Source organism: Aspergillus saccharolyticus (assembly GCF_003184585.1).
Source record: "Aspergillus saccharolyticus JOP 1030-1 unplaced genomic scaffold BP01scaffold_51, whole genome shotgun sequence".
NCBI classification, from domain to species: Eukaryota; Fungi; Ascomycota; class Eurotiomycetes; order Eurotiales; family Aspergillaceae; genus Aspergillus; species Aspergillus saccharolyticus.
The window spans coordinates 1-143,228 of record NW_020290661.1 but is presented as its reverse complement, the minus strand read 5'-3'; the positions used below and the strand labels follow the sequence as shown (position 1 = coordinate 143,228).

The following is a 143,228-nucleotide window of genomic DNA, read 5'->3' as shown; positions in this document are numbered from 1 at the left end:
AATTATAGTAGACTATTTCTTAGAATATTTTCTTTTGTTATCTATATTATCTATAATTACTACTCTAGATCTTATTAACTTTCTATTAAAAAGTTAAACTAATCTTTAGACTATCTAATAGTATTATATAAGATTAAGAATTTATTTTTATTACTAAATTCGAATTAAATTTATACTATAATAGTTGTATTATCTAAAGGTTTTTAATAGTATATTATTCTTAAACTAATAGCTAAATAGAGAGAATAAACTAGATACTAGAGGACTATCTATAATATTACTTAAATTAATTTAAAGCAAATTAGTCTATAATACTATAAAGTACTTGATCTACTTATAATAATATAAATAATATAACTATTAGATAATTATCTAATTATATTTTATATAGTTATTCTTTAGACTCTTATACTTAAATTAAGAATAATTTCTAATAAAAAAATTCTAGCTATATAAGATAGAATTAATAAACTCTAATAAATAAGAGAATAGCTATAGAAGATATAATAAATATTAATACAAAAGTGAAAGAAATACTATAACAAGTATATAAAACTATTCTACTTTAGAGAAAGAGATCAAGTTAAGCTATTAATTTAAAATCTCTAATTTAAAGAATTAAGAAAGTCAGCTCTTGAACTCTATAGAATTCTTTTAAATTTTAAAATATATTAGAATCTAAGTTTATTACTTATATTTATCTAAGAAGTATAAATAAATTTAAAATATATTCTATATTTCTCTACTAGAGCTATAAAGTATAGAAGAAAATTATAAGAAATTACTTTTAATATTAGAGTTAAATAATAATAATAAATAGAAAATTAAAGAATTTAAAAATTATTAATACTATAATAGCTAAGACTATTATCTAATTAAATAAGACATAACTAAGTAAGTATAATTAATAGATTTCTAGTAAAAATATAGTAAATACATAGAAATATATTAGAAACTACTAGAGAAAGTATTAGAAGTAGTAAAAGTTAATAAAATCTTAGTAAAATACTACTAAATAATTTTTAATATTAAATTTATATCTTATAGATATATCTAGTTATATAATATCTTATAGATTTTTACTATATATTCTAGTATACTAATAGATATATTAATTATACTATTATAAGATAGTAGACTATATCTATATATATTAGAATTTCTATAAGATAGTAATTTAGCTTCTATTTAGTAATAAAATTAATATAAGTTATCTCTATACACTACTAGAAAATCTTTAAGTATTTAGCTAAGAATATTCTTTAACTATTTTTCTTTCAATTAGAGTTTAACTATGCCTAAGATACTAATCTAAAATACTTATTTGATTGAGATCTAAAGAATAAAATGAGAATTATTAGATATAAGATATAGCTTCTTAATATCTGTTCTAATAATCTTATTATAATAAACTAGAAATATTTATAATTAGCTATATATTACTAGTAAAATATTAGTAAATTAATTATTAAATAGATCTATCTTTATGTACTATTATCTATATATACTATTAATAAACTATAGTATTAATAGTATACTATTACTATCTATATAAAGACTTTTTCTAGATAAATTATATACTTATTTACTATATAAAGAATTTTCTCATCAAAATTAATAAGAGCTTTACTCTTCTTATCTTTATCTTTATAAAAGAAGTAATTATAATACTAGTCTAGAAGTTCTACTACCTTAGCTATATTTCTAAGTATACTAGTAGATATCTAAGTATATTAGTTAAAGTATATCTAATAGAATTTATAAATCTCTACTATTTATAGCTACCCTAATAGCTATAATACTATTAGTATAGAATTAATTATTCTCTATTTAGAATATAGTTAATTAAAAAGATCTGTTATTTGTTTATATCTTTAGATTTAAAGTATTTTAATAAGATCTAGAGATAGTATATATACTATAATTAATAAGATCTAATTATTATATTATATATAGAGTATAATTAAGTGATTATAGAAGTATAGTAGTTATAATATATATTAATTATTCTATCTAGTATATTGGAAGCCTAATATAAAGAATATAATATACTAGTAAATAGAATATAGAATAAATATAATAGAATACTTAAAGTATTAAATAATAGATGAGTAATATAAAAAGTAAAGAGAATAAAAAGAAGAGAAAAAAATAATATAAGATTCTTTTATTTATACTTTCTTTTAATAGATCTATCTATATAACTACAAATAAGTACTAGTAAATTTATATAAAAAAGATATATAATTCTATTAATAATATCTATCTTATAAGTCTTCTATCTTTTATTACTTAGTCTTTACTATTTCTAATTAGAGTATATAAGATTATCTCTAATATCTAAGCTAGATAACTTATTCTTATAAAGAAGAATACTATTTATAATAGAATAACTACTATTAGAAGTAAGATTATTAAGATAACATATTATAGTAATTATAGAAGTTATAAAATTATTTGTAGTAATCTATATCTTGTTAATATCTATAAGATACTAATTTCTCTGTAGAAGACTACTGATCCCTCAAGGATCAGCCTATTTTGTGGATACAGGCTACCTTTGTTATTACTAGACGAATCCATGGTGTTTAGTGGTTGATTCCTTACCTAGTCGACAGCCCTTCTACCCTGACAAGTAGATCCTATCACATTAGACTCTATATACTAATTATCTTCTACTATTTTAGTTACTGAATTAGAAGTAGTATGGTTATTGTAACTATATCTAGAGTAGTATTGCTAACTATACATATAGTAGTATTACTAACTGTATCTATAATAGTATTACCAACGTTATCTGTCTCTTCTGTACAAATCATATCTAACTTAGTACTAATAAACCTATAGTTAACTATACTCTTTTTCTTCTTATCTATTATATTATTTATTAGACTATAGATCGTTACTTTATTAGAATATATCTCTATTACTTCCGACTCTCTATTAGTTAAAGATAAAGATAAAACTAAAGATACTTTATCTCTTACTTTCTCTTCTAATTTATTAGAGACTTATATTTAAAGATCTTAGTGTTCTATTCTTTTGGATTATATTTCTATTTCTACTACTTCTATACTACTATACTAATATAAATCATCTTACAAAGATAATTTGTATAGATAATTTAGAATATTTGATTAGAGATAACAGCTTAATATCTAGTAGTTACTTACTACTATCTATAATCTAATCAAGTAAATAGCCAGTGTTACAGACTATATAGCAGATATTAAGTAATATATTAATAGTTCTCTATATATTCTTCTTATAGTATAGTAATATATCTATATCTATACTGGATAGAAATAATAATACTAATTATATTATTTATAGTTAAGTACTAAGACTAGAAGAAATCAGATTCTTTTATCTAGATATAAAGAGTAACTCTAAATTGAAGTAAGTAGAAAATATAATAGAGTTTAAAGATATTAATATATTTATTGATAGAGTAAGTAATACTATATATTACTAAGAAGAGACTTGTAAGGAATAAACAATAGGACTTATTCAAAACAATAGCCGTTCGGCCAGCATTGCCCACAGTCGCTAATTCACCCATGAATTAGGACTATGGACCTATTCGCCCTACTGATACGCCCACGTGATACTTTTCTTCCCTAAAGGGAAGTTGTTAGGGCTCCCAGCCCTTATAAGACTATAGTTAAGGCTAATATTTAGAAATATCTATAGAAAAGTATTCTTAACCAGTATTTATCTCTATCTAATTATTACAAAGATATATATATTTAACTGTCTATTATTACTAGAGTTCTAAAGAAATTAAAACTCTATTTTAAATTAGACTCTATCTCTATATTAAACTATCTATAGAATAGTAGTTAGTATGATTAGACTAATATATAAAATAGTAAGTTTGTTTAAACTTTTACTTAGAATATTATTTAAAACTATTAAGTATCTTTGAATTACTAAACTATATAATTTAATATCTACTATATGAACTTATCTTCATCCTAATCTATTATCTATTATTAATCAGTCTACCCTGATAAATAATATAGTTGACTTTTTACATAAAAAATATAAAGATAATACTGTAGTAATATAAATTAGATCTTAAGTAAATTTTCTATAAAAGATACTAGAGACATAACTTAGTCAAAATACTTAAAACTTAGATAGATTTATTTCTAACTATAGATTTAGTTTTTATTATAAATATAACAAAGAATATATATATAACTAAAACTATATAAGTAGAATAATATCTCTAATAGTAATATTTATTCTATCTAGAATAATTCTAGATATAACTATATAACTAATATTAACTATAATAATAATCATAATAGCTATACTAATAGATATTCTTTCTAAGGCTACTAGAATTAATAAATATAATAGCTATATCTAGACTAACTACTTCTAGCTAACTATCTATAGAATAAGATAAAAAATAATAATAATAGTAATAAGAGTAAATAGTCTTAGAATTACTAGTATTGTTATATAAACCAGATATTGGTTTAAGATTAAGTATCTACTGTAGTCTAGTAATATTCTAGGTATATAGTACCTATCAATGCTACTTTACTAAATAAAAGCTATAATAAAAAGTTTATAGATAATATAGATAATAAAAAGAATAAAAACATATTAATTATAATGATTATAAGAACTATAATACTTATAGTAGATATAAAAATATAGTATAGAGTAGATTACAATTAGTATAATTATAATACTTGTTAGAATAAAGTTAATTATATATATTTTACTTCTCTATTTATTAAAAAGAAAGATATAATTATAATATATAATAGATATTCTATAACTTTGATATTATAAAACTAGTTATATAAGTATATATTATATAGTCTAGAGATATTTATAGTAGAGAAAGATCTTCCTAATATATTAGTATTACTATAAATATATAAACTATAGAAGAATTTTATCTTTATATTTTTTACGTTAAATAATTTTCTTTGTATACTATTATAACTAGATACTAAGATAAAATTTAAGATTCTTAGAAAAATTATACTAATTAGAAATATACTATCTACTTTTCTCAATATACTTAGTCTATAGATATATACAGTATAATTAAATCTAAAGATATTATAATTTCTACTTGTTATAAGTAGAATCTTGATATTAATATACTATACATCTAGTAAAGTACTATTATACTAGTGGACAAATAAGACTAGTAACTTATATAAATCCTTTCTAATATAGAATACAGTTTAAGATTTATATCTAGTCTAAAAGATATTATATTTAAGTCTACTAATACATCTATATATATTTATAGTATCAGCTCTATTATTTAGTAAAGAAGTATACTATCTATAATATATATTTGTTTCTACTTCTAGTAAATTATCTTAATTCTAGTTATATACCCTATAAACCAGATTGTTCATTATATTACTATATAAATATTTATAGTAAATGGTTAGAATTTTACTATAAATCCATTTATAGATATAGATATTATAGAATATAAAGAAATTCTATTTAACTATAATTGATGAAAAATATATCTTAAAAGATATAAGAATCTTATAATAGATATTGGAATTTAAGTAAAGAAATATATTAATATCTTTATTTATTTCATTCAATAACTAAAAACTTTATATCTTATAAACCATACAAAAATATCAATTTTTTGGATTTTAACTTTAAAAATTAATAACTTAATTAATTCTTAACATTTTCTTAAGATTTTTGAAGATTCGAAAATCTAACTATTTATCAAATTTTTGGGCCTATTTTAGAGTTTTTAAATCTGGTCTAGGAAAGTTATTCTGAAAAAATATGTTTTTTTCTAAGAATTGGATACTATGCTAAGTATTTGTTCTTTTTCTTTGGAAAAAGAATATACTTTAGTTAAAATATATCTATATATAGAAAAAATACAGCTGGACTCTAAGAACTATTTTCTGAATTTTACTGAACTATTATCTAATTTATAGCTTCTTTTTATAAGATAAATAGATTCACTTCTTTTCCGCGGTTATCTGTATATATCATAAGTACAGCTATTCTTCGGACTATTATTTCTCCGTGCTCTAAGTAAATCTCCGTATGATTTATACAGTTCGAATAGTTCTCCACCCTGCCAACTATCCTACGAACCACCCTGCGAATAGCCCTGCGAACAGCCCTGCGAACAGTCCTGTAAGTAAGCCTGTGAGCGAGCCTACCAGCGAGCCTGCTAACAGCCCTGCAAACAGCTCTGCAAGCAAGCCTGCGAGCGAGTCTACTAACAGCCCTACGGCCGAGCGTGCAAGTGCGAGGCAGCCTATAAAACAGCCCTGTAAATAGCCCTGCCAACGGCTCTGCTAATAGCTCTGCCACTGGTCCTGCAAGTAAGTCTACTACCAGTCCTGTAAATAAGTCTACTACCAGCCCTGCAAGTGAGTCTACCACCAGCCCTGCAAGCGAGTCTGCCACCGGCCCTGTAAGGCAGCCCAGCCCACCCTTTAGTAATCCGAGCGAAGCGAGGATCACCAAGGCTTGTAATTTAACTACTAATATATCTATTAAAACTAAAATAGAGGTAGTTAGTGATTAAAATTACTTCTTTAAGTTTATAATGTTCAATAATAGTTTTATAGAATAAATCTCTCTAGTAGATAAAATTCTCGTTTTTGTTTAGATTATAGGTAAAGATACTAGAGATCTAGTAATACTTCAGTATACTTGATTAGATAGTATCTCTAATAATAACTATAATAGCTATAATAAAGTAAAAGATTATATATATAAGTTTATGTAATCTTTAATTAAAGTTAACTATACGTCTGAATAAATCTAGAATAATCTTAGTTTATTAAATAATCTATCTCTTAATAGATAATAGTATTACTATCTTTAGTATACTTCAAAATACAATTCCCATTATATATATATTACTAAATAGTCAGATACTACTAGTGTAAATACTATAAATATAGTAACTGCTAATTCTATAAAGAACTATATATAATCTAATATAAATAGTAAGACTTTTAGATTATCTAATAGTATTATAGTATATATAGATAATACTAATATAGTAAGAGAATTTAAAAAAGTCTTACTTAATATAATATATAAACTAATTTAGATAGTTTAAATAATAGCTTTATCAATATACTAGAAGACTAATAGCTTAATATTTCTAAAGAAAAGAGATAGAATATTGGACAACTTTCCTTCCTCGTGTCTTATACGGCACCGACCATTCCTTCCTTCCATCATGCCGGCTTCCATCATTCTGTATTTAAGATCTTGCATAGCTTGAGAGTAGAATAGAATAAACAACTTTATATAATTATAATATCCTAATATTTTAATATCTCGGTACCAAGAGAACTCTAGTATATTAGCTATAAGTTAATAGTCTATTCTAAATAATTTTGGATTTCTCTAGATTGATTTTTTTAGAGTATAGAAATTACTTCTTTAATATCCATCTTCTCTTCTTTCTCTTTACTACTAGATAGGATTTTTAATTATCTCTTTTATATAGAGATAGCTATAATATATAGAACTAGACTATTAGATTAAAATTTTCTATAATATATTAAGAAGTTAATATATCTACTAATAAGATAAAGATATAGTATACTATACTATCTATATGATTAGAATATCTAAATTATCTATATTAATAGATACTACTCTCTATTCTTCTAACTGGGATATCAACTGTCTGGTTTTAAATAAGACTATTAAAGAATTTAGATATTGTATCAAATTTCTACTCTTAAAGTCTATATATATATCTTAACTAGTAGAATAACTAATTCTAGAGATTAATTTAGATTAATCTCTTAGATATATAAGATCAAGATTCTAATCTACTAATAGAATATTAATTAAATCTAAGCTCTTAAGATCTTAAAAGTAGAGATATTAGAAGAGCTAATTCTCTCTAGAAAAGACTTAATGTTCTTCTTCTCTGTAGATCTTCTATAGAAGAATATTAATAAGATATCTAAATATTTAACTCTATGAATATTAAGATAGCTAGCTCTAGAAGTATTTATATTATCTATTTAAATTTTAAGTACTTCTATTAAGTTTTAGTTCTAATACTTTTACAAAGTCTCTATGTTAAGAGTTTTATATCTAAAATCTAAATCTATATTTCTAGTATCTTTTGAATCTATATTTTTAATATCTATAGTATTTTTATCTAAAGTATCTTTCTCTATTCTAAAACTAATTCTACTATTTCTTTTCTTATTTAATAAATATCTATTCTCTGTATAATATAATAATAATAGATAATTAGAAAAATTATCTCTTACTCTTTATCTCTTATTAGACTCTATTATATTCTTTTCTTCTACTTTTTTCTTACTTGACTTATTTATATCTTTTTATTTATCTATATCAACTAAAAGGTCTATAGAACTTATATAATCTTATTTATAGTATAGTTTAAATATTATAATAGTAATAAAAGTTAAGCTAAGTCTCCTAAATAGTCTAATAGATAATAAGTAGAATAATATAATTTAATTATAGGTTATTGAAATTATAGTAGAGTTAAGAAATATAAACTAGTATTTTTATAATTTAAATAAGATTATAAGTAATATAATTAAAAAAGGTATATAAGAAATAAGTATAAAGAATAGTAATACTATAATTATAAGAATAGAAGTACTAATAATAATAATTAATAATTAGTTTAATACATTTAACCTTTGAAGAAATCTAATAATATGAGTTATTCTTTTCTAGATATAAAGATAGATTAGTATCTTAAATAATAAGAATATATTATATATTTTAAGAATAAATAATCTTGTTATTAATTAAGTTAGAAATATAATTTAAATATATTAAGAATTAGTAGTATATATAAGTATTACTAAATATTTTTATAGTATAGTTTTTAATTAGTATCTTATACTTAGTAGGTATAAGAAAGATATATATATATATATATATATATTTATAAGATAGAATACTTAAAGATCTATATATTTACTTTAAGTCTAATACAACTTAAGCTCTTATCGTCTACAAACAATTAGCAACTATAGATAGACAGATATATGTCAAGGCAAGTCAATCCAAGCATTTGTCTAAGATATTATACGCAACTGCAAGGCCTCCCATATCGATGATACCTACAATCAATTGATGTCGATATGGATACGTCTTCATCCTGACCTTGCTGCCGGTATCGACCCACCTACACAAACCACGACAATGGTTGATTATCTCGGCCGTCTAGACGGTAAGATGTCTCTATGGCAAAATCTCCAAACCGCCTCCACGCACCTGATGCAACCAGTTCTCTTCCCGAGCAGGGCGCTTACTGCATATGAGCGCAACTGCTGGCCAACAGAGATGGGAGTATCTTGTCTCGTATAGATAATTTGCAAAACAAGACACAATCTTAAAGCTATATATATACTAACAGTAGTATATATAGACTATATAAGTATAGTAAGTCTTACTTAGAAAATAATCTTTAATATAGTAGTACTAGAGTATCTTAATCTTTATCTTACTTATAGATTCTAATTTATATAAGAATATTATCCTAAGATATACTATAGATTAGAAAAGATAAATAATCTAATAGATATACTATTCTAACTTTCTACTAAAGATATACTACATATAATATTTAATCTTAATAATCTTCTAAAGATAGAATTAGTAGTTATATAGAACAATAGTATTCTAAGTCTATTAAATAGATAGTATATCTACTACTATAAGATAAAAGAATATAGTACTTTAATAATCTTATTACTAGATAATTCTAAAGAATATATTTATATAGTCTATCTAAAAGATATACAAGTATCTTATATTATCTAGATACTATAAAATAATTCTATAATAATCTACTATATATTTCAAAGACAAATTATTCTATATACTTAAGAATATTATAGTTTTTCTATATATTAATAAATTAGCTTAAATATATTAAGAATCTTAATTATATATTTCTTACTATCTTTTAAAAAATCTTTTCTATATAGTTTATAATAATAATAGATACTAGAATACTAATTAATATCTTACTATTCTATAAGATTTTATATTATATTAGAACTATACTATACTAAATAAATTTAATATTATTATCTAGAATATTTATAAAACTATATATATACATAAGTCTTTTAATAGTTTGTAACTAATTATCTTACTAATAATACTCTTTTATACTATAATAATAGACTTTATTATTAGTCTACTACTAGTGAAATACTTATCTATTTATAAAGTAGCTATTAATATTCTAGAAGAGTATAATAAGCTTATAGTCTTTATAGATAAATTTATAAATAGAATTAATTTAATATCTAGATATGTATAATAGTCTTTATCTCTTTAAAAATATTAAGTAATATTTAGTCTTTGAGAATATAACTAGAAACTACTATGTATCTTTATATTTAACTAAGATACTTAATTTCTTAGGAATTTCTAATCTAGAACATTAAAAAAGCTAAATATAGAATAGTACTATTCTACTATATATTATCCATAGATAAGTAAATAGATAGGGAAAATAAATTAAACTATTAAAGTAATATTCTAATATATATATATAAGATTACTATACCAGCTAAATGTAGTGTTTATCTTAGATTATTAGTGAGATTAATAGTTTATTTAGCTTAACTATAAAGATAAGTCTATAAAGTCTTATATATAGTATATTTATAGAAAGTTTCCAGATATAGACTAAATATTTACTTATAGAATAATATTGTAAATTCTATTTAGATACTGGAGAAGCATATAAGTTTATAATTATTTAAATAAAGTATATCTATAATAGAAATTATTAATCTATCGAATTTAATATAGAATATAGTATTTATCTTTGACTTTATAAGAGATATGATCTTTTAATAAGTAAAAATAAGCTAAAAATGATTAAAGATAAAGTAACTCTGAATATAGATTTATTTTATATTTTAAAAAGAATTAAAAGACTTAGTATATTATCTTAAATTTTACTAAACTAGTAAATTTATTAGTAATATTATCTTAATAGTATAACTAGAGTTAGTATTTATAATTAAGGATTCTTATAATTACTAATATACTAAACTATCTTCTATATAGAAAGATAAGTAATAGAAAAATAGTTAAGATAGTATTAGATATAAGATTAATTATATTTTTATAAGTAGACTAGTATAGAAAAGACTAAGATAAGATAGTATAAGAATAACTAAATATCTAGTCCACTTTACTAAATAAAGTTTCAAGAAAAATAAATAGATAAATAAAGTAGATATTAACATAGTAGACTTAATATAGAATTTTAAGTAGACTATCTAATTTATCTACTAATTATTTACTAAGTATTTACTATATAAGTATCTCTCTATTTACTTGATAATATATCTCTTTTTGAATCTATTTCCTTTTCATTTTACTCTATTTTTTATCTATCTTATAATATAATTTAAACCTTTCCTTCTTTGATATTTTACTATTCTATTCCATTATTTATAAATATTTACTTATTTCTTTTTCTTAGAATACTATTATATACTCTAGATACTATTTAAATATTCTCTATTATAAATCTTACTTTTCTAGATATTATTATATTTAATTTTTTCTTTATTCTTAAGATTATTATATTTCTTTAAAAATATAGTACTAGTATTATAGAGATAATCTATATTTGTTAATTAGAAGACTATCTATAGTAGAATATAAAGGTTTAATAATAAAGATCTAGTTATATTTATATCTAGAAAAAAAAGAATAATAAGCTTAAATGAATAGAATATAACTATGTTACATGGATATAAAGACTCTTAATAATTAGATACTAGAATCTAATTATTTCTAGATAACTACTATATAATATATATCTATCTAACTAACTTATCTATTTTATATTTAAGCTTCTATTAATAACTAAATAAATAAAGTATAATATTAACTTTACTTAGAAGAATGTATTTTATATGGATAAAGTTTTAATTAGTAAAACTATCTTAATCTACATCTATAGTCTCTAGTAGTATTCTATTATATAAGAAAATATATTCTCTATAAAAATACTACTTATCTCTAGTAGTCTTGACTTTAGTAGAATAGTAAGAAATAAAGACTAATAGTTTACTAAAGAATAATATATAAGTAGAATATTCTTTTATTTTATCTAAGAATATCTATAAAATTACTAATAACATAAAAGCTCTTATCATTGTAATAAGTTATAATATTATAGATTTCTTGATTAAAATAAGCTGAACTAGATAGGTTAAAGCAAAACTTTCATATAATATTCTTATAATAATAATCTTATAATACTTCATAATGATAAATAAGAATAATAAAAAAGCTATTCTTCTACTACTATCAAGTTAGATTTCTTTAAAATTATTAATAAGAATACTAAATATCTACATTTTTTAGAATAAAGAATAATTGACTACTTAATTCTAGACTAGATATAGATTTAGATAGTTAGAAAAATAATTCCATTCTATTAGTTTTAAAGCTATCTATTAACTATATTCTCTATTCTAATAAAGTATATAAGACATCTTAGACTCTAGTAATATCTCTATCTATCTAGATTAAAGAAATAGTTAAGACTAATATATAGAAGTTTTTTTTTTAAAAAAATTACTTAAATACTTTAGTAGATATCTACTCTAGAGATACTACTTAATCTATCTATATAGAAGATAAGAATAAGACTTAGTCTATTAAAGTTAGATAATCACTCTATTCTTTTATCTAAATTAATACTTCTATTTATATAGAAGACTAGTATTATACTTAGTCTCTTAAAACTAACTAGTAATATAACTTATATTATAAAGAGAAAAATATTAGTAATCTTAGTCTCTAGCTTTACTAAATATTTTAGATTTATATAAGAAAAGATAATAAGATAGTATTTTAGGAGAATATTAAATATTAGAATCTAGATATTACTACTTAAGATAGAATTAATAACTTTAAATTCTTAAATAAATTTATATTAGAATAGTATATTACTCTAATTCTTAGACTTTAATCTAACTATAATTATAACTATCTTTATTTTTATATTAATTAATGCTAATCTAATATAGATATTAATAATCTGGTACTTAAAGCTAATAAGAAGAATAAAAGATAATAAAATACTATTTCTATAGAAATGTTATACAATACCTCCCGCTACAGCAGCCCATACCTGCCACTAGAGCAGTCCGCTCCTGGATCGACATTGATTTATCGGGCTTCTATTCTGAATATCTATATTATTATAATAGTTATCTCTCTTTTATATAATATATTAGTTAAGAGTTCTTTAGAGAAAGAAGATTTCTTAAGAATTAGTCTTATAATTAATAGAAAACTACTTTAAGCTATATTTATCTAGTCTAATTAATATATCTACTATATTAAGTAGTTTCTAACAATTTCTAATTCTTCTCTATCTAGTTATCTAAGAAAATATAATATAAATTCTACTAAATTATCTTTAAAATCTCTAATAGATACTTTATCTACTTTAGATCTAAACTATCTAGCATAGATCGATATTTAAGAAGTATAAGCTATAATAAATTAATTAGAATAATAAAAGTACTTAAAAAAGTAAATTTAGATATTATAGATTAAATATTAAAATATTAAAATCTTAATAGAAATATAGTAATATTATACTAAATTAATCTTATCTTCTAAAAGAAAAGAAAAAGAAATTAAATTTGAAGAAATCTCTATCTTTTCTCTCTTGTTTAGTTTATAATAAAGAATAAAATAAATTTATAATTTACAATATACTTTTAAGAGTACTTCTTAAAAGTATTTACAAAAAATTAAAAGATTTCTAGCTACTATTAGCTATTTGGATTCTATCTATTAATAGACATAGTACTAGTATATTAATAAAAGGTTACTAGAAAACTATAAAATAATAAAAATTATAAAATTATTTTATTTAATAAATTCTTCTTCTTATTTAAATTATAGCTATATTATAATCTAATACTATAGAATAACTTAAATAGAACTATTAATAAGAAGATTAAGATCTAAGAGAGTTTTATTCTTATTTAAATATTCTAGAGTAATACTATAAATTTAAGTAAGATTATAATTATATTTTAATCTTCTTCTCTAAACTAGTACTAGAACTTAGCTGATATAAACATAAATATATACTAAAATTAGTAGATAACTAAGGGAAGATAGTATCTATTACTACTTATTACTAGAATATATTAATCTATAAGAGAAAATAGAATTTAGATATATAAATATCTAAATAAAGTCTCTAGAGAATTAAAATCTTCATAATAAAATATTAAGTCTAATCTATTAGAATTCTCTTAAAATAAAAAACGTAAGAGACAAGCAATCCTTTACTATTATATATATAATAGTAAATACTATTTAGCTAATTAATATCTCTAAAAGAATTAAGATAGACTAAATAGGAAATTAGTAAAAAAAAATTAGTAGGTAAGAAAACTTCTAGATTCTTATGTTAATAATCTAAATTAGAAACTACTACTAATTTTAGTATATTTATTTTATTTTAGAAAACTATTAAAATCTATATAAATCTAGAGTTATATATTAAGATTAATCTTATTAGTTATTAGCTTATGAGATAATTTTATTTAGATATAATATATCTTATAGTTTTATTAGTTACTCTAATCAATTATCTTACTATAGATATCTATAGTATATAGAAGATCTCTATTACTACTATTAATTTAAGAGAAATTGTATAATTATTTATAAGATATTACATAATTATTAATTAAGATCTAGATCTTTCTAAAAATTCTATTCTATTCTCTATAACTACTCTAGAAGATCTATATATCTATTTATCTGTATAGTATTAGTAGTAGTAGTATAAGATTTAAAAGATAAACATCTTATTTCTCTATAAATTATAAAAGTCTATTAAAATCGTATCTATATTTATATTAAAATAAAAACCAGTAAAAGAATACTGAGAAAGGATCTGGACACTGAACTATATAGCAAGCTAGTATCTACTATAGTAGCCACCAGTAGGAGGAAGACATACTGTAAGATAGGTATAGAAGTAAAGTATATCTAGTGGCTACTAATACTACTAGTTCACTATATAGTAAAGAAATCTACATGGAACTATAAAGGACTATATAAGAGTTGAAGTTTTAAAAAGACCAACTGGCCAACTGGTCAGCTGGCTCGTATTCTATTTATATATAATTTTAATACCCCTACGGCCAGCCCGGCCGCAGGACTGGGACCTGCCGCCACTCGGCCTATAGGGCTGACATATGCGCGTATGAATCAATCAATCAATCAATCAATCAACTACTAATTATAATTATAGTGGCTAATATTAAAGTATTTACTATTAAGTATAAAGTCTCTATAAAGAAGAATATTTATTATATTTAGATTATTAAATTTAATTACTAGTATAGAGAATTTACTCTTCTTAGTAATAGTTTTGTATTAATTATATCTAACTAATATATATAATCTTAGTAGATATTATAGCTAGATAGCTAGTATTAATAATCTTAATTCTCCTAATTAAAAATCTCTATAATTTTATAAGATTTATATTACTAATATAGCTAATATCTATACTATATACTATAATTAGATATCTATACTATTTAATTATTATATTTAGACTAAGTATCTTAATTTAGAGTATCTATATATAAATAAGATATTTAAGATTCTTAAAATTATTAGCTATAAGAACTATATTACTACTAGATAATATAGAATTAGTAAGAATTTTATAATAAATAATTATTTTATTCTTTATATTAATATTATTTTCATTAATATAGTCTATTAAAACTCTATTATTATATTATAATAAGTATAGTACTATCTATATAGATATTAGATACTCTAGTAGTATTAGTAATATCAATTTACTTTACTCTATATCTAGAATTGAAATATTAGAAGTTAAAAGAAGTACCACATATTTGAAAAATTAATTCTCTTTATAAGTTAAAGAAATATATTATCTTAAATATCTCTTTTCTATATAGTTAAAATCTAAAGTATTTATATAGTCTAGTATTTATATACTTTTATATTTATATCTTTCTTATATTCAACTTATATATAAATATGTTAATTAGAACTAAGATAACATATAATAAGAATATTATTATTAACTATATGAGATAGACTAGTACTATATAATTTTATAAAAGATTTATTTTCTACTATAGACTATTATTATTTCGAACTATTTAATAAATACTTCTATATATACTACTAGATAGATTATTATATCTCTCTATTTATATATTAAACTCTTTATTGAGTATATTACTAATCTTTCTAATATATATTATATCTTCTATTCTAAAAATAATACTAATCTATTAATATATAATTATCTGGATACAGACTTTTCTTTTATTAAGATAGATAATAAGTCTTTATCTATTATACTAATTAATTACTATACTAAGATAGATATACTTAGTAATAATAAGTATATTACTATATATAAGATATAGAAAGCTATTACTAAGCAAGAATATTCAAATAGTTATTCTAAATCACTTTTGTCTCTATATATTCTATAGAGTAATAATTATTATTTATATGTATCTTCTTATAATTCTAATTACTATTACTGGATTATTATATTTATAGAAGCTATAAAAGCTCTATCTATAGCTATTAGATTAGCTTATCATTATTAACTTTATAAGCATACTATCTTTAAAAGTAAAATATAATCTCTATTCTCTATATCTTTAGACTAGCTATCTTAAATTAGAACTACCAAATATCTAAAGAAACTGTTCTAGATTCCTAATTAACTAAATATCTCTGTTGAAGATTAAATATAAGAAGAGTAATATTATTGTACTTCTAAATAGTATTATTATCTATATAACTAGATATAAGAAAGTATTAAGTATATTAATTATATTCTATAATATCTAGACTTCTCTAAATAATTTTAATATCAGTATAGTTAATATTTCTAAGAATAAATAGACAAGAATCTCTATAAAGAAGAAAAGGTAAGATAGAGTAACTGTACGATATCATGTTAGTCACGTGACCTCGAACCTCTGCCCACCTCGCGGGCAACCGAGCGTCCTAAGCTAAACAATACTAATTAAGTAATATATCTATCACAGGTTATAAGCCCTTGTAGCATTATTTTATTACTAAAAATACTACTTTTATTAGTTTTTTGTTTGATCTCCCCTCTAATACTAATATTCTTAATATTATTATCTTTTAAAGCTTTTTTCTTTATTATATAGAAGATAGAAAAGTCTTTAAGATATTCTTATTAGCTTAGATCTAAGTCTAATATTTATTATTTATTCTTCTAACTATATAAGTAGTATAGTATATACTCTATAATATTATTATTAAAAGACTCTTTTAATATTAGTATTCTTAAAGCTGTTCTAGAGCTTAAGAGCTAGTCCAATTAACTATTCTGGTGGAGAAATCTATATAATTATCTAAGATTAAGACTCCGGAAGTATAGGAATTACTTCAGAGTAATTATCTAATTTCTAAGGAGTCTGATTTATATCTCGAAGATAATAATAAATATATTTAACTTCTTACTATCTATATTATAGAAAATAGAACTATATTTATATAGATAGATCTCTAAGATAGTATTAAGAAAGTTAAGTAAAGGAATTATATCTTAATAATTATATATAATAGTAATTTATAGAAGTAGAATTAGCTAAATTACTTAATTCTTATTATTTGAAATACTATATATAAGACTAGTCCTATAGTATATTTCTAGAATTATAATATAGCTATAGAGATATATAAACTTCTTTAATAAGTCTATAAGACTATTAGGTTTACTACTACTATTTATCTTCATAATAAGTAGATATTGATATACTATAATAGTATTAATACTTAAGAGTTTTTTTTTACTAAGTTTATAGATACTCTTGATGAGCTATATAGTATTAAGATAATTAATAATAAAACTAAACTTTTCTAGTTCTTTATTATAATATAGAATATTTTTATATTATAGCTATTTATTATAAACTAGTATATATTCTTAATAGATAATATAGTTCTCTTATTTATATATATATAATTTACTTAGTTTAAATATACCTATAAAAACTAGTTTAGTTAGTTATCTATATATACTATTAATAATAAGTCTATAAATAACTTTAATAATAATAATAATTATAGTATTAATTACAGTGTTCAAAACTATGGTTGTGGATATAGGTATAGATATAGTAATATCTAGTTATATAGTAGAGATAATACTAGTTCTATTTAGTTTAAATAGAAATAATTTAATACTACTGACAGAAACTCTATATTTTATATATTTTATTAATATAATAGAAATTACTTCTTAAGTAAGTATTTATTAATCTAGTTAATAAGAAAAATATAAGTACTTCCACTACTATTATATCTATACTAGTAAAGACTATACTACTGTTAGAACTATTATTTATAAATATAATTAATATTAACTTTAATTTATTTAGTATATTTACTATCTTAGCTTATTTTAATATTACTACTATAATAGATAAAGATATATATCTAAATTATGTCTATAAGTAGATACTTAACTCTAGAATTATTAAGAGTCTAATATATTTAAAGTATTACTTCTTAATCTTTATTTTCTATAAGTATTAGACTAGAACTACTATAAATAAATACTTTAAGACTACTAATTATAGTACAGTATCTATGGAACTTATTAATAAGAAGAGTAGACTATCTAGTCTGTTTAAACTAGACTAAGTCTAGCTTATATCTATACTATTATATAATCTTATCTTCTATAAGTAGCTTATATATCTTAGAGTTTAAATATATATTAAGACTAATAATATTACTAATTTTATAAAAAAAAAGATTAGCTATATTATCTCTAATACTACTTAGTATTTTCTATATATAACTGGCTAGACAAGCTATAAAGCTATTCATAGTACATATAACTATAGAGTTCTAATATACTTACTACTTACTAATATTACTATCTATATAATTAAGAAGCTATTTTTATTACTAATCTTCATATATCTAGCTTACTACTATATTATATATATCTCTAAGTAAAACATCTATAATATAATTTAATATATTATTAGTTTTAATATTAAAAAGAGTTTCTTAGTATCTTTCTATAAGCTCTGTTTCTATATAAAAGATTAGATACTATCTATTTTATATAATAAATTATATAATCTTAGTCTTTAAGTTAGAGATCTTATCTATACTAATATTTATAGTCTACTATATATATAGAGTTAGATTATAATATATTACTTTATTACTTTTACTAATTATACTTTCTAATACTATTAGATATCTCTGCTTAAGGAATATAGTAAGATCTATAATAAATTTATTATTCTATAGAATTATCTAAAATATTAATTAAATATTAATATTAAATATATTTATACTAATAATATATCTAAATATTAGTCTTTATTAATATACTACTAGGAATAAGATATTATCTAAAATTCTATATCTTATTATTATTTAAATCTTAATTTAATTACTAAGATTAAAAATCATCTTCTTATTAAACTAGCTATATTAGTTGTAATAGATAATTAATTATCTTACTTTCTCTAGGACTATATTATTCTTATATCTACTATATGTAGAATTATCTTATCTATAGTACTATTAATAAGATACTATATAAAATACTATATAATATATAATCAGATCTCTTCTAATAGAGGATTCTAGACTACTACTACTAGTATCTTATATCCAAGAAGACTTATAATAAACTAGAAGATTATATATAAAAAGATTACTTTATTAGTTATAGTAAGTCTATATATAAGATGTATAATATTAAGACTTATTAAATTATTTATATATATAATATTATCTTTAATAAAGAACTAATCTCTTAAATACTCTTAATGATACTAGTATATAATCTTAATATAGTATATTATAATATTAAAGATATAAAAACAGTTATTATAGATAATTCTTACTATTAATCTCTATTTACCATATTTTCTAAATGTTAGAAGTATATTTCTACTGAAATCCTAGTCTTTCTAGCTAAGAAGAATACTAAAAGTACTAATAATCTAGACTAGCTAATTAAGTATAAGTAGACTAGTATACTACTACTAAGCTGCTTAAATAATACTATAATACTACTACTATACTAAATTATAATATAGTTAATATCTCTATCTATAATACTACTAATATCCTGTCTTCTATTATCAAAAATAATAAGTCTAATAATAAACTTATTATACTAAATACACTAAATAATAGTAGATTCTATTTAATATTTATAACAGTATATAAACAACTACTTTATTAATTGATATATATTTATAAGCTCTTATAAGTACTTTCTAAATTATTAGACTTATATATTATTAATATTAAGAAGAATTCTAATATAAATATTGATTTATTATTTTAACTTCTTATTAATAATTATCTTATCTATACTATCTATTTTAATACTATAGCTACTTAGCTATCTACTAAATTATCTCTATAAACTAGGGGGTCCTCTTCTATGAAGAAACTAATACTATAGAATATTAGCTATATATCTATGATATATATTAATATAATAATCTATATTAAAGTAGAGATAAAGTATAAAGCTGCTTATTATAAGATAAGATAATAAGTTAAATAAGATATATTCTATATTATTCTATATTTATATTTATCTAATCTATAACTTCTTCTTAATAGATATAGAAGATTAAATATAATAATGTATATAAGATATATCTTATCATTAAAGACTTCTACTAGTATACTAGAAAGGATTATTAGATTAGTAAGATTTATATAATTATTATAAAAAATATTAGTTTTAAGATCTTTATTACTCTTATAGCTATACTTAACTAGATTCTATATAATTTTAATATTATTTTTGTATTTCTTAATACTAAATTATATAAACTAATATATATTAAATTATTTAAACTTTAGACTTTTAGAAGAATAATAAATATAATAAATTTATCAATTATTATATAGTTTTAAGTAGATATTATATAAGTAGTATAATATACTATATAATTTCCTTACTATAAATAGCTTTAAGTATCTATATATAGACTATATATTTATTAGAAAGTATTTTTTTATATTTATTTATATTAATAATCTTCTTCTACTAGCATATAATATCTTTATAATTAATTTCTTTAAGAAATTACTTAGTAAACTTATCATCTTTACTAATAATAATATTTATATTTACTTTCTTAAAATTAATATTATATATATAAATAAAAATATTTATCTTTTATAGCAGTTATATATTAAATATTATCTTAAGTATTTTAGTATATTAATCTATAAGACCTCTTTTATACTATTTAACTATAAAAATTGTTTACTAAAATATATAGAAACTGTATAGTCTAATAATATTAAGTTAAAATATAATAGTATACTTATCTGGATTATATTTAATATATATCTAAATATTATATATATATAAAGTAAGTTATTATTCTTTACTAAAAATTCTAATAAATCTTATATTTAAACTATAACTCTTATCTAGTATTATCCTATTAGCTTTCTAGACTATTATCTATTCTATTACTATAAAGATCCAGGTCTTATTAGCTTCTATAATACTGAGTAAGCAAGTCTATACTTATTTAATACTAACTTAATATTAGGATATATCTTTTAATTTACTAGTGGTTCTGTATTATAGAGCTCTAAATACTAAACTATTATTATACTATTTTCTACTAAAAGTATATTACTTAGACTATTACTATTTAGAAACTTCTTTAGCTTTAACTATTCTTTACTAAACTTAATATCTAGTATTTTAAGACTATACTAATACTAATAACTAAGTTTACTATAATCTATATAGATAATTAATCTACTATAATTCTTACTAAAAATCCTGAGTTCTATATAAGAATAAAGTATATATCTATTAAGTAGTACTTTATATAGTATAAAGTATATATAGAAAATACTTAAATTTATCTATATTAATATAATTAAGTAGATTACTAATAGTCTCACAAAACTGGTTAAATATATAATATATATCTATTTTATCAATCAGCTTGGTATAGTAGACTATATAATCTAATTTCCCTGTATCTATATCTTATCTTTTTTCTATTTTAGAAACATGAGCAGCCTCACGTCTTTCTTATTTGTATATAACTTGGTGTCTGACGTCCTCGCTCATGGGGGGTCTATGATATCATGATAGTCACGTGACCTCGGACCTCTGCCCACCTCGCGGGCAACCGAGCGTCCTAAGCTAAACAACACCAATTAAGCAACATATCTGTCACAGTAACTTCATAGAAACTCTATATCTATTAACTTTCTAGATATAACTATGCTATAGTAGATACTATATTTAATCTACTTTATAAAACAGATAAGATATTATTTACTAAGAACTATATATCTACTTTATATTCTATCTTTATTATTTGAAAGTGCTTAAATAGTAAAGCTAAAGATTACTCTATTATTAATCTTTAGACTAGAACTATAAAACTAAATAGATTTATATTCAGTTTTAATATAAGAAGATACACTCTATATAATTTAAGAATACTAATATATTATTATTATTAATACTACTTACTTCTTCTATTAATAGCTAGTCTTTCTAGATTATTAAAAGTATTTAATAGTTATAATATATAGAGATTAAGAGATATTTTATATTATCTTAATAGAATTTATTAACAGTATTTCTCTTATCTAAAGATAAATAGATTTATATTTTAAGAAATTTTAACTTTTATCTATGTATATATTAATAATATTATTATTACTAGTTATATACTTAAGAAATAGATAGAATATCTATCTCTTCTTTTTTAATTTCTATAAGATCTAAAGATTAAACTTGAGCTAAATAAGATCTAAAGATTAAACTTAAGCTAAGAAAAGTATATATTAGATTTCTCTTAGTTATACTTCTTAGATAGTAAGTCAATATTCTTGATTTATTAACTTCTAAAGATAAACTTATAGCTATTAAGAGATTAATCTTTCTAGTTAATCTTATCTAACTTAAGTACTATCTTAAAATAACTAGTTGACTAAAATACTATATTAGTTAATATATTAATAAGTGTTGGAGTTTCAGTTCTTTTCAAATAGAATTTATTAGGGCTTTATTTAACTTTCACTTTTCCATACAAACTAAGTATAAAAGTAAAGTCAAAGCAAGATCAAAGTTAAAGATAATTAAAATCAAAGGAATCAAAGATAGAATAAATAAGGAAATAAATAAGCTACTAATTTCAGTACATATCTGGTCAACTGGTTCAGAATAAGAAAGATAATCCTCAGGAAATCATAGAACAAAGCAGACTATTTAAGCCAAAATCCTTTGTTTATTGATTTCCTAATTGGGAAACCAAATATTCAGAATACAGAAATAAGAATCCAGGGTGAGAATACAGGGGTAAATTAGCCAGGAATAGATTAGGCTGAAACAGTAGTTTAAATGGCTCAATCCAGGTAACAGGGCTAGGGTTTAGTAGTCAGGTCATCTACCAGTCTGATATACCTCTGTAGTTTTGTAGAACTCAGTGATTCTATTAAAATTAGAGTAAAAATAGACGGGTAAATATACTATTAAAATAGAAAAAACATAAATAATCAAGTTTTTACTATATTAAGTTAATTAATAACTTACTAGTATTTCTAATCTTTAAACTACTTAGTTAGACTATTAGCTTTTATTTTATTAATTAGAACTTAATAAATATTAATAGTCTTATTTAGGGCTTTCTATCTAAGCTAGTAATTTATAATATCTATATATTTTAGACTAGTCTAAAAAGAGAAGATAGGACTAGTTAGTATTTAGACTATCTAGATATTATTATATAATATAGAAAGATAGTATTCAGGATTAAATTCTATTTAGTTAAAAAATTACCTCTATTAAAGTAGTTACTTAACTATAGTAGTTAGGGCTAATAGTTCAGCCTTAGTAGTAAATAGAGTTATATAGTATTATTTCTTACTTAGCCAGTTAATAGGCCTATTAAATAAGTAAATAATATACTCTATTAAGCTAATATAATCTAAATTATTATTAAAGCTGGTATTACTAGCTATATAGAAAACTATCTTATTAGAACTAGAACTATATTTAATAGCTAGATTCTTTATTTCTTCTAAATAGAAAATTAAGTAGTCTACTATTCTAAGATATTTAGAGCTTATATTAGTTAGATATTCTATAAGTAGTTTATATAATTTAACTATATTAGGCCTGGTTTAAACTATAGAATATAGAACTAATTCTACTTTTTACTAAAATTTATAAATCTAATTAGCTAAGATCTTAAAAAGTAGATTCTTAATTAATTTTTTACTTAGAAGTAGAGACTTAGGACTTCTAAGATACTCTAGATTAAATTTTATTAATAATTCTATTAATATAGATTAATTACTTAATCTATAGCTTCTGGTTTGGATAACCATGTAATATCTAGATATTTAAAAATAATATAGATTTACTAAGATTCTTTATATTAAATAATATTATTAATTTTCCTTTAAATTTATTGAATTTCTTATAATTTAATCAGTAGAATATACAGATTATACTATCTATAAATATTAATAAAATTAGATAATTATTAATATAGATATATTAATTCTCTTTAATAGGACTAAGTCCTAGGACTTTAAGCTTTGCCCTAAGGGTCTTCTATTAAAGAAGAGATAATTATCTTAGATTATATAAAACCTTCTATAATAGATAAACTATTTATTTATTTTCTAATTTAGAAAGGGGATCTATATAGATCTTTTTCTTAATAGAGCTATTAAGAAAGGCGGTAATAGTATCTAATTACTATATATTCAGATTAAATATAGTAATTAGGGCTAGAATAATTCCAAGAGATCTACCTATAAGTATACTAGCATAGGTTTTTAACTAATTAAAGATCTATAAATCTCTCTATATATATATCTAGATCTTAAATCCAGTCAGTTAATCTTTTTTATTAAATTTATAGATTTATATCTAGTTTAGTAGTAGGACTTCCTTATTCTTTATATTATATATTAAATATATAATCCAGATATCTAAGATATCTAATTAATTAAGTTCTATCTTTAAAGCTTAAATAAATTTAGATAAATAGAAGTAACTTATTAATCTTCTCTAGTTAGTAGATAGTAGTAGAAGCTGGGATTTTTTAATAGTAGAGATTTTCTCCTTATTAATATAGTTGACTATTATTTAAATAGCTTAGAGAACTAGTCTCTTTTAGAATAGTCTAGATTAGATAATTTAGACCTCTGTCTTTTTAATTCTCTAATTAGTTTTATATTAGGGAAATCAATTTTATGACTATTAGTAGTAAGGCAGATAGTAAGTCTTTAGGAGTAGAAGATATATCACTAAGGACTATATCCTCTAAGGGTTCGGTATGGTTATATGATTCCTCTGGGTCATGGGGTTCCTCTGGGTCATGGAATTCTTCTGAATTATAGGATTTCTCTGGATCATGTGATTTCAGCTTAGAGATATCCTTGATTTCTGAGTCATCTGATGAAGGTGGTTCTTGATTAAGTAATTTAATATCTAACTATTTAATTTAGATTAACTCAATTACCTAGATAAACTATTGTTTTATTAATATACTTTCTAATTTAGAAGTTTCTTTATAGTTATAACTCTTTATTAGATATAATATTATATATAGATATTATCTAGTTGAGAATAGAAATCTATATTTACTAGATATCTAAAGCTCTATATCTAATAAGAAATCTAATAAGAGCTCTAAGCCCTAGTTTATTTTCTTTTTATAGATTACTTATCTAGATATAGATATATAATCTATACTTTCTTAAATAGAAAAGGTCTGGCTTCTCTAGTAATTATAAGGATTATTATAGAAGACTTTTCTGTATAGTTCTATAGAGGATTTACTAATTAAGTTATTTATTTAGTATTCTATTTAGAATATATATAGCTGTTTCTATGATTTCAGGCTAAATAAATAGTAGCAGGCCTAAATTAATTAATAAATATCTTATTTTAAAAGTAATTAGGGCTCTAGTCCTCTTAGAGAAAGAATTCTACTTAGACTAGTAAATAGATAAATAATTAATAATTATTCTCTTAAAACTAGTCTAAATTAGGAAGATATTAATATTTTTATTCTAATCTAAATAAAATTACTTAGATATAGTCCTATATTAATTCATTATATAAATAATTATATTAATAATTAACTATAAGATACTTGATTTAGGAATTAGAGCTTATTCTAAGTAAAATTTTAAATAAGAATAATAGAGATAACTAATATATCTCTATTTATTTTATACAGTAGTTATATAAATCAGATCCTAATATAGGGTTTTAAAGAACTTAGTACCTGGATTAATTTTTTATCTTAAAATCTAGTAATTTAGTTAGCTGATTTAATAGATAGAGTATTTCTAGATTAGTTCTAGCTTAATATTAGTTAATTAAATATTCTAAGTCTTTTAACTAAGATATCTTAGAACTTCTTCTTCTAAGTATTCTAATCTATTATACTATTCTTTTATAATTCTACTTAAAATATAGGACTTTTCAGATATTTTAATTAGCTATTTAATTATTAAATTAAGAATTATTAAGAATTTAACTAATTATTTCTATTAAATAAAATATAGTCTATAAATCAGCTTAATATAGTAGACTAGTATTCTATTAGCTACTTCTAAAAGAATATATTTTCTATTATAAAATAATCTGATTTCCTAGGTCTTCCAGTCTGATATAATATTATAATAGAATCTGGAAATAAAGATAATATCCTTTAATTTAAAAATAATACTATTCCTCTTTGGATAAGTAGAATAGAATAGAACTATTCTATATTTCTAAATAATATTAAAGATGTTTCTAATATAAACATGATTATAATTAACTAGTTTATAATTAATGAATAATTCTAATAAATTATATATATAACTATTGAATATAGTATTAATTATCTATTATTTTAATAGATTTATTAATGTATTTTCTAGTTTAGAAGTCTATTAATATATTAATAGAGTATATTTAGATAAATATTCCTTTATTTATTTAATTTTTAAAGATTTCTAGAGTAATAGGGATTATTTAATAAGCTTAGTAGATTTTTTTATAGATATATCTAAATTTCAGATTCTTGTAGGCTTGCCAAAAGTAGTTTAGTATATCTAGATTAGATAATTATATTAAATTTTAAGGATCTTTCTTAATATATTAATAGTCCTAAAAGTTATAGTTTCTATTATTCTTTTCTAACTTATAGAGATATAATTAGCTATATAATCTCTCTTTTCAAAGCTTTATTCATATATTTCTATTTTCAGTAGTTTATTTATTAGCTTAGTTCTGGAAGATAGTATAGCTTATTCTATTTTATTTATTAATAGATTATCTATTCTAGTAATTTAACTAAATCCAGTTATATATCTTATAGATAAGTTTAAGAAATTTAGAGATTTCTTTCTAACTATTTTTAATTTTAATAAGTCTGGACTACTATATTAATATAAAGATATCTATTATTTTATAAATAGATTTAAGAAAGTTAAAAAGTACTCTAATTAGTTCTTTTATCTTACTAATTTAAAGCTCTACTACTTTAAAATAGATTAATTTTTATTAACTAATATAGCTCTTAATAGGACTCTTTATTAAGATTCTAAGATAATAGTATTAATTTATAAGATCTTACTCTCTTAATTAGTTAATTAGTACTAGATAGTTTTATAGAACTTAAAGAATTTAATAGAGCTTTTCTAAATTAAGTATAGTATACTAATTTTACTTACTTAATATAGAATTGATTAATAGACTTAATAAGACTAGTCCTGAAGTAGTTTTATTAAATTTTTTAAGATTCTAATAGTAGTTCTACTTGACTTTCTAATATAGTAGATAGTCTAATTTATTTAAGTTAATTATTAAATTTACTAATAATTTTATCTGTTTTATACTAATAGTACTAGGCTGGATTGAATAGATAGGCTTGATTAGTAGCTCTGGATTTACTAATTTCTATATTTCTTTATTAATTACAAATAGTTAAATTTGATTAATCTATAGAATCCATTTATATAACTAATTTAATTATAGGATTTTATTAGATTACTAAATACTCTGATTACTTATATTGAATAGGACTGACTATAGTTGATTTAATTAATAAAGAAATTAAATAAATCAAAATAAGAGGTCTTCTAGACTTATAACTATTAGAGTTTTAGTTCTTTTTAAATAGAATTTATTAGAGCTTTATTTAACTTTCACTTTTTTATATAAACTAAGTATACAAGTAAGTCAAAGCAAGATCAAAGTTAAAGATAATTAAAATCACAAGAATTAAAGATAGAATAAATAAGAAAATAAACAAGCTACCAATTTTAGTATATATCTGGTCAACTGGTTCAGGATGATTCAGAATAATCCTCAGGAAATCATAGAACAAAGCAGGCTATTTGGGCCAAAATCCTTTGTTTATTGATTTCCTAATTGGGAAACCAAAACATTCAGAATGCAGGGGTGAGAATTCAGGGTGAGAATGCAGGGGTAAATTAGCCAGGGATGGATTGGGCTGGAACAGTGGTTAAAATGGCTCAATCCAGGTATTAGGGCTAGGGTTTGGTAGTCAGGTGATCTGCCAGTCTGACAATAAGATATAATCTCTATTTATTACTAAAGATACCCTGATCTATAATATCCTTATCCATATATATATCTAAATAGATAGATTAATTCTACTAAGACTATATAAATAAAACTCTAATTCTTAATTCTACTAAAGATAGACTTCAAGTATTCTATGCTTTATAGAATAACTTAGTAATATCTATAACCTAGTATATTTTATATCTACTAAGTATATCTTAATCTAGATATATATAGAGATAGACATAGTATAATATTCTATTATATTAAGAATAGCTATGCTTATAAAGATCTTATTAAGCTATCTTCTAGAATATATATATATTCTATTCTATTTTAAAGTTATATCTTAATTCTAGCTAAGAAGAACTACTAATCTACTAAATTAGAAGTATTCTACTTCATTTAGATATTCAGAAAACTCAGATATATAATTTAAATTATTAAGCTATCTATTATTATCTACATTCATTATTTCTGTACAGTTACTCTCTTGAATTAGATACTACTTAATATAGTTATACTAGAATATCTTAATCTATCTAGTATATATAAGATAATATACGTAATAGTTCTATCTTAAGATATATTATGATCCTAAAATGATAAATATAATAAATATTTTGTTATATCTTTTTAGCAAAAATATTTAGTATATATCTTTATCTAGTTATAATCTTATAGATATTCTGATTAATATATTCTTCTCTAACTATAAATACTCTGTATATACTATTCAAGTTAATAAGTAATTCAAAAGCTAGATATATTAAGACTATAAGATAAATACTAGAGTATCTAAGATTATTAATATTCTACTATCTAATCTAAATACTAATCTTTTATATTTTATAAAACATAGATTATTATATATAGTTAAATATATCACTATCAAGAATATTAATAGTAAAATATCTAGATATAGTAAATCCTAGATCTATCTTCTATACTTTCTTATTTTAGAAATTTTCTATATTATCTATAATAAATACTATTATTAAGACTTTTAGAAATATATAGAAGAATTTCATAGACTTATTATATATAAAGTTACTAAACTTTTATATAACTATATCTATTGATATCTATAATATAATAAGATCTATATATAGAAATATAAATTATATAGTATCTTATAATTAATTATTTCTATATCTAAATCCTTCTATACTATAATGATAAACTTGATTACTACTCTTTCAACTAAGAATAATAATAATTAGATACTTATAATAGTTTACTAGAGGAGTATTTACTAAAAGAGTAGAAATAATTATAGAATATTTAAAGATAAAAATAAATAATTAGAGAGTATTTCTTATATAATATCTTTAAGATTATATTTAGAAAATTTCTATTATTATTATTTTTAAGTAAGATATTTAATTTATATTATTCTTCTGGAAAGAAATATTCTTATGTCCTAATATTTATTAATTCTATTCTACTACTATATCTCTAAATAAATAATCAATCAGAGTATATGATCTAGATTATTAAGATAATAATAGGATATATAACCATCTTAGTAAAGATTCTGACCTCAAGCTATTTCTTAAATTATATCTATTATTAATAGATCTTATAATACTACTACTAATAAAACTTCTTACTATTTGATATTTAGTATAAATCTTTATCAGTTCTGATACTTGATCAAAGATATTCTAAATTACATATATATATTTATCTGAATATTCTAGTAACTAGTCTAAAGATAATAAAAATTATACTAATCTATCTTACTAATCTACTACTAAACTATTTATCTTATGTTATTTAAGAAATTGAAGTCGTTATTCCTATAAAAGATATATATAAGAAGAATACTTAGACTTAAAAATATTCTAATTATAAAATAACTAGATATATTAATATCTATACTAGTTAAGACTTTACTTTATAATTTAAAACCAAAGAAGCTCTTAAGTTTATAATTACAAGAATAAAAAAGATATAATATAAAGTACTAATTTATATTATTTGTATCTAATAACTATATATATCTATACTTATATCAGAAATATACTATTATAGCTATTCAAGATATTAAGATTAAGCTAATCTAGTAGTATATTAGACTCTTCAAGATTCTTAAAGTAGTTAGAAAGTATATATATTAATTAGAGCTACTAGATATATAGAATATTTATTCTATAGTCTTAGGTTTATAATCTAAGTCTACTTTTACTCTATATGAAGATTCCCATAATTAATATTCTTCTAAGCTATCTTATATTATAGATAATTACTTTTTAGACTAGTTAAATTAAGAAAGAATTTGCTATAATTCTTAATAAGTATATAGTACTTTATAGCTGATATGTTATACAATACCTCCTGCTACAGCAGCCCATACCTACTACTAGGGCAGTCCGCTCCAGGGTCGACACTGATTCGCCGGGCTTTTAATCTGGATATCTATATTATTATATTGCTTACCCCTCTCTTTTTGTATAATATATTGTTCTAGAATTCTTTAGAGAAAGAAGATATTTTAAGAATTAGTCTTGAAATTAACAGAAGAGACTACTTTCAACTATTTTTCTACTTTTCTATCTTACTTATCTTATATAATTAGTATATTTACTATATCAAGCAGTTTGTAATAATTCCCAATTCTTCTCTTTTGATTATCTAAGAAAAAATAATATATAATCTAATGAATTCACCTTAAAATCACTTTAAGGCATTTTATCTACTTCTGAATTAAACTATCTAATCTAGATAGATATTCAAGAAGTACAAGCTACTATTTAGTGATTAGAATAGTTGAAGTAATTGAGAAAAAGAATAGATTTAAGTATTATAGATAGAATATAAAGATATTGAATTCTTAGTAGAATCATAATAATACTATATTAGTTCAACTTCATCTTCTAAACATAAAAAGAGAAAAATCAAATTTAAAGAACTTTCTATCTTCTTTCTTTAGTTTAGTCTATAATAGAGAATGTCTTATAGACTTCTTATCTTGTATTATTAGTTTACTATCTCTCTGGATTTAGAATATATAAGATTGTTTCTAGTATCTAAATTAGATAATTTAGTCTAGTAAGAGAAGTATTATTTATAATAGAATAATTTAACTCTTAGAAATAAGATTATTAGAATAATATATTATAATATTTATAGGAGTTGTAAGATTATTAATAGTAAATCTAGATCTTCTTAACTTCTATAAGATACTAATTCCTCTATAGAAGACTACTGATCCCTCAAGGATCAGTCTAAATATAAATATAGACTACCTTTATTATTATTAGATGAATCCATGGTGCTTAGTGGTTGATTCCTTACCTAGTCGACAGGCTTTCTACCCTAATAAGTAGATCCTATTATATAAATACTTTTATCAACTAGATAAGGAATCAACCACTAAACACTATTGATTTATCTAATAATAACAAAGGTAGTCTATATCCACAACTGATCCTTAGGGGATTAGTAGTATTCTGTAGAGAAATTAGTATCTTATAGAAGTTAAGAAGAACCAGATTTACTATTAATAATCTTACAACTCCTATAAATATTATAGTATATTATTCTCTAATAATCTTATTTCTAATAGTTAAATTATTCTATTATAAATAATCCTCCTCTTACTAGACTATATTATCTAATTTAGATACTAGAAATAATCTTATATATTCTAAATCCAGAAAGACAGAGATCTAGTAATAAAAGATAGAAAACTTATAGAGTAGATAATATTAATAGAGTTATATATATTCTATATAGATTACTAGTATCTAGTTATAGTTGTGTGGGTGGATCTATTAGAAGAAAGTATAAATAAAAGAGTCTATTATATCATTTTTATTATTTTCTTTTCTTTTTTTTATTCTCTTTACTTTATATATTATCTATCTATTAGTTAAGACTTCAAGTTTTTTATTATATTTATTCTATATTTTATTCTTTAATAATTTATCTTCTTAATATTATACTTATAGTATATTAGATAAAGTAACTAGTACTTATTATTACTATTATATTTTGATTATAATAACTTAGTTATACTTCTTATATACTATAATTATTAAATCTTACTAGCCCTAGTATATATACTATCTAAGGACTTTATTAAAGTATTTTAAATCTAAGAATATAAATATCTAGAAAGTCCTTTTGATTAATTATATCTTAGATAAAAAAGAGCTAATTCTTTATTAATAGTATTATAACTACTAGAATAGCTATAAGATAGTAGGGATTTATAAATCCTCTTTAGTATGCTTTAGCTAATATACTTAGATATCTACTAGTATACTAAGTACTATAGCTAAACTAGTAGAGCTTTTAGACTAGTTTTATAGTTACTTCTTCTATAAAGATAAAGATAAAAAGAGTAAAGCTCTTATTAATTTTAATAAGAAAATTCTTTATATAATAAATAAGTATATAGTTTATCTAGAAAAAGCTTTTACATAGATAATAGTAATATACTATTAATATTATAGTTTATTAGTAGTATAGAAAATAGTATATAAAGATAGATTTATTTAGTAACTAATATACTAATATTTTACTAGTAATATACAGCTAATTATAAAGTATTTCTAGCTTATTATTATAAAATTACTAGAATAGATATAGAGAAGCTTTATCTTATACCTAGAGATTCTAGTTATATTCTTTAGATCTTAGTTAAATAGTTATTCTATACTAGTATCTCAGCTGTAGTAAGACTCTAGTTTTTAAAAAAAAAAATTAAATAATATTCTTAGCTAAATACTTAAAGACTTTGTAGTTATTTTAGATGAATTATAAGAATAACTTATATTAGTTTTATTAATAAAAAGATACTAAATTATAGTTTTATAAGAGTTTTAGTATATATAAATATAATCTATTATCTTATAGTAGTATAATTAATATATTTATTAGTATACTAGAGTATATAATAAGAACCTATAAGATATTATATAATTAGATATATTTATAAGATATTGTGATAGGATCTACTTGTCAGGGTAGAAGGGCTGTCGACTAGGTAAGGAATCAACCACTAAACACCATGGATTCGTCTAGTAATAACGAAGGTAGCCTATATCCACAAAATAGACTGATCCTTGGGGGATCAGTAGTCTTCTATAGAGGAATCAGCATCTTATAGATATTAGGAAGATGCGGGTTCACTATTAATATCCTTATAACCAGTACATAAGAAGTATATAGTTAAACTACAGGTAATTCACTATAGCTACAGAGATTATCTATAATAATTAGGCTTTGTCTTCTGTATGGCTGTTCTTAGTAGTATAAGGGCAGTATAATAGTACTACTTCAGTGGGTAGTCTAGCTGATTTAGTAAATATGGTATTAGCAGATAGAATCTCTGCCCAGGCTAGATAAAATAGAGAAAGATTTCTTAGAGATATGACTATTCTACTTGAGGAATAATATAGTTTTTTTATAATAATATTAGTAGTTTAAATATATTATTCTACTATTCTTCGACTATTATAATTAGTAGTCTATATAGTATTAAAAAGCTTATATTCTTCTATTATTTTAATCTCTATTTACTTTAATATATATATACAGTATTCTATATTTTATATTTTTCTTACTAATACTAAGATACTAATAACGTAATCCACATGCGAGCTGGCCGCCCAAGCGAGTGGGCCGGCCTTGTATTGCATATAAAATAGCCTTCTTTTCACCCTGTATATCTTCACAGGTATTTAGATGAATATATTTACAACTAAGGGAACGTATAGAGAAATACTAGAAGAATAATCTATTCTAATTTAAGATCTTTTAGATATTTATATATAATATTATATATATATTACCTTTAATACCTAACTATATAGTGTATTTTATTTTACTTTGGTAAATAAAGATATTATAGAGCTCTAAATTTAAGAGATAGTTTAGAATTAAAGTTCTAAGCTAAATTACAAGTTCTTGGGATATTAGAGCTTAAATTGCTAAGTTTTCAAACAGTTGAAAAATCAACTGTTTATATGCAATACAAGGCCGGCCCAGTCGCTTGGGCGGCCAGCTCGCATGTGGATTACGTTAGTTAGCTATAGTATTAATAATATAAACTATATCTCTAGCTGTGAATTATTACTCTTTAGCTAATATTTTCTTTTTCTTTAAGATTTTCTTGTATTTAAAATACCTCCGTACTAGTATTAAGAAGTATAAGTAGAGATTAGATAAGAAGTTTATACTAGATTATATTTTTAATATTATTTTATTAGTAAAATATTAGTAGTATACAGATTATAAGACTAATTATACTTCTATAAGTCTTTCTTAACTTTATCTTGGATACCAGCTGAATATATACTAGACAGTATCAGGGATACTAGGTAATATTAGTAATTTCTTACTAATTCTCTACTAGTTAAGCTTCTTCTAAGAGGAGTTAAAGAAGTATAATCCTATTCTCTATACTCTCTTCAGGTCTCTAGCTACTAGTCTTACTGCTTAGTTCACTAATATAGAAAAAGCTTACTATATTAAGTATAGTATGGCTGCTGCTACTAAGAAAGCCATAGTAGTAAGTAATATTAGCTATTTATCTAGATTATATTAAGTTTCTAATAGAAAAATATAGCTATTTATTATAATTTTATTACAGAGTATTATACTCTTACTACCTAGACTGATAATTTATATAAGTATCTTTAACTTTTATCTAATAATATAGATTATCTTCTTTAGCAGTATACTATTTCTTTATATTTTAATAATATTATACATAAGATAATCTGCTTTTATACTTATACTAATAGATAGAATAATAAGTATAGATATATTAATAATATAAAGAATACTTTTGTAGTAATTATAATCTATAGTTTATAATTTAATCTATATTTTATTATTAATATCTATATAGTAATACCCTCTACTAGCTATTTTATAATATTATATTCTTAAAGTCCTATTAAATATATATAATCTAGATTTAGGATTATTATTCTTATAGTATATATCTATAGATATAAATAATACTAATATATAACATAACTTATTTATATCTTCTCTATGATAATCTATATATATATTCTTAATAATATAAAACTGCAGCTTACTTATTAAATTTATAGATTTTTTACTAAGTATTTACTAGGTTTCCTATAGATAGTTATAAGATATAAATCTAATATCTATAATTATTCAGTAGTATTTTACTAGGATTTAGTTAGCTTTTACTTCTTTTAGTACTTCCTCTAGTAGTCTCTAATATATTCTTATATATTTACTATATTTTTACTAGGGATTTATTAATTATACTTACTTAGTTATCTCTTCTATTCAATTAGATAGTAGTCTTAGCTATTATAGTATTAATAATTTTTAACTTCTTTGACTTTCTATTTATCTTTATTATTTAACTTTAGTATTAGAAATAGTTTTTATAGTTTCTTCTAGTATTCTATAGCTGTAGTAGAAAGATATAGAATATATTATAAATTTATTTTAAGTATAAGTAATATACTTAGAATTTAATATATTTAAAAATATAAAAGAGTTCTATAAACTTTAGAGTCAGGTTTCTTAATTCTTTAAGTTATTAATTCTGGATTAATAACTTAACTAGATTTCTTTTCTTAAAGTAGAATAGTTTTCTATACTTATTATAATATTTCTTTTATTTTTTTATAGCTATTTACTATATCTTCTATAGCTATTCTTTTACTTTTTAGAGTCTATTAATTCTATCTTATATAACTAGAATCTTAGTTTATTAAGAATTACTCTTAATTTAGATATAAAAGTCTAGGAAATAACCATATAGAATATAGTTAGATAATTATCTAGTAGTTATATTATTTATATTACTATAAGTAAATTAGGTAGTTTATAGTATTATAGGCTAGTTTACTTTAAATTAACTCTAATAATATTATAGATAGTATTCTAGAGTCTGATTTATTCTCTCTATTTAGCTATTAGTTTAAGAGTAATATACTATTAAAAACTTTAAGATAATATAGTTATTATAGTATAAATTTAATTAGAATTTACTAGTAAAAATAAATTCTTAATCTAATATAATATTATTAGATAGTCTAAAGATTAGTTTAATCTTTTAAGTAAAGAGCTTAGTAAGATCTAGAGTAGTAATTATAGATAAGACTACTAAGAAAAGAGAATATTTTAAAAAATAATTTATTATAACTAAGATAGTATTAATAATCTTTCTAAACTAGATAACTAGGGGTAGTTATGTAATAAAATCTATTAATAATTCTTTAAATAGATAAGAGGATATTAGTAGTAATTTAAGTTTACTATATAATTAATATTTTAGAGCAGTATTCTCTTAATATATTAGATAAGTTTAGATATACTGGACTATATTATAATATAATCTATTCTAGTAAGATCTTCTGTATAATAATATCTCTATATGGGTTTTCCCAAAGTATTCTACTAAGGGATTATTATAGTATAGACAAATAAGTATCTAAATAAGATTTCTAAAGATGATATATAAAAATAACTTTTGAAACAAACATAATCTATAGAATTAATATTCCAGCCCTTTTAGTCTAATTGGTTTTATTTAATAACAGCTTTTCGCCTTTATATCTCCGGATCTGTCACGGTGCAACCCCAGAGGACCTACCCGCCCTGTTCAACCTAACCGACCTGTTTGACCTGCTTAACTCCTCCTACCCCTTGACCGCCCTGCACGTGATCCACAACCCCCTTAACCTTCTTCCCGCTCCTGATTCTGCTTGTAGCTCTTCGAGCTACGTCTTGTCTATGAATCTGAGGATAGCTTGACTAAGTAGCTAGAAGATAGAATCCAGAAGACTTACATTGGGAGATCTCCAGCCAGCACTGCTAGTCCTACCACCTCGCCTGTGATTAAGCCAGCCAGCCAGCCAGCCCGCACCTTGACAGGATCTTTGTTCTATAAATATAAGATTATCTCTTAGAGCTCAGAACTATATATATCCAAGTATAAAACTTCTACAGCACACACACGTATCACCCTGGATTAGTAAACAAATCTCTCTTAAGATAAGTTCTCCTAAGCAGTCTAGTCAGCTGTCTCTATACCAGCTTAACTATTAGGCTTCTTTAAGCTTAATACTATACAGGTATTAAATCCAGGATATTTCTATATATTTTAAAGTTTAAACTAGGTTCTCTTTAACTAGATCTTTAATTATTAAAGATAATATATTTATAAGATATTATTAAATTAAAGTTAAAAGCTTCTTTTATAGAGTAGATTTAACTTAAGTCTTTATAAATACTCTAGAGAGTTTATCTACTAGATTAGATTTTTATATTCTATATTTAATAATAAAGTTAAAAAATATTAAAAATATAAGCTATTAGACTTATCTTCTATTAATCTTAGTCTAGTATATAAATAATTATAAGTTAGAATAGTTAAATAAAATTTTAATAGTTTAAGAAGTATCTTTAAGATATTATTATTATTATTTAAATAAATAAATAATAGTAAATAGCTTTTAATCTAGAGTACTATAGTTTAGTTTAGTACTAGAGAACTTATATAACTAAAAAATAATTAGATAAAATATATTCTTATTATTAGATTAGAATAGAATTCTACTTATTTCTTCTTTAGAAGTATTAGTTTCTAAATATTAGAATTTTATAGAATTCAAATATAGTAAAAGAGGTACTTACTAAAAAATAGTAATTAAATAGTAAAAAGTAATCTTTTTATATATATTTAGATAAAACTATTATAGCTTTTATCTATTAATTATTCTATAAAGTAAGAAAGTAAGAGATAATATAATATAAAAATAGTTTCTAATAAATTATTAATAGAAGTTATAGAATTCTAAAAAGACTTAAATATTATAGTACCTCTTAGATATTAGCTATAAAATAATATTATTTATCTATTAAGAGTCTATAGAGACATCTTAACTATTAATAATATATTCTAGAAATTTAATATAGAATTAATAGAAGAAGTACTTTAAGAATTTAGTATAAAGTTAAGCTTCTTAAAGTCTTTTAAGTACTTAATAAATATAATTTATATAGAAGTCTCTATCTAATAGAAAGATAAGAATATTATCTAGATATATTATATAAAAGTTATTAAGAAGTCTGTAAAATATAGTATATATATAATTTTAAAAGATTATAGAGATATTAATTAATCTAAATAATATAATTATATATTTAAAATGATTATATCTTATATAGAATATTATCTTCTATTCATCTTCTTCTTTAATATAGATTTAGTAGATATCTTTAATATTAATTTTAAAGAAGTATTTTCCTTTAGAAATTCTATCTAGAATCTCTAAAATAAGAGATAAAGAATAGTAATTCTTAATAGAAATCTTATTAAGACTTCTATAATCTATATAAAGATATAGACTAATATTTTTCTTAGAGATAAATAAGATAGAGGTTTTAATAGAACTCTTAGAGAATTAAATATATTCTAATTTAAGATTCTTATTAATATAATTATATAGAATCTTAAGCTTAGTTCTGGGTAGAGAATATAATATATTATATAGAGATATCTTACTAGTCTTAAGATTAATAATATAGTCTATAGAACTATAGAGTAGTAGTTACTAGAAAGAATTTATAGAAAATATATCTTAGAATCCTTAAAGCTGAATTAGTATTAGATTAGGATTTAAAAGTAAATTATAAGATTTATCTTTGGATAGCTAGATATTCTTAGAAAACTTAACTATAATATATATTATAGCTTAATTCTAAGTTATTCTAGTAAACTAAATAGTAGAGAGGAGTAAAATAGAGAATATACTAAACTACTATTAAAAGATAATAAGTTAATATATAGATTCTAAAGAGTAGTTATTAATAAGAAAATTAGATTTTCTTTAAATTAAGAATCTTAGTTAATCCCTATATAATATTATTTAAAAGAATAGATATTCCCTTATAAGTTAGTAGTAGTAATAAGAACCTTCTATATACTATATATAGAAGTTATAGTTTAATTAATAGCTTTGATTCTAGGAGTAGTAACTAGAGTATATTAGAGATTATATACCTTAGTAAACTAATAGCTAATAATATCTACTTTAGTATAACTATCAAGATCTATAAAGATTTCAAAGTTATTTTAGGTATAAATAGAAATATAGAAGTAATATATAGTTTCTACTATAGATAAAGAAGTTCAAATTGTAAAAACTACTTTTAACTTCTCTATTTATTTTACTAATTCTAAAGAAAATAAGTAGCCTTTAGTAGATTAAATCTTCTTATCTTTAATAAAATAGTAATTTATAAAGTATTAAGTACTTTTATATATAAAATAATATAATTAGTTACTATTTTTTCTAATAAGATTATTCTTATAATTCTAAGTATTATTCCTAGTTAATTTATTACTATAATCTTAAGACTATTTGTATAGCTTATAACTATTAAATTAACTATTATTTTATTTATACTTTCTTTATTATTCTAGAGTTTATAATAATAAGTAGTAATAGTTACTATTCTATTCTATTCTTTAAATAGATAGAGAATATATTTTTAAATATAGTAGTTTAATTCAAGAAAGAGTTTAATAAAATATAATAAAGTTTTCTTTCTTTTAGTTTAATAGAGAAAATACTACTTTAAGATATTAAAATAAATATAGATTTCTTTTAGATTCTAACTATATTACTAGTATACTTATTTAAGTTAACCTATTATATTAGACTAAAGTATTATTATATTTTAAATTAAAATAAGAATCTTATTCTTAAATTAAGATTATATTTTTTTAAAAAGTTATTTTTCTTCTAAAGTCTTATTAGTAATAAACTAGTACTATCTCTATTTATATATTAGATTTATATAACTAATAGTAATAATAATCTTATATTTATCTAATAAATATTTTCTAGAAATTTTCTAAAATATATATTCTAAATTAATTATCTATTTCTAATATTTTTAAAGATTAAAATTTAATATAAAGTAAGAAATATTAATAAACTAAATTTCCTTCTTATTCTTATCTAATTTAAAGAATAATTAGTAGTATTTTAATAAGATTTTACTGGAGAAATTATTTTCTTAGAGATAGATTATTCTTTAATATAGATTATTAATCTACTTTAATCAATTTATATAGTTCTTAAGTTATTAAATCTCTTTAATAGTAGAGATAGTATTTGATAATAGTTTTAGATTAATTTAATTATTAATTATCTCTAGTTCTTTATTATTTTAATATGGTAGTATCTTTCTTAGTTAAAAAAAAGAATTTGAATATAATAGAATTTATTTATTAGAGTAGAAAGTCTATTAACTAGATAAGAACTTAACTACTAAATACTATATATTTATCTAATAATAAGGAAGATAGTCTATATCTATATGATAGACTAATCCTTAAGAGATTAGTAGCCTTCTGCAGAGGAATCAGCACCTTATAGATATTGGGAAGGTGTAGGTTCGCTATTGATGACCTCACGACTCCTATAACTACTATAGTATGTCATCCCGATGACCTTACTCCTGATAGTAGCTGTTCTATTACAAATATAATAGAGATATTATTTTAGCTAGATAACTATAAAGTACACTATTCTATTATATTTTAATTAAAGATGTTTAATAATACTAAAACTTACTATTTAATTCTAGATTAAGAGTTTTTTACCATTATTTATCTATTTAAGTATTAGTATCAGTATCTTAAAGAATTATTATATACTATTAAAATTCTTTTAGACTATTGAAATAGTTAGACTTTTATAAAGTAGTTAAGACTATATAGCTATTAGACTTAATAATATATATATCTTAGTAATAATTTTATTATTTAATATTAATATAATAAATACAATTCTACAAATCTACTACTAAGAATAAAGAGAGACTTAGAAGTTCTATATAATATAGAGACTATAAGCTAATATAGTATTAAATAATTAATAAATCTCTAGTAGATTCTTAGCTAGTCTTGATAAAATTCTAGTTTAAATATAATAAAATATCTTTATGAAAGAGTTTTAAACTCAGTATCTATATAGTACTAAGCTTTTAAGAAGATTAAACAAATTAGAAAACTAGTATAACAATAACTAACTAGACTATCAAAGTAAAAGTGTTCTATAATCTATATATTTTTATATTTATAGTATTTTAAGTATATAAATATAAGAACTTATTATATACTAAAACTATTAGAAATAGCTTATTCTATAATAAATACACTATTATATTAGTTGTATTCTAAGTATATAAGTATAAGAGCTTAGTATATTCTAAGATTAATAGAAAATTGTATCTTCTAATTAGAAGAATCTAAAATAAAGATATAAAGATATATTATTAAAAACTTACTATTTTATAAGATAATTCTAATCTTAAGTAATGAAGAATTAATGAGAATAATCTTATTTTATGTAAGTATGACTAATATATTTCTGTAGGAAAAAAATATTAGTAATATTTATTAAGTCTTTGTTATAATAATTAGTTAATAGCTTATTTTAAGTAATTAAGAATAGAAGTTTTTCTTAGAAGAAAGTTTTATTAAATAAACTATTATAAAGATATAATTATCTATATTAGAAACTATTCTATGTATTAAGAAGTTATACTTACTAGATATAAATTTTATAATAAGTTTAAATCTCTATTAATTTCTAGTTAATTCTTTATTAAATTTTTTATATATTTTATTATAGATCTATCTTCTATTATAATAAAAGATAATAATCTAAATTTAATTCTTATTATTATTAATAGATTTATAAAATAGTAGTAAATTCTATTTATTTTATATACTATAACTACTTTGGAACTTACTAAACTCTTTTATAAAAAAATTAAAACTCTAATATAAACTACCTAAGAATATAATCTTAGATAAAGATTTTTTTTACTAGTAAATTTTAATTCTAAGTTCTATACTATACTTAGATTAAACTCTATTTATTAATAGTATTTTAATTTTAGATAATAATTAAATAGGAAAATTAAATTACACTTAAATAATATCTTTATTATCTTCTTAATAAAACTTAACTAAACTAGTCTAGTTTATTATCTTTTATTTAATTTACTTATAATAATATTTTGAATTCTACTACTAGTTATTCTTCTTTTAAAACTCTCTCAGATTATTTATTTAACTTTTATCTTTATATTAAGCTATTACTTTCTAGAGAGAAATTCCTATAGCTAAAGATTAAATTAATAAACTAGCTATATTATAAAAAGATCTATAGAATTACTAGTATAAATTAATAAAGTATAAAAAATACTATAATAAGAGATACTAGCTAGTAACTTTTAAAGAAATAATCAAATAAAGCTCTTTATTAAATATAAAGGGTATAATTAGATTTATGTTATATTATTATAGTACATATAGTTAAAGCTTAACATTAAAAATATATAATGAAAATAAAAATATTTTATAAATAAGCTAAATTTCTATCAAAAAACTACTAGATTAATCTAGTTAATTAATATTATTCTTATAGAAGATGAGTAGTAAAGAACTAGAACTTCTTCATCTTTTAGATATAAAAATTCTAGTGAATAGTCTTATTACTTACTATATATAGTATATATCTTATAGTAGACTTTTTTAAAAATTATCTACTTAATGTTAGTCTATAAAAGAAATCTATTATTATTAGATAGTAGACAGAATAGAATTAGAGTCTTTATAGAAATATACTAGTCGAGAATTGAAGAATAATAGAAAATTATATTAGATTAGTAAATTAACTTATAAATTAATAGAAAAATAATAGAAGAACATATAGTAATCTTAGACTTACTAGTATTTGTTAGTCTATACTTATAGTAGTAAGTAAGCTTAGCTATCTTAAAGTTGATAATTAGGATCAGAGCTAAATACCTATTCTAAATATAGAGTAATAGATTCTAATCTAGAGCTTAATTAGAAATAATATAGTTAATCAAAAACTTCTTATATTAGTCTAGAATCTATAAGAATCTAATAGTATTTCTAAGTATATTTATAGATACCTAGTTCTTATTTAGCTAATGAAATTACTAAGGAACTATTAAAATATATCTAATTATAGATCTAATTATAACTATAGTATTATTTATATATTATTAATATAATAATATTAAATATAGAACCAGATATAAAATACTTAATATCAGTAATATTAAACTTTTTAATACTTATCTATAGATAATATATATAAAAGAAGATTTTTAATATAATAGAATTATTAATTTAATAATAATAAGTAGTTATTGATATTATAACAAGAAATAGCTAAACAAAGATATTAGAGAAAATAAGTTAAGAAATAAATATAAAAATAATAATAGAAATAAAGATAAAAAGAATATAAAAAAATATAGAAAAGAAGATTTAGTAGAAAATTAGAATATAAGAATATATAAAAATATATTAAACTTGTTTATTTATATATATACTTTATACTAGATTCTAATTAGATTATTAATAAGATATATACTTTATTTACTATTCTAGAATTCTTAATCTATATAATATATAGTACTATAGTATAACTCTTCTACTACTAGAGTACTAGACTCTACCATTTTAGAAGAGTACTACTAGTAGAAATATCTAAGTAGAATAAGTAGTAAAGCTATTTATAGCTATACTACTATATTAGATAGTCTAGCGTAGTAGAGAAGTATAATTATTATATAATATCTTCTACTATCGTAATCTATATCTACTACTAGAGTAGAGACATACTTCTGGAATAATACTAATTTACTAGACTTTTCAATCTAGATATCTATATTATTATATTACTTGCTCCTCTCTTTTTATATAATGTATTATTCTAGAATCCTTTAGAGAAAGAAGATTCCTTAAGGATTAGTCTTGAAATTGAAAGGAGACTGACTACTTTTGACTATTTTTCTACCTTTTCTATCTTGCTTACCTTGCCTAACCAGCGTGTCTACTGCGCCAAGTAGTTCCTAACATGATACTATATACTAGTAATATAGTATTTGATTTATTAGTCAGAATATAAACCTGAAATATAATAAATAGATTAAAGATATTAATATTACTATTAATAAATTGATTTATAAATAGTATATTAATTCTTTCTAGACTATGTTAGTGTATCTTAAAATGTCTAGTATTATTAAAGTTATTAAAAGTAAGATAAAAACCTTACAATTTAATTAAATAAACTAGAAGATCTTTATTATAGAGAAGGTAAAATAGTATAGGAATAGATTTCTAAAGAAAACCTTACTAAATATAAAAAAGACTAGCTCTACTTCTATTATAGTATATTTATCTACTATATAACTAAGTATTTCTATTTCTTTTTATAATATTCTACTAGAAAGAAGTCTACTAAGTATTTAGCTATTTAAGTCTTTAATGTAGCCTTAAAAAAAGAAGAGAATAAAAAGTTATCCTAATTTTAAAAAAAAAAAAGATTTTTTAAGTTATTACTTAGAAAAGTATAAATTAGTAGATATTTACTACTAGAAGTTTTAAAGAAGATGCTAAGAAATATAAGAAGAAATAGGTATTCATTATCCTAGATCTAGTTAATCAAATTAATCATATAAAAACTGTAGTAGATACTAACTATATTCTATATAGAATATTTAATAAACTCTAGTACTAACTAGAGTATATAGGAACTAAATTCTATAGAGTTTAGAAATTTAAGAAAGAAAAGACTTATAATAATTAGCTAGCTAAAATTAGACTAGATATAGAAGAAAGTATATAGAAGTATATATATTTATATATAGTTCTATATCTTTATAGATGTAATATTAGTCTAGAATTATCCTAAATAAAGTACTAAGTTATTATTATTTAGACTAGAGACTCTATACGGTAGATTAGAAGCTTAGAAATAGAAATAAAATAGAATTAGAAAAAGAAGTATTCTATATATTCTATCTCTACTAACATCTAGTATATATAAAAAAACTATATAAAAAAGAAAAGATCTACCATAGTCTTTACTACTAGTCTAGTAGATATTAATAAAGTTCTTTCTAAGCTAAATTATTCTAAGAATTATAGAAATACTAAGAAAAAGCTATTCTAATAGTACTATTAGTTTCTAAAGATATTTAAAGAAAGCTGAAGATCCCTCTATATTATTTAGAAATAGACTATACTATTAATCTAGAGAAAAATACTTATAGAAAAAAAAAGATATTCTAAAGATTTCTTTATTAAATAAATTAATAAGCTTCTAATTCTTTATAAGATGTTAAATAATTATTTTAAAAAAGACTTTTTTAAATTAGTAACTTATTTGTATTAGTATTAGTATTAGTTGTTTAAAAATCTAAAGAGAGTCTTTGATTCTATATAAATTATTAAGTATTAAACTAAATTATAGTTAAGAATTATTATTCTTTACTTCTAATTTAAAAGATTTTATAGAAGATCTTCTAGTTTAGATAATTTACTAAATTAGATATAATCTAGATATTTTACTAATTATATATATAGTAGAGAAATGAATAGAAGATTACTTTTAGAATATAATTTAATTACTTTAAATAGTTAATAGTATTATTTAACCTAGTTAATTACTTTGGTATATTCTAAAGATATATAAACTAGATATTACAAGAGTTTCTAGTTAAATTCTACTTAGTCTATATTAATAACATACTAATTTTTATAGAAGAAAGTCTAGTAGAATACTATATATAGATATAAAGAGTATTAAAGTAGCTAAGAAAAGCTAATTTATAGATAGATATTAATAAATATAATTTTAAAACTACTATTACTAAGTATCTAGATTTTATAATGAAAATAAAAAAGAAGTTTAAGATAAATCTAAGAAAGATTAAAATTATTAAGAAATAGAAAGTCTTTACTAATATATAAAAGATATAAGTATTTCTAGATTTTATAAACTTCTATTAGTAGTTTTTATAGAACTAAGAATACTATTTAGAGTTCTTAGGATATTTAATAAAAAAGAAAATCAAATTTTAATAGATAAAGAAAATCTAGAGGATCTTTGATACTCTAAAGAAGATCTTTATTAGTATTTTAATTTTAATCTATTGAAATCTAGAGTAGAAGATACTAGTAGAGATTAATTTCTTTAGAAAGTATACTAGAAGTATACTTTTATAATAGTATAATAGTATTCTATAACTAGTAGCTTACTGTTTAGAGAAAAATCTATCTATAAAGTATAATTATTAGATTTATAATAAAGAAGTATTAGTAATTATTTAGATTTTATAAGAATAGAAATTAGAACTAGTTAATAAACTTAAATTTAAGATTATTAGTAACTACTAGAATCTTGAATTCTTTATACTTTAGTACAAATTAACTAAAAGATAAATATAGTAAGTTTATTTTCTTAGCTAATTTATTTTAATAATTAACTACTAGCTAAGATAGTTAAACTACTAGTCTAATATACTCTTCTAGTAATTATAGAATATATTAAGTAAGACTAATAAATAATTTATATATTAGAAGATCTAGCTCTTTATCTAGAGAGATAACTAACTAGTTAATTAGTTAAGTCTAATATTAGCTATTAAGAAAGCTAATTCTAAGAAAGCTAAAGAGACTAATTCTAAGAACTAGCTAATAGAGCTAGTAGGTTAGAATAAACTACCTTTAAATAAATAGTAGAAGTAGACTAAAGATAATAATAAGAATTCTATTAGTTACTAAAATATTATTTAAGAAGAAGTATCTAAGCTATCTAAGAAGCTAAAGCTTAAGATCTTAATTATGAAATATACTCTAGATACTAATAAATATGTACTTATCTAAAAGTATTTTTAAATTCTTAATTTAGAGTCTCTAAAAACTAGAATTATTTAGAAAAGTTATAATAGTATTATTATTAAAGACTTTGATAGAACTATATTTATAAGATAGTACTCTATATATACTTTAAGCTATATATAAGTAAGAATATTTATAAATTCTACTATAATTATAATAACTATATAGTAAACTAAATTTAAAGAGATTAACTTCTAAAACTTCTACTAATATTTAAATAAATATAATAAGATATTATAGCAGATGTTATTATGTAGTTATTAGAATATAGAAAGTTTAGAAATATAATAGTAATTACTAATTAATTAATTAAAGAAATAATTATTAAGCCAATAGTAGATATAAGTACTAAGATAATAATAAATATCTTTATTAGAATCTTTTATAGTAGATATAGAATATCTAAATCTATTATCTTAGATTAGAATTTATAGTTTATTAGTAAACTCTAAAAGCTTTTATATAAAACTTTAGAAATCAGTAGAGATCTTTTAACAATATACTATTCTAAGATAGATAGTATTATAAAGAGAAAGATAATAATTAATAAGATCTTTCTTAGATACTTTATTAACTAAGTCTAGATTGACTAGTATAAACTCTTATCTATAGTCTAGCTAGTTTTAAATAATAGAAACTTATTAATTATAGGAGTAAGTCTATTCTTTTTAGAATATAACTTTTATATAAAGTCTCTAAATACTAATATTAAATTAAGTGTATATATTAAAGAAATAATCTAAGAAGTCTAGAAGAAAGTCTAGAAGATTCTAAATAAATTATAGAAAATCTAAGATATAGTAAACTCTAGTATAATTACTATTTAAGAAGTCTAGAGGAGATATATTGATTAAATAAAGAAATTCTATCTATTACTATAAAGAGAATAATAAGATCTAGCTAAATCTCTATAATATTACTATTAAAAGTTCTATAAAGAAACTAGATTACTATAATATTAAGTTTATAGTAGTTAAACTTGTTAGCTTATATATATATTAACTAGATATATTTACTAGAATTTATTCTATATTCCATATAAATCTACTAAGATCTATAGTTATTAATTTACTACTATTCTAAAAACTTAAGAACTAGTAGTTAAATATAATACTAATAGACTAAGATAAAGAATTTTATATAGAAGAAACTCTTAATAAATAAATCTAATATCTAAATTAATATAGTAAATACAAGAAGTATCTAGTAAAATAGATTGAATATATGTAACTTAGCTAAGAATTCCTGAAACGAATTAAAGATATACTAGTACTTAAATAATATTTTGAATAAAATATAACTAACTCTATCTATTTACTCTTCTTTAGAGAAGATATAGTCTAAGAGAAGAATAATATAAAAGACTAAAGTTAGTGAATTATCTAATAGTAGAACCTATAAAGTTCTATTCTAAATTCTTTATTAGAAGTAAGTCTTTATTTATTACCTAGTAGAGTAGAGCTTACTAATCAATAGTTCTTTATATTAAGTTAGTAAACTCTCTAAGAATTCTACTCTATAGTCTTCTCTATATAATATAAATATCAGATCAAGACCTGATTATTTTAGATAGTTCTTCAAGCAATTTGACTTTGGATTAGCAACTAATTGTCTTTGCTACACAAGCTTGTTAGCCCTTGACACAGAGCTGTTTGCAGGACTATTCATAGGGCCCTTGGCAGGGCTATTAGCAGGACTATTAGCAGACTTACTTATAGACTTACTTATAAGACTATTTCTTTATAGATAGGACTATTAGCCGGACTAGTAGTAGACTTATTAATAGAACTGTTTACAGAACTATTTATAGAACTATTAATAGACTTATTAATAGACTTATTAATAGACTTACTTATAGAACTATTTTTTATAAATAGGACTATTTACAGGACTATTTGTAGGGCTATTCGCAGGACTGTTAGTAGACTTATTGGTAGGCTTGCTTGAAGGCTTACTCACAGGGCTGTTCGCAGGGCTATTCACAGGGCTATTCGCAGGGCTGTTCGCAGGGCTATTTACAGGACTGTTAGTAGACTTATTGACAGGCTTGGTTGTAGACTTACTCACTATTTGCAGGACTGTTCACAGAGCTATTTATAGAACTATTCACAAGGCTATTCGCAGGACTATTTGTAGGACTGTTTGCAGAACTATTTACAGGGCCATTTGCAGGGCTATTAGTAGAACTGTTTATAGAGCTATTTACAAGGCTATTTAAAGAACTGTACATAGAATGATTGGTAGAATAGTTAGTAGAGTAGTTTATAGAATAGTTTATATATAGATGGAATATTAAAATTATATAATCTAGAACTTAAAGTATAGAAACTTTAATAGAATAGGACTATTAAATTAGCTAAATAAAAGTAGAATAAACTATTTATATAAGAAAATACTAAAATTTATATTTAAAAAATCTATAAAAATTAAAGAATAGATATTGTAGATTAAAGATACTATTAAACTATAGTAAAAAATCTAATCTATCTATAGAATTTTAAATTTCATTGAAATATAGAAAATTAAGTCTATAAAGCTTATATACATAATATTTCTCTTTTTTGTTAATATCTTATCTATTTAAGTAAGTAGGTCTATGAATTTTATATAGAATAAAAGATAGAATTTTGCTATAATAGATAAGCCTATTTTTAGAAGGTTTTATAAAGAATACTAAGTAATCGACTTTTAAAATCAAATTGTAACATTTTTATATATAATAGAGATATATACATTAAAAATTCTAGATAAATCATTTTAAGTTTCTATTTTAAAATTATTAGTTTTTTGGTATAGTAGTAATTCTCTAGATACTAAATTACTATCTTAAACTAAGAATATATCTTTAGATATATTCTCTCTTAGTATACTATCTAAATTATTTAGTAATAGATTATCTTATAGTATACTATCTTGTAATATACTATCTAATTTATAACTATCTATTCTATTATCTTTAGAATAGTTAAAGATAATTTAGTTATCTTTATATATTATTAATTAATCTAAATATCTTTTAAATATACTAGTAAATAATATTATTATCTATACTAAGAATCTAAATATAAAGAAAACTCTAGAAAAGATATTTATATTATATAATATTTAAGTTCTGTCTAATAGCTTAAGTATTAATATTATTAAAATTCTAGAAGGGTAGTAGTTCTATATCTCTTTAAAAAAAGAAGAGAAAGAATATACTTCTAAATTATACATATATTGAGTTTCTAAAGTAGATTAAGATATTATAGATAAGATATTATATATTACTAGATATATATTTATTATATTTTATTTTAGTATTATAGTATAGAAAGTTACTAATAGTTAGTCTAAAGAATATATTATTATAGATGTTTATAATACTAATAAGAAAACCAAATCTAATATTTATTCTATTTCTATATAAGAGAATATATTATAAATAGTTTAAGAATATTACTATATTAGTGTCTTTAATCTTAGGATTTACTTTTATTAATAGTCTATTAGAAAGGATTATAGAAACTATCTTACTATTATTATATATAGAAGTCAAGAAATTTTCTATATAGTAATTATAAGCTTTATTAATTTTTTCTTTTAAATAAAAATAAATAGATCTTATACTATAAGAATGTTATATATTTAGTTATATACATATCAATAATATAGTTATCTATTCTAATATATTCAATAATTATCTTAAGTATTTATTTACTATTTTTATCTATTTCTTTATCTCTTATAAGTTTATAGATACAATATATCTAGCTTATCTCTAGATTAATAAATATCTCTATATTAATATTAATATAAGCTATAAAGATGTAGAAGTTATAGTCTACTATTTAAAGTCTAATTTTATTTATAATAAATTATCTAAAATATCTCTATATACTACTATTTTATCTATTATATTTCTATTTAGAATACTTACTAGTACTAAGAAGAACTACTAGTTAACTAAGCTAGAAGTATCTTATCTTATATAGATATTATAGAAGATTAGATATAATTATCTATATTAACTATATATCTACTATTAGAATTTCTAAGTAGACTATATTTAATATTATCTTAATTAAATAATTTAATCTATATCTTATTTATATGTCTTATTTTAATTAGAACTATTCACTTTATATCTATTACTATTTTAGAGAATTAAATATAGTAGCTAATATACTATTTTACTTATCCTAAGTAATAGATATTCTCTATATTCTCTAAATATAATTAAGATCTTAAAGATATTCTAATTAATATATTTATATATTCTACTTATAGTCTTAAAATTATTAATAAGTTTAAATACTATATTATAGATAGCTATCTTAAAGACTTTTATATAAAGAAAATTATATTTATTTTTAAGTCTAATTTAGATACTTATCTTCTATATTTCCAAAAGATAATTTATTTTATATAGTTAAGAATATTATATATAATCTTAAGACTAGTAAAACTATACTAGTTCTAAGAATAAATATCTAGATAATATCTATTCTATACATACTATAGATAGTAAATTTTCTATATTTAAGAAAATATAACTATATATTTTATATATACTTATTTATAAGATTATTAAAATTATTTATAATAATAATTAGTACTAAGACTATAAGAAGTATATATTAGAGTTAGATAGTCTTTCTATATACTAAAAAAAAATTGATTATATAAATATATCTAGAGATATCTAGTATACTTAAATAATAATATTTAATACTATAAGTTATATAGTATACTCTAGTTAATTATTCTAATTACTTCTTTTTATACTATTCTTATAGACTTCTTGATATTTCCTTTCTTAGATAGTTCTAATATCTATAACTTTTTACTTGGTATAGTTAATAAATTTACTAAATATATTAGACTTATTTTAGATAAATTATACTAGAAAATAAAGTAATGAATATTATACTTATCAAGTATATAAACTCTTATAATTAAATTATACAATAATTATTTTATTCTATAAGGAATTCTTAAAACAATCTTTTTTCTTAAATATAAAATAATTCTATTCTACTATTATCTATCTGTAGATTAATAGTCAGAGTAAATATATAATCAAGATAGTTAAAAGTATACTTTATTATAGAAATATACTTTATAAATATTAATCTTATTATCTACTATCTTTACTATAAACTCTTCATCTTCTAGTATTATAAAAGATATATTATATTATCTTATATTTTGTATCTTACTATATTATTTATAGTATTTAGTTACAGTGATTCTATATAAGACTATTTCTAAATATATAGTTTTTAAAATTTCTTTTTTAGATATAATATCTATATCTATTCTAGCTATATTAGTTTCTAATAATACTAAGTCTAAAGATAGTTAATCTATACTTTTGATTATTCTACTCATTTATATCTATATATTAAGATACTTATTTCTTTCTATATTTAAAATATTCTATTTGAGATACTATTTAACATGCTAATCTAGAAGATATTTAAGACTTTTTCTCTTACTTTAATAGTAAGAAGATCCTTAAGTTTACTTCTATATATATGAAGTATTTATATAACTACTATTATAAATTTTTATCTTTATTATAGATATACTATATTCTCTACTATAAAGAAGAAGCTTTTATCTTAGTATATTAGTCTATTTCATATTCTTAAAGTTATTAGTTCATATATATATTAATTAGATCTCTCTAAATTATAGAAAATATATTCTAATATCTCAATTATATAGCTGGAATTAGTCTATTATACTAATAATCCAAATCTTTCTAATAATATTCTATGTAAGCTATCTAATAAGATAGTTAATAAAGCTTTTCTAAATAATAATAACTATTAGAAAGTTAAATATGTTCTAAAGTTCTATACTATCTATTATAGTTAATATTATATTCTAGTTATTTAATATCTTATCTACTAGTATAGATATAATTCCAAAGATAATATATAGATTTACTTATCTAATAATAATACTCTAGATCTTGTATATACTTTCAACTATCTTAAATAGTTACTATATTAATTAATTTATTTATTTATCTATTCATTTATCTATCTTGGTTTTTTTCCTTTATCTATTTTAGATTATATTATCTTATACACTTAGTAATAAGCTATCTAATTATTCTTCTATTTATACTTCTAGTATAATATTTATATAGTAATAGGAATATCTATCTTGAAGTATAGTATATATAATATTTAGATTATCTATAATAATATTCTACTGTTCATCCCATTTCTCTATCTTCCAGACCGCCTGTGCGAAAGAACTTCCCACCATCTCGATTCCTTCTGTCTTAAAATCATTAAGATAAAGAATGAACATCATGAAACCCCTCGTTATTAATGACGTTAAGACATATCCCAAACCATATCTAAACTAGTACAAGATATTGTATGTATATAAGTTCTTAACTATATTAATATATATATTTATTAGAGATTCACTTAATTATCTATTCATTTGTAGTTTTATTTACTATAGAAATTCTTAAGACTATTAATCAAAGAGATTCATAAATAAATTACCTTTATCTTTAGTATTTCTATTCTTGAAAGCTAATTTTAATTATATAATGAATATAATAAGATATATAGATATATATACTATATGTTTAATAATTCTAGATAATAGAATAAGTATCTAATATATTTAAAGATATAAAAAGAATTAAACTATTAGCATCTAAGCCTTTTTAACATATCTTTTACTAAGATAGTAGAAGTATTATATCTCTTATGAAAATAAAGATATATTTTATTATTAATATTAAAGAATATCAGTGCATATATACATTGATATTATTTCTTTATATATATAATAGTATACTTAATAGTATCTTCTATATTAAGATAAAAAGACATAAAGTTCTACTTCCCTTATTAATATAGTTAACTAAGTATCTTAAGTAAATATTATCATTTATAAAAATCAATATTATATATAACTAGTAAATAAATAAATAATATTATTAAGAGATATACTAAGTAAAGAAAACTATAATCATTATAAAAAATCTTTAATCATAGTATATTAGAGTATAATTTGTTGGTCAACTTTCCTTCCTTGTGTCTTATGGGTAGTGATCCTTCCTTTCTTCCATCCTGCTGTTATGTATTTAAGATCTTATATCAGCTTAAGAGAATAATAGAACAAACAACTTTATATAAGTATAATATTCTAATATCTTGACATCTTAGTATTAAGAGAACTCTAGTATATTAACTATAAGTTAATAAATAGTCTATTCTAAATTATCCTAGATCTCTCTAGATTTATTTTTTTAGAATATAGAGATTACTTCTTTACTACTCATCTTCTTCTCTTTTTCTTTACTGCGAGACTAGGTTTTCAACTATCTTTCTTATATAGGAATTACTATAATATATAGAACTATACTCTTAGATTATAATACTTTATAATATATTAAGTAGCTGATTAATTTCTTAACTAGATAAAGATATAGCATACTATATTATGTATATTATTAGAATATCTAAATTATCTAAATTAGTAGATACTATTCTCTATTTTCAAATAGAATATTAACTATCTAATTTTAAATTGGACTATTAGAAAATTAAGATATCTTACTAAACTTTTACTCTTAGAGTCTATATATATATCTTAACTAGTAGAGTAATTAATTCTAGAAATTAATCTAGATTAATCTCTTAGATATATAAGATCAAGACTCTAATCTATTTCTAGAGTATTATGTAAATCTAAGTATCAAAGATCTATAGATATAGAAATATTATAATTCTAGATATGAGAAGACTTAATTTTCTTCTTTTCTATAGATTCTCTATAGAAGAATTTTAATAGAATATCCAAATATTTAACTCTATAAATATTAAGATAACTAGTTTTAGAAGTATTCATATTATCTATATAAACTTCAAGTATTTCTATTAAATTTTAATTGAAAATATTTTCATATAGTTTCTATCTTAACTATAGTAGTATATATATTCCTTCCAGAATCTAAATCTATATTTCTAGTATCTTTTAAATCTACTATATCTTTAATATCTATAATATCTTTAGAAGTATCTTTCTCTACTTTAAAATTAGTCTTACTATTTCTTTTCTTATTTAATAAATATCTATTCTTTATAGACTTTAATAATAATAGATAATTAGAGAAACTATTTCTTTCTTTTCATCTTCTACTAGACTCTTTTGTATTCTTTTCTTCTAGTCTATTATAACTTAACTTATATTTTTTAATTTATCTATACTAATTAAAAACTCTATCAAATGTATATAATCTTATTGATAATAGAGTTTAGATACTATAGTAATAATAAAAGCTAAGTTAAATTCTCTATATAATCTAATAGATAATATTTATAGTAATATAATTTAATCTCAGTTTATTAAAATTATAGTAGAATCGAGAAATATAAATTAGTATCTTTATAATTTTAAATAAGACTATAATCAATATAATCAGAAAGAATATATAAAAAAAGGTATAAAGAATAGTAGTATTATGAATATAGAAATAGAAATACTAATAATAATAACTAATAGTTAGTTTAATATATCTAAGCTTTAAAATCCAATAATATTAGTTATTTCTTCCTAGATATAAAGATAGACTAGTATCTTAAATAATAAAAATATATTATATATTTTAACAATATTAAGCTTTTTATTAATTAAGTTAGAGATATAATTTAAGTATACTAAGAATTAATTGTTATGGTTCAGTGATGAGAATTCCTTGATTATGATGATTATGATAATGTTGATGACAGATGATGGAGAACGGAAGACAACTCCGTCGAAAATAATGCCCGAAGGCGGATACAGACGGCAGAATTCGGCATAACTAAAACCACCATAGATGCGTGTGTTTTAAGACAGGCGTCCTTGCTGTCTAAATATTCTATACTAGATATATATTCTAGAAAAGTTAAATAATCTTCTAGAATTTATTTTAATCTAATTTAATCTATATATCAAAATTACTAAATCTCTTTTTTCTCTCTACTCTAATTAACTAGTATTAGATAGTATTATTTAGAATCTAGTATAGAATATTCTATTTATTTATCTTAGTTAGTAGATAATTAATATCTATAATTAGATTATCTATAGAATAGTTACTTTATTTAATTATAAAGAAGTAATTAATAGTCTTCTTCTTCTATATAGAATCTTTATAATTAAGTTAAAGATAATCTATTAGATTCTCTACTATAAAAATATGAAAGTTTCTATAATTCTATTCTATTTAAGAATTAATCTTTATTCTTATATTTCTAATTAGTAGAATAAATATGTATTAGATCTATTCTATTTTATTTTTAATAAACTATCTATTAATATAGATCTCACTCTAATAATATTTAACTATCTAAAAAATACTATCTAATCTTTTTTATTAAATACTTTAGATTAAGATATTCTATACTTGCTAATAGATACTATCAGAGTAATTAAAGTTAGATCTAGTTAAGTAGTCTATTAATTCTATTATTATATCTAGATTTATATCTTACCAATTACTTTTATTATTATAGTTTATTAGAATACTTTATCTATATTTATCTTACTATTCATAAAAAAATTAATTTAAAATAATAAGAGTTAAAAAGCTTATATAGTAAAAATAATAAATTACTAATCCAAAGTTAAATTACTTAAAGAATTATCTAAAATAATTAGATCTTAATCTAATATTTATATTATATAGGAAAAACTATAGAATAGAATTCTTAGAGAATTAACTAGCTTAGTATAAAGAACTATCAACTAGTAAGCTCTACTCTACTAGTTGATAAATAAAGACTTTCTGTTAACAAAGAATTCAGACAGGGCGGAACTTTATAAGTTCTGCTATCAGATGGCTTACTGGCTTCAGCCTTTTACACTCTGCAAACAGCTCTACAAACAGTTCTGAAAATAGTCCTGTGAACAACTCTATAGATAGTTCTATAAGTAAGTCTACTAATAGTTCTATTAATGATCCTACTAAGGGGCTCTGTAAATAGCTCTATGAATAGTTCTATCAAGGGCTCTGTAAATAACCCTGTGAATAGCTCTGCAAACAGTCCTGCGAATAGCCCCACAAGTAGGCCTGCCAACAAGCCTGCAAATAGTCCTGCAAATAGCCCTGCTAATAGCCCTGCGAACAGCCCTGCGAACAGCCCTGCGAACAGCCCTGCGAACAGCCCTGCGAACAGCCCTGCAAACGGCACTGCGAACAGCCCTAGAAACGGCCTTGTAAGGCTGCCCAGCCCATCCTTTAGCAATCCGAGCGAAGCGAGGATCACCAAGGCTTATAGTATATACTAATATACTAGTAATATAGAGATAATAATTTAAATTAATCATGTTAAAATATAGGTTCTTAGATATAGTTTCTTATATATATTAAGATATAGTAAGAGATATAGAAGATAAATATATTAATTTAGTAATATTCTTCTAGATATAATATATAATAATATAGTTATTATTAATAATAATACTCATATATATATAGTACTCTAGAGTAATAGATTTTAATATCTTATTAATAACTTAATAAGGAAAAAATCAGTATTAATTAAATAAGTAATTAAGAATATACTAGTACTATATTTAGATTTAAAGATAAATTTAGATTTAGAAAGCTTCTTATAGATTTTAACTAGAACTTATACTTTAGAATAAGTAGAAATCACTACTAACTAGACTATATATATATATATATAGATTTAATTTATCTTAATTATAGTCTAGATAGAAATTACAAATTCTTGATGTTCTTGAATAATAGTAGTCTAATTTTTATAGTTAAGGATAATATCTTTATATCTGATTATATTAATTTTAATCAAATAGTTAGAATAAAGACTCTTATTTAGATATACTCTAAGTATAATATATGTAGATATAGAGATATTTAAAATATTATATATAGAAATAGATATTAATAAGATAAATTAATTAAGATTATTAACTACTTAGATAACGGCTATATTCTAGAGTTGATTCTAAATATACTATTAGTAGAGATATTAATTCTATTACTATTCTGAATTTCTTTAGTAAGATAGTTAACATAACTACTGATTTTATTAATATAGATAGTGTGGTGGTTCTGTCTGTGGTGATTTCAGCTATGTCGAAATCTGCCAGTTGTATCCGCCTTCGGGCATTACTTCGACGGAATCATCTTCCGTCTTCCTTCTCTGGTCTTCAACCACATCATCATCATCATCATAATGAATTCTGAACCATGACCTTTGAACCATAACATATGGTAGCATGTCCCATGACGATCCAGTGTCTCACACCACTGTGGACTAGTTGTCTATAACGTCTTTTAAGACATTCATTCATCGTTTGTGCTGGGAATTCCGCATAACATCTTCCTGTCTGGCGCGTCTCGAGGTCCCCGATCGCGTCAACCACATCCTGCCTCCTTTCCCCGCCTTCCTTATTCGTCTTTATGGGTTATTGGGTCCTGCCAAGCCCTTGCCCTGTCTCGTGATTCGCTCACCCCGATCTATACACAAAAGTCTGTTTTGTACAAAGCTCTTTCGTTATTTATTAAGTAGACTGAATACCTATTATCTACCAGCTTCTATATCCAGTGGTAGACAGAATTATTATTACTTCCGGATAATTTTGTCGAACCAGTGTATCCCTTAGAATATATTTATTCTAGATTCTCTATATAGTCATCGGTCTTATTATCTTATACTATTACCCCTGTAGACATATCAAGACCTGTTAATGATTTAGATACAGATATATTAGCCCTAAAACTAACTGAATCGACTACTCTAATAGTCCCTATACCAAGTCCTATTATAGATGAGTAAGCTGAGGATCCTATTATACCTAAATATCTATATCTAAATATTACTATATCGGAGTCTTCTATCTCTTAGATTATAAGATATTTCCAGAGTATAAATATATCTTATATACTATTTTCTATATTATATAGTTCTTCTTCTTTCTCTTTAAATAGACCTGTATATACTATATTATTATCTAGTATTTTCTCTGATATCTACTGACTTCTAGAATTAGTATATAGTAATATTAAATATCCTGACTAATAATTATTCTAATTAATCTAATCTACTTAATCTCTCTATATTAGCTTTATCTCTTGTTTATATATTTACTAGAGTTGAAATATCTGTCTCATCTACTAATACTAAGATACCTATAGTTAATCCTATTCTACTATAATTACCAAGGCAGTAAAAGATATATATAGTTACTAATAAGATAACTAGTAGTACTAGTACTAGAATTAGATCTAGTAGCTTATCTAATTCTTCTCTACTAGATCTACTAGTAAGAATATAGTAGATACTAGAAAGAATAGATAATTAAATAAGAATATTTAAAACTTATCTTATGTAAGCTAATTAAGTAAACTAAGTAGCTTAAGTAAATAATTATTAAAATATCTCTATCTAATCTATAGTCAACTAGAACAAAAGAATCTCCTATATTAAAGATATAAAGCCTAAAAATATTAGCTTCTTTTATTCTAATATAGAAGATAATGAAAGTATAAAGTAGATAGAATATAATATATTCTATAAGAATATAAATATCTTCCTGGATTGTATATATAATATAGTTAAATACTGAGGTAAAGTAGTATTTAAATCTAACTTATAGACTTATCTTTATAGAACTATACTAAATTAGTTCATATCCAGTCTTACTAAGCTGGAGAAGAGTATAATTACTAATATATTTCTAGAAGTAGAATAAATAAAAACTTTAAGAGAGTATTTTTATTCTAATATATCTACAGCTCTGATTTATCTTAATTAAATAAAGTGAGGTTTTACTAATATCAATACCAAGCTAATTGATTAATTTATAAAAGATATAATCCGCCTAGCTTATACTATAAGAATGGATAATCTCTATAACCAACTTCTATATCTATAGAATCGGATTAATCCTTATCTACAGGTTATATTAACTAAACTGACTAAGTAAACCACTATTAACGTAATCCACAAGCGAGCTGGCTGCACAAGCGAGCCGGCTTCCGCGCGCGTTATTTTCATGTTCTTCAACTCGAAGTAATTCAGTCACCAACAATACTACTAAATATACCTCGATCACTAAATTATTTAGTAAAACAAGAAGGCTATATCTACCTTAGAGTTAAGACTATTTAAACTAGCAAAATTCTACTTATAAATAAAACTATAAGAATTTTTAATATTCTATATTCAACTCTACAATAACAGCTTAATAGAGTTAAATTATATCTTAAAATATATACCAACTCTATGAAATTAACTATTCTTAAAGAAGAAGTCTTAACAGACTAAATACTATTACTTATTAAATATAGGCTTTATTCTTAGCTGTTATATATTCAGAATATAACTACTATCCTTCTTTAAAAATATAACTTGGATTCTATAGTCTTAGTAGATAAGAACTGAGTAAGATAAAAAATCAACCCAGGTACTAAGCCCTTTGAAACTCTATATTAGAATCTGATTTATATAACTACTATATAGAATAAATAGAGATATATTAGTTATCTCTATTATTTTTATTTAAAATTTTACTTAGGACAAGCTCTAACTTCTAAATTAGATATCTTATAGTTAATTATTAATATAATTATTTATATAATTAATTAATATAGAATCATGCCTAAGTAATTTTATTTAGATTAGAATAGAAATCTTAATATTTTTCTAATTTAGACTAGCTCTAAGAGAATAATAATTAATTATTTATCTATTTACTAGTCTAAGTAGAATTCTTTTCTAAGAGGGCTAAAGTCCTAATTACTTCTAAAGTAAAATATCTATTAATTAATTCAGGCCTGCTACTGTTTATTTAGTCTAAAATAAACCACAGAAATAGCTATATATATTCTAAATAGAATACTAAATAAATAACTTGACTAGAAAATCTTTTATAGAACTATTTAGAAAAGCCTTCCCTAACAACTCTTATAATTACTAGAAAAACCAGATCTTTTCTATTTAGGAAAGTATAGATTATATATCTATATCTAGATTATTAATCTACTAAAAGAGGATAAACTAGAGCCTAGAGTCCTTATTAGATTTTTTATTAGATATAAAGCTTGAAATATCTAGTAAATATAGATTCCTACTTTTAACTGAGTAATATTTATATATAAGATTATATTTAGTAAAGAGTCTAATTATAAATAAACTTCTGAATTAGAAAATATATTAATAAAACAACAGCTTACCTAGATAATTAATTCAATCTAAATTAAACAGTTAGATATTAAATTAATCAATTAAGAACCACCTTTATCAGATAACTTAAAAATCAAGAATATCTCTGAGCTAAAACCACATGACCCAGATGAATCATATAATCTAGAGAAACCCTATAATTCAGAAGAATTCTATAACCCAGAGGGATCCTATGATCCAGAGGAATTATATAATTATACAGAACCCTCAGAGAATCTAGTTCTTAGTAATATATCTTCTACCCCTAAAGACTCACCGCCTGCCTTACCGCCTATAGTTCTTATTAATTATTCTACTATTAATTTAAAGACTTTTAATGAAATTGATTCTCTTAATATAAAACTAATTAGAGGATTAAAAAAATAGAGATCTAAATTATTTAATCTAGACTATTCCTAAAAGAGACTAGTTCTCTAAACTATTTAAATAATAGTTAACTATATTAATGAGAGGAAAATCCCTACTATTAATAGATCTTAGCTTTCATTATTATCTACTAAATAGAGAAGATTAATAAGTTACTTCTATTTATCTTAATTTATTTAAACTTTAAAAATAAAATTTAATTAATTAGATCTCTTAGGCATCTAGATTATATATTTAATATATAATATAAAGAATAAGAAAGTCCTACTACTAAAATAGATATAAATCTATAAATTTAATAAAAAAGATTATCTAACTGAATTTAAGATCTAAATATATATATAGAGAGATTTATAGACTTTTAACTAGTTAAAAATCTATACTAGTATACTTATAGCTAGATCTCTTAGGATTATCCTAGTCCTAATTACTATATTTAACCTGGAAATATACTAATTAAATACTATTACTATCTTTCTTGATAGCTTTATTTAGAAAAAGATCTATATAGATTCTCTTTCTAGATTAGAAAATAAATAAATAGTTTATCTATTATAAAAGACTATATAGTCTAAGACAATTACCCCTTCCTTAATAGAAGACTCTTAGTATTAAGCTTAAAGTCCTAGAGCTTAGTCCTATTAAAGAGAATTAATATATCTATATTAATAATTATCTAATTTTATTAATATTTATAGATAGTATAATCTGTATATTCTACTGATTAAATTATAAGAAATTCAATAAATTTAAAGGAAAATTAATAATATTATTTAATATAAAGAATCTTAGTAAATCTATATTATTTTTAAATATCTAGATATTCTATAATTATCTAAACTGGAAGTGTTATCGTCATTGACGAGAGGATTCATCATGTTCATTCTTCATATTAATGATGGCAAGATGGAAGGAATCGATATGTAGGAAGTTCTCCCGCACGGGCGGTCTGGGAGGCGGAGAGTCGGGATGAACGGCAGAATATTATTATAGATAATCTGAATTATTATATATACTATACTTTAAGATAGACGTCCCTGTTGCTATATATATATAATACTAAAAGTATAAATAGAAGAATAATTAAATAGCTTATTACTAAATATATAAGATAATATATTCTAATAGAGTAAGATAGATAGATAAATAGAAGAATAGATAAGTATATTAATATAATAATTATTTAAGATATTTAAAAGTATATATAAGATCTAGAGTATTAATATTAGATAAGTAAATCTATATATTATCTTTAAGACTATATCTATACTAGTAGATAAGATATTAAAGAATCAGAGTATAATATTAACTATAATAAATAGTATAGAACTTTAGAATATATTTAACTTTCTAATAGTTATTATTATTAAGAAAGGCTTTATTAACTATCTTAGATAACTTAGATAGGGTATAACTAAAGAAGTCCAGATTATTAGTATAATAGACTAGTTCTAGCTGTATAATTAAGATAATAAGATATATTTTCTATAACTTAGGAAGGTCTAGTTAATATATATATTAATCAATAACTTTAAGAATATAGAATAGACTAATATACTAAGACAAAAGCTTCTTCTTTATAGTAGAGGATATAATATATCTATAGTAAAGATAAAGATATACTATATTATCTTAAGTAAAAGATAAAGATTTATAATAGTAGTTATATAAATACTTTATATATATAGTAGTAAACTTAAGAGCTTTCTTAGTATTAAAGTAAGAAAAAAAGTCTTAGATATCTTCTAAATTAATATCTTAAATAAAATACTTTCTAGAATATCTATAGTATCTTTTATTTATAGTATCTTTGAGTAGAATATCTTAGATATAGAGAGGAACAACAATCTTAATATATAGATATAAATAAGTAGAATAGTTAAAAGTAATAGACTGATTATCTCTAGACTTAGTATTATCAGAAATTAATATAGCTGGGATAGATATAGATGTTATATCTAAAAGAGGAATATTAGAAGCTATATATTTAGGAATAGTCTTATATAGAATTACTTTAACCAAATATTATAATTAATATAGCAAGATACTAAATATAAGATAATATAGTATATCTTTTATAGTAGTAGAAGATAAAGAGTTTATAGTAGAGATAATAGATAATAAGATTAATATCTATAAAGTATATTCTTATATAATTCTATAGTAAAGTATAATTTCAACTATCTAAATTATATATTTACTCTAACTATTAGTCTATAGATAAGTAGTAGTAGAATAGAACTATTTTATATTTAAGTAAGAAAAGAGGCCTCTCTAAAAAGTACTTATAAAATAAGAATTATAATCTAAAATAAAATAGTATAGTATACTCTAATTATAAGACTTTATATACTTAATAAGTATAATATTCTATTACTTTGCTTTTTAGAATAATTTATCTGAAACAAGTCTAATATATTTAGTGAATTTATTAACTATAATAAGTAAGAAGTTATAGATATCAGGACCATCTGGGGAAGAAATATCAAGAAGTCTATAGTAATAGTATAGAAAGAAGTAATTAGAATAACCAGCTAAAGTAGACTATATAGCTTATAGTATTAAATATTATTACTTAAGTATACTAGACATCTCTGGATATATTTACACAATTAATATCTTTCTTAATATATAGAAAGACTATCTAGCTCTAGAGTATACTTCTTATATTCTTAGTACTGATTATTATTATAGATAATTTTAAAGATTTTATAAATAAGTATATATAGAATATATAGCTATACTTTCTTAGATATAGAAAGATTACTATCTATAGTATATATAGAATAGATATTATCTAGATAATTATTCTTAGAGTTAGTAATAGTTTTACTAGTCTTTAAGTTATATATAATATTCTTAACTATAATAGGTAAGTTATCTTTTATAAAGTATAGAAGATAAGTATCTAAATTAGATTTAAGAATAGATATAATTTTCTTTATATAAGAATCTTTAGTATAACTATCTATAATATAGTATTTAAACTTATTACTGATTTTAAAGATATAAGCAGAATATATAAATGTATTAACTAGAATATCTTTAAGATCTTATAATTATATCTAGAGAATATAAAGAATATCTTTTACTTAGAATAAGTAAGATAGTATATCAGCTACTATATTTAATTCTCTAGAATAATAGTAGATATAAACTTAATAGCTCTAAATAAAATAAGATATATAAGTAAGATATAGATTTAATTATTTAACTAAGATAATATTAAATATAGTCCACTTAGAAATTCCAACAGTAGATGTATGGTTAGTATAAATAATCATATCTAATCTTAATATCTTAACTATATATCTAATCTTCTATAATATCTATACAAGGCAAGATACTTCTAGCTTAGTTAGCTAGTAGTTCTTCTTAGTACTAATAAGTATTCTAGATAGAAATATAATAGGCAAAATAATAGTATATAGGAGTAGTTTAGATAATTTATTATAAATAAAATCAGGCTTTAGATAGTAGACTATAACTCCTATATCTTTACAGCTTATATCAATATCAATATAGAGATATTTATTAGTCTAGAAATAAGCTAGATATTTTATATCAATAAACTTATCTTATAAGAGACAAAACAACTATAGTTCCTTGGATATAGAATTAATAATAGTAGTTCTTAATATATATTTCTATCTTTTATTTTTATTCTTATATAATCTTAATAGCTACATCTTACAGTCTTATAAGAGAGTAGCTTTCTAAGTATAATAATTTATATAGTAGTATAGTCAGTCAGTAAGTCTAAGAAAATACTCTAATTCTATAAGATTTATAGGGAATAATAGGGCTTAAATAGCTTTAATCTTTGACTCTAGTATAGAAAAACTAAGTACATTAATATACTAATTAAGTAGAATTATAGATAGAAATCTAATATAGGCCTTCTTTATTTTAAGCTTTAAATTCAAGTCTTTAAAATAAATAAAGATAGCAGACAGATACTTAAGATAATTATCAAAGATATTAGAATAGATAACTATATTATTAATATATATATAAGCAAATACACGAAATTCTTATAATACAAGATTTATTTATCTTTATATAAAAGGAATTAAATTAATAAAGCTTATAATTACTATATAAAAGATCTCTTAACTTCTATATATAATAATAGTAAGATAGTTTCTATAATCTTTTCTAATAGACTATTAGTAGAAGTAAGTAATAAGATTAAAGATATTAATATAGTAATATCCTTAGACTATTTATAGTATATCTTCTTATATAGAAATAGAATAAAAATCAGGTTCTATTTCCTTATTAGTACTATAGAGGTCTATAATAATATATTCTTTAGACTAGCTGTTGGTAATCTTCTATACTATAAAGATAGAATATAATAAAGATATATATCTAGTAGTATATAATATCTTATCTATAGTATAAAGAGGTTCAAACATCTTATCTATAATATCTTAATCTACTTTGGGAACTTAATATATATATAGTTTAGAGGTATATTCTTTCTATTCTTTCTTTAAGAGAATATAGAGCTAATATTCTTCTAGAATTTTAGTAATATTAATATTCAAGTCATTAGGCAAGGTCTATATATTATATAATATAAGTATCTTTTCCAGAGCTTTCTTTATCTTAGGATTCTCAGTATAGATAATAATACTGTTCGCTAGTATATTTATAAGGTGTTTAGATTAATTAGTAATATATAAAGATAGCTAAATTAACTTTAACTATTCTAAAGATAATAGAATAGATAGTTATAAATTAGATAGTATACTATAAGAAGATCTATTAATAGATAATTTAAATAATATATCAGAAAATAGTATATCTAGAGCTGTATTCTTAATTTAGAGTAGTAACTCAGTATCTGGGGAATTACTACTATATTAAAAAACTAACTATTTTAAAATAAGGACTCGAGACGGTTTATCTAGGATTTTTAATATATCTATAGTATATACTAATATACTAGTGATATAGAGATGTATAGCTTGAATTGATTATATTAGAATATAGATCCTTGGGTATAGTCTCTTAGATATATCAAGATACAGCAAGGGGTTCAAAAGATGAATATACTAATTCAGTAGTATTCTTCTAGATATAGTATACAGTAATATAGTTATTATTAGTAATAATACTAATATAAGTATAGTATCCTAGAGTAATAGACTTAGATGTCTTATTAATAGCTTTAATAAAGAAAAAATTAATATTAATTAATAAGTAAATAAGAATATACTAGTATTATTTTTAGATTTAAAGATAAAGTCGGATTTAGAAAGCTTCTTATAGATTTTAACTAGGACTTATACTTTAGAATAAGCAGAAATCACTACTAACTAGACTATATATATAGGTATATAGATTTGATCTATCTTAATTATAGTCTAAATAGGAATTATAAATCCTTGATATCCTTAAATAATAGTAGTCTAATTTTTATAGTTAAGAATAATATCTTTATATCTAATTATATCTATTCTAATTAGATACAATAAGTAATCAAAAGTCTCGGGACACTCCGTTTCCGCGCCCGACGCGTCAGAAATATCAACAACTTCAACCACCCACTAAACCACCAATATAAGGTCTTTTGGCACTGAAATTAGTACAAATCGTGGCTATTCTTATAAACCTTTACCTGAAATATACTCTACAATTCTTTTTGGACTAGAGATAAAGTAATTACTAGTTAAACTAGCTTAAAAATTTAGTATATTATATTTAATAATTTATTATATATATAAATACTTTTAAAATCACTACTAAGTCAAATCTTTATCTTATAGTAGAAGACCCCAAAAGCTTAGCTATTCTATATACTATTATATCTTTTTAATAGTTCATCGATCACCAAAAATAAGCTAGAAAGCCTTGGTTTCTGTAATATATATAGATATAGATATTAAGATCTCTAAATCTATAATTAGATATATTCTTCGCCTCTATAAAGTATATAAATAAAAGACTAAAAAGAGAATATTCCTATAAAGAAAAGATACTAAAGTATAGTATAAATTCTATAGACAATAGATTAAAAAACTAACTTAAAATAATATGATTTTTTTAGATAAATATTCAGTCGAACAAGATGCTTTAAAAGATACTAGATATATATTCTAAATAGTTGGTGAAGACTATAGATATAGATTAGTTAATATACAACACTATAATAAGATATATTATTAAATAGTTTGAACTAGAATATAGATTAGTGGCTGTACAAAGCTTATAGTTATAGAATATAATCCAGATACACCTTGTAATAGTTATATATAAGTTTCTTATATTTAGACTCTTAAAAATAGTCTATAATTAATCTATAAGCCTAGAATAATATTTTAACAAGATAACACACCAATTTATCATATAGATAAGATTAGAAACTAGTTTAAATTATATAGAATTTAGATTATAGATTAGTCTCTGTATTTATTTAATTTAAATCTAATTAAGTATACCTAGATACTCTTAAAAAGAGTTCTTTATAAGTATTATTTAAGCCTCTGGCTTAATAGATATAAAGAAGAGAATAAAGAGGCCTTTAATAAAGCTTTATATAAGTATTAGAATAGTATACTATAAACAGTATTAGATAACCTCATTCTATTAATACCACGGCGTATTGCAGCTATTCACAAAGCTAAGGGCTATTATACAAAGTACTGAGACTGTAGAACCTCACTACCAAAGAGCTTTTGTATATAGAAAGAAATGGTGGAATAATTGAGTTTTGAAGGGAGGCATATTTTGATGCGGAAGGCGGGTGTCCCGAGACTTTTGACTACGTATTGTAGTTAGAACAGAGACCTTTAACTAAATATACTCTAAGTATAATATATATAAATATAGGGATACTTAAGATATTATATATAGAGATAGATACTAATAAAATAGATTAATTAAGATTATTAACTATTTAAATAGTTAACTAAACTATAGATATTAGACTAATATAGTATAGGAAATACATCTTAAAAATAATATACTCCTTGGCTTAATATATAGAACCAATACCTATAATACTAAGAGGTGCTTTGGTAGGGATTATTAAGATACTAATTAAATAGATCAGATTAGTTTTTATAATAGTAGAAGAGTATCCTATATTAAGATATATAGAAATATACTCTTGAGTATTGTTTAAACTAACTTGTATAGTAGTAGATTACTATATATATAAAGATAGTCTAGATATTACGTCTTTTATATAGTAATCAGATTCTACTATAGAGTTATTATTAATATAGAATATAGTTAGAGTTATATCTAAAGGCTTAGTATTATATATCTTAGTATATTTATATAGTATATTTTTTAAAGAGAAAGATATAGTATAATTAATATATAAGATAAAAAACATATCTTACTTAACTCTAAATACTTTATTAATCTTAAATACTTTACTAAAGAAGAATTCTATAATCTTAGTATTCTTAATAAACTAAATATTAGAAGTCTTAGGATTCTTATACTTAAGATAAGAGAAAATATTAATAGTATATACTTTATTATAATTATAAATATTATCTTATTTATTATAGGGACTAATAGAATTATCAGGAAGTTTATCAACAAATCTAATTAATAGATAAATTAGGTATAACTTATTCTCTATATATTATATAGGATTATCCATATACATGGTCTTATATGGGGAAGTATAGTTAAATTAAGAATTATTATACTAATAAGAGGTATTAGAATATTCCTATGATTTAGATAGTATAGGATTTGTAACGGCTATATATATATTATAATTTCTCTTATAGTTATAATTATTATAGTTATTATAATTATTATAGTAATAGAACTGTTGACTATACTATTCTTAAGCCTGGTTCTGGAATTAATATAGTTGATTCCAGGGCTAGTGATTGTTTTAATCTTGACCTTGGGCTATGTTTTAGGATTAGTTCTGAATATACTATAGGTAGGGATATTAATTCTATTACTATTCTTAATTCCTTTGCTAAGATAGTTAGTATAACTACTAGTTTTACTAATATAGTTAGTATCTAGACTACTATAATTACTAAAAGAAAATATAGCAGCTGATAACCTCTTATTAGTTTAATAGATATAGATAATTATTCTAGTATCTATTATTATATCTTTAAGTATTAATATTATTCTAAGTATCTTAGGAATAATAATTTCCTTGGGATTATTCTTAACTACTGTGGGATGTAGAATAGAAATTACTAAGAAAGTTATCTTTCTTAGTAATATAGACTAAATCCTCCCAGTCATACTATTACTAATCAAGCTGTTTAAGAAAAGTATATATAGTTATAGTCTTAGTAGGCCTAAGTATACTGATTCTTAAATATAGATTAAGACAATTCTAGATATAAGTAATCTAATTAAAAGTATTATTTATTTAAGCTCCTTGAGTATAATATATTATATTCTAGATAAATTAGCTGATATGTCTACTAGATTAGATATTAGATAAACCATAATATATTATATTTAACTTTATTATAGCTATAAAGATATTTAGTTTAAATCTCTTCTTTATTTCTTTAAATCAGCTATTAGTAAGAGTTATTTATAATATAAGATACTTCTCTATATTAGATAACTTAGTAGTATACTATATCAGGGCAGTACTATAAAGATATACTTAAAGATTTATCTTAATTAGAGCTTCTCTATAGTATTTAATAATATCTTTAAGCTGATTAAGAAAGATATAAATATCTTTATAGTATATATTATAACTAATTTACTTTATTACTTTATTACTAGATATATTAGAATAGAAGAAACTAATTATTTCAGATCTTATCTTCTTTAGATATATAGTATAGAAGATAAGATTTAGATTATTAGAATAAGAAAATTAAGGAATATCTTTAGCTAGATTATTAGAGTCTTAGTCTTAAGACAGTAGACTAGAAGGATTATAAGATAGTAGACCAGGATTACTAATAGAAGAAGTAGAAGAAATAGAAAGTATAATATAAGAAGATAGATTAATTTAGTAACTATCTATCTATTTTTTAAGAGTAGTTAATTGTTCTAGGATCTGTTATAGAATAATATTAATATTTAGTTATTTCTATTAAGCCTATAGCGGCTGCTAATAAGATATCTAGTATATTTAAAAAAGATTAGTATTTATATTTATAGAATTTATCTAATATATCTTAGTCTAGTATATTTCAGGGTAATATCCTTAATCAGAATAATATATCTAGTAAGATATAGAGGTACTAGGATCAATTAATAGTTTATCTATTTTAATATTAGTAAATAAATAATTTAAATCTAGATCTTAATAGATACTAAATACTTTATCTATTAGTCTATTAATATCTTAAGACTTATATATATATCTAAAGCAAAGACTACTCAATCCAGGATATTCTAGATAGAAGTATATTCTAGAAGATAAGGTAGTAAGACCTAGAAAATTCAATAAAGATATAAGGATATATATATCTAGAATTACTCTTTCTAAAAGTTAAAAAGATATTCTTAGTATAGGACTAGTAGGTATATAATAAGATTAGATTCTAGATAGTTCTAATATAATATAGTTAATACTTACTAGTAATAATTCAGTCTTAGGGTTAAGTATCTCAGGCGACTTATTATCTTTAGTAATTAGGCTAGGAATAGGATGCTCTGGGGACTATATTATAGAAATAAGAGATATAGAGGATAATAAAGATATTCTAATTAGTATATATAAAATAGAAGATATAGAGAATAGAATAGATAAATATATAGTTGAATATAAGTATACTTAATTAAGTAGTTTGTTAAGCTTAATAAAACTATCTAGAAGATACCAGGAATAAGTATTACTATTCTAGTCTATATAGAATTAATTAGTAGAGAGATAATTAGTCTAGTCTAGAAACTTAATAAGGACTTTGTAAAGAATAGACTAATTAATATCCTAAGCTTATAGATATAATTAATGTCTTAAGAATAAAGATAACTATGTTAAAAATATAATATAATAAGTATAAGATAATATATCTCTATTAAGGTATCTTTTAAGTATACTAGATAAGTCTTTATAAAACTAAATAATTTAATAAGCTAGTTCTGATATTAGTAATATTATAAAAATAAAAATATAATTAGTTTAGAATCCTTGAATATAATATATATAATATCAAGAATATAATAAATAGATATAAGATAGAAGATAAAAAGATAATATAATTAAAGAGAATTAATTAAATAATAAAGATGATTAATAGTAATATATAGATAAGGTAGGTAGGTCAAGTGATTGATAAGATAGGTAGTAGGGAAGATAGAAGATTACAGTAACTAGTAAGAACTATAGGCGCAAGATATGACTATAAGGATGAGATGTCAGATTAGGGTGTCTAAGATAGTTAAGATAAATAAGTAATATAGAAGAATAAAAAACAGTATTAAATCCTTAGAATACACAAGGAAAGTGTCTGAATAATAATTAGGGATATACTACTATATATTATTATTATTAATAAGAGGATTTATTATATTTATTCTTTATATTAATAATAGCAAGACGGAAGGAATCAACATACGGGAAGTTCTCCCGCACAGGCGGTCTGGGAGGCGGAGAGTCGGGATGAACAGCAGAATATTGTCATAGACGATCCGAATCATCACAGGAAGCTATAGATCAAGTAATTAATCTATATTAATAAAATTATTAATAAATTTAATCTAGAGTATCTCTAAAGTTCTAAATCTCTACTTCTAAGTAAGAAATTAACTAAGAATCTACTTTTTAAGATTTTAGCTAATTAGATTTATAAATTTTAGTAAAAGTAGAATTAGTTTTATATTTTATAGTTTAAACTAGGTCTAATATAGCTAAATTATATTAACTGCTTATAGAATACTTAATTAATCCAAGTTCTAAATTTCTTAGAGTAGTAGACTACTTAATTTTCTATTTAGAAGAAATAATGAATCTAGCTACTAAGTATAGTTCTAGTTCTAATTAGATAGTTTTCTATATAGCTAGTAATACCAGCTTTAATAATAATTTAGATTATACTAGCTTAATAAGATATATTATTTACTTATTGAATAGATCTATTAACTAGCTCAGTAAGAAATAATATTATATAATCCTTTCTACTACTAAGACTAAACTATTAATTCTAACTACTATAGCTAAGTAACTACTTTAGTAGAGATGATTTTTTAATTAAATAAGATTTAACTCTAAATACTGCTTTTTTATATTATATAATAATATTCAGATAATCTAAATACTAACTAGTTCTATCTTCTCTTTTTAGACTAGTCTAAAGTATATAGATATTGCAAATTACTAGCTTAGATAGAAAGTTCTAAATAAAACTATTAATATTCATTAAGTTCTAACTAACAAAATAAAAGCTGATAGTCTAACTAAGTAGTTTAGAAGTTAGAAATACTAGTAATTTATTAATTAACTTAATATAGTAAGAACTTAATTATTTATCTTTTTTCTATTTTAGTAGTATATTTACCTGTCTGTTTACTCTAATTTTAATAGAACTACTGAGTTCTACAAAACTATAGAAGTATATCAGACTAGTAGCTTACCTGACTACTATATTCTAGCTCTAATTCCTGGATTGAGCTATTTAAACTACTATTCCAGCCCAAATCCATCTCTAGTTAATTTATCCCTATATTCTTATCCTGGATTCTTACTTCTATATTCTGAATGTTTTGGTTTCCTAATTAGGAAATTAATAAATAAAGGATTTTGGCTTAAATAGTCTGCTTTATTCTATAATTTTCTAAGGATTATCCAGAATCATCTGGAACCAGTTGACCAGATATATATTAAAATCAGTGGCTTATTTATGTCCTTATTCATTTTATCTTTAATTCTTTTGAATTTAATTATCTTTAACTTTAATCTTACTTTGACTTCACTTCTATACTCAGTTTGTATGGAAAAGTGAAAGTTAAATAAAGCCCCAATAAATTCTATTTGAAAAGAACTGAAACTCCAACATATATTATTACTAATTAAGCTATTTAAGAAATGTATATATAGTTATATTCTTAGTAGATCTAAGTATATCTATTCTTAAATATAGGTTATAATAATTTTAGATATAAGTAATCTAGTTAAAAATATTATTTATTTAAGCTTTTTAAGTATAATATATTATATTCTAAATAAATTAACTAATATATCTATTAGCTTAGATATTAGATAAACTATAATATATTATATTTAACTTTATTATATCTATAAAGATATCTAGTTTAAATCTCTTCTTTATTTCTTTAAATAAGTTATTAGTAACAATTATTTATAATATAAGATACTTTTCTATATTAAATAACTTAGTAGTATACTATATTAGAATAGTACTCTAAAGATATACTTAAAGATTTATCTTAATTAAAGCTTCTCTATAGTATTTAATAATGTCTTTAAGCTAATTAAGAAAGATATAGATATTCTTATAGTATATATTATAGCTAATTTACTTTAATACTTTATTATCTAATATATTAGACTAGAAGAAACTAATTATTTCTAATCTTATCTTCTTAAGATATATAGTATAGAAGATGAGATTTGGATTATTAGAATAAGAAGATCAAGAAATATCTCTAGATACATTACTAGATAGATTACTAGAGTCTTAATCTTAAGATAATAGACCAGCATTACTAATAAAAGAAGTAGAAGAAATAAAAGATATAATATAAGGTAGTTCAACTTAATAACTATCCATATTATTTTTAAGAGTAGTAAGATATTCTAAAATCTATTATAGAATAATACTAATATTTAGTTGTCTCTATAACTCTACTAACGAGATATCTACTATATTTAAGAAGATTTAGTATTACTACTACTATATACGAAAATATCACAATTTAATTGAAAACTCGACTTCTCAGTCATTTCTTTATATTATTTTCTAAAAATAGACTCGTCTATTGCAGCAAAATCTGGCTTTTTATTCTATATTAAATTCGTAGCCCCACTTGCCTAAACAGACAAGATATCAGGAAAACAGAGAAATTTAATATATATAAGCTTTACTAGCTTACTTTTTACTATTTTCAAGAAGTTAAAATTCTATAAATAGACCAGAATTTTTACTATAGTATAGTACTATTTTTAGTCTAGAATCTCTATTTTTTAATTTTTACAGATTTTTTAAATATAATTTTTAGTATTTTCTTATATAAATACTTTACTCTACTTTTATTCAGCTTATTAATCTCTAACTAATAGTTCTTATTATATTTATCCTTATTTATATTCATATTTATAGCTTTATTTATTTTTACTTTTATTTTTCTATAGTTTTCTAATATTATAGAACTCTATTATAATCTATATTACTAGAATAGTTAAATTTCTTATAGATTAGTATACTTTGTACATACTACTATTATTAGTATCCACTGAATTACTTTTAATATATAGTTCTAGACTATTTTCTGGGTCTATATATTTTTAAAATATACTTTAACTATTAAGTATTCTTTTTATTCTTCTTTTACTGGTCTATAACTAATCTATCTTAATTCTTACTCATATCTTTATAATTACTATATAACTTCTTAATCTCTAGTAATTTTATCTTAAAGACTAGACAGACCATAAAGAATATCTACTCTTAATCTAGTAGAAATATTTTAATAAGTATTATAAGAGAATTAATTTACTTATATAGATTATTACAATATAATAATAGTTATTTATCCTTCTTTATATAGACTTGGTTTTATAATATAGAATTTAGTAATAACATCTATATCTAGTATAATATAGATCTTTTATCGTATATACTAGATTAATTAGTTAAGATACTTAAGAATATTAATCTATATATTCTAATATACTAGTCTACTTAGAAATAGCTATATAAGACTAAACTATATTCTGCTCTAATTAATATTATATTAGTACTATTGATTAGTCTTATAATAGAGAAAGATATAGACTATTAATATTATAATCTTTCTATTATTTAAGATAACTACTGTTATTCTATATATAGATACTAATTATAGCTACTATATATTTTAAGATATAGTTCTATATTTATATACTACTAAAGAATAGTTATAATTAATCTATATTAATTTATTCTATACTTTCTATCTTACTCTATACTATATTCTTCTTTTTTTATATAGTAATCTAGACTAATACTAGAATCTACAGCTTTATAAGAGTACTACTGTATATTTAGATAATAATCTAAGCTATAAAGATAGTTAATTAATAGTCTAGATATTTTATATATATTATTTTTTTTATAAGAATAATTTTAATATACTACAATAGACTAGATATTTATAACAGTAGTATTTAATAGATATATAGATAATTATTAAATAAGATAAGTTAAAATAGATAAAATATAACTAGAATAAGTTATAGACTAATATATATAGTAGACTGATAGATTTAATAGTATATATAGATAGTATTAACTTTCCAGCTGAGAAATTAGATTATAGAGTAGTTCTATTATTTACCTATATAGATAATCTATACTATATATAATAGCTTTTTTATAATACTATAATTATTATATAAGTTTATCGTTTATTATTATTTTTTATTACTATAATAGTAAATTCTAATTAATTTAAGACTTAAAATAAACTATTCTATCACTAGTCTATAGATAATTAGTTAGATCTTATTATCTATATTTATAAATTAAAAAAAATAGAAACTATTTTATTTAATTAAGAATATTAAGATTTTTAGACTAGTATTAGTATAGTTCTAGATATTAGAGTAATAGAAATATAGTCTATTATATAATTCTTAGGTATTTTACTATAGAAAAAATCTAGATACTAGTAGAACTTTATATATAAAATATTTTCTAATAGTATATCAGAAGACTGTATTACTATAGAAGAATAGATATTCTTTCTATTATTATTAGTATTAATCTAGAATAAGTTTTAAAAAGATAATTTATAGTTAAAACATTAAAAATAAGAATATATTAGTTATACTATATAATCTATTTCTTTTTTTATAATTATATTCCTATATTAATATATAAGTCTATTAGAATATTAGAATAATTAAGTATATTATTAAGTATATATATAAGAGTCTAGACTATATTATATTATACTTTTAGATTAGTGATAAGATAAACTAGTATCTTAAAAATTATTATAATAAGCTAATAGAAACTATTATATATCTTGTCTACTTTTATATTTATAAGAAGTATTTATTAAATATAGTATTAATAGTCTATCTTCTAGACTAGTACATTATATTATTTTTTAAGAATATAGATATATAGTAGATTATAGATTATTTAGAGTTTTTCTATAGTATACTAATAGTCTTTTTTAAATATAATATAGAAATAGTCTAGTTAGATTCTAAATATATCTCTTACTAGTATATAGAAATATCTTAATATTTTATTTAGGATATAGAAAAGAATATAAAACTATAGTAGTTATAATAGTAGAATCTTATAATTAGTTAAATATATTATTATAATTCTAATATAGAAGAATAGTTCTATTTATAGCTTTTTTTAATTATTAAGATAGATTCTATTAGCTTTAAGAATCTCTATACTATTAATAATATACTTTATTCTATATTCTAGATAATCTACTAGGTCCTAGATCTACTTAATAAGAATAAAAAATAGTATCTAATATTCTAGAAGATAGTAGTCTTTATATCTAAATTTATTTTATAGTCTCTATTTATAATAGTCTTATTATTTAGTTTAGTAGATAAACTACTAGTATTATAGAATAAATTTAAGATATTCTTTATAGATAATCTTATCTACTAGATTTTATAGATATAGAAGTCTCTAATTATTTTTAACTATAAGATTAACTATACTTTCTTATAGATAGACTACTTAGAACTAAGAATTATTTATTTATAGATTTCTAGTTTTCTTTTTTAATTAACTAGTAGAAATAGACTAAGAGTATTACTAAATATTAAAAACTAACTAGTTAACTAGTTAACTATATTTCTCTAATTAAGAAATTAGAATATTAGCTAAATAATCTATAATATATAGTCTTCAATATTATTATAATAGCTATTGAATAAGATCTACTAGTCTATTACTTTATTTAAGATACTAGTAGTACTAAAAAAATATTTTTATATTATATTATATATAGTAAACTGTATTTACTAGATAAGAAGATTTTTCATATAATATTATCTAGTATAATGGCTCTACTTTTATCTTATAATTATATAACTTATTCTAAGTTATATATTTCTCTTAAATTAATAGAGATACCTTTTTATTTGATTAATCTTATATTTAAGCTATAGAATATAGACCTAATTATCTAGAATAAGATTTCTATATAATACTATTATATTTTCAAAACTATTTACTAGATATTATTCTAATAAACTATTTAGTAGTATTTTAGTTCTCTTTAGTAGTAATTTTATGTAATTATTACTTATAGTAAAAAAGAAATATTATCTAGATATTATTATAGTTTATTTATAATATTTCTTTTTATAATAATTATTCTATATTCTATAGTTCTATAAGAACGACTATCTATAGAAAAAACTAGAAAATAAAATATATACTATCTAATCAATAATATATTATATAATTATAGTTTTTATATCTAAATTAGTCTATCTTCTAGTATATACTAGACTAAGAATATTAAGAATCTTTATAAATATATATTTTCTATAGTTTATCTTTAAAAGAGTCTAGATATTACCTTCTTTACTAAGTATATAATTCTTATAATCTATAATATTTTCTTAAATAGATTTAATAATTACTATCTTAATAAACTATTAGACTATATAACTAATATTTATATCATTAATAAAATCTTAATAGATAATATTAATAATAATATTAAGAAGTTTATATATAAGTTTTTATATATAGTTAATTTATGTAGTTTATCTTTCTTAGTTTTATAGCTAAAACTAAATATATTTATTATCTATTTTAGAAATATATATATATATTAAATAGGCTGTATAATATAATATATCTATTAATATAGATATTAAGACTATAGCTAATTAAGATTAAAATACTAACTAATAATTATATTAGCTTAAAATAGTTAATTCTATAGAATATTTTATATTTAAATAAGAATAAACTTCTATTTACTCTTTTTATAGATAATTTCTAATCTATTTTTACTTTATAGTAATAATTAATTATACTTAAAACTAGTCTTTATAAATTATAGTTATAGATCTTTATCTTCTACTATTTTCTTATAGATAGTTATATATAGTACTTTTTTATATAATAGATATAATTAAACTAATTATTTTCTATTAGTTAAATATAATTACTATTAAGAATATTATATATAAGAAGATTCTTTAATAAATCTATAATTAAATATATTATTAACTATTAAAGTACTTAAAGTCTACTAATTTATTTATTTATATATATATTAGACTAGAAGACTAGAAATTACTCTAATAGTTTATTTACTATTTAAAAATATAATAGTCTAAAGATCTAGCTCTTAGATTATAAACTTATTCTTATTCTTCTTCTTATTTTTTTCTTCTTTCTCTTTCTTCTTCTTTTTATCTACTAGACTAGTAGTAGTATAAAAAATAGCTATTAGATAGTAGATAATATTAGTCTAGATCTTAGTAGCTACTACTATAGTATTAGTAGTAGCTATAGTAGTCTAGAAAGCAGCTACTAGAGTATTCTAGTTATTAGTAGAGATCTTAAGCCACTAGACTATATTCTTAATAAAAGAATAGATAATAAAAATATAAATAATTATATAATATATAATAAAAAATTAAATTAGTAGATTCTTAAGAAATTTATAATTTATAAAAATCTTCTTCTTCTTCTTCTTCTTCTTATTATTATTATTCTCTTTATTATTATTTTTCTTATTAATAGTAGAAGTAGAAACTATAGTCTATATTAATTATTAAATTATTTAATATTTTATTTTTCAATTTGAAATAGAGAATATAGTAATATTCTAATAAATTAAGTTAATGATTTATATAGAAATCCTCTAGAAATCTAAATAAAATAATATAATCTATCTATAGTCTATAGTCTGCTAGATAGTAGAAGTAGATTATCTAATTATTCTTAGTATCTTTTAGTACTATTCTAATAGTCTAAATCTAGATAGACTTCTAGTTTAATAGATAGTTAAGAGTAGACTAAGTACTCTATCTATATTAATAGACTATAGATTTATAGACTATATTATAATTAATAGTTAGAGTCTAGAGTTTTATAGTAAAAGAACTAGAAGAAGTATTAAGAGATACTATAGATTATATTAATTATCTATTTTTATATAATTATATTAATTTTAATTTTCTAGAAGAAGAAGATAAAATAGTATTATTTATAAAAAATATATTGTTATAAAGACAACTATAGCTATAAATTATCTTTATATATATTTATATACTTATATTATTAACTATTTATTATTCTCTTAGAATTATAGTCTAGATTAATTTAAAAATCTTAATAGTTTATAATGTAAATATCTATAAAAGAAATAACTTCTTTTTAAAAAAATAAAAAACAAGATAAATAATAGTAGTAGTAGAATATAGAAGATATTAGATAATAAGTATTTTAGTATTTCTGAAATATTTATAACTAGTTTATTCTACTGTAATAATATATATAATATATACATATTCCTGATTAGGAATATATATAACAGACCAGCCAGCAGCCCCAGCCTTCAAGCCGCTGAGCGAAGCGAGGATACAAGGCTTGTCTTCTATTAGAAAATATCTAGTTGAAGTAAGAAATACTTTCTAGTTAAAACTAATCTAGTAATCTACTATAACTAATATATATTTAGTATCTAATAACTTTAATAGTAACTATATATATATCTTTCTAAATAACCTCAAAAAATATTTCTTAATCTATACTTACTTAGAAGAACTTAACTTTTAGTAGAGAAATGAAATAATAAGATTAATTATTTATCTAAATTAAATATATTCAACTATTTAAAATAGTAGATAATAGATAATTAAAAAATATAAAACTTGATTCTAAAAGTTTTATCTATTATAAACTATAGAAATCAAGAAAAAATAATAATTAGAAAAATTTATCTAAGAATAATAAGAAAATATCTATAATAGTTCTTTACTTAGTATCTAAGTAATTATTTATTCAGATATAGTTAATAATATTTTTCTATAATTCTTATAAAGATAGTAATTTATAGAATTAGTTTCTAAGTTTTTAAATTCTAGATATTATAAAATATAACGATATACTTAATAATAAATATAAGAAATTTTAAAGAATAATATATCTTTTTAAAAACTATTCTATATTATTAATAACTTCTAATTAAGAATAAATAATAATTTCTAAGCTTACCTATAAGTTCTAAAAAAGATTATCTTCTACTACTAATTTTAAAAGATAGAATTTTTTTTAAGAATTAAATAAAAATAATCTTTTAATTCTTTATATTATATATAATCTGAAGATTTAGAAGAAAAGAAAAGATCTAATTTAAAATGTTTATTTTACTTTAAGAATTTATATTCTATAAAAATCTAAGAAATAGAAGAAAAGAAATCAATAGTATCTTCTAAAAATAAACTAGATAACTATAATTAACTTATAATTCTAACACTACTCTATATATAATAGATATAAAAAGATAAAAGTAAAAGAACTGTGTCATTTTAATTATAGGTATATATTTATATAAATGTAATCTATGATGTTTTAATATACTATAAAAGATAATTGTTATATTTCTAAGATCTAATTATTTTATAAGTAGAGAATTATATCTAGAATCTAGAGATATAAAAAAGTTTTATTCTTTAAATAGAGCTTAAGTAAATGTAGTAGATTAGAATACAGAAAATATATCTATATAGAAGAGTTTTAAAAAAGACTCTTATAAAATCTATTATAAGAAATATAATATTTAATATTTAACTAGATAATTCCTAGAAAGTATAGTTACTAAAAAAAATTAAGTAAATAGTATAGTATAAATTCTTCTTATAAGTTTAATCTGTAATTATATAATTTAGTTCTTTAGAATAGAAAGAAAGAATATAATAGATTATCTAAACTAAAATTAAAAAGATAAGAAGTAAAATAAAAATTATATTATTATTTTTTATACTCTAATTAGTAGTAAATATATAGTTTTAATAGAATAGTATATTATAATTAATATATATAGTCTAAACCAAGCTATAATTATATATCTTTTCTATTATTTTCTATTATAATAGTAACTAGTTTAGAAAAAATTAAAATCTATTAGTATTACTAGAATTTTCTTATTATTAGTTAAGAATATAGATAAAAAGAATACTATTATTCTTTTAAAACTTTGTTATCTTTATTTAAAAAGCTTATTTTTATATACTTTTTAATATTAGTTAAAATAACTAGATTAATAACTACTTAATCTAGATTTATCTTAACTATATTAAGACTAAAAGAGATATAATAGATAGATCTTAGTACCAAGAATAGTTAAGATAGCTAACTATCTCGTTTTTAACTATACTATAGTCAGGTATAAAAATTTCTTTAACCTGATCATAACCTGGCGGTCAGGTATAGAATTTCCAATTAACCTGACCTGACCTGGCCGTTAGCCACTCTAGATCTGCCTAAGGCGAAACAACAAAGATATGGCTATTATCTTCCACTATTACAAGGATAATATCGTTAGACCAGTCAATTAATTAAAGTAAAGATTATTAAAATATCGAGAACTACAAGTTATGCACTAAAGGTAGAAACAGACAGTAGAACTATCCAGCCATCGGGACAAACCAATGTATCACCATGGGCGATTCCACTACATCTACTGAATATTTAGCCTACTTGGGCTTACTTCTTTCTAATAAAGATGATATAGTTAGCCCTCTACTACCATAGTGTACCAATACATTACCAATCACTATCATACTAGCTTAGATCAAATAACCACTAACTACCTATCCTATCAAAGTAGAACAACTAGAATATCTTCATATTGTTCATCTGAATTGACGTACCAAAGAAGCTGGTCTTGGATGATCAAAATAGAAGCTGTAGGCTTTCCTATCTCTTTCGCTTTTCTTCCTCTTTCCTCAGCCTCTTGCGACTCTCATGAGCAATCATATCACTCAAGTCTTCTTGGAAATTCCACCCAGGATCTGTGTCGCGTTGCTTCTGCGACTCGTACATCTTTCTAATTCCAGCCTGTCCGATACCCCCTTCCATCTGCAATGCATCTGGATCAAGGGAGACATCGACATCACCGGGCTTTTTTCGCTTTCTGTTACTATCCTCGGAACCCAGTATAGGTAGACCGTCCGAGGTCTTGTGGAGCTCATAGACCTTGTCAGCCCCAAAGAAACCCTGAACATTCGCCTGCCTTTCAGGAATAACCTGGAAAGCGCTTCTTTGGCTCGTAGACTCCTCTGTTTGAGTTCCGCGATAATGCTTCCGCACGTCAAACTCTCCGGTGATATTCTCGGGCCCGCCGTTCTCGGTGGGAATAGATGAGACTAGTCCACTAGGAGTCTCCATCCCACTGGGAGTCTGCAACCCCGTGTCCACTTCATCATCAACATCTCCACTAAATTCGCTGCTGGCTGCGTCATCCTCATCGTCCTCGCTCTCATCATCACTTAATTCAGGTGCCTGTAACTCTCCCCAGAGATCCTTCTCCACAGGCTCACCCTGCTGCACAGCTTGCTGAGGTTGTAGGACACCAAAAATGTCACCACCGTAAAGAGGTCTGTTATGCTCATCGACCGGGGGCTTCCCATACCCGCCCGGATGATAACCCCACATTGCGCCAGGAGGTGGTGGAGCATTTAGACCCGGAATTTTCAGAGCAGGATAAGATGGAGGAGGGCCATAACGCTGTTGATTGATTAACCACGGAGGTGGTGCACCGGGAGGCATATTTAGTGCCTCTTTCAATTCTGCGCTTAGCTCCCCAGGCCGAAGGTGTCTCAAATTAGTCTCATATTCCTTGCCCTCATAGTACACTTCCCCATAACGTGTAAGCTCTGGTTTAGTCTGAAACCTGAAGAATGCCTCGTAGAGTTTTTGGTAATCGATATCGAGCCTTCCCATCTTTGGCTGAACCCTCTCCCTCTGCTTCTGTTTCAACGTAGCCTGCTCTTGCTTCTCCAGAGCAGCATCGCGCATTTCTGATATTCCCGTCTCCTGAATGAACTTCGGCAGCGCAAATGGGGCTTTCTCGACTCCCCTCTTCGACGATAGATATTCTCGTTTCAGCGACCAGTGAGAAGGCACAGGAACCACGTTGCGATGCGATTTGAGGTGAACCAGAAGCCTTGGATCTGGCGCTGATGTATCTGTCCATTCGACAATTTCCGGCTTTCGAACCATTGCCTTTAACTCGGCAACGGAAAGTTTGTTCATTTCTCTTCTCTTTCGCCGAGATATCACAGGCTCCTTCTCCTCTTCATCGGGAATTTCATTATCATCGTCAAAATAGATGATAGGCTTTGGAAGTTCTCTTATTATCGAGTTCCCATCTTCCAAGTCGTCGAATCTGCCCATGACATCCTTATACATAGTCCATAGCGAATTTTCACCTTCCAAATTCACAGATTCTTCGAAGCTATTGGTTGTCACGGTTGGAAGCTCTGTAGGTGAAGAAACGCGTTGGCCTGAGGATTGCACAACAGGTGTTTCATGATTATTCTCAATCGCACAAGCCTATGACGACCGAAGCATTAGCGAAATCGAGACTCGGCATAGAACTCAGACCATACCTGAGACTTCAGAGCTTTCCTCTTTGCCCTTCGCAGCTGATTCTTACTGGGTTTCATAGCTAGGTGGGAATATGAAACAGAACACTTCTGAGTTCCTCTTTTGAGCGTAAATTATCCTGCAAGAAAAAAGCATCCGAATGAATTGAGTAATGTTAACAGCTGTGCAGTTCATGTAATGGAGCAAGGATCCTGCCAGATTTGTCACTGGACGAATTTACGGCGGGAGTTACTTAGGACGCGACTTCCACCCGCTAGGGAGATCTGAATCATGTGATATCTCGTTACCCGAGCGGAATGGTAATAATGCCTCGATGTCTTCCCGGAGGATTTAATCAGTTAATTATGCCCCAGAGGATGATTCATACAAAGTCCGCGTTACAAAGGAGAAAGCCGTCTCGCGAAATTGGCTCTGGGGTCGGCACTGTCACATATACAATAGACTTATGTTTATTACTTCTTCAACCCGAAGAAAGCGCGCAATGTAGGATTGATGTCTTGGTCTATGTTCCGTGTATCAAACGAGCCTACAGATACGATAGAAGTACAGTACAACTGGTGTAAACTCTGCAATACGATGACTCTATATACGCGAAATGTCCATGACCCGTGACGAAGGCTGAGATATAGGCTAGAGTGGAGTTCATTTCTTCTTCTTGGCCGATCGTGACTCTAAAGTTTTGATGTGAGTGAGAACATGTCCGGCGTGTAAGTAATTAGAGTGGTAAGACTTACCTGCCGCTGTCCTCTTCTTCTTGGGCCTGCCCTTCCCTCGCAGTTTGGCACTATTGATAAATATTAGAATGGTTATGAAGGCAATTCGAAGAAACGTACATCTGAATGGCTTCTTCCCGATCATCCTCCCCTTCATCGAACATTGTCAACCCAAGGGGCTTATAGGTGGCTTGCAAATCACGGAAGGAAACCGTCTTTTTCGGATACCATGCCGCCAGACTTGGACCGCGTAGTCTTTGCCGTAAGACTTTGTTTCCCAGCCGTAGCCTTTCTGGGTTGAAGTTTTGTGAGAAGATACGGCACTGGACCTGTCGGGATTTAAGTCGAAAGGAACAGCAAGCATATGATAAGGCAGGAGATGGCCAAACACCTTCGGCGAGGTTTATATCTCCTGCTAGAGGGTCATACCTTTGCCAGCTCTAGTATTCGGCTATATTGGGTCGCCATCTTGGGGAATGGAGCTGTAGTTCATGGGGAGTGGTTGCAAGATTGCGGCTGAGGCTCGACTCCGTACGCGACCTCAATAACTATCACGTGAGCAGTAGTTTTTTCGCTTCCGCCTTGCGATGATCCACGCATCAAGATTAGCCTGTACCCTTTCCTCAAATTCTGACATGCCTTCGAAAAGAAAGTCCGTCTTCTCACCATTATACGATAGGGATGGCAAGAAGCTCAAGGTAACTTGAAGTGTACAATGGTGTGCTCGTATGCTCCGAATTCTGACACGAGGTAGCATAACGCATTCCAATGTGCCTCGACTCAAACCTCCTCTCATGGAGTACATCAAGATGAAGCACTTTCCGTTCTGAGGAATATGGTTCGCAATATTATTGACAATCGCAGGACGACAATACTTAAGGATAGTCAAACATCTTCGCATATTATGCGGCTTTTGACCGAGTTGGACGTTGCTCTATGTCGCGCAGGAGTCCATGTCCCGTCTTTTCCCACTGCAGGAAATCAGAAGCCCCGGATCGCCGGGGGCACTCAACAGTCTCAGCTTCCTGATTTACCTCCAATCTCGGATGACAGCCTTAGAAGTGCAGTTTTTACGCATCCAGGCATGAATAATGACCTCAGAGCCACATATGATCGACTCGAAGTTCTAGGAGACGCCTACATAGAAGTCATATCCACTAGGCTCATTTGGGATAGGTTTCAGGATATATCCTCTGGTCGGATATCGCAAATTCGCGAGATACTTGTAAAGAATGAGACTCTAGCCGAATTTGCAACTAGGTATGAGATGGACAACAAAGCTTCAGTGCCGTCGCAGTACGCAGATCAACCAAAAAGATGGACAAAAACACAGGCGGATATCTTTGAGGCATATGTTGCGGGGCTGATCCTATCTGATCCTGTCGATGGTTACGCTACAGCCGAACAATGGTTGACGAAATTGTGGATGCCGATGCTTGATCGACTTGGTGACCAGAAGTCTACTTTGGATGCCAAGGAAGCGCTTGCCAAAAAGATCATGGGGAAGGGTGTCAAGCTTCACTATACCGATGAACGCCCTCCATCGCGACAAGGAAAGGGGGCGCAAACATTTTATGTTGGGGTATATCTCACTGGCTGGGGTTGGACCAACAAGCATCTCGGTTCTGGCCAGGGTACTAACAAAGCCATTGCGGGGGATGAGGCGGCTCGACAGGCCTTACGTAATGCCTCACTGATTGATAAAATCGTGGATATGAAGAAAGCAGATGCGCTTCCCAGACCTTGAGAAACCATTTGACCTCAATCATTACAGTTCAATCTCTCCCGGTCTTTCTGCTCGGTCCTAGATGAGACCGCGGAGCACCGTACCTCATCTCGTTACACCTAACTGAAAGATGTTGTTGTCATATAGGTCTCCAATGAGAGTACTATCAAACATTTTGTTGGTCATACAATAGCATACTTGCAGGATACCCAGCGATGTATCTAGGGTCAATCATCTCTGAGAGCATGCTGTAGAGTACCAAACACATATCGCTCAACTTTTGCGTGATTCATACTTTTCTGAATTTGGGGTAATTGCTAGGAAATTACAAGCGAAAATAAATGTTGTTGGCAAAAAAAATGTGTTTTCAGTGGTGAGAAGATCTCCTGGTAGCCAAACTTTATTACCTAGAACTGCTTATCAGGATAGCGGGTATTCGAGGTACTTACTGTTATTTAGGAGAATGATTGCTGGGTACCTAAGGTATTCTAGTCTAAAAATCCAACTTCTAATTCCTCAGTACTAGACATAGTTATAAATACATCTTTGGTTGCATATATCGAAAAAGTACGGGAAATCTAAGCTTGCAGCCTGGCAGCAAGACCAATCAGCACTGATAATATCTTCCAAGTTGTCAAATGGATACATTTACACACCGCCAAGTGAATTGGTTGCCCCTCACTAGATGTGGCCAAACTTGAAAGCGGGCACTAGAATTGAACCTTTAGGTACGGAGAACAGTGACCCCACCTACCCTGTCCAAAATGACTGAGTACCGCCGACCGGTACCAGGTACTCATCTGACCAGCAATCATGACCCCGCTTTTATCAAGGCGATTGTCGTCATGTGGCAGATCATTGACTTGCCCGCCCCATCATATGGTATGCCTAAAAATCATGGTATCTTTAATGACTAGCAAGTCTAACCAGTATCATGACACATAACATACTTCGTATCAGTGATAATTGATCACCGCGCCCGGGTCTGCAGGTCACCGGACTTACAGCCTCTCCCTGTCAACGCAAGAAGGGGTCTTCGAATCTCATGAACAGCTGCCCTTCACTACCGCCACGCGCCAACCCCGCAATCCCATGAACACTGCTGAAATCTGATTCCTAATTTCATTAGTACCGCAGCCCCAGCCATCAGCGCATTGACTCATACTTACCTTAGCCTGTCTTACACGGTGGAAAAAAGGGGCTCCCCGGTTTCGGCTCGTTTATAGATCTTGTGAGCGCTCTTTGCAGAACTCTTCCAGCGCAAGGCAACAGCAGAGAACATATCTGTCATCGCCTGGTACCTAGGATTCCTCCCTCTCGGCCATTGTGAGCCTTATCGCCGAAACCCAAGTCATACCTGCTTATTGCCACCAGACAAAGAGGCTGCCCTGACAAATCAATAGCACGTGTGTTTGCCAGCATTGATCAGGTCTTAATTCCATTGACTTCCATTAACACCATACCTATACTCAAAGCGCTTCTTCGACTACAAGGCGAAGACTTGCATTTTCCGAGGGCTGACCTTGCGAGCAGTGATTTCTGCTTTCACAATCATCATTAAATCAAATTACTGACTGACCTTCACCCCTCCTGGAGTCTGTGTCCCGACTTTGGGCCTCTTTCTCCGTGATAATCTCACTTACTCCTGCCCCGTCGCAAAACCAGACCGATAAAACAAAATGAGTCGTCTTCCGTCTGTCTCCAGTCTAATGTCCCCTCCAGAGTCAAAACCTCTGGAGAGTTTCAATTCGACTACGATGTCCAGTTACACACTGTCGCAGGATCCAACATATAGTCATAGTATGGAACTACCTCCCATCTCAGGCGATCGGAAGCGTACGCAGTCAGAAATGAATTTGCCGTCGCCGCCCGTTACGCCCTATACTGGAACAAAAAAGAGGAAATCAAGCACTTCCGAACATATTGACAAAGACACTGTCGTTGGCACATCCAGAGATCCTCTTCTTTTCCCTCGACATGAGTCTTTAAATGATTTTGCCACTGATGAACCTTTGTTTGGCCCCATGCTTCCGAACACAGCGGAAGCGTTGGTCAATCAGCATATCAATTCTCACATGGCAAGGTTCGAGAACAAACTAAATAAACCGACGCGTGACGAGTATCTTCTAGCCCTTTCATGCGTACCGATTGTATCTTCGCAGTTTAATCGCGATCCAGCAGCATGGGCCAGACAGGAGCGAGAAACATTAGAGCGTCAGTTGCTACTGATGAACCGTCATTGCCCCCAGTCAACCAAGCCCAAGCTCAAGAAACTCGCACCAGCACCGTTGAAGAAAATGGTGGCTGTACAACCCCGCGTTCCACGGATTTCTAGAGTCAAACGAACTCCGAAATCTACACCAAAGCAGAGGTCTCTTGAGCATTTTGAGCTGCCACCGTTCAGCGCAAAGCAGGCTCGCACTTTAGGGACGAACCGGGACGATATCGATTACAGCTCCATTCAAGACTATTCCCCGTCAATAAAGACTCTTGGTGGCAATGAAAAGGCTTTGAAGGCAGATTGGAAAGGACAGGTGTTAGACCTCAGTCGTGACCCAGATAGGCATTTACTCAGCTCGGCAGAGCTCAGCCTTGCAGCGACTTTAAGGCTATCATGCGCAACATATTTATGCAGCAAGCGGCGGATCTTTGAAGCTAGAGTTAAAGCCCTGAATGTCGGTAAGGAGTTTCGAAAGACAGACGCCCAACAGGCTTGCAAGATCGACGTGAACAAGGCAAGCAAGTTATGGACTGCATATGAACGCGTGGGCTGGTTCAATCCAGAACACTTTGAACAGTATCGTCGAGAATAGGACCTGTAAGTTTAGATCAGGTTCTCATCTTTCGCGCTTTCTTGTGGTCAATTAGCGATTCGGCTCTCGATGTTGGCAGTGATTCAGCTTTTACCCCAATGTTCCCTTTCCATTTGTCTTCATTACTAGCCATGATTATACAATGTTGCTTGAGTTTGCACCTAGACATAACAGACTATCATTGACCACATGACAGTCGCCGCCGCCTAGCCACCTTTCTGGTACTCATATTTCGACCCTAGGCGACCTATAATTTATACCCTTGATATGCTTTAGCTTCCCTCGTATCCCACTCACCTAAAGGGATTGCATTTTAATTCTCTTCGCTTGCTTGGCTGATGTGGCTGTGGCAAACTTCTTGTGTCATGCCTTAAGATTGATCTCTGGGGGCGGCCTGTGTTCCTAAGATATCTAGACTCTGGATGCGATTCACTACCTTTTCACGAGATATCTTGCCTCATATATGCCAGGTGATCGGGAAGTATATGAACTCTGCATAATGTGAGAGACCAGAGTAGACTTGTATCATAGCTCTGCAGAAACAGGGCTCAGAAAATGCGTGACATTAGCCCCAGTCAAGCCACGGCACTGCGGCAGCTCGGCAGATGTCCGGCCATGAAACTGGGGAGCTTTACCCGCCAATCACGCAGTCCCGGCATCCGTTATACGTAGTGCCTAGTAACTCTGCGCCACCTGATCCACCTATGAACATTGTGCAAGTCACCCCCTAAGAATCCTTAAGTCGCGCCGCATCTCTCATCAACCTCCTGTCTTATGACTGGCGACGCATAAGTCTAGGTTCAGCAGCAATGTCTCGTACACAAGCATCCCGTACAGAGCACAGTGACGAAGATCATGGGCGTCCCGATGACGAGAAAAAGTCTAGGAACAGAAGACCAGCGAGTGAGCACAGTATCTTCGATGCAATTTGACATGAGTCTGATAGATAAACAGACACCGCTTTTCGGCAACAGCGCCTGAAAGCCTGGCAGTAAGGAGACCACAACTGATCCCAGTTCAGGCAAGAAGACTGACTCATAACAGGCCTATTTTGACCCCTAAGAGCGTATTGCCTCTCTTCTTTGTCATCGGCGTAATTTTTGCTCCCATCGGTGGTCTTTTGCTATGGGCAAGCTCGCAGGTATGTGTCGGACCAAGCTATACTTGCCCTACCAGAAGCTAAATGCCTCCAGGTCCAAGAGATTGTCATAGACTATTCAGAATGTGCCGACAAGGCATCGTCCCAGCCAACTTCCATTACGGATAGAGTGAAAACTTCGTTCAAGTCCAGCAAAGAACAGTCAACACCGACTTGGCAGAGCCTAGACAAAAACGGGACAACTGTTTGTCGCTTGATCTTCGAAATTCCAGATAAATTAGAGCCGCCCGTATTCATGTACTATCGCCTGACCAATTTCTACCAGAACCACCGCAGATACGTCAAGTCACTCGATATTGATCAGCTGAAAGGGAAGGCTGTTGACAATGACACTATCAAAGGAGGATCTTGTGATCCTCTTGAACTTGACCCTTCTGGAAAGGCGTATTATCCATGCGGTCTTATCGCAAATTCGCAATTTAATGATACAATTAGCAGCCCACAGCTTTTGAATGGCGATGATGCTCAGACATATTACATGACTAACAAAGGTATAGCATGGGACAGTGACAAACAGCTGATTAAGAAAACCCAGTACGATAAGTGGCAGGTCGTTCCTCCTCCTAATTGGCATGATCGCTATCCAAATGGATATGTTGACGGGATACCGAATCTTCATGAGGATGAAGAATTTATGGTATGGATGAGAACCGCAGCATTGCCGGCTTTCAGCAAATTATCGCGGAGAAATGACACATCGGCCATGGCTGCTGGAAGCTATCAGCTTGATATCGAGGATCGTATGTTCTTAGCTCCTAGTAGTAATATTGCGGTTGCTAACAGCTAAATAGGCTTTCCAGTCACGGAGTACGGTGGTACGAAGTCGATACTCATATCCACTCGGACTGTTATTGGTGGTCAAAACCCGTTTATGGGCATTGCGTATGTAGTTGTTGGTGGAGTGTGCATTGTGCTCGGCGCACTTTTTACCATCGCTCACCTAGTACGACCCAGGTACGGACTTTCATGCCCTTAAGATGCCATTCTGAAATGGGGTGAGAGGAACGGTCCTAATCTACGTTCATCTAGAAAACTCGGCGATCATACTTACTTGACGTGGAACAATGATCATGATAGCTCTGCCACTTCAACAGGAAGAGATGAGAGGTTTGGGTCCCATGCTCCTTAGCGATATCCACCGTTCGCTCGTCCCATGGCCTGCCTCAGGAATGTATTCTCTCTCTTTCTATTTTCCAAGCAGTCCTGCTCGTTGTATGGTGGTTGCGTTTCTCGACCCGGACCTACATGTTTCTGAGGGCTGTATTCATGGAGTTGCTCGGATTGTGCCTCACTTTCGTCTATACAAATTGATCAGAGCTGTTCTAAGTTGTCTGCTCTTCTGATCAGACGCGTGCGGGAAAACACTGTTTTTGTTCTTCCAATCTGCGCATGCATCCCTAGCTGCGGCATTCTTGAACGTACGGAATTTTTTTGACAAGTTGTTGCACTTGGCTAACAACACATTCCACGTAACCACTGGTAACGGCCCCTCGTTTTCCTTTATATTGTGCGGTTGGTCCCTTGAAAGAGGTGATTCTCCATTTTCCAAGAATTAGTATGAATCTCATGAATTCCCTACTATCTGTGTTGATGCTTATCATGGTGGGCATGCGGGTCTTGTGCAGCGCATCGTCTTTAGACCGCGGTTTCTGTGCTACGCCTGCTCCCAGCGATCAATTGAAAGCAGAGCACAGGAGGCTGAGCGTGTCAAACCGACGAGATAACTCATCCTTGTCTCATGAGACTCGTGTGGCTGTAAATACAATCGAAATAGAGACATGGTTCCATATTGTGAGCAGCCAGGCGGCGGCCAACTCGGTTTCGGACCAAATGATCGCTTCTCAGGTTTGTTCTGCCCCGTGATTTTTATGACCACGTCCGCTGAGTATGACCCAAACCTAGTTGGTATATCTACAGGAGGCATATAAAAATGCCACTATATCCTATCGTCTCAAAGGTATCACTCGTCATGTGAATGATACGTGGGCCCATAACCAGGATGACATTGCAATGAAGAGCGCTTTGCGCAGAGGGAGTTATAGCACTCTTAATGTTTATTTCCAGACAGATCTTCAGCTCTCAGCCGATGGAGGCGCTCGAGCGTTGCAAGACGATGTTGCGCGACAAGTGGATTCCCCATCGTCCAGCGTTCTCGGTTTCTGCACTTTACCTGACCCAAGCATAAATGCAAGTAGCCCGCGCTCCACATACATCAAGGACGGCTGCAATGTCTTAGCCAAGACTATGCCTGGAGGTTTGTTGCCGCATTACAATCGAGGCGGAACTGCTGTGCACGAGATAGGGCACTGGAATGGACTCCTACATACGTTTGAAGGAGACACTTGCTCATCCAGTAGCGAGGGCGACTACATTGATGACACTCCGCAGCAGTCCGAGCCGACGAATGGATGCCCTGCGCAAAAAGATTCATGTCCAGAACTTCCTGGCTTGGACGCAATCCACAATTATATGGACTATTCCTCTGATGACTGTTACGAGAATTTCACACCGAACCAAGTCGAGAGGATGAGGAATATGTGGTCTTCCATGAGGGCAGGAAAGTGACGCTGCCTTTTGACGGTTCGATATTTGGACGGGGCGAATGGAGCTCCTGCACATAATAACACCACAGATGGTCACAACAGTCGCCAAGAATCAACAGTGGTAACCGATTCTTGAAGTCCGGCATGGCAGTGTTTCATTTTTGGCAAATGAAAAGAGAATCCATGTTTACTGAGGGGCGGCAGTATTCTCCGTAAATTGCGAGCATAGCAGTACTGGTAGCAGTCGCGGTTGATGTAGTTCGCAAGCGAACTAATAATGAGTATGTCATTGTGCTAGGGTTGTAGGAAAGTTATCTCTTTCGTTTCTTTCCCCGCTCCTCGTCGTCCAAACCACCTTCCCGATCCTTCTTTTTCGCCTTCAATTCCAACTCGTCCCAATCTTCACCACTCTCTTCTTCCGCGCTGAACTCATCGCTCTCCTCAGCGCTGGCGTCGTCATCGAACTCACTGTCATCTTCGGAACTTTCATCTGCAGCTGCAAGCTCGGATTCGGAGAGCTCAAAAGCAGATTCCTCTTCCTCATCAGATCCGCCCTCTGAGTCGGATTCTGCTGCAAGGAACGACCAACCCCCATCAGCAAAGAATCCGTACGGATCACTCACTACTGTCTTCATGATAGTAGTCCAGTTTAAATTCAAGGGGCCTTCCGTGAAAGCAAGATCAACGGAATCCAGCCAATCCTTCACACCCTCTAACGACTCCACGGGGATCGTGTTTATGTGTACGGGTGCCCGGTGGAAGTCCTTGAAAACAAAGACGAGGTCAAAGTTTTTCAGTCCAAACTAGAGCCATGTTAATCTTGCAATATCACTCTGAAGCTTGTACCATACCTGTACGCGTTCTAAATGGGCAATTTCAACCTCATTCAGAGTTATGACCAAGAACGGGGGCTCTGTCAATTGGACAAGAGCATCTGTTGTAGGCTGAATCAAGACATTTGACCTATTGGGAACACCAGTAAAGCCAATTTCCCTAAAAGGGATGTCAACGTCTACCCCCTCGTCCTTGCCAGCATCTGCGATTTTTTCAGCGAAGGCCTTGAATTCGCGATCCAATGCTGCTCTGCGCCGCCGTTCTTCCTGTTCAGCCTCGAACTCTTCCTCGTCCCCGTAGCGGTGTTTACGTCTGCGATTACCAGTCTCATCAAACTGCATTTCAGTAGCTTCTCTGTAGAATTGAACATCTCTGGTCTTTCTTTTACCTATTAGTATAGGCGTCTTCAGATGGACGTGTATCAAGACGATCAGCTCATGAGCGCATGGTTGGAAGAAGAGATGTTTGACATTGCTAAAGAGTACGTCGACATGTTCGTTTCGAAAGGGTGACATATAGCGAAGGCCGTTCTGATGTATCTCGACCTCGCCAGGAACTCGCTTCCCGTCCAGCGGTGGTCGGAGATAAACATCGGGTAGTTTGACGGGACGACGATCTAGAATTGTTACTCTCAAAGGGTTCAGTGAGTTGAGTACCTCGAATCACTTACTCCTTATTTCAATCAGCTTGTCCTGTTCAACCACATCCTCCATTTCCTTCTTCTCTTGCTCGCGTCGTAGTGCGTTTTTCCGCAGCTCTGTGATATCCTGAGCGACTTGAGCGAGTCGGTTGTTATCTTTGGACCGAAGTGTCAGATTTCGCAAAAAGTGTGCTGAGAGGTCTTCGAAGGGCTGGTCGTCTTTTCTACCAACACCTTGACCTGGTGACAGAAAGTTGATTCTCAGGTAGGCATATTCTCCCTCATCACTCTTACTGGCATTCTTGATAGTGTTGATATGAAACGGGACTGGACGACCCATGATGGGGACAATGACCGTCGATGCTTTATGGTCAACATAGATGGTGAGGTCTTTCACTTTTGGAGGTAATTGATTATCCCTCTTGTAAGACTCGAATCTCTTGAACTTTTTGTGTGTGACCCCATTGTCGTCTCCTGTGGTACCGGCGAATCTGTCCAGCCCTTCCTTTGTTTTCTTGGTGGCCAGTTCCTTTTGATGCTCACGGCGCCGTGCCTCTGCGCCTTCGTTGATTTGAGTTGGCCTCTCGGCACGTAGCTTTGTTCGAGTCACATTCCTACTAGCAATGGCACTGGATTTGGCTTCCTTTTTCTCCTTGACAGGCTTTTCAGATTCTTCCTCATCTCCGAAATAAAAGGAGACTGAGTCCATGTCCACACCGGCATCTTTCGTGAAAACAAGTGGGCCATTCTCACCGACACGGACAGTATCCGTGATAACCATTGAGTAAACGGAATTACCCCGGTCTTTGCCGTTAGTGTCCTCAACATCAGTCAAGCCAACCGTAATAGAGAATGTCATGCCGCTCTTCAGGATTTTATCATTTCTCCCATTAAGTAGCATGTTAGGATCGCGGAGTTCAATTCCAATACCTGCACCAACAGATTTGACGAAGTGCGTCTCAAGCTCTGGCTTCTTGGCCCGAACCAAGCTGATTGCTTTATGGTACAAGTCCTTTGCCGTTGTACCCTCGCGCATGTCTTTGACGACCGCATCACGAACATTCAGAAGGAAAGCATAGTTTGCCTCTTGGGATTTGCTTGGATCGACCAAATATGTACGCGCGATCAGCGAACTGTAGGTCCTATAGCGAATCCCAAATCCTGCAACAATGATTCCTGGTTGAAGGTTATTAATGTCGGAAGTGGCCGTGAGCTTGAGATCATATCTCCCTCCGCTTTGTACAACTGGGCCATATGCCCAGTCGATCTGTTGAGGATCGAAATCAGTCGGAAGTTTCGCCAACTTGTTGAAAAATTTCGCGTCGTCTATTTTCGCATCAATTTTCATGGCGAGAGCCTTGTGGGTCATTTGCTTCTCTTCGTCAAGCAGACGAGACATTTCATCCACAAAGTACTCGGCCATCAAGCCACTACAGGCCCGGGACGCGTTTCGAATAGAGACCTGCCGCACAATTAGTGATCGCCTTTATCCATACCGATACCACGAAGCTTAAAATAACTCACTAGCTCGTCTGTATCTTTGATTGCAAATGCAGTCGAGAGAGCGTTTGAGATGTCGACTTCTTCCATCTCTCCGACGGCTGACGCGTAAGCCCGTCTCCAGTCCTCAGAAAAAGGACCGGATGCTGTGTCTTTTGGCAAGACACCAACCTTTCTCTTTAAAAAAGCATTATACGTTAGCATCCGACATCAGTCGTGGTAAACATATCATCACTTACACCAGCCGTCTTGATGACCTCTATGCACTTCTCAAATGATCTCACTTTCTCTTCGGGATCTTTCGAGGTCACCAGAATCTCTACTGGAATTTTTCCCCCTTTGAGTGGCTCAAGATGCTTGGCTAGGAGTTGTGACTCGTATTAGCGAAACGTATGTTGATATCAATGAGCGCTCAAACCACTTGCGATTTAGTCAATAGAAGAACATACCCTTCTTAGCAGTAGTGACAACATATACAACCTCGGTGGTGAATACTAGCAGAGTAGCAGGGAATTCATAACCGAGGAGCCAGAACTTTCATAATTGATTAACACATTGCCACATTATTCGGCTGAGCAGTAACTTACATGCATCGCATTATTCTTTTGAAAACTGTTAGCCTCGTCTGTCTTCCCCATGAGAATAACAATTGATGAGACGCCGCCAAAAGTGGCATTGTTAGAGCGTCTATCTGACTTCCATGCCGAGTAGAAGCTCGTCAGACGATTGAAGAATGTATTCTTATCAATCAAGATGTCTTCTGCCATGATGTGAGCTTTCCGGTGGCAAAGGCGAAACGCTTGAAACGCCGTAGCAGCACGCGGCCCTATATCAAGATTCTCAAAGCGGACGTATGGCGTGAAGAACCGAAGTGGATGATGTTGAGAGGAAAAAGAAGCTACGAGTGACCTGATGTAGAATCTGAGGAGGCCAGTGTCCGGAGATGATGCAACAGGGTAGCAGCGCGTTAATTTGCAAATGAATGAACCTTTAATTACCAGTCGCGGAGACAGAAGCTAGGCACAGTCTCGACGCGAGTCGGGGCGCGCTTTGCCCATGCTAAGTAAGATTTTAGTAATGAATGTTTGAGATGTTTGTTTAGCGCCTTGTTGCTGTTTGTATAACCACCCTTTAGTGGGTAAGAATGTCGACGACACTCTTCTCAGCTATTCAATCGTCTTGCCTGTGGATGTTTTGTCAAGATCCCGCTCGATCTCAGGATCTGAGCCATTTCTTCAGCTCAGAATCCTGTATCCTTCCTCACCATCTCATCGTACCTCTCTTCAGTACACACAATGCACGACTGAATCATTCTAAAATCTGAGTTTAAATTGTCATGCTCTCGTCTTGGCCGTTCATGCTATTCTGTCAAGTCAATAATTTGGTCTCTTCACAGTTCTTATGAGCCTTCAAGATGTCAAATGATGTATCATATGCACCTAAAGACCAAGCGAGCATTGATGACCAGGCTCAATCGGATCCAACATCTCGAAGGAAACCTCGACACAATGCTGCAACTGGTGCCTCTGCTGCTGGTATTCGTGCCTTGAGTGCGCAGTTTGTTGCATTCTATTTCAGAGCACCTATCAAAGCTTTTTTTCGCACCCGAGTTGAGTAAGAGAACCCTCTCATCGTGAACGAGAATCATATATATTGTTGGATATTGACCAGCCTTGTGCATAGCTATATGGTGCGTAGCCTCGCCTTCTTTGACCTTCTGTCCCTCCCGTTGGCTGATTTTCCCGGGCCGGTTTCTATATCAAAAGGCATTTGCCAGGGCTGTCAACCCCCACTCAACGAAATCTGGCTGGTCCCTGCATACGACTACACCAGGCCTTCTGATGCATGCTGTTCGTACGTATGGATGGCGATTCATCCCCAATCAAATCATGCCTCCTTTATTAGCCAATGCCGGGTAAGCTTATACGATTAGCTGTACCATCTGCGGAATTTCCGCTAAAAAAAAAGCAGAATTGGTGCCATACTATATACGTCATACCTTCAAGTTCTCGGAACTTTCAACGAATCTGTCTCGAAAGGCGTCAAATGTATATACCCTCCTCCTTCACCTTCAAACACGTTCGCAGCAGGGTTCATAGCTGGGACAATTCAGTCCATAGTAGCTGCTCCTCTCGATGCTCTCCAAGTCCGTCTACGAACAAACGATCTGCTTGAGGGACAATACCGGAGTATGTGGCATTATGGCCGTCAAAAGCTTACCCAGATTGGGGCCCGGGGTATTTTCGCAGGCTGGAGCCTTTCTTTCTTGCGTGATTCTCTCGGCTACGCTTTTTTCTTCACGTCGTTCGAGTTCATAAAATCACAGGCGTATTACTCGTTCGTCACATGGTACTATGGCTCTTCGCGCACTCATGGTGCCCATGTTTTACAAGCTTCCCAGTCTAGTGACCGGGGTGTCCCGCTCATTAGACCTCATTATGCATTGGAGCCGTGTTTTCTTATGGCTGCGGGTATTATAGCTTCAGTGTCTCAACAGGCCATACAACGCCCGCTATCTATTATCCAAAGTATTCATGTTACTCGCCTGGAGTACCTTGATCACCAAGCCAGTTTCTCTCCACCAAGGCGACAGATGATACTTCTTTATTATCATGCCTATCAGGAAACTTTCAAACGATGCAAGCGAAAGGCGTCCAGGGCCGGAGGCTGGGGACAGTGGCTATTTCGCGGATTTGCCAGAGATGCTATTCGTCAGGTACCCAGCACCAGTGCGGGACTTGTGATCTTTGAATTGGTGCGTCGTAAATATGCCTATATGTCAGACACTGTATATATTGAGAGGGAGGGGTTTAACATTTTGCTGGCCTGAGAACATATATAGATGTATATTCCCCATACATAATTAACTCGGTCTCTCTCTGTGGCATTGTCATACATGTATCTGTTTCTTATGACCTACCCAAGTTCAGCACGACCCTAATCTGTTCCTACATTTATCAGGCGTGCAAATATCGTCTCGCTTGCCTAGATTGTCTACCTCGGTGATATTGTCCTGGTTCTTGAACTAAAAAGCAAGTTCCTAGAGTTCAGGCCAATGGAAGAGGGGTGCTTCGACGGAGAATACCGTCAGAGGTCATTGATTGACGGATCAAATGTACGCATGCCTCCATGAGTAGTGAACGATTCACTAGATTCTCTGACTGGAGTACTCGAGGTATCTTGTACCCGCCGTAAGTCATCTCGACCAGCCATTACTGGATTCGTGAAGATTATTTTGGTTAAACATGCTCGTACTTGAGAAGTGTAGGTTGTCTTTGGTTTTACAAAATTCCTATAAATTTATGTCCAGCATAGCAAAAAGGAAGAAGTAACAGCACTTCCAACTTGGGTTTTCAAACACTCATACATACAATGTAGAAGGAGTTACAACATCAGACCGCTCTTTCTCGAGATCTGTCCCTTGTACCCGGACACGATGAAGAGTCTATCAAAATTTGAACCATCTATCGTGTTAAAAATATGGAAAATGCCATAAGTACGTAGTCTTACCACCCTCCAGGTATGGGCGACGGTAACCGGTGGTGGTGACTTGCAATTGACCAATCTAAATTATTATCCGAGTGCCTTGTCTGCGGGTGCCACCCTCAGCCAAAGGCGTTCCAAAGCGCACTAACCACTTTGGGCGGCTACATGAGACTTGGGAAAGAAATACTGGGGTGGTAATAGTTAGATGTTCTTAGATCCATTAGGTAAGCTATAGACTAGATAACTAAGTTACCTAGTTAAGTTAGTTAAGTTAACTTCATTATACTACGGTACAGATTTATAACCATAGGGGCGGGGGGAAGATAGAAGTCTATTTTCTCTACTCCATCAAGTCATGGTCGTCAGCCGCCGGAACTAATTTGAAAGTCACGTTACTGTCATCGGAAACTGTCACATTACCTAATAGTACTGTCATTCACATTACTGTCATTGGGGTAGCCAATCAAATTCAAAAATTGCCTCCCAAAATAACCGATCATCATCATAGAGTTGCAAAGCTAGCGCTTTCTTAGCGCTTCGCAACCGATATCCCGTTTTTAAAAGGTAACCACTCAAGCTGAACTTTCTCTCATCAGATTCGTGATAGCTTAATATGCTTATGAGATTTTGCTAAAAGATCTTTTATGATAACATACTCAAGAGTCTTTCTTTACATATGAAGATCGCTATACTGACCAAATGAGCACTGCTATATGAATGGTTAAGCTACATATTTGTATCAGTTCGTTGTGCTGCAAGTCCCTTATCCAATGAACTCCTGATGAACTCATTTGCGGATGCTACTCTGGTTCGTTATAGCGAGATTCGTTAACGGGCACTTATACAGAAATAAGACACTACATAATTGCGGAATACTCTGTGGTACTCTGTAGTACATGCTAACACAATACAGTGAATCTCTATTGACTAACTTAAAACAATTCCCGGAACAATGATTTTTCCACTTATAATGATAGTTCTACCCCTGGAACTACTATACAGATATGATTATTTTCTTGATATAAGAATAATTGTACATTGAAGTCTTCCTTCTAAAAGGATTACTATTTTAAGAAGTAAATACATTATTTGAATCAAGAAACAAGGTTAGAATATTAGCTAACATCCTATACAAGTGATAATCACATAGCAATAGTTAAGCTACTGATTAAAACTTACAAAATCTAGCTCTCTAATCAGTCAGTTAAGAATTTGCGGCCCCTTTACTATACTCATTTCCTTATCTCTAATGATAAATATGGTGTACCGCTTTCAACTGTTGTATCGGAGGTTCACTTTAAAACATTATCCCTTTCAGAGTGCGGGTATGTAGCTACGCGACGGGTAGCTCAGCCTAGCCTACTCCTACTCTAGTACTAGCTAGACCGTCGACGTGTGCGGACTGCGGAGTTTACGTTGCTGGTCTGCCAACATGGCCTGCGGGGTCCCTCCACCTCTCATAGACACAACACTTACCCAGCCGCCGACTTTCTCCTAATTTCAATAGCCTTCACTGTACTCCGTACTCCGTACTCTGTACGCTATTCCTGCTCAGTGAGGCTAGTATGCTCTATCTCCGCCCACTTTTGTAGTACTCGAACTCATTCACTCCTGATCTCGTGCCAATATCGTGATTGTCTTACCTACCGTATCTTCACCTGACCCTCGTCGGCGCCCCGGACTCCGTCATCCTGTGTCGATCGACCAACTTGGCAATTGTCTCGTGAGCAGCCTTATGACCACTGCCAATTAGTGCATGACCGCTCTCCGCCTACCAAACCTCCATACGCTGGTCTTCTGCTACACACTATCGTCGACCTGGAAGACTTTCGCTCAGGCGTGTCCCTCCTGTCCCAGCGCAGTGTCCTGTTGCTCTAACTGCAGGCACGGATTTGACGGTCGCGCCTCACTCTAAGCGTTGCATTCTAAACTGCTTCTTCAATTAGAGAAGCACGTCGGTGCGTACTTCTGTTTAGCGGCTTTGCCAAACAGCGTCTTGGCTACCCCTTGGAACAGAGTGGTGAAAGCGGTCAGTCAAGTATACCGGAAGAAAGAGGAGACGACGATTGATTGTTTGGGGAAAGGGGCTGCCACGTCCAGCCCACTAGAACCGCCAACATTCCTTTTCAAACGTCCCAAAGGCATATTTCTCCAAACATACCCTTGCGGTACTTACGTTCTCAAGAGCGACTGTCCGCTGAAGCGTCCGGCAACGTAGGACGGTCTGCGGCTGAGGGGGGAAGCCGGCGTTCTTCGCTATCATCAGGTCACTCCTCAGACTTTATCTTCACCAATAGTGGTGATCTGGCTGAACAGCCTGCCGATGCAGCGCATCTTCTACGAACTACCTTCTCTGAACAACCGAATCGAGATACTTTTGGCCTCACTAGATCCGAGGACCGGCCGCAGCAGTCAAAGCGTGTCCATATATCAGACCTGCCTGCCATCGGCGGTTTCGCAACCGAGAAACCATCAATCGAAATACCTGAACCTCCACCCAGGAAGATCTCGCGATCAGAACGTATTCTAGCAACCATAATGTCCCCAAACGATCGACAAAATGCTCAGATGCATGGACTGGTTGGCAAACCGTTGCTGTAAGGGGAATCTATATCGAGTGATGAACTATTCACATATGCTTAACTGACGTAACGTAGGTATTTCACAAGTGTTTTTGTGTCCCTGGGCGTTTTCCTCTTCGGCTATGACCAAGGTGTGATGTCTGGTATCATAACGTATGTCTCATATTGGGTAACCTTGATCCCAGGCGCTGACATCTGATGCAATCTAGAGGATGGTATTTCAAGGATTACTTTAATCAACCGTCGCGAGCGGCAATCGGTACAGTTGTTGCAATCCTTGAAGTAGGAGCATTCATTTCATCCTTACTTGTTGGACGAGTCGGTGACCTGATCGGGCGTCGAAAGACCATTCTCTACGGGTCAATTGTCTTCTTCATTGGCGGTGGCTTCCAGGCATTTGCGACAGGATTGCCTATGATGATGGTCGGCCGCATCATTGCAGGGTTAGGCGTTGGGGCACTTTCTACAATCGTGCCGGTCTATCAGTCTGAGATCTCGGTAATGATTACCATTAATTCGTCCCAGTATATTTACAATGTATACTGACACATCCTCAAACAGCCCCCTCACAATCGCGGAAAGCTAGCTTGCATCGAATTTACAGGGAATATTGCCGGCTACGCTGCAAGTGTCTGGGTAGACTATTTCTGCAGCTTCATAGATAGCAACTACTCATGGCGTCTTCCACTACTTTGCCAATGCATCATGGGCGCTTTGCTTGGTGTTGGAAGCCTGATCATTTGCGAATCTCCCAGGTAAGTATGCACCGATCAGACATATGTTTACTCTGGACATTGTTTTAACATAGAAATAGATGGCTGCTAGACAATGATTTCGACGAAGAAGGTATGGTAGTTATTGCAAATCTGTATGGTAAGGGTGATTTGCATAACGACAAAGCCAGACAAGAGTACAGAGAGATTAAGATGAATGTTCTTCTTCAACGGCAAGAGGGCGAAAGGTCGTACAGCGACATGTTCAAACGTTACTACAGGCGGGTATTGATCGCGATGTCAGCGCAGGCATTGGCTCAGCTCAACGGAATCAATGTCATCTCTTACTACGCCCCACTCGTTTTCGAGTCAGCAGGGTGGGCTGGCCGTGATGCTATCTTGATGACCGGCATCAACGCCATATCCTATCTTGCTTCTACAGTGCCTCCGTGGTATCTTGTCGACCAGTGGGGAAGACGGCCAATTCTTCTCTCAGGTGCAGTGGCTATGATCGTGTCTCTATCTTTGATCTCATATTTCATCTATATAGATGTCGCGGCAACACCGACACTTACGGTCATATTTGTCATGATATACAATGCTGCTTTCGGTGCATCTTGGGGGCCTATACCATGGCTTTACCCCCCCGAAATTCTGCCCTTAAGCATTCGTGCGAAGGGCGCCAGTATCAGCACTGCCACGAACTGGGCCTTCAACTGGCTAGTCGGCGAAGTCACGCCTGTCCTTCAAGCCGCAATCAAGTGGCGCCTTTATCTAGTGCATGCTTTCTTCTGTGCATGCAGTTTTGTATTAGGTCCGTATAAGGTTTTTTTCTTCTTGCACCGTCCCAGCCTGTCTAACAAGTACCCTAAGTATATTTCCTATATCCTGAGACAAGTGGCGTCCGGTTGGAGGATATGGATACCTTGTTCGGCGATGCGACGACTTCGATGCCGACGCCAGCAACCCAAGCTGAACGTGGCTCCTTGATGAGTGCTGGCTCCCCTGTGCCTTCACTCGACATTAGACGACACTATGGCCACTTGGGAGCGGATAATGCCATCCCTGGACTGGATATCGATCCTCCCAATATGAGTCCCAGTGCCTATAACAAATCTGCCAGGTCTGGAAACACAGAGAGTCATCCTAATCGATTGGAGGGATTCGGTGGTTGGATCTCGACCATGATCAGTCATCACAAGGGATCTACTTCATCACCACAAAATAACCACTACAGCCGTCTTGGGCAGGAAGAGAACGATTGAGCTCGTTATATTGCCAACATCTCGTCGCACTCAAGTATGCTACGATTTTGCTATCTCCATCTTCTTGGCGGCCTCTTGACTTTCTTCATCACTGACTTACTCTATAAATGGGATGACGTCCATTTCTGTCTTTAGATTTGATTGTTTCTGGTTTTTTGTGCACCTTCCAACCATTGAAAGTTTTGTGATAGAATCTCGAGCCACGCACATTGAGTCTGTATCTACATACAATTGACCTTCGAATTTGATACAAGTTTGCAGCTTGACATGATTGTTTGGCGTGCTTAGATAAAGATTGATGCATCTATGAGCTACAATTAGGACCCTCAGACCTTGTGGAGCAGCCACTGTGGAAGCAATTCATGAGTAAGGCAAACAAGCTGAAGTTGCTTAGTGCACCGTGCACACAACTAGTTACTCAGGCAACTACTTAGTTATGGAGTACAAGGATGACCAACTAGTTCTGCACTATGATTGCAATTGCTGATGGGCTCGGGCTGTCTGGACTGCCCTTCCCCAACAATACCTAAGCTAGCCCCAAAGTGGGGCGGAAACATGCAAACGTGCTCCCGGGCTTTCCATGTTAACTCCAGGCCAACTCTCATTTTCATCTGGGTGCGTCTGCTCTATGCCTTTGTTTGCAATTCGCCGTTTCCTCCAATCTCCTCTCGATCCCACTGCTCCTTTCTGCCGTGATTAAATACTCTTTTTTGTTTTATTATTTCTTGCTTCTTATCTGCATTTCCACTTTATCGAACTCCTTCAGTTGAATTTCCCCTTGCTACTGCTTCGGAGCCCCTCATTTCAAGCACATCTCCTTTTTCGATCCCCACCACCATTAAATCTTACATCTTTATTTCTGACACATGAAGCTCATCTTCACCCGCGAGAAATGACCTTTATTTCCTTTTGAATTTGAACCCTCAATTTTCGCCGGGCGTACTGTGCCAGCTTACGACAGCATTTCTAACCCTTTTCGCTTCCAGCTACAACACCTACACCGCACGCCTTCTCTTATCCTTTGCTTTCTTCTCTGGAAGTCCTCTATTCTCTGAGCTATGGCCGAATCCACCGGCTCAAGCACCGGAGCCAAAATGGCACCTGATGTGAGGCGGAGGACTGCTGTGAGTGGAGAGAAGCCAGGTCTTGCATTAAAGCAAAATCTTGAGGATGAAATAGAAGTGAAATACAAGGTAAGGGTTGTCTCCTGTCTGGGGAGTAAACATTATCAACCGAATAGCTTCAGAAAGCTGCTTACATACTTTCTACGAGGTATAGCCTCGGCCGAGCTCTGACCTAGCCTACTGGGAGCCTATCATCGCGCCAGTGCTGCTCACGGCTTTTTCGATTTTCACCCGCATGTATCGCATTGGACGCTCGAATATCGTCACATGGGACGAAGCGCAGTAAGGATGTCACTGTCTTATGGTAGTGCACGATCAGGCTAACCCAGTCCTGATGATCAGCTTTGGCAAGTTCGGGTCCCACTATTTGAAGCGCGAGTTCTACTTCGATGTCCACCCACCATTAGGCAAGATGCTGGTCGGACTTTCCGGATATTTGGCTGGCTATAACGGGTCTTTCGAATTCAAGTCCGGTGAGCAATATCCGGAGGATGTCAATTACACCTTCATGCGTGTATTCAATGCTGCCTTTGGTGCGGCTTGCGTCCCCCTGGCATATTTTACCGCTCGCGAGCTTGGATTCCGTCGGGCTACTGTCTGGCTCATCAGCCTGATGGTGTTGTTCGAAAACTCATATGCGACGATCTCGAGATTCATTCTGCTTGACTCCATGCTACTATGTTTCACTTTCACTACCACTTTATGTTGGGCGAAATTCCATCGACTGCAGTCAAAGAGTTTCTCCTTTGAATGGTTTGCATGGCTACTCTTCACCGGTATCAGTATCGGCTGTGTCTGCAGTGTCAAGTGGGTTGGATTCTTCTGCACGGCGATTGTAGGTCTTTACACAGTCGAAGATCTCTGGAACAAATTTGGTAATGTGAAGGTGCCAAGGGTTAGTTGCGAAATCTCTTGGTGACCTGACCAGATACTAAACGATTGACAGACTGTTCTGGCGAATCACCTCTTCGCTCGCATAGCTGGCTTGATAGTCGTGCCATGCATTGTTTACACTCTCTCGTTTTACGCCCATTTCTGGATTCTGGAAAATAGCGGTCCTGGCGACGCGCAGATGAGTTCGCTCTTTCAAGCAAATCTCAAGGGAACCGAGGTCGGTCAGGACAGTCCTCTTGAGGTCGCTTATGGCTCCAGGGTCACCTTGAAGAATATGGGCTATGGTGGTGGCTTGTTGCATTCGCATGTTCAGACCTACCCTGAAGGATCTGCCCAACAACAAGTCACATGTTACCACCACAAAGATGCGAATAATGACTGGTTCATCTATCCCAACCGCCAGGACATCGCTTATGATCCAAGTGGTCCGCTGAGATTTGTCGGCGACGGTGATGTGATACGTCTGATTCATGGGCAAACAGGGCGAAATCTGCACTCACATGCGATTTCCGCGCCGGTAACTAAAGGCCACTACGAAGTATCTTGCTATGGCAATATCACTATCGGAGATGAGAAGGATCATTGGGCGGTTGAAGTCATTGATGATGTCGCTTCCAAGGACAGGAGTAGGGTCAGGACCCTTACCACGGCGTTCCGTCTGAAGCATCCTGTCTTAGGCTGTTACCTCAGGGCCGGAAATGTGAATCTTCCACAGTGGGGCTTCAAGCAAATTGAGACCACCTGTGTCAAGGAGAATAAGTCTAGTGATGTTTATACACACTGGAACGTTGAGTCTCACTACAACGAAAGACGTAAGGAATGCCTCTTTGTCATTTGCTCATTACAATAATCGGTCTACTTACTTGTATCTCTAGTTCCACCGGGAGATCCTGGTTCCTACAGATCTCCATTCTGGAAAGACTTCATTCATCTCAATGTTGCTATGATGACTTCCAACAATGCTCTAGTCCCTGACCCAGACAAACAGGATGACCTTGCCTCAAAGTTTTGGCAGTGGCCAATCTTGGATGTTGGCCTTCGCATGTGTTCCTGGGACGATAACACTGTTAAGTACTATCTCCTGGGAAATCCTATCGTCTACTGGGGCAGCAGTGCCAGTCTGGCTGCTTTCGGATTCCTCATTTTCTGGTACCTTGTGCGCTGGCAGCGAGGATACAACGAGCTCTCGCAAGCGGAGATCAACCATATACATTACTCCGGCCTGTATCCAGTTATTGGCTGGATTTTGCATTACTTACCTTTCGTGGTGATGGCACGAGTGACATATGTCCATCATTACTACCCAGCTCTGTACTACGCTATACTCACGTTTGGATTTTGTGTCGACTGGTTCACTCGGACGGCCAATGATAAATTGCGTGGAGCAGTATACACCGTACTATATCTTCTCATACTCGGAATGTTCTTGCACTTTCGTGTTGTGGTGTTTGGTATTGAAGGCCCGAGTCAGAATTGGAAGCATTTGAACTGGCTGAGTGGGTGGAAGATCGCCAGTTGATCGACCATCTTTGAATCTCACCAGCCCATCATCCCTTGTTCACGAATCGATCAGCCTGCTTCGCTGCTCCATTGACTTCAGGTTCAATATGGTCTGTGGCGCAACCGCGTCTATTGGAGCCCTCGCTCTCTTACTCTAAAGACTGCCTATTTTGTCTTGTTCGATCTTCGATGTTCGACCTTCATTGTCCGACCTTCATCGCACGGAAGCAGCCCTCTGCATTTTGGATTTCCTAAGAAAGGGCCGATGCATTTCTGTTCCTGCGTGTGTGAAGCCAGTCCTTAGGCATGTAGAATACGTGATTTTCCCAACCTCTCTTCATTGGGTCTTTCGGCAAATAAGATAGTAATGGAGAATTGATGTGACAACGAGTGTGCATTGCGCGAGTGGCTCGAGCTATACACTAATGAAGTTAGTCAAGACTTTTCAGCATGATTACTAACAACAACCGCCGACAACACTATTTCCACTGTTGCGCATGACGTCATTCAGGTCCAAGGTAACTGTCTTAGGAGTACCAGGATTCACGCCTCCGGTAGCACCGAAGCCCTTAACCCCACTTCGGCGATCCTGAAGATCATATTTACCAGCTTCGATGTTGCGGTAAATCAGTTCGGCCACCTCTAGAAACGCACATTCCACATTATCTCCAAATTTTGCACTCGTCTCAACATATTTCGCAACATTATTCATGCGACACCATTCTTCTGCTTGCTGCCTGGTCACCTTCCTCTGACTTGAGGCCAAACCGTCGTCTGCAAGGTCGCTTTTGTTTCCAACCAGAATGATCACAATGCCATCTTCAGCAATTTGCCGTAGATCCTGGAGCCACTGTGTACAAGACAGGAAAGTAGAAGGCCTGGTAATGTCAAAGACCAAGAGTGCACCAGATGCACCCCGGAAGTAAGAACGGGTGATGGATTTATATGTTTCTTGACCAGCTGTATCCCAGAGGGACAGTTTCATCCTCTTTTGATATTCGGGCGCCTTCCGCGGAGGACTGGGCAATCCAGTGGCAGCAGAATTTCCCGGACCAGCGACAGGTGTCTGTGGAGGAGCTGACGGAACAGACGACAATGCTGATGATTCGTGGGTATGAGCGTCGAATCCCAATCCAAAGCTCTTTGATGCAGGCGGGCCAACCGAGACAATGCGCGAACCAAACTCCACGCCGATCGTAACATCATGAGAAGATGAGAAGCGGCCTTCGCAAAGTCGAATTGTTAGCTAGGGACGAGCCATGTATGTTAGCGTTATTGAGAAGGAAAGGTCGATGATCGTTGAACTCACGCTGGATTTTCCAGTTCCAGAGTCGCCAATGCAGACAAGCTTAGCAATGTAGTCCCATGGCTGTGACATGGGTATAGCAGAGCAATGAAGCTCTGCGGTCATGTAAAGAGGCTTGCTCCTGAGGTTCTTTATTTCCAGCAGATTGGACTCTTGAAGTCATACTCCGGCCCCGGTTGTTGAGAGAGGCCCATCAAAGAGTGGTTTTGTTGAGGTCTTTGGCCAAGGTTGCGGCGCACACAATTGAAATCCTGCTCGTGGATTACACAAGAGATTGCATATGATGGCTCAAGCAGAAGTGATGGTTGAATTAGGATACGAACCTCGAGTAACCGGAAGTTGTTTTGAAATCAGTCGTGCTTACTGCTTAGGCACCTTCTAGTACATACTTAGTAACCATCGTAGTTCCGAACTAGCACTAAACAGTCAATTCTACTTGGCGATACCCACAGTGGGCTACTATGTACAGTGGAGACTTTTTGAAAAACGCGCTCCTACAGTTACAAAGTCTAAGCTCCTTTCAAGAAGTCGAAATACTTATAGAGTCTTCACTTTGTAGCAGTCTAGCAGGACATACTATATCAGGTCTAGACCCCTCATTCAGGTAATTAACTAGTATGTGAGCCAATTCATCAAATGACGCACAAACAACTTAACTAATCAATCACTTCGACTGCTGAGTCATCTGTTACCATGACCCTGCCCATATGACGGTGCATCAGCCGCCAACTCTTTACTCCCCATACATAAATTTCTTCTGGCAGGCTGTCTCTCCTACCTACCAATATCGATACCTTGACTCTTGTAGGCAGAGTCACGAGACTCCTAGTCAGACCAGGATCTTTCCTTTCTCTCCTACCTGCTATGTAGCTCCTGCTCAACAAGCCGCTAGTGAATTCTTTATCAAGTTCTCAAAGGACTTCACCGCTACATCGTCGGCCTCCCTTATCAGCATCGTCGTATAACATCCAGCACAGAGTACTAACATCAAACTCGGGGCCTAGCGACAAAAAAGAAGTGAAAACCTAAGGTAAAAATTGCTCCGAGGTTAGCCAAACCTGGAACTAATAATGTTCTCCGAATGTATGTTCCACCGGTCTATGTGAAAAGTCTTGCTAATCTACTAACAAAATACGCTCAGATGCTTCTCGATTCCTCGCACAATCGCAGTCTCGGGTGGTGATCCATTCCGATGACACTCGCAGAAAAGGCCATGGACGCTTGATCCAGCAACCTGTAAATCCACGGCCCCTTGGTTCACGGTCATTCCTCCAACGAGCAGCCCTTGGTCCGTATCAAACAGCCGCTTCGCAAGTCTCCAATTTTACACCGGGGCTGCGAAATTCGGTTCAGCAAGCACCTCTGTTTTTCAGTGCTACTGATGATTTTCAAGAGGACGACGAAACCGAGCACGAGCGGGAAATTGCGGATTTCTACGCCCTACAGAAATCCAGACGACATTTTGGGATCAACCGCTTAAGGGACTCTTTAGAAAATGACGAAGACGATAAGCTTTCTTCGAGCCCAGAGAACTCCGTGCCTCAGCATTCTTCCCGGACAGTCTCCAAGGGCAAGGCTATCTGGAGCTCGTGGCGCGAGAGCAGTCCCAATAAAGAAGCAAGAAGGCCACAAAATCTTGAATACGATGAGCTTCAGGACGATGTTTGTGCGGAGTACACAAGTTTCCGAAGAGGAGACAATCTCGTCGATGTTCGTTTGGAGGACACGCTTGAACCGGACATCCGTTCCGAGAGAGCTGCATCTCCCGAACTAGGCGATGACAAGCCGCCCTCAGTTCAACGCTTTCGAAAACAACCAAAATCTCCACGAAACACTCCTGGAATAGAATCAATACCCGTGTCACCGGGGTCAGACCACGCTGGGTTGCAGGGTCTTCCCCGTCAGGCGAGTCCCCCGGCTTCATATCAGGCGTCTATGGTATCAGTTGGGGTCGGATCACCTGCCTATGACGCGTTCTGGGGCCAGCTTTTTCTGATATCTAGTGCTTGCATGTTGGCAACTTCGTTCCTTATCTATCTTCACACCTCTACGCCCGCCGACCTTCCGAAATGGGGTGATACAGTATACTCGACTATTCACAACTCGTTCTTTAGGTTGGCAATTTTCACACTGTTCTCAATATCTTTATCTCTGCTCTGGCTCGCGTTGTTACGGTCCTATGTACGCCCTCTAGTCTATTCCATTATATTCGTTGTCCCCGCAATACTGTACTTTTTCTCACTCTATTCCTTCATCTCGAGTTTTCGTGGCCCCTGGCACGGTTCGAGCATCCAGGACAAAGTCATGAGGTGGGGTTCGGCTATCCCCTTTGTGATAGCAAGTGTTTGGGTTTATAACGTCGTTCGCAGCCGTCGAGATATAGGGAGAGCGGTAGGCATACTTCAATTTGCCTGCCGTATCCTTGCTGTTCACCCCGAGCTGCTGATCTTTGGCTTGGGCGTCCTTTCGCTCATTGTTGCGTGGACATGGGGCTGGATGCTCATGTTCACGCGTGTGTTTTTAGCAGGAAGCATTTCAGGATCTATGCTCTTCTTTGTGGATCCGAGCAGTTGGTGGTTAGGTGCATACTATGTCATGATCTACCTGTGGTCTCTGGGGGTCCTGGCTGGTATTCAACGTGCGGTCACAGCTGCAACAGTCAGTCAGTGGTATTTTCACAGATTAACTACGCCTGCTCCGACATCCAGACAAATAGTCCAAGCCGCCACACACTATTGTCTCACCACATCTTTTGGCACGGTCTGCTTGTCTAGTCTTTTGGTTTTGCTGATTCGCCTTCCTCTTCTGCTGCTTCCCGGCCGGATCTCTTCTATTCTTAATCTCTGTGCCTACTCTCTTATTCCGACTCCATTGGCCACGATTACAAATCCCCTTACCCTCACTTATGCTGCAATTCATTCCCAGCCGCTTGCTGTATCGGCTCATGGTTTGATGCAGATGACAAATCTTACACCATCAGTAGCCATATCATCTCTTCACCCACGGTCTTTCGGTTGGTCTCGTGAACAGTGCGCATCTCTTGTCTCATATCGGCTATCTAAACTTATCCTCCATGCTGCGCGCCTTATGGTGTCACTAGCGCTTGGTTTCGGAGGCTGGGTCAGTACTGCACGGAACTTTCGCGTGCCAAGTGACAATGGTGTGGTTCGCGGCAGTCTCTATGCTTACATGGTAGGGCTGATTGCTGGAGCCATCGGTTGGAGCATTCTGGGAGCCATTGAGAGTGTCGTTGCTGATATTGTTGACGCGTCCATCATTTGCTGGAGTAGTGAGGTTGGTGTCTATGGTACCGAGGCCAGATACTGCCGGGAAGCTGGTTGGCTTTTTGGGCAGGAACCTGCTCCTTCGGTCAGCTGTACAGATTTTAACGAAGCTTGACCCGAGAACCTCATATACTGATCTCTGCCCACAGGCTGGTTAGGCCAACAAGCATATCTGCTTGCACAACTTTGTCACATGCAGCAACCTAAGAACCGTCATCGTCTTACACGTGCGAACTTAATTTGAGCAGACATCAAAACCTTTGCATCTTTCCAGCCCAGTCTTTATAGAAACGCTCTTAGCATGTTGATCACATTTACATGTTCTTCATCTTCCTATCTAATTGTATCATGCATTCTGATAAATTATGTTTTCCGGTCATGTTCTTCTTCAAAGTCATTGATCCTTTCTCTTTGCCGATCTACCTCACAGACTTATGTTTCTTTCTCTGAGAATGATTGATTATTATGGCATGTAGGTGATTATTAAACCATGTACGGTTTGGAAAGAGCCATAGCTCAAGATATCAAGCGGAGAAATACCTATTACTTATTATGCTCAAACTGTAGTAGTATACTTTGATGTTATTGTTTGATACACTTGTTCAGCCAGGTCGCAAGGTGCGAATCGCATCTTCGGCTGTAGACCATGACCAGTCTGTGAACGCAGTATAGGCTTGGAACTAGGTATAGGCACTAGGAATCGTATCATAATCCAAGAACTGGCGGCGACAAACGTCCTAATATGCCATCTCAAGGCATCCATATGCCAATTGAAAGGTGTTCAGAAAGATGTGTAGAAACCTTAAAGCTCGATTAAACATCAAGCTTACTGCTCCAACCAATGCCTTCCTTTGTGCACCACTCTCTCAGGATTGCACAACTGAAGCTAATAATCTCTGAAGGCGTGCTTGTCTTGCCCAATGGTAGAAAGTAATCGATGGATAAATCGCCAGCCTTCAAACGTTGCTTGCCTTGCTCTGCGAAATTTTTTGACCTGTTGGACCATGTAACAGGAAATTCACTAGCGAGAATGTCCTCAGAAAGGCCGCGTGAGCCTTCTAGCCATAATTTCTGAGATTCCCGGTAACACTCAAGCAATCGCTGCTTCAGCTCGTAGAATTCCTTTCGGGCTTTCTTATACTCATCAAATACAGTCGAAGTTATCTCGCTGGCTGACGTGGGAGCATTTATATGTTCTTCAGGCAGCGCCGTGGTCGCGAGGCGTTCCAGATCAAGTGCGTGAATTGCATCGTACGAAATAGCCCCAAGAATAAGACATAGGCTATGCAGCCGAGGATATGGAGAGCTGTTTTTCTTTACCACGCGCCAATATGCAAGGATAGATAACCATGAAGAAGAATCAGCAATTTGACGAGTCAAAGCCTTGGAATGGTCATCCGCGACGAAAGCCAGGATGAAGCATATTATAGCTTCTACGGCTGTGGCAACTGCAAGCTTTTCATTGACGGCAGTCACGTTATCTTTCGCTGTGTGGCGCTCAGCGGCATGCTTTAGTTCCCGGCCAAGGGACCCGTATTTTTGGTATTCATCCTTCCACGCCCGACGCTCACATTGCCGGGATGTGACGCTGCTCTGTTGAGGGGACGGTAGCTTGGTAGGTGTTGTCAAGTCCACTAGGTGTTTCACACCTGACTGTGGGGGATTCCGCCCGCCAGTGCCTCCTATGGTTTGAGCTGAACTCCTGCCTAACGCTATCTGCATCTGTTTTGATCTATCCTGCAGGGGCTGTGCGTCATGCGAACTCGTGAATTTCGAGGACTGGGGCTGGTCGGTGATACTGGAAGCTTTCGACTCTTTGGTGAATTCGTTGGAAGACATTTTGGCCCCCCCAGGCTTGGTCTTAATCGCATTCCGCGCCAACTTGTTGCCGCTCTCTGCATGGTTAGATGTTATAGCCTTCGCTACAGCTTGTTCAGGCACCGGGGCATGAGAAATCTCAGCACTTTTTACGGGTGATGCTGGTGCGCCTATCTTCCTCTTACCGGAGAACTTCAAAAGCGCTTCAACCCGCTTCCTGTTCGCTCTGCCATACTTCAACCTGACAAGAAACTTCGTTCGGGTATGGTTTGAGTGGTAACTTGATCGCGGACTCAGTAAGTTCTCAACCACGTCCTTGGGTATGTTGAAGGAGCCGCCTTTTGTAGATTTGGATGAATCAACGTCCGAGTGATCTTGACTGGCGCTCGATCTTTTGATGAATCCAGAATTCAAGGATTTACTCTGCCGGCTAGGAGCAGGCGACAAGCGCAAGTGACTAGAGCCACGCACAGTAGATTTGACTCTGGGAATGTTTGAGGTATCAATATTCGACACACTTGGATGCTGCAAAGAGCCTATGGACACAAAATCCACATTTTGCATCGATAACTCTTTCTCTATGTCCGGCGGAAGTGTCGGAGATAGAAGTCGAGGTAGTCTTGGGCTGCTTGAGACTGGAGGTAAAGTCGGTGATAAGAGTGCAGGAAGCCCATTGCTTCGCGCTCGTCCCACTTTAATGGGCTCTACTGAAGGATCAGGAGACAATTTGGTTCGTTTCAAGGAGACAAATTCCTTTTCAGCTGTCTTCACTGGCTCATGATCAACTTCAAACCGACGTTTGCGATTCATGTTCTTGTCACCGGATGAGGATTGCAAGTTGGCTGGAGCCACCTTCTCTGCGGGTCCCTGTACAACATCAACGAAACCACTAGCTTTGATGATCGATTGGCCTCCATTGAGCACTGGAGCAGATGACGACTGGGATTGAGCTTCTCGATTGATGGGTGAACCGGAAGTGACTCCTGATTTTCTCCTGTTCTTATAATCATTCAAGCTTATCTTCTTCTTTAGGGAATTATAAGATGGTGTGCTCGCCGCACTCTGGGGCCCAGATTGCTGATCAGACATGACGTTCCCTGCACCGTCCGACCAATTCCCAACAGCGGCTAAAAGCGAGTCACCGTCGTGATGAGTCAAGAAAGTCATATATTGAAGTTGTTGCTCCTCTGGCGTGAACGGACCGTCATTACTCACTGCCCAGTTGTTGACAAACCGACCTCCAAGACGGAAAGGTACATCAGTCGGAACAGTAAGGAGAAACGGGTATACTGGAAGGACTTGATCTCTAAGTCGCTTCAATCGTTGATCGATGGATTCTTGGTCTGGAGTGTAAGTGTGTTCGCTGGCTTTCTCGGCTCCTCTTGGTTCAGCGTTCACAAGACGAAGAGAATGCTCTTCCGACATGGCAGACCGTCAAATGGTTGTGTTGGAAATTGAAAGCAGCTATAAAAAGCCTGCGTCTCCTGTGGATATTTTTCTACACACGGGGGCTCCTTGATTCCGACGGCTTCCTTTGCGTGCTTCTTTGATTTGCGCTTGCGTTGGTTTGCATGTGGCCGAACAATTATGAATTCCAGCGGTGCTGATCAATCGAGCAGTAATATCGTGTTCACTCTGGTTTTGTATTGCCAATCAGCTTTCCATAAACCTGTAATTTGACCTATATAGTGCCCCACGCCTTATGGTGATCCTTTGTAGGCCTTCGAGTTCCGGTCGTACCCTCAGCCGCGCATCGTAGCGACTGTAAAACAGAAATTCGTTCCAGATTTATTGGTTCGCAAGCCACGGTCCTCAGTAGTGATCTATTCTTTATGAGATTCGTATATCCAGATGAATTTGGCTGCACGGACGCTTGGAGGTTTGACTAAAGCCGATACTAATATGCCGCACTACCACGCGCCCAATCAATGCCGCACCTATAGTTGCAGGATCTGGGCCATAAGGATAAGGAAGGAAGCCCTCAGCCCAGGAAGCAAAACAATGGATGTTCCCAGGCGCGTAGCGAGAGGGAAGAATAGGGTCGTTATCGAAGATGAGCCGAACGGAGTTTGTTGTTCACTAGGCTAGGTTTGTTCCCGCCGGGGGCCTAAGCGGAGGCGCTTGGCAGTAAAGGAATGAGTGCAAGGGCATACTAAAAGAATTCCCAGCTCCAAGGTGACTTATATTCTTGATATATCTTTTCCGCTCCAAACTCAATGTTCTGGTCTATTACTGTTTCCTCTCCTCTGAAATATTGTTTCGATAATTAGTCCTTATCGCATGGGCTCTCGACGCAGTTGGTGACTTGTGTACTGGATATATTTATAGAATCTATAACAAAGGGTAAAAGACGGCTTAAACCAGATGCCTTGGTATAAGACCACATTTGTATCCGCACGCAATGTGGAAAGAAAGATGAACATCAGGAACGGTCGGAAGGCGCGAATTTGTCCAACCAGAAAGCTCGAAAATGCGTTTGCTGGCCGAGGGTTGATATTTCGTTAATTTCCTTGGGTGTTAACTCGAAGGTGAGCGCACGCAAATAGCTACTCAGGCGGGAGTCTCTACTACTGGTTGTAATGACCACGGCACCACAATTCATGGCCCATCTCAGCAGGACCTCCCCCTCACCGACGGCGTACTTTCTGGCGAGGCTGGACAATATCTGATCGAGAGGGCCGCCCCTGGCCCGGTTGATCGGGGTCAGTGGACCATAGCTAGCTGTTGCTATTCCATTGTCTCGATGAAATTGAAGGAGGTTACCATGCTGGAGGTAAGGGTGGAACTCGATTTGATTAATTGATGGAGGGATCGTAGCGGTACTCAGGATGGCTTCGAGGTGCCTCTGGAGAAAGTTGGAAACCCCTATGGACCGTGCTTTGCCGGAGTTCTTCACCTGTTCCATAGCAGCCCAAGCTTTCTGAAGATCACTGTTGGACTCGGCAAAGAACGGCGAATGGATCAAATATCTTAATTTCACCCATGAGTCTCAATGTCCGGTGCTGCACGCCGGAAGCTAAGAATATTGAAGGGCAAGTTGGTACTCACAAATCAACGTAGCTGAGTTGCAGCTTCTGAAGACTCAGATCGATGGCTCCCGGGATGTCAGCAATGTTGGTATTCACTTTTGTTGTCACAAATAGTTCTTCCCGATTCACGCCACTCTCCTTGATGGCAAGACCCAGTTCAGACTCGGTTCCATATACCTCGGCCCCGTCAAGGTGTCTATACCCCAACTGAATCGCCCCTTTAATGGAGTTAACAAGTTCGCGATTGATGCTCTCATCAGGTGTCCTCTTAGACCAAGCAGTTCCACTGCCGTATCCAAGCTGTTATCATCGTTTAGTTTCACAGCCGCAAGACAGCGCTGGCAACAATAGATCGTGCGACGGTAGGGAAGCTTCAGGCAACTTACCAGAGGAATCTCAATCCCGTCATTCAATCTAATTGATGGAATGTTCCTGAGCGTGGAGGCCATTGAGCAAGTTATTTGACTTATCTAGGACCGAGATGGGAAATACGAAGAAGGACTTGAAGCACCGGACAGTTCTTGTACTCAATTTATGTGCATGTGTACTATGTATCCGGATATATGACGTCATTCTTAGATCTGACGTCAACCTAACATCACGCGCCTTTCCGCTTCTACTCCGCAATTTTCACAGATCAATTAGTTAGCTAACTACCTATTGACCTCTCGACTCGGCCGAACCCAAACAAGCTCTCACCGACTCACTTCGATGAGTCTTGCCAACTTCATCTCATGGTGGTCGTCAATGCTCGCTCTGCGAATCTTCAGGTTCAATTAGCATCCTTCTGCAGTCTGTTTCGAAGGTCCTGGACGTTTCCCAGGCGTTTCTTCCATATGGCTTCGTCGCTCCGAAATAATTCCAAAGGGGTTTCCTTACATGATATACCCAAGTCTAGTGTTTTCACATCCAAGCTTCCTGCTGACCCTGCCTTTGAAACACCGGAAAAATCGCATCGAGCTTCCCGTGAGACCCTAGGCCCGCGCCTAGTAAGAGGTGCGCTTTATACATTTGTTAGGCCGGAGCCAGCAGAGGATTATGAGATTCTGGGAGTAAGTCCGAAAGCCTTGGACGATCTTGGGATTGCAAGAGGCGAGGAAAATACACCTCAGTTCCGTGCCTTGGTTTCTGGGAATGATTTTCCATGGGATGAGACTACTGGTGGAATATATCCTTGGGCACAATGCTATGGGGGTGAGTCCTTCAATTCCTCACTTTTCGCACCCCGCTTGTCAGAGCTCAACGTAATGTAGTGCAAATGACTAATCTTGTGCAGGGTGGCAATTGTAGGTTGCAAGTACTAGTTCGTCGAGTAATAGTCATATCTAACCTATTATCAACACATAGTGGTTCATGGGCTGGCCAACTAGGAGACGGGGTGCGTTGCATCCAGCGCAAGAAACCACATAACATTACATAGAATTGACGATCTACAGCGCGCTATAAGCCTTTTTGAAAGCACCAATCCATACACAAATATTCGCTATGAGCTACAATTGAAAGGGGCTGGCCGAACGCCCTACTCGCGCTTTGCTGATGGAAAAGCCGTGCTAAGGTCGAGCATCCGAGAATTCATTGTCTCTGAAGGTGATATTTTTCAAAAACAAATTATCAAGGCGGATACTAAATACTGCTCAAGCTCTTTCGGCCCTCGGTATACCCACAACTCGAGCCCTAGCCATTACTTTATTGCCGCAATCGAAAGTGCTGCGAGAGCGCATTGAACCGGGAGCTATTGTAACTCGATTTGCGGAGTCTTGGCTTCGTATTGGCACTTTTGATCTCTTACGTGCACGCGGAGACCGTGACTTAACGCGGAGGCTTGCAACATATGTCGCTGAAGAAGTATTCAACGGATGGGAAACTCTAGATTGCGCTATATACTCAGATGATGGTCAGTCCCTACCTGCCGCGAGTACTTCTTCCGGGAATAGCTTAAAAGATGAAGTGGAGGAGCATGAAAGACTCCAAGAAAACAGGTTCACAAGACTTTACCGAGAGATTGCACGCCGCAACGCCAAAACTGTTGCTGCATGGCAAGCCTATGGTTTCATGAATGGCGTTCTCAACACGGACAACACCTCGATTTACGGTTTATCAATGGATTTTGGCCCTTTCGCGTTCATGGATAATTTTGATCCCCATTACACACCGAACCACGATGATCACCTACTGAGATATTCTTACAAAAACCAGCCCAGTGTCATCTGGTGGAATTTAGTCAGACTCGGTGAATCTTTAGGAGAACTCATGGGGGCGGGAGACCGAGTAGATCATGAGGATTTCGTGAAAGGAGGACTTACCGAAGACTCCGCACCAGCTATTATTGAACGCGCCGAAAAACTCATTGAACGAACGGGGAAGGAATTCAGAGCTGTGTTCTTGAATGAGTACAAAACATTGATGAGAAGACGATTGGGCCTTCAAACGGAGAAGGAGACTGACTTTCAGAATTTGTTTTCCGAGATGCTTGACATGATGGAGGCATTGGAGCTGGATTTCAACCATTTTTTCCGAAAACTATCGAACATTCCGCTCCAAGACATCGAGACTACGACGCAGAGAATCGAGATGGCTCCAATTTTTTTCCATAATGAGGGGCTTGACAGTGTTGGTCTGACAGAAAGCGCCGCTAAAGAACGCATTGCACACTGGCTCGAGAAATGGAGAACCCGCATTTTGGAAGACTGGGGCATGGACGACGATACGGCCAGACAGATGTTAATGAAATCAAGAAATCCTAGCGTATGTCTTCTTCTACATGTGACCATTAATATGTTTGACGGGTATGTGTGACCTTCCATTGACTTGAACCTTAGTTTTTACCACGCGGATGGATTCTTGACGAAGTTATCGAGCGCGTAGAACGCAAGGGAGATCGAGGTATACTCGGGCGAATCCTGCATATGACGACGAGGCCCTTCGAAGATGAATGGGGTTTCAACAGGGAGGAGGAACAACGGTTTTGCGGGGATGTTCCAAAAATCAAAAGAGCGATGATGTGTAGTTGTAGCTCCTGAACAAGATGTTTCACTCATGAGAAATCTATTTTTTTTGGCACCATGCGGTTCCGATTCCACATATCAAACTGCTGCCTTACACATCCAGTGTCGTCGGAATCTCTTGTGCCACATTGAAGCCAAGGTCTGCGCACTTTTGTGAGTAGCAGACAAATATGCGTAGATAGGAACCAAGTGGTGGCTACAATTAGAGAATTTTGTCTCGAATTACCATCAAAGACTTAAGGTAAAGCAAGAGTAAGTAGTAGACTTCAGCGTAGGAGTTCGTGGACGAGGAAAGCTTCTGTGGAATCGATGTAGATTACCATTTACAATAGTTCCATTTTAGTGGACAAACGTTTTCCGTAGCACACAAGTGATTTCATCTATTTGTCCACCAGCAACACAATGCACCTATCAGTCCTCAAACCAATCTAACTGCCTTCCTGCACGACAGCAGATTGTGCATACAACTCCATGGCGAAATGGATATCGTTCAGATATCACAGACCAGATAGGGTTGATAGAGGTATTCGTAGCCAGGCTCGTATGCCATGTCAGAGATTGGCCAAGGATAAAGCGGGAGAAATGAATTGCAGACCGTCAGTGACAGCGCGATCGAGGTGATATTCCCGTGTCTGGTCCCATGTGAGACATCGTGAGAGAAGACAAACAGTCCAGAGTGCGATCAAACTAGTTGGGGCAGGCAGCCTGGACGTGTCCAGGTTGCTTGCAGTTGTAACACACCCGTTCACCTTTGGCTTCAGTGGGGCAGTCTCGGGAAACATGACCGACTTCTCCGCCTAAGGGGATTTCGTTAGTATATGAGCTGATAAGTTCTGCGCGCATGATTAAAACTCACAGTTGTAGCACTTCTGGCCATTGGTGCAGTCGCGAGCCATGTGGCCGAAGCCGCCGCAAGAATAGCAAGTCTGCTGACGGCCACCAAAGCCACTACCATAGCTACCACCCTGGGGACAGTTTCTCGCGATATGGCCGACCCGGCCACACTTGTAGCACTCCTGGCTACCTCCAGCAGCACCGTAGCTCTCGCCCGAACCGGCCTGAGGGCATTCACGAGAGATGTGACCAGTGGCTCCACAACGATAGCATGACTTTTCCTTCGGGGCTACCGTGCACTCACGACCTAGGACATGTCAGACGGGGTCTGCTAGCATTAAAGTTGAAAGCATTCAGTGACCAACTTACTAACGTGTCCCTGACCTGTAAACGAATAATTGGGTCAGACCAGATTTAAAGCACTTGAGACCCATCTTGACTATGGCCGAAGCCAGTAGCCAAGATGATGGATAAGGGAGAATTAAATGTGAAGAGCTGAGAAGGCACTGACCACCACAGTTGTAGCTTTCCAGGGAAATAGATTAGCAATCTTGTTTCACCTACGGAACTTGATAAATCTCACCAAGTAGGGGTACCCTTCTTGGGGCAATCGCGGGCCTAACTATGGTCAGACTCTTGTCAAAGGAAGGCCATGAGAACAGGCCAACAGGAACGAGCTATGATGAAAAATTCTCAGTGGTAATGGGCAATGTTTACCTGATGCGAGGCATCGCCGCCTAAATTGCAGAGAAAAAACCATTAGTGTCTATAAAAAACAGAGGGTAATTGTCAAGCGACTGATTTGAACTCTTGACAAAGACATGTGTGCGGTCCGAGACATGGTCCGTTACTGCGTGCAGACGCAACTCGGGACTTAGGAAACAAAATACTCTTGAACACGAGCTTCAAAACTTCCGACTTGAGAGGCCAAGAAGATTGCAGCCAGGAGTCGCGCCCGCTAATCATGTTTGCTTGGTTTTGAGGATTGTTTGAACTCACAGTTGAAGCATCCACGACCTCCAGCTTGGAAACTCATTTTGTCTTGTGGTGGGGAGTAACTGATTTGGAAGAAGTTGAGAGGATGAAGGGGGTTACGGTAAATTTGGATTTTTTTTTGTGAGGATGGATGGAGGTTGAGGGGAAAGTCTGGGCGATCAGAAATTTAGTGGTAATAATGAGCAGGAAGGAGAGGAGTCAGACTAATTAATGCAGACCATAAAACGGAGATATGCTAACTGAGTGCGGGGGAACTTGCAGGGCTTTACCACTGGGAACCGCCGCGGTGCCGCACACAACATCGAGGAACGAAGACATTAGACAAATAACCTTATCTTGTGCTTCGCTTGAGTTTCCCCCGCCAATATCATTATTATCTGGTATTAGCTAGACTGTTACGGCCATTGACGGCATATGCTAGTAATATCTCCGTGGTCCTAGTAGAGATGTAATACTGAATGCCAGAATGGTGGGATTCAAAATTAGTCTGTCAAGAATGGGCAGAGCGTCACTCATCAAGATATTCCCCGACTTCTATCTTTCCGCTCCACCGCAATCTCGTTCTCCCAGAATCTTGTCTTTGGATAGTTCACTTCATCAGCTCGGGCTCCTTAGGCAAGCCCATTTTGTTGACTCCGTGATCGAATAGCAGTATTGAGAGGGACTCACCATCCTCACTAGAGGAGAGTGTGTTAGGTATTCTTAGCCATGAGGCTGTCAATCGTAGCCTCGCTCTTCCAAACAATTACTGGAAAAATTGATAAAGATGATGAGTGAGCTGGAACCGGGTTGTTGTGGTAGTCTTCTATAAATACTCCTGGCATAGCTCTCCCTCCCAAGGTCCTCTGCTAACCAACCCTTTTACCATTCTAGCATGTGAGTGAGCACTGAATCCATCACCTACAAGTGAAACCTGCGGTAAGCATGTGCATTGGAGCAAGAGTTTCCGTAACAGAGGCAATGACCAGCCCACTGTGAGCGGGACCAGTTATATTAAGAGATCTTGTTATTCATGTGAAATCATAACATTCCAGCATCTGTCCGTCGTGCTCCTTGCCACGCAGTAGAAGGACACACTGAGCGTCAAATCCGATACAACCACTTATATCGGGCACGTGGCGCTGGACCTCAATCGATTTTGACAAACCATTGCTCTCTGGAAAATTCGGCCTGGGCTTATCATTGTCACTTTGCCTATTTCCAGGACTAACTCGAATACTCATTCCATGTCTTCGCACTCGTTGTTTCCCGAAGGCTGAGACTAGGTCTTCGAGGTCCCACACCCTTACCTCATCTCCCCTGGAGCTTACCGATATCGCCTTACCACGGTCACTCACTTGCACGGCTGATACTGAGGAAGTATGGCCCCATAGTCGCTGTGCACCTTTAATGTACAGCCCCGCGGACGAGGACACAACAAGATACACAGTCAAGGTATTGTCCGTGTGGGACGTAATCAAATAAGGATGTGAATAAGACACAGAGGTCGGGGCTTCCCGATGGTATATGGAGGGCTCAGCTGGCCTTGTGCATGATCCGGTTTTGCTATTGGTCTCACGCCATGCATTGCCCTTGCTTGGGTAGCCATGACCCAGTGGCGGTGATAATCCATACTGCGAATCCACGGTTGTTGTGAGCCGCGAGTCTTTCTGCCGCGAGTCGGTTGAGCTGAAATGTAATTCTTGAATTCCCAGAGACCAACCGCAGCCAACATGGTAGAAGCTGTACACAATGGAGGATATAATATCCGAGCCTGCGGAACGAACCGATATCGACATTGGTTTGAAGGTGCTGTCTGCCTCCAGACATGAAAGCAGGACTGGTTTTCCGGGCAGTAAATGGCCGCGAGCATCGCAACCTTTAATGATGTTGAAAAGTGACAGGAGTTTCTGGTCCGATGTCAGAAGGATGTAGGGGTAACAGGAGGCCATCGCAGTGATGCCGGCACTCGTAGATCCAGCGCAAGAGGTGCGGAATTCCAGCGGCGATGAAACCATGTCGAAGTCGTATGACACGAAATAGCCGTCTTCGAATCCGACGGCAACTTCAATCCGGTTCGGAAGAGGACCCTTCATTGCGGTCAGCGTTGTCGGCAAGGCTGAATGCAATCGGTTTTCTGGCAAAGAAATCTCTGACAGGTAGCATGCGGAATTCATAATAGACCGAGCTCGCAGGCGGCAGTCCCAATCGAAAGTAAAAATGATGCCAGCACAAAATGCAACCAACGCTGGTCGAGCCGAAGGCTGAGACAACTCGACTGTGGTGACACGGCATATCCCTCTAGACCAGTTGTGCCTGAGACGGTATTGGTCCTTCCAATTTAAAGTCCTGCCATCGTTTGCCAAGTGGCCATTATCCAGCCATGTCGACACTTTGGGAGAGTAATGAACCTCCGGCCGGGACAGCATGGTGCGCCTCATGTTGGCTAATCGGGGTCGAATCCAACGGTTATAGTAATGTCGCTTCCATATTTCCGAGTCTTCTGCAAGCGCCTTGAATCGACATGACAACCTACATAATGGAAGCTTTTCAGTTCAGATTCTGAAAGAAATAGTTCGAACCAGAAGAGCACGTACTGTTGACAGACTATCAAGGAATTTATGGGAAGAAAGGACAGTATATGGAGTAGTAATTCATCTGAAAGACAAGAGATTATGCTAATGAAGTGTCCGCGTTTCAACGGAGGAAATGTCGCTGATAAATCTTCATGCCGTCGTTTAGGCATTTACTCAGTAGATAAGCGTATCTGGGATTGAGGATGGAGGAGTCAATACAGGGACTGTGAGCTTATTTGTCTCTATTTTAGACCTGCCAGAGCGCTTTGTATTGTACGCCGCTCAGAAGCATTAACGTGATTAATTTAACCTTATTAAGTTAGTCAGTTAACGTTCGTTACATCAGAAGAACGCTTACCTAATGTCTGCTTCCCGTATGTCGCCCCCGTGAAACATTCCTACTGTGTAATGTGCACGCATGGTCAGCATCTGCTTTTATTTCTCCTTCACCTCCATACTTGTACCTCAATGCACTGATCAATCAACTAGATACGCTTGACAGTGAAACTGTTGTTCGCTATCTCTTAACTTTTTGAAAATACCACTCATATGCTCACCACATCCGCAAGTCGATACTGCCTTTGGTGATGGAAGCCATCAAAACGCTTCGGTCTTCTCTTGCGCGGGCACTGGAGAGCAGCTTCGATGAGGCCTTAAAAAATGCGACTGCTGAGATATCCTGTTCGGACATTAGCGTGAAGTCAGCCGAAGAAAAGGCTATCAATGCAGCGAAAGAACGAACTGAGGCTATGAAAGAGCTGAAAACGCTGAAAGATGCGGTCGCTCTCTTACATGAAGAGTTACGCCTTACCGGTTCCGAATCTGTAGACGGTAAAGCTTTTGCGAGGAACCTTCAGGATTTCGAGGCAACATATGCGCCAAATCAGGTTCTAGATAATCTGAATCATACCTCTAATGCTGAGTCATCTGACCTCAAAACTGTTGGCGAAGCGTATACTGCACTATATAAGGAGGCACAGGAACTCGTAAAGGCTTCATGCGAGCTCAGAAAACAACTCAAACGATATAAAGGAAAGTGGAATATCTGGCAAAAGTGCCTCGAGCAAGATAGATTCACTTTAGTACTTGACGAAACAGCAGTTGAATTCAAATGCACAAGGAAGGTCTTCATCGGCAGTCAGAGACCGCTGAGCAGAAAGCCATCCAGTTCTGTTCCTATCTCAGGCTCGAGCGATTTTTGTGTCGCGGATCAAGCCACGAACTACAGAGATAAGGCCCACAGAACACACCATCCCGATGTTGCTGATTCAGAGAATGGCACCCGGAGCGCGTGCGACGGCTCGCTTAGACTGTCATCAGCGCAAAACACACCAATACCTCCGGATTGCTCCGGAAATGAGGAAATCATTCAAACGACCCAGGTCATGACTTCGACGACGAGATTGTCAGAATCCGAGTTCATTACAAGGCAAGGCGCCCAAGATACTCTCCTAGCTTGGCATCCAAACCTGATTGTAGGTGCAAAGGAAGGGTTATCAAGTTTCACTGTGACCGAAACCAGAGGTATGTATCCAAGCCAGACGTTCAAAGCATTGTCACCTGGTGGAATCATCGGTACCCAGGATCTGGACGAAGTGGGCAGTGCTGTTGCAACCCCCAGGAAGCGGAGGAAGGTCCGAGATGGCGAAGGGCAAGGCGTTCTCTCTACAACCGCAACCAAAAATGACTTAGTTCAAGACGCACGTTCACCACTGCCACTATTCTCGGCCTCGCCGAAAAGATCAACTGTGCTGCAGCCTGTTGATGATACCCTCAGAGTCGAGTTATCTGCGCGACCGCCGCACAACTTTCAAGAAGTAGCTTCAGCACGGCTTCCAAGTGGCTACATTTCTTCAATTTTGGAAGATGGTGATGAAAGGATTTCTAGTCCACCTCCAAGAAAGTTGCATGGAACAAACGGCCAAGGAGCCTCAGGCTTTCCTTTAAGCGAGGAAACCGGAGCTATTGGTCAAAGACTGCATAGTCTGCTCGAAGCACGATCATCTGCCAGATTGAAGTTGCAAGGGCATGTGGACGTTTCTGATCGCGTTACGAAACGACGATCCCTCATCGAGACGGAGGAAACATCCACACCGTGTGGCGATCACGAGCGCTCTTCTCAAGAAGCAGAAAAGTTCCAGAAATGTTTTACTAACGAGACTCGGGCTACCAATAATCTCAATACTATCATTTCGCCTTTGAAAGACGTTACAACGAATCCCGCTAGAAGTTCTCTAAGAGCAATGCCACTACAACATCTTAAGCTCGGAGATTTTAAAATCAACACCGATTCCAATCAAGGCCATGATTTCGCCTTTCACAGCGTCGTTCGAAAAAAGGATGAGGTGAAGTGTGTCAAGGGTTGCACGCGCTACAACTGCTGTGGAAAGGATTTTCTTGATCTGGCACGACTAAACGGCCTCCCGGCAGATGCAGCAGGGTCAAGTGAGGAACGTGAGTTTAATGATCAGAATGTCATTGCGGAATATCTTGGTGACGAAGAGCATGAGCTTGAGAGCTTGAGACTGGAAGACCGGAATTATCTCCTACAAGAAGCAAAGGCGTGGGTGCTAGCCAATCAATTTGGCAAACACAGGCAACGGCATCAACGTGCCGGGTCACCGCCTGGATTCTGGCGTACTGATATGCCTAGCACGCAAGAATTAGCCCGCGACCATGAGGAGGCTGAAAAGTGTGAGAGAGGCTTGGTGAAACACAGGTACAGAGAAGCAATGCGTCCCGGCGGGCTGTGGAAATTTGCGGATGAATGAGCGTATACAATAGATGCATGATAGGATTAAGCCTTCATTTATACTCAGTCCGAAAATATCCATAGCATCCGTGGCATGTCTGATGGTTGATTTTGTCATGCTAGAATCAATCAAGCTATGATGCTTCGTGGTCACTTTGCGCGAAGAGCATTATGGGTGTTCTGAGGATATGCCAAGGATTTCCGGCTCAGCTGAACCTCGGCATACAGAGCGATGATTGTATGATTTCTTGGCAGACGCGGCACACGTGTCTTAGGGTAACACTTCCTGGGGATGCTCAGTCCGGGGGGAAAGGGGCGCGGGGATTTTACCTGTCTCTTCCTCGCAACGAACTGCTTTTATCCGCCACTCGTTTGAATTCTAGCAACGTCTTGTGTATAAATCGTTACCTTCTTCGAGGGGATGAATGCTACACGGAATCTCGAGAGCGCCGTCTCTGCTGCCTTGCTACGGCCATCTAGTTGGTTGCCGTTGTACGAAGAATTCGTAACCAAGAACGCTAGCTCCGTAAGCCAGGTAGAGTCAGCGCTGAGATCCCTGACATATATCATCCCAGGTTGGAATTGCCGGTCTATTTGTGAAAGCTCTGCGACGGCGGAGAAAGCTGATAGTTTCTTCTTAGGGCGATATCGAGACTCGGAAATAAGTTCGGAGTGTGGTATGTCGCTTCACTACCCTTCACGTCTGTCTGCAATTCGTGTATCGCCGCCTAACTATATGAACCGTCCAGTACATTCGGGGGTCCAGCTGCTGTCTCTTTATCACAATGCTCTTGTTGCTCGAGTTATCTCCAGATTACCATCGACTATTCCGCGGTCGATACCAACTCCCCACACGAGATATACTAAATACTGGACGTCTCGCTCTCCGCTCTATCATAAAATCGCCCTCACACTACAGATGGTACAGTATACAGAACTGCTCTGGGAGATGATTGCCCGTCGCCGTGGGGAGAAAGTCCGCTGGCGACTCATCATCTTCATTGAAGCCATTAAAGCAACCTGTCGTCTGATACTTCTTCATCTTACGAAGTCCAGGCCCTTGGTGAACCCTCCGCTTCCCGAGAGGGAAGTTGATCCCAGATCGATAGACGAAATGGACAGCGACTGGAACGGAATGCGCACGCCCGTTAGCGAACGATCGTCTGATCTAAGCTGGACAATGCCTCGAACTGGTCTAACCCTCCCTTCGTTACCAGATGCGAATGATGTTTCAAATTTCTTGATCACGAAAGTGCTCACCGCCGACGACATCAAACCACCCAAGGCTCTATTGCATCGCGTCACTGGACAAGGACAACTAGCCGAAGTTTTATACATACTCCGGCCAGTGTTTTACGCGATAGCCTTACAAAGATATAGCGGAGACAGGCGCAGTTGGAGACCTTGGTTGGCTGGGTTCGGTCTAGAATACTTGTGCCGACAACTTGCCAAATCTGACTTTCGAGAAAGAGTTGCCGGCGGCCTTCGAGGACTGACTGGGCTCGAACGTGAAGAGCTAAGGAAAAGAGGCTGGGCCTTGGGTTGGTGGGCCATGCGTGGGGCATTCTATGAGAACTTGACAAAGTACGTCTCTCAAAACCCTCCATTGTAGTGAGCGAAGTATACTAATGGATAAAGACCTTGCTTACAGGTTTTAACCGGCTCAATGAAGGGCAAGCCCCTACTTGACCTGGTGGGTAGCGTTGTTGACGACTACGAATACTTATGGGATAATTACTATTTCTCGACTGCGACTATGTAGCATGTCTTTTTGCTTCAATCTTGGCATGTTTGCCATCCCCATCTATGACCATGCCTGGTTCGTTCAGGATCCCTCGAAGACCTGCCTGATCACAGACCGCTCACCTTTATTACCTTAATATGATGTGGTCTCCAATCCATTGCTCACGGCTGCAATGAACGTCTCTATTCCCATATTTCTTTGGTGTTATATCAGGGACGAGCACTGACTTCTGGTGTATATATATGTGTGTGTGTGTGTGTGTGTGCGTATCGAGATGGGGGGTATCAAGCTTGTCATTATCATAACTGGCGACTAATCGGTGGTATCACACACCATGTCATAGAAGGATATCTGTTGACCTCGAGCCGTACCATTCTCGTAATTCATAATATGATTTGGTACCGGCCCCAGCATTTGTCAAAAGAAAGTCCTTGAGCTGTGACATGTCTCCCCCTCCCGGCCAGTCAACTTTTGAACCTCCTTTCGATTCCAACATCTCCTTCACAGTTCCCCAGCTGAACCGACATTCGTTTCCCCATCCGAAAATAGGATCCATGTTGGTTCGAAGCCAGGTGACACATTTGGAATCCGAAGGGTAGCCGCTACCCCAAGTATGCATGGTAACCTCCTGAGAGGAATTCTGGGTATTCCATCTTCTAGCAACCTCTTCGTGGCATAGCTCAAGCGAGATATCCCTTGTCACCTTGGCTACAACACTTGCAGCGCTGACACAGGGATACAACGAATCAGCCTTTTTAGCCACTGTTATCTTCAAGGATGGGAAGATTTTCTCTAGCCTCTGTTGGTACGTCGCAGGATTTCCAACCGTGTCAATATAGACTTCCCGCACATTCAGGCTTCTTTCCTCCACGATGCCTCGAATGAGCTCGACTGTAGCATCCATTGCTTGAGCATTGAGATTGTAAGACCCAGCGCCAGGTCGCATCATGCCTGATGAGATATCGCGTGCTGAAAGTAGCTTCGCTGCCCATCCGCAATGCTCAAAAAGTGGATTTCTGGGAGTGCACAACAGTCGCATTAAATTCATGCGTACTCCTGGAGTAAGCACTTTGCTATCATTGAAGCTGTATTCTTTCGAGAGAAGGGAATGGTGAAGCCGGCGCGGCAGGTAGAAGGCACTGTAAACCATTGGGCCTAAGACAGGACCGCGTCCAGCCTCGTCGACTCCAAGGACGAGATAGTCGTCTTGGAACGATTCGGTCTCTCCCGCAGTCGAGCTGGCTGTAGCGAGTAAGGGCGGGCATGATGAGAAGTAGGAGTAGGATTCACCGGATAGCAGTTTGCTGTAGTCTATGCTGGGCGGTACGAAAAGGCTCGTGGGAGCCGAAGTCGACAAACTCCCTTGAAATAGGTCGCAGCCATTTTGATTGTCTGCCTCCATCTTCTGAATGCCGAGATTTCCGGCCGATGTATATATAAACCGCGAGGGAAGAAGTAAGCATACACAGTACGCACTGGCTAACGGACAGTGCAGCGTATGCGAATGCAAGAATAGAGAAATGCGGGGAAAACAGAATTGTTGTGATATACTATTCCGGAGGTCTTAGTGTTCAGCGACTGGCAAGCTGGGACGCGTCCCGAACAATTCAGGACTAGCGCGTGTCACACGTCCGCCGCCGCCTCCATGAATTCCGAATTCCCGACCGTAGCAATCAGTACTGTTTCGGCTTGCACGACTATCGTGCTCAAGGGTGCAAGTTATTTTCGACAATTGTCCCCTCCTTCGGTACTCAAGCTCTCCCGCGCTACGTGACTTGCTACTAGCACGACGTTCGCATCTTGAAGCAACCGACGCGGATTCTCTTCACCCTGCTAGAGTCGTATCCTAGCCACATACAGCTCCCGAAGCTCCGCAGTGATGGCTCCCCGGGGGCCCGCGAAGGCCCGCGATTATGATTACGCCAATGTTGGAAAAGCCGGAAGGTGAATATGCATCCTGACGACGCGATTGCTCTCAATTCTTCTAATTGGGCTTCGACTCCTTATTTCTTGACATGTCGGTTGCTCGAATAGCTAATGCGGGCGAGCGGTACAGGCGCACGGGTATAACCTTGAAGGAAGGAAGACGCGATGAATTTGGCATGGAGGAAGTTGATGGCATATTCTCTTCTCCTGAAAACTCCCCCGTAAGAGAGCACGGATTGGACGTCCCGAATGAAGCGTCGAGCGGCTCAGATGGCATGTCCATGGATGAGGGTTGGTGATGACCTACAATCTTCCTACCTGCATTGCAACATACTGACGATGAGCACTATATCTATGTAGGAACTGGCCCTGGTCCTGCAGACTATTTAAACAGCAGACGTGGTTCTTATATTCCTCCCCCAATCGCACGATCACCTATGAAAACCGGACTCACTGGCTCCCCGCGACGAACTCCCGGTCTGCGGTCTTCTCAAAGTCCGCAGCGCAACCACCCCTCCTCAAGTCCTTCCGATGGGAAAGGGCTGGGAGTTTCCAGAAGCGAGTCCTGGCGCGATGTATCTCCTCTGACTAATCGTCCCGTGAATGCGACACCGTCTATGAGCCACCTGCACAGCGCGCGCGTTAGCAAGAAGACTGAAATTGCTGCCCCGCAATTCGTAAATCAAGACTACTCTGACAGTGCGGCCAGCATTCACCTCAGTGGGAACGAAAATAGGGATGCTATTGCACAAGAACATGACGCGGTGGATAGTATCCATGCCGATGATAACGTCCTAATGCAAGACCATACAGATGTTTTAAGTTTGGATGAAGCACATCCCGAACCCCCTTTCATTGTGGCTCCTAAAACACGTGCGAAAGGCCGGCCCAAGGCATCATTGACGACAAATGTGGATGGCGCAAGACAGAAAATGCTAATCCCGGACACAAATGACCTGTCTGATACAGCACTACCAGATGTCACACAAAAGCGCAAACGCCCTGGCAGACCTCCGAAGCCTCAGCACGACACTATTAATGACAAAACCGGACAGAGACCGACCAAGAAACCTAGGGTGAAAGCTCAGACTGATCGGCGGTCAGACTCATCTGGTGACGCACAGTTGGATAGAGTGGTGGAAAACTATATCAACCGCACAGGGCCATTGAAAGGTCGAAGCTTGTATGTTTTAAAGCGTGAAGCGCCTTCGGATGGCACTGCCACGCACACCAGATCGGGCCGTGTCTCGGTAAGACCTCTCGCTTATTGGAGAAATGAACGGTGTGTTTATGGCGACGGAGAGGCTGTAGAAGGCCAAAGATTTCCACTGTCGACCATTAAGGAGATCATCCGCACAGAAGAACTTGAGCCAGAGAAGCCACAGTCGAGCAAACGCCGTTCCTCGAAAAGGTCTCAAGCAAAACCAAGTAGAGATGACGACTCTGATGAGGATGCGGCCTTCCTGGATCCATGGGAGAAGAAAGGCGGAATTTTGCATGGCTATGTCAGGATGTGGGATTCAGAGTCTCAGACAGCAGGAGAGTCGGATATCGTTGGTGGGTTTAGTGCTCACTACACTTTCCCTAACCATGTTACATTCACGGTGGACTGACTGCTCAAGTAGATCTCGCATATGCTCCTTCTGGAATGGAGACGAAAAGTGTCAAGGACTCGTCATGGCGATTTGCTAAACTCATCAGCTCCCCCTTCATGGGTTCTGGCATTGTTGAATTGCCGCCTGGAGGAGTAAAGAAGCCCAAAAACTCTAAGAGGATGCACATGGTCTTCTACATCTGCAATGGACGCGTGCAGGTAGATGTGTCAGGGGTCCGTTTCAGTGCAGGCAAAGGCTGTGTATTCCAAGTCCCCAGAGGTTGGTAGCATTTCAATTATTTTGTGTTCAGTTTCATCCACCTGACACACCGCCTAGGCAACTATTACAGCTTCGCGAATACGCATAACAAGGATGCACGGTTATTTTTCACACAAGGCTGTTTGCCTGAGAATGATGACTCTGCTCCAGGCTCTGCGACAAAGGCAGGTATCATGGAAGCTGACTCTAGCACGCCGACAGGGCGCCCCACCACTATTGGGAAAGGTAGACCCAGGGGCAAACAGAAAAGTGGGCCCGGACGTAAAGCGACATGAGATCTGGCGCGCTATGCGTACTTAACTTCCAACTCTTAGGGTTTCTTCGTGAATTTCCTCGACTATCTGCACAATTTCCTGCTGGCTTTCTCTTCAAAACGCTGGCTTCTGAATTAGCGAATATGTCACGTTATTGCTGGGATGATAAGGATATATGTTCGTCACTTTTCTCTGCTATTCCGTCGGCGCGGGAGCGTGTCTGACTGGGAGATCTGTCAAGCCGATCACAAGCTTTATTGGAGTGTTGTGGTTAGGACTGGTTAGTGCCAAGATTCTAGTGAAATATAGTGGTCATGCCAGAAGACCATTGATTATATTTCCTCCATTTCAGCGTCCAAATCATCCAAGCCCAAGGGCGGCCAGTCTCCTACTTCCACTTTCTCAGGTTTAACGAAGACACCCGTCTTGGCCGGGCAAATAAAGTAGCTCTTTCCTCCCACACTGCCGTCGTTCTTACCCAGTGGCTCGTCAAGTTCAATTCCTACCCAGACTGGAAAAGTAGAGTCATTTTCTAATAAATCAGACTCTATCCCAGGGAAGGGTATCGTCGGTACTGGTCCAACGAAGCGAATTGTGCCGCGTCGAACATGTGGCGGAGATGACGGAAGGACAATGGCTCGCTTGTTAACAGCAATACCTAGCGGAAAAGGCTTCGATCAGTGGTCTATTTCTAGGTCGAGAAGAAGGCGCAGAATCTTGAATTGTTCCCATGGCTCTCACCTTTGCGTTCGACTTCATTTATGTCTCTCAGCACTTGACTGCGCATAGCTTCTCCAGGAGACACAGCATTGGGGTCGAAGCGACCAAGCTTCTGGATTTTTTTCCACGCCAGAACGGAATTGGGGAGCGCCTCGTACGTGGAAGGTGGCAGAACATACTTCTCGACGGACGACAGGTCGGTGAAGTTGGGCCGCGTAGCTTGAGGACGAGTATCATGAACCTGTGTAGAAGAGCTAAAGCATCAATAGAAAATACGAGGATGAGTGACAATTGAACACACAGCAGACTCATATTGGTCTTGTGATGTTCCAGCTACTGATTTCTTGAGAAACGCAAACGACCGGAAATGTGAGGAGAAAAGGTGGGGTTTGAAAGGAAAGCGGGAGTTTGTGGTGACAATGGCTGGTCATTGGCGCCTTCGAAAGAGCACATAACTATCTACAAAGTAATCCTGCAAACTGGAATGGAAGAGGTGCAGCATACCTCTAATTCAGAGCCTCTCATCAAACCCCAGTCACCGATAATGCTATCGTCACCTTCAACCCACTGTTCCTGATGCCCGGGAGACTTGAGACGAAGACGCTGGCAGCTGGGAGGAACACCGGTCATGGTCTCAAGCTTCGTCTTCAGCTGCATGACAGTCCATGTTGGAGTGACTCTGCGCTCCGTTAAAAAGCGTGGCTCGGCGCTAGAGCCTGTGGCAGGCGTAGTGATGACGACGGATAAATCCATAGGAGTTGATTGAAAAGCCATGACTTTTGATTTGCACAACTAGGCAAGAAATGCTCGAAAGGCGTGTTCGTTCCACTTTCTTTTTGTGTCAATCGGTGCTGCTGAGGGAAAGACGATTGAGTTAGATCTGACCGCAAGAAAAATGAAACGTTGAGAAGAGCAAAAGTAGATTTCAACTATGATTAGTTATTCTTCTTATCGGAGGTGAGAGAAGGGGGGTGGGCGGGGCGACGGAAGAGAGGAAAGAAGGGGAGATTAGACGGTATTAGACGCTGCTGCTTCCGGGTCAAAAGTTGAAGGTGAGGACTCTCTGCGTATGATAGCAAGCAATTGCACATGTATTGTACTCGGGGGTAGAAGAACCGAAGTACGAGCGTCGCTGGTTGATTAGAGATACTCACATGCTTGTTGAGCATCTCGATATAATCTGCAGATCAAGACCTCAATGGTCAGGCTGTATTCCACCTAGAATAGAAAGTGGTTGGTATAGCCTGCTAAATATGTGAACTTTGTGCTTATTTTCGATGTGTATTGAATTTGAGTAATTGAAACTTACACTACTCCGTACTCCGTAACTACAGTTCCTGGCAATGAGTTTTGCACCCTAATAGCCCCAAACCCTTTTGCAAAAGTCCGTGTGCTCTTCTGAATCTAGTTAATAAGGAATAGTCGAGTATTGATTCTGCCAGCAGAATTTGTCTATCAGCCAATGCATTCCTTTGTATGGTGGACCGATCAAGAAGGCGGTGATCTTGTAGCGAGCTTCCTGAACCGAACAGGCGGAGGGGAAGAGCTGGAAACAGGTCATTTTTTCCCATTGTAAGTTAACTCAATTTCTCCTTTCTTAGTTTGTTGACTTACTTGATGGATTGGTCACTGACTACTTACAACTAGAGTAGATTGTTTAATCTATGGTTTACTTGACTTGTCACTATTTAGGTACCTAATTGTTCTATTCTTAAAGGCGATAACTAAGAGAACTGGGAGGTCAACAACTAACCTACCTACCTGAACCTGAACCTAATCACTGTAAAGTACGAGACGGTTATGACGATACGGCTTAAGGTTTGTACGTACTCCGCACTAGCTTAACATATCTTCTCGGGAAATTTCTTGCTTTGATTTGATTACATATCGGTTGCCTACTTAATTGACACTTCTGCCTGGACGAAATCTTTTCCTTGAAGTATTGCCTTACACTGGCTATTGGATCAAAGACGCGCTCTTCGTTCACTATTACTATAATATATCCAGGTGATATTGAGAAAGAGCCACGATGACGTCTAAAACCATTGTACCCAACCAGCAAGATGAAGACGCCTATGAAGAGAAGAATGTGCATGAGGTATACCAGCAGATCGCACACCACTTTTCATCCACCCGCTACAAAGTATTTCGCTTCTCCTCTCCCTCTACCCTGTTTTAATTAATGCATGTTGGTCACTAACTGTGGCGTGGCGTGGTAGCCTTGGCCTATTGTGAAACAATTCCTCACTGACCTGAGGCCTGGGTCGATTGGCCTAGATGTTGGGTGTGGCAATGGCAAAAACCTCGGCGTAAATAAGGATGTCTTCATTGTAGCTTCAGATCGGTATGCTATATCTATGTATTTTTATATATCTTGTTGGCTCTGCTCTCTGCGCCCCTCTTTCTGCCCTCTGCCATGATCAGACCAGCTATAACTCCTAATAAGGCAACGGGTCAATCGTGATGAGTGTCGCTACTCCGTGCAGGTCCTAAAGCTGATTCATGATTCATCAGGTCTGTTAACCTCGCCCGCATTGCTCAAGCTCACCAACCACATTCGACTGTAGTCGCCGACATCCTCTGCCTCCCGCATCCCGATTCTGTCTTTGATTTTGCCATTTCGATTGCTGTGATTCACCACTTGTCCACCCCAGCACGAAGAGTCAGTGCCATCCGTGAGATATTGCGGACACTGAAGCCTGCCTCCGATACTACGCCAGGCGGAAGAGCTCTCATCTATGTTTGGGCGCTAGAGCAAAAGGATAGCCGTCGTGGATGGGACAAAGGCGACCAACAAGACCGAATGGTCCCCTGGGTTATGAAAGGCATTGCTTCTGCTGACAGCGAGCCCCAGGTGTTTCATCGCTACTATCACCTCTACCAAGCCTCGGAATTAGAACAGGACATCGTTGAAGCAGGTGGTTATGTCCTTGATTCAGGATATGAAAAGGATAATTGGTGGGCGATTGCGACACGCCCAGATTCCAAGTCGATGTAAGATGCGCAGAGAGGTGTAGTAGCTTGCCCGAGGTCCAGCCTCAGAGATGACGCCGTATCACATTATCATGGCCATGCATGCAGTGAAGCCAGCGCGGGTCGATTCTATCGGCGAACTACCCTTATCCCTTCCCCGTCGCACCTCCAGCAAATAAAAAGAAATGCACAAGCGATGCAGTCGTGGTGCTAGGACCATGCGAAGCCCACCTATGCACATATCGATGACAAACATCTATGATAAAACCCCCCTAAAACGACCAATACCTCCAGCCAGCGCTATGCAACTCGTAACGACGCGATGGGTGGAAAACAATAGACAGCATGATCATCACTATTTCCCCGGCCTGCCTAGGGAAGAGTTCGAGGAGGAAGACCGAGATTCGGCCCGAATGGGCCGCCTTGACCACCACTCAAGTCTAACGGGCGGCTTATTCTGTACGCTTCGCGGGGCGGCAGAAAAGGTGGAGGCGGCGCGAATGCAGGTACCCCGGCAGTGAGTTCCTCAACAGACGGAAGCTGCGGGGGATGGTGTATCGAACGTGAAGTCGATCCTTTCCTTGGTCGAGACAAAGACGTACTGGCTCTGCGCGCTCTGGGCGCCGGTGGATCAATCGCAGTGCTTGATAGCGAGAAGGGAACGACACCTGCACGACGAGCCATTTCCTGCTCTCCCAGTTGCCAATGCATAGCTTCCGCTGCGCGCCATGGGATCGCCATTTCCTCTGCGACCTTTGACCACATCTCCGCCTTGAACCTGCATTCAAGTTAGCCACCCTTAATTGAAATCAAGTAACGTTGGTGGAACCCCAAGAGCATTCGAGCCAGTACCAGCGTACCTTTCATATAATCGTGCTAGCTTATTCTTCTTGTCCTCATCCCATTCACTCCTGCGCTCCAGGTAATTTTGATAGTGAAGACGGCAACTGATTGCGCTTCGCCCAGGAAGGCGCTTGCTAATATCCTCCCATTTCATGCCGCTCCCTCGCAGTTCAATGATGAGAGCGTCTTCCTCTGGAGACCATTTTGACTGCTTCTTCGCAGGAGACTCCGCCGTGTGAGCAGGTTGGAGGCGCTTGACAGGGACTGTGGCAGGGGCCTTGTGATGTGGCGGTACAACCGTTGCTGTATGAATAGAAGGTGGCGTAGCCATGGGCATAGGAGAGGCCAATGAAGCCTGTGTCATTGTGTTAGCCGCGTAGGCTGGCGCGCTAGTCACCGATGCGGTCTCTTCTTCATCTTGGGGTTTCAGTAGCAGTGAGATATCCACTTTGGCGGGAGGTAAGATTGCCTGGTTTTGTAACGCAATCATATGCGCGATTCACACCGGAAGATTGCTGCTCTTTGACAAAGAACCTGCGGCTATTATGTTTTAGGAGCAGTTGAAACCGACGAGGAATGGAACAACAGGAGCTGGTTATTGAAAGGCAGTCCACGGGTCGACGGACGCAGTTCGCGAAATCAGCGACTGTAGAAGATCGATCCTGGACGAGGTAGACGCAACCAAGCTAAGAGCGTCTGTGTTTCGTTCTGACAGTCGACGATAGCGATGGTTCACAGAAGCCAGGAATCTTCACGGAAGAGCAAGTGCTCGTGGCACCACTGGTGGTTTCAGGAATATGGGGAAATTGAGCTGGTATATAGAAGCCAGTTCACGAGAAACCCTCAGAAGAGTGATGGCGCAGGGCAACAAGAGCAGGCCAGGAACATGAACTTAGGGGAATAGACTGTGAATTGATATATCGACTGACGTTGAGGAAAATTGCTAGACTGTGCCAACTGGCAGCTAGAAAAGTTAGATGCAGATGGTTGTGGGTAGGTACTGGCTAGGCGCAGGATATACAAGCGACAGGAAAGAAATGGAAACAGAGGTTGAAGATGATAGTCATTGGGTACAATCGTGGAGATCAGAAGTGACAGACAAGAGGAGAGGGAAAAGGGCCAGACACAACAGTGGAAACACCTGGAAATGCATAAGAAAAGAGATCATCGGTATTGACAGCTGATGGAACAAACAGCAAATGAAAAGCTCAACAATACTAGTAGTTAAGGTGGTGGTGGTGGTAGCTAATACTACTAAGGTAGTCGGTAATAGGTAGTACTATGGAGATTAAAAGACAGAGACTAAAAATGAAGAGGCGAGACCAGGGCCCAGTGGTGAGGGGAGGGGAGGGGGGCTGTTTTTTCTTTTTTTTTCCCTTGTTTTTTTTTTTTCGGGAAGCGGTTTATTAAATGAAGCACATTAAGGATCAGGTAGGCATGGATTAACTATTGCTATTGATTAGGTATCATATACAGTACCTAGGTCCCTAGTAGTTTGATTCACTCGTATTTAGTCCAATGATGTTATTTATCATTTCCCTGCAAGCTACTACTCCGTACTCCAGTAACTCTGGGTACATAGAAACCATTCATACGGTTTAGTTAACAGTAACAACAGCCCTGTAACTCACTAGTTGATAATAAAATAGGCAGCTTCAATGACTTCATTACAATTTCACTTGAGTTAATTTTGATCTCAGACCATTCGATCTCAACCCTCTATCAAGCATGTTTCGGGAGGTGGGGGGGGGAGGTTTTCTCATCCATGACTTCTAGAAGGGCATGCCATCCAGAGACCAAAGACGCGTAGTAGTCAATGTACTTGCCGCCACCCGATTATCCCTCGATTATTGCGCAGGGTTGAATAGCAGTTAAACCACCGGGTCAAGAATAGATAATTAAAGTAAAGCACGAAACGAGAAATGGCCAGATGAACAACGGGTCCACTCTTATATGCTATACTGCAACGGAAGGCTTTCGTAGCGGTCAGTCAAACCTGGCCAGAAATGTTCGAGTCTAACCTCGGTCTCGGACCTCAATGACTTGTGAGATGATTGTTTGGTGGAACAGGAAACATTTCAACCACAACCACAACTGTGGCGCATAAGTGCAACATCTCAGGACTGTTCGCTCGTGTGTTTACCCACCATTTTACTTGAGCTGGAAAGGAAGGCAAGGCGGTCAGTTAGCATTTCACAGTAGTTACAGAGTTCCCACCGATCCTTGCTCCCTGAAACTACGATCAACTGGTACTGGCTTACTTCTAGATGAATATCATAATCAGAAGATGACTCAAGAGAAGCAGGATTGTAACTTTGAAGGCAAATGGATATAAGTTATGAACAAACCAAGCCACAAAGGCTTGGTGTTAAATTGTCGGAAATCTTGTTACCAGACCCTAAGGCCAGGTTTCTTACATGAATGCACATATGGTGGTGCGGAACAGAATGAAAGGGTGACTTCCATGAACTCAGATGTGAGTGAAAGATTACCGGTAGAGTCGAGTTTCAAAACAACCAAACTAATGATTGATTGAGAAAATAGCACTGTACAATTAGATACGCGACAAGTTGGAAATGAGAAGGGTGAGAACCTGCAATGAGATAACCAGAATGTTGTCATAATAACAAGAACCACCAGAAATACAGAGTAGGAAGAGGAAGGAGAATAACAATACAAGCAAAGTAACAATAATAAATAATAATAATCGCAATAATCATCATTATGACAATAATAATAATTTTTAGATAACCAGAGGACATGGATTCTCCCTGTGGAGAACGCCATCATCCTAAACCGGGAGGTGGAAATGGTCTAAGGCGCTCCAACCAAAGAGCGAATATGGGCAATAATGGGGGTGAATGCGTAACAACGACGGCGTCAGGTCGACTAGTCTCCTAAAGCCTCGGCCGAAACGAAATCAACATTTTCTGCTGTAGGTAAAATTGCAGGTGCAGGTTCCGATTACCTATTGACTGTAGCTGTCAGTTGAGTTGAGCTAGTTACGGAGTAGTGTGCTGATAAAATAGGGTTTCTGTAACTTCCAACCTAATCAAGCGGAGGTTTGGAAACAGACCCTGTCCCTTCCCAGAGATAGGTCCAAATAATTCTCCGACTCAGGCTTTGAGGCTGTCATCATGGATGTTACTGTGATCCCTTGTTTGTGTGTTTTTTAAAGTTGCCGCCTTGCTCGGTTCCTCCTACTCGATTGACCAAATGTAAATTTCCGAGAACCAACGGTGCCGTGTTTTCTCCAACCAATGACTAGGTCTAATCACCCTGCTAGTGGTACCAGACCGTCGCGATGGATCTGTCAACGGCGAACGAGCCCCAGTACTCAAGCCTTGAATGGCAAGTATCGGCCCAGGTAACGACTGTCAGCAGTGTCTGGAATATGAATAGTAGGAGTACTCCCGTCAGTACGAAGTTACATACAGACAATCAATCAAAAACTTAGCATAATATTCCTCATTTTTATCCCTCACCCAGCCGCGAGCTGGGGCTCCGGGGGGGGCATGCCCTTGGGCCTTGGTAGGTTGTCTTGACTTTAGCAACCGTTCGCCTTGTCCACTTTTCTCCGCACTTTATAAACTCAAGAGATGATATTCTAACTGAGTGACTGTAGTCGGCAGAATGGCAGCCGTCAGCGGCAACATAAAGGAAGATGTAAGCCTGCAAAATGACGCGACAAATCCCTATGATCGAAGTCATTCAGGATTGAAATCTTGTCGAGTCAAGCACACGAGTGGGCCCCCCCTCGTCTACGGACTGGGACAGGCGACTTCTTGGCTTCGGGCGAAGAGTACCCACGATCGTGATAGGGAACAACCCAACTGCAAAGTACGGAGTACACAGTACGGAGACACAGTACAATCTCACTCCGTAGTATCCTGAGTCCATGTGTAGTCCCGGCTAGGTCAGCAAGAACAGATACATCCACTTCCCAACGGTGACAGGGCGGCAACACATCCTTTGCCATGACTGTGGAGCGTTTAAACTTCCGGGTTCCATGAGTGAAGGTTTCAAGTTCTGCTTGTCTGAACTGCTGAAGGCAGTGGCGCGGGTCGAAGAATTGGGCTACAGATCGGTTTCCAAGTATCTTCATGTTACGGTATTCGGTTGGTAATTATAACTTTCTTGCCTTGCTCAGACTCTAAGTTACTTAATTAACCATCTAGCTGTAGCTTTGACTCTGTACATACTGTACTGCATCTATCCACAACACAATAAAGAGTACGGCGGGCGGTGGTATATGTATCAACTATTCAGCAAGTGCAGCCCACCAAAATCGATTTGGAGCATAGCCTTCACATATCAATTGTACTTCAAGTTCATATATTGCCGTAGAGAGTATCACTCATGCCTTTAAAACCCATGTGGAAGGTTAGGCAAATCCTGGTAAGTTCCTAAATTAAAGTATTTATGTCTTGCGCGCACTCTATCTCTTCCACCTAATCTTCTAGCCAGCACACAAACCTTGCACAGTCTAACTGTTTCCCTTTAGGAGCCAACCATCCCGTCTGGTCATCAACCGGAGCAATCCTTCACACACCTAATTACGGATCACTGCCTGCTCCTCTTTGCTGCTTAGTCACTTCAGATCTTAACTAACGTAAACAACGGTTAGGCGAGCCACACGGTCAGGCGAGCCATCCTATTATCCCATATAAAAGATATCTATTTAATTCTCTTATATATCCACCAATACTACTTCTAAGAAAGTCTGACTTTGTAGGTATATTATATATATATAAATACATATTCTCTACTTTTTTCAGATTTTTAGAATTTTTATTCACATAGTTAGATCAGAGAATTCTGTAATACAAATAAATTACAGGTATTGTATTATAAAAAGTTATTGAATATATATATAAGGGTTTTTGGAGAGTATGTACAGAATCTTTATACTATTTAAAACTTATATAAGATAAATCTAATTCTTCTAGACCTTGGTAGTTGACATATATTATGTTCAAAATAGTATCTCATGTATAGTATTACCAGATGGCTCGCCTGACCGTGTGGCTCGCCTAACCGTTGTTTACGTTA

The 143,228-nt window shown here is 32.2% G+C and overlaps 23 protein-coding genes across 23 annotated transcripts; 13 read left to right on the top strand and 10 right to left on the bottom strand.

The window, feature by feature from the left end:
- Window positions 1-82,936: 82,936 nt before the first annotated feature.
- Window positions 82,937-84,977, bottom strand: BP01DRAFT_328399 (U2 snRNP complex subunit CUS1). Its single transcript, XM_025572943.1, has 2 exons — window positions 84,774-84,977; window positions 82,937-84,717 (listed from the first exon to the last, which is right to left on the bottom strand). The coding sequence occupies exons 1-2, from the start codon at window positions 84,828-84,830 to the stop codon at window positions 83,080-83,082; spliced, it is 1,695 nt and encodes a 564-aa protein (XP_025427165.1). The 5' UTR covers window positions 84,831-84,977; the 3' UTR covers window positions 82,937-83,079.
- A 267-nt stretch (window positions 84,978-85,244) lies between these two features.
- Window positions 85,245-85,986, bottom strand: BP01DRAFT_360680 (mitochondrial 37S ribosomal protein mS33). The gene is made up of 4 exons (XM_025575968.1): window positions 85,914-85,986; window positions 85,605-85,813; window positions 85,506-85,555; window positions 85,245-85,442 (listed from the first exon to the last, which is right to left on the bottom strand). Exons 1-4 carry the CDS (start codon window positions 85,950-85,952, stop codon window positions 85,414-85,416), a joined length of 327 nt encoding a protein of 108 aa, XP_025427164.1. The 5' UTR covers window positions 85,953-85,986; the 3' UTR covers window positions 85,245-85,413.
- Window positions 85,987-86,100: 114 nt separating this feature from the next.
- On the top strand, window positions 86,101-87,556 carry BP01DRAFT_328395 (ribonuclease III). Its single transcript, XM_025572942.1, has 2 exons — window positions 86,101-86,182; window positions 86,239-87,556. Exons 1-2 carry the CDS (start codon window positions 86,120-86,122, stop codon window positions 87,229-87,231), a joined length of 1,056 nt encoding a protein of 351 aa, XP_025427163.1. The 5' UTR covers window positions 86,101-86,119; the 3' UTR covers window positions 87,232-87,556.
- A 1,333-nt stretch (window positions 87,557-88,889) lies between these two features.
- BP01DRAFT_306463 (SWIRM domain-containing protein) lies at window positions 88,890-90,023 on the top strand (the record flags this gene model as incomplete). Its single annotated transcript, XM_025572239.1, has 1 exon — window positions 88,890-90,023. One exon carries the CDS (start codon window positions 88,890-88,892, stop codon window positions 90,021-90,023), a length of 1,134 nt encoding a protein of 377 aa, XP_025427162.1.
- A 713-nt stretch (window positions 90,024-90,736) lies between these two features.
- BP01DRAFT_360679 (CDC50/LEM3 family protein) lies at window positions 90,737-92,608 on the top strand. Its single transcript, XM_025575967.1, has 6 exons — window positions 90,737-90,926; window positions 90,978-91,014; window positions 91,068-91,164; window positions 91,217-91,922; window positions 91,974-92,136; window positions 92,212-92,608. Exons 1-6 carry the CDS (start codon window positions 90,833-90,835, stop codon window positions 92,309-92,311), a joined length of 1,197 nt encoding a protein of 398 aa, XP_025427161.1. The 5' UTR covers window positions 90,737-90,832; the 3' UTR covers window positions 92,312-92,608.
- A 19-nt stretch (window positions 92,609-92,627) lies between these two features.
- On the top strand, window positions 92,628-93,892 carry BP01DRAFT_185300 (zinc metalloprotease). The gene is made up of 3 exons (XM_025570902.1): window positions 92,628-92,737; window positions 92,808-93,027; window positions 93,085-93,892. Exons 2-3 carry the CDS (start codon window positions 93,013-93,015, stop codon window positions 93,745-93,747), a joined length of 678 nt encoding a protein of 225 aa, XP_025427160.1. The 5' UTR covers window positions 92,628-92,737; window positions 92,808-93,012; the 3' UTR covers window positions 93,748-93,892.
- A 144-nt stretch (window positions 93,893-94,036) lies between these two features.
- On the bottom strand, window positions 94,037-97,466 carry spt16 (chromatin-remodeling protein SPT16; the record flags this gene model as incomplete). Its single annotated transcript, XM_025577684.1, has 7 exons — window positions 94,037-94,528; window positions 94,577-95,175; window positions 95,230-96,661; window positions 96,724-96,876; window positions 96,939-97,060; window positions 97,149-97,233; window positions 97,287-97,466. The coding sequence occupies 7 exons, from the start codon at window positions 97,464-97,466 to the stop codon at window positions 94,037-94,039; spliced, it is 3,063 nt and encodes a 1,020-aa protein (XP_025427159.1).
- Window positions 97,467-97,845: 379 nt separating this feature from the next.
- On the top strand, window positions 97,846-99,572 carry BP01DRAFT_349792 (putative mitochondrial carrier protein). Its single transcript, XM_025573767.1, has 4 exons — window positions 97,846-98,313; window positions 98,383-98,389; window positions 98,466-98,614; window positions 98,671-99,572. Exons 1-4 carry the CDS (start codon window positions 98,114-98,116, stop codon window positions 99,527-99,529), a joined length of 1,215 nt encoding a protein of 404 aa, XP_025427158.1. The 5' UTR covers window positions 97,846-98,113; the 3' UTR covers window positions 99,530-99,572.
- A 3,151-nt stretch (window positions 99,573-102,723) lies between these two features.
- On the top strand, window positions 102,724-104,745 carry BP01DRAFT_386677 (putative MFS monosaccharide transporter; the record flags this gene model as incomplete). Its single annotated transcript, XM_025577683.1, has 6 exons — window positions 102,724-102,782; window positions 102,843-102,920; window positions 102,977-103,265; window positions 103,329-103,522; window positions 103,582-104,294; window positions 104,354-104,745. 6 exons carry the CDS (start codon window positions 102,724-102,726, stop codon window positions 104,743-104,745), a joined length of 1,725 nt encoding a protein of 574 aa, XP_025427157.1.
- Window positions 104,746-105,345: 600 nt separating this feature from the next.
- On the top strand, window positions 105,346-108,655 carry pmt2 (protein O-mannosyl transferase). The gene is made up of 5 exons (XM_025575966.1): window positions 105,346-105,938; window positions 106,024-106,151; window positions 106,212-106,764; window positions 106,816-107,575; window positions 107,639-108,655. Exons 1-5 carry the CDS (start codon window positions 105,804-105,806, stop codon window positions 108,280-108,282), a joined length of 2,220 nt encoding a protein of 739 aa, XP_025427156.1. The 5' UTR covers window positions 105,346-105,803; the 3' UTR covers window positions 108,283-108,655.
- Window positions 108,614-109,911, bottom strand: BP01DRAFT_360675 (GTPase Rab2, small G protein superfamily). The gene is made up of 2 exons (XM_025575965.1): window positions 109,573-109,911; window positions 108,614-109,509 (listed from the first exon to the last, which is right to left on the bottom strand). Exons 1-2 carry the CDS (start codon window positions 109,672-109,674, stop codon window positions 108,721-108,723), a joined length of 891 nt encoding a protein of 296 aa, XP_025427155.1. The 5' UTR covers window positions 109,675-109,911; the 3' UTR covers window positions 108,614-108,720.
- A 409-nt stretch (window positions 109,912-110,320) lies between these two features.
- BP01DRAFT_418929 (uncharacterized protein) lies at window positions 110,321-113,387 on the top strand. The gene is made up of 2 exons (XM_025579366.1): window positions 110,321-110,652; window positions 110,711-113,387. The coding sequence occupies exons 1-2, from the start codon at window positions 110,640-110,642 to the stop codon at window positions 112,966-112,968; spliced, it is 2,271 nt and encodes a 756-aa protein (XP_025427154.1). The 5' UTR covers window positions 110,321-110,639; the 3' UTR covers window positions 112,969-113,387.
- Window positions 113,388-113,666: 279 nt separating this feature from the next.
- BP01DRAFT_306496 (uncharacterized protein) lies at window positions 113,667-116,096 on the bottom strand (the record flags this gene model as incomplete). Its single annotated transcript, XM_025572241.1, has 2 exons — window positions 113,667-113,765; window positions 113,865-116,096. 2 exons carry the CDS (start codon window positions 116,094-116,096, stop codon window positions 113,667-113,669), a joined length of 2,331 nt encoding a protein of 776 aa, XP_025427153.1.
- A 997-nt stretch (window positions 116,097-117,093) lies between these two features.
- BP01DRAFT_377261 (aldo/keto reductase) lies at window positions 117,094-118,149 on the bottom strand (the record flags this gene model as incomplete). Its single annotated transcript, XM_025577001.1, has 3 exons — window positions 117,094-117,640; window positions 117,720-118,000; window positions 118,087-118,149. 3 exons carry the CDS (start codon window positions 118,147-118,149, stop codon window positions 117,094-117,096), a joined length of 891 nt encoding a protein of 296 aa, XP_025427152.1.
- A 205-nt stretch (window positions 118,150-118,354) lies between these two features.
- BP01DRAFT_328359 (YdiU domain protein) lies at window positions 118,355-120,839 on the top strand. Its single transcript, XM_025572941.1, has 6 exons — window positions 118,355-118,894; window positions 118,977-118,986; window positions 119,048-119,078; window positions 119,137-119,287; window positions 119,340-120,445; window positions 120,520-120,839. Exons 1-6 carry the CDS (start codon window positions 118,435-118,437, stop codon window positions 120,718-120,720), a joined length of 1,959 nt encoding a protein of 652 aa, XP_025427151.1. The 5' UTR covers window positions 118,355-118,434; the 3' UTR covers window positions 120,721-120,839.
- Window positions 120,840-123,175: 2,336 nt separating this feature from the next.
- BP01DRAFT_328353 (WD domain protein) lies at window positions 123,176-125,306 on the bottom strand. Its single transcript, XM_025572940.1, has 2 exons — window positions 125,112-125,306; window positions 123,176-125,046 (listed from the first exon to the last, which is right to left on the bottom strand). The coding sequence occupies exons 1-2, from the start codon at window positions 125,258-125,260 to the stop codon at window positions 123,546-123,548; spliced, it is 1,650 nt and encodes a 549-aa protein (XP_025427150.1). The 5' UTR covers window positions 125,261-125,306; the 3' UTR covers window positions 123,176-123,545.
- Window positions 125,307-125,513: 207 nt separating this feature from the next.
- On the top strand, window positions 125,514-128,119 carry BP01DRAFT_184743 (SAE2 C-terminal domain-containing protein). Its single transcript, XM_025570898.1, has one exon. The coding sequence runs from the start codon at window positions 125,678-125,680 to the stop codon at window positions 127,859-127,861; it is 2,184 nt and encodes a 727-aa protein (XP_025427149.1). The 5' UTR covers window positions 125,514-125,677; the 3' UTR covers window positions 127,862-128,119.
- A 144-nt stretch (window positions 128,120-128,263) lies between these two features.
- On the top strand, window positions 128,264-129,604 carry BP01DRAFT_306471 (peroxisomal membrane protein PEX16; the record flags this gene model as incomplete). Its single annotated transcript, XM_025572240.1, has 3 exons — window positions 128,264-128,519; window positions 128,592-129,426; window positions 129,481-129,604. The coding sequence occupies 3 exons, from the start codon at window positions 128,264-128,266 to the stop codon at window positions 129,602-129,604; spliced, it is 1,215 nt and encodes a 404-aa protein (XP_025427148.1).
- Window positions 129,588-131,136, bottom strand: BP01DRAFT_328348 (ribonuclease H2 catalytic subunit RNH201). The gene has a single exon (XM_025572939.1). It carries the CDS (start codon window positions 130,986-130,988, stop codon window positions 129,924-129,926), a length of 1,065 nt encoding a protein of 354 aa, XP_025427147.1. The 5' UTR covers window positions 130,989-131,136; the 3' UTR covers window positions 129,588-129,923.
- A 329-nt stretch (window positions 131,137-131,465) lies between these two features.
- On the top strand, window positions 131,466-133,661 carry BP01DRAFT_306455 (Cupin domain protein; the record flags this gene model as incomplete). Its single annotated transcript, XM_025572238.1, has 5 exons — window positions 131,466-131,530; window positions 131,643-131,803; window positions 131,873-133,069; window positions 133,135-133,386; window positions 133,444-133,661. The coding sequence occupies 5 exons, from the start codon at window positions 131,466-131,468 to the stop codon at window positions 133,659-133,661; spliced, it is 1,893 nt and encodes a 630-aa protein (XP_025427146.1).
- Window positions 133,662-133,829: 168 nt separating this feature from the next.
- On the bottom strand, window positions 133,830-135,214 carry BP01DRAFT_184645 (TBCB family protein). The gene is made up of 3 exons (XM_025570897.1): window positions 134,865-135,214; window positions 134,382-134,601; window positions 133,830-134,298 (listed from the first exon to the last, which is right to left on the bottom strand). The coding sequence occupies exons 1-3, from the start codon at window positions 135,132-135,134 to the stop codon at window positions 133,973-133,975; spliced, it is 816 nt and encodes a 271-aa protein (XP_025427145.1). The 5' UTR covers window positions 135,135-135,214; the 3' UTR covers window positions 133,830-133,972.
- Window positions 135,215-136,257: 1,043 nt separating this feature from the next.
- Window positions 136,258-137,438, top strand: BP01DRAFT_184613 (tRNA (carboxymethyluridine(34)-5-O)-methyltransferase). Its single transcript, XM_025570896.1, has 3 exons — window positions 136,258-136,503; window positions 136,580-136,704; window positions 136,875-137,438. The coding sequence occupies exons 1-3, from the start codon at window positions 136,390-136,392 to the stop codon at window positions 137,356-137,358; spliced, it is 723 nt and encodes a 240-aa protein (XP_025427144.1). The 5' UTR covers window positions 136,258-136,389; the 3' UTR covers window positions 137,359-137,438.
- A 93-nt stretch (window positions 137,439-137,531) lies between these two features.
- Window positions 137,532-138,909, bottom strand: BP01DRAFT_184609 (MYB DNA-binding domain protein). The gene is made up of 2 exons (XM_025570895.1): window positions 138,194-138,909; window positions 137,532-138,111 (listed from the first exon to the last, which is right to left on the bottom strand). Exons 1-2 carry the CDS (start codon window positions 138,664-138,666, stop codon window positions 137,706-137,708), a joined length of 879 nt encoding a protein of 292 aa, XP_025427143.1. The 5' UTR covers window positions 138,667-138,909; the 3' UTR covers window positions 137,532-137,705.
- Between the last annotated feature and the right edge of the window lie 4,319 nt (window positions 138,910-143,228).

What these genes read in the sequence shown, in the direction of transcription:
- BP01DRAFT_328348 (XM_025572939.1), bottom strand. Translation starts at nt 130,988, where the DNA reads ATGGAGGCAGACAATCAAAATGGCTGCGACCTATTTCAAGGGAGTTTG.
- BP01DRAFT_328395 (XM_025572942.1), top strand. Translation starts at nt 86,120, where the DNA reads ATGCCTTCGAAAAGAAAGTCCGTCTTCTCACCATTATACGATAGGGAT. An exon ending in GGGATGGCAAGAAGCTCAAG is followed by an intron (nt 86,183 to 86,238) that starts GTAACTTGAAGT and finishes GACACGAGGTAG; the next exon opens with CATAACGCATTCCAATGTGC.
- BP01DRAFT_328353 (XM_025572940.1), bottom strand. Translation starts at nt 125,260, where the DNA reads ATGCCTAAACGACGGCATGAAGATTTATCAGCGACATTTCCTCCGTTG. An exon ending in TCCTTGATAGTCTGTCAACA is followed by an intron (nt 125,047 to 125,111) that starts GTACGTGCTCTT and finishes TCCATTATGTAG; the next exon opens with GTTGTCATGTCGATTCAAGG.
- BP01DRAFT_328399 (XM_025572943.1), bottom strand. Translation starts at nt 84,830, where the DNA reads ATGAAACCCAGTAAGAATCAGCTGCGAAGGGCAAAGAGGAAAGCTCTG. An exon ending in GGAAAGCTCTGAAGTCTCAG is followed by an intron (nt 84,718 to 84,773) that starts GTATGGTCTGAG and finishes CGGTCGTCATAG; the next exon opens with GCTTGTGCGATTGAGAATAA.
- BP01DRAFT_184743 (XM_025570898.1), top strand. Translation starts at nt 125,678, where the DNA reads ATGGAAGCCATCAAAACGCTTCGGTCTTCTCTTGCGCGGGCACTGGAG.
- BP01DRAFT_184609 (XM_025570895.1), bottom strand. Translation starts at nt 138,666, where the DNA reads ATGATTGCGTTACAAAACCAGGCAATCTTACCTCCCGCCAAAGTGGAT. An exon ending in CTAGCACGATTATATGAAAG is followed by an intron (nt 138,112 to 138,193) that starts GTACGCTGGTAC and finishes ACTTGAATGCAG; the next exon opens with GTTCAAGGCGGAGATGTGGT.
- BP01DRAFT_360680 (XM_025575968.1), bottom strand. Translation starts at nt 85,952, where the DNA reads ATGGCGACCCAATATAGCCGAATACTAGAGCTGGCAAAG. An exon ending in GAATACTAGAGCTGGCAAAG is followed by an intron (nt 85,814 to 85,913) that starts GTATGACCCTCT and finishes AAATCCCGACAG; the next exon opens with GTCCAGTGCCGTATCTTCTC. An exon ending in GAAGAAGAGGACAGCGGCAG is followed by an intron (nt 85,443 to 85,505) that starts GTAAGTCTTACC and finishes TCAAAACTTTAG; the next exon opens with AGTCACGATCGGCCAAGAAG.
- BP01DRAFT_184613 (XM_025570896.1), top strand. Translation starts at nt 136,390, where the DNA reads ATGACGTCTAAAACCATTGTACCCAACCAGCAAGATGAAGACGCCTAT. An exon ending in TTTCATCCACCCGCTACAAA is followed by an intron (nt 136,504 to 136,579) that starts GTATTTCGCTTC and finishes GTGGCGTGGTAG; the next exon opens with CCTTGGCCTATTGTGAAACA. An exon ending in TTCATTGTAGCTTCAGATCG is followed by an intron (nt 136,705 to 136,874) that starts GTATGCTATATC and finishes ATGATTCATCAG; the next exon opens with GTCTGTTAACCTCGCCCGCA.
- BP01DRAFT_360679 (XM_025575967.1), top strand. Translation starts at nt 90,833, where the DNA reads ATGTCTCGTACACAAGCATCCCGTACAGAGCACAGTGACGAAGATCAT. An exon ending in CAGCGCCTGAAAGCCTGGCA is followed by an intron (nt 91,015 to 91,067) that starts GTAAGGAGACCA and finishes GACTCATAACAG; the next exon opens with GCCTATTTTGACCCCTAAGA. An exon ending in GCTCACCTAGTACGACCCAG is followed by an intron (nt 92,137 to 92,211) that starts GTACGGACTTTC and finishes ACGTTCATCTAG; the next exon opens with AAAACTCGGCGATCATACTT.
- BP01DRAFT_328359 (XM_025572941.1), top strand. Translation starts at nt 118,435, where the DNA reads ATGGTGGTCGTCAATGCTCGCTCTGCGAATCTTCAGGTTCAATTAGCA. An exon ending in AGAATTCATTGTCTCTGAAG is followed by an intron (nt 119,288 to 119,339) that starts GTGATATTTTTC and finishes ATACTGCTCAAG; the next exon opens with CTCTTTCGGCCCTCGGTATA. An exon ending in TGAAATCAAGAAATCCTAGC is followed by an intron (nt 120,446 to 120,519) that starts GTATGTCTTCTT and finishes CTTGAACCTTAG; the next exon opens with TTTTTACCACGCGGATGGAT.
- BP01DRAFT_349792 (XM_025573767.1), top strand. Translation starts at nt 98,114, where the DNA reads ATGTCAAATGATGTATCATATGCACCTAAAGACCAAGCGAGCATTGAT. An exon ending in CCTTTATTAGCCAATGCCGG is followed by an intron (nt 98,615 to 98,670) that starts GTAAGCTTATAC and finishes AAAAAAAAGCAG; the next exon opens with AATTGGTGCCATACTATATA.
- BP01DRAFT_184645 (XM_025570897.1), bottom strand. Translation starts at nt 135,134, where the DNA reads ATGGCTTTTCAATCAACTCCTATGGATTTATCCGTCGTCATCACTACG. An exon ending in TGAGAGGCTCTGAATTAGAG is followed by an intron (nt 134,602 to 134,864) that starts GTATGCTGCACC and finishes TCTTCTACACAG; the next exon opens with GTTCATGATACTCGTCCTCA. An exon ending in AAATGAAGTCGAACGCAAAG is followed by an intron (nt 134,299 to 134,381) that starts GTGAGAGCCATG and finishes CTTTTCCGCTAG; the next exon opens with GTATTGCTGTTAACAAGCGA.
- BP01DRAFT_360675 (XM_025575965.1), bottom strand. Translation starts at nt 109,674, where the DNA reads ATGACCGCAGAGCTTCATTGCTCTGCTATACCCATGTCACAGCCATGG. An exon ending in CTGGAACTGGAAAATCCAGC is followed by an intron (nt 109,510 to 109,572) that starts GTGAGTTCAACG and finishes GCTCGTCCCTAG; the next exon opens with CTAACAATTCGACTTTGCGA.
- pmt2 (XM_025575966.1), top strand. Translation starts at nt 105,804, where the DNA reads ATGGCCGAATCCACCGGCTCAAGCACCGGAGCCAAAATGGCACCTGAT. An exon ending in GTCACATGGGACGAAGCGCA is followed by an intron (nt 106,152 to 106,211) that starts GTAAGGATGTCA and finishes CCTGATGATCAG; the next exon opens with CTTTGGCAAGTTCGGGTCCC. An exon ending in GTCTCACTACAACGAAAGAC is followed by an intron (nt 107,576 to 107,638) that starts GTAAGGAATGCC and finishes TTGTATCTCTAG; the next exon opens with TTCCACCGGGAGATCCTGGT.